The sequence below is a fragment of the Geotrypetes seraphini genome, chromosome 1, assembly GCF_902459505.1.
Source record: "Geotrypetes seraphini chromosome 1, aGeoSer1.1, whole genome shotgun sequence".
Classification (NCBI taxonomy): Eukaryota; Metazoa; Chordata; class Amphibia; order Gymnophiona; family Dermophiidae; genus Geotrypetes; species Geotrypetes seraphini.
This window is the reverse complement of record NC_047084.1, coordinates 534,112,092-534,244,958: the sequence shown is the minus strand read 5'-3', so window position 1 is coordinate 534,244,958 and position 132,867 is coordinate 534,112,092. Positions and strand designations below refer to the sequence as shown.

At 43.5% G+C, this 132,867-nt stretch overlaps 2 protein-coding genes across 5 annotated transcripts; both read right to left on the bottom strand.

The window, feature by feature from the left end:
* Positions 1-54,238: 54,238 nt before the first annotated feature.
* FEM1C (fem-1 homolog C) lies at positions 54,239-85,771 on the bottom strand. 3 transcript variants are annotated; one of them, XM_033929073.1, is made up of 3 exons: positions 85,645-85,771; positions 84,473-85,156; positions 54,239-56,930 (listed from the first exon to the last, which is right to left on the bottom strand). In XM_033929073.1, exons 2-3 carry the CDS (start codon positions 85,014-85,016, stop codon positions 55,621-55,623), a joined length of 1,854 nt encoding a protein of 617 aa, XP_033784964.1. In that variant the 5' UTR covers positions 85,017-85,156; positions 85,645-85,771; the 3' UTR covers positions 54,239-55,620. The 3 variants fall into 3 exon arrangements, with proteins under 3 accessions (XP_033784964.1, XP_033784962.1, XP_033784963.1); XM_033929071.1 differs by lacking the exon at positions 85,645-85,771 and adding an exon at positions 85,430-85,620; XM_033929072.1 differs by lacking the exon at positions 85,645-85,771 and having other exon boundaries at positions 84,473-85,620.
* A 24,088-nt stretch (positions 85,772-109,859) lies between these two features.
* TICAM2 (toll like receptor adaptor molecule 2) lies at positions 109,860-129,128 on the bottom strand. Of its 2 annotated transcripts, XM_033929075.1 has the most exons (3): positions 128,858-129,128; positions 113,909-114,068; positions 109,860-111,843 (listed from the first exon to the last, which is right to left on the bottom strand). In XM_033929075.1, the coding sequence occupies exon 3, from the start codon at positions 111,792-111,794 to the stop codon at positions 111,099-111,101; it is 696 nt and encodes a 231-aa protein (XP_033784966.1). In that variant the 5' UTR covers positions 111,795-111,843; positions 113,909-114,068; positions 128,858-129,128; the 3' UTR covers positions 109,860-111,098. The 2 variants fall into 2 exon arrangements, with proteins under 2 accessions (XP_033784966.1, XP_033784965.1); XM_033929074.1 differs by lacking the exon at positions 113,909-114,068 and having other exon boundaries at positions 109,863-111,843; positions 128,858-129,127.
* Between the last annotated feature and the right edge of the window lie 3,739 nt (positions 129,129-132,867).

Sequence of the window (132,867 nt, the reverse complement as noted above, 5' to 3'; positions counted from 1 at the left end):
TTACAATAAAGAAGGTAAATTAGGAGATGTACCACAACCTGCAGTATACCATGGCATGATGTATGCCTTTAAGAATTCACTGTTTACAAAAAAACTTTCAAAGTTATCAGAGAAGGGTGTGTTTGATTTTGGTTTCAGCTAACTAGCTGAGAGAAGCTGCTGTTCATGCTGGAACCAAGTTATATAATCACCTGATCATTGCTTTGTTGCACGTTTCTTTACTGACAATGGCTGCGTGGTTGCCATGTTAGCTCACTTAGACATATAAACACAGGTGTTAAAAGTGTACCAGTCATCAAGATCTTTGAGATCAGAAAGGATATTACGGTTAGTTAGTTAAGAGCTGACAACTGTATTTTATGAGAAAATTAGGACTTCCATTATCTCAGTGGCAGGAGCATTGTTATGGAACAATTTGACAAGACCTCTTCAGCTGTTACCTGAGTTATAGAAATTGAAGAAGGTCTTGAAGACAACTTTATTTGCAGAGGCTTTTGTTAAATGATTGTTTGACAAACTTTTATGAAGCTGAACTATGTTTTATGTCTCTTTTTGTTATTTAATAATCCTATTTAATAAAGAGCTAGCCGCGCATGCGCACTCCTATTTGCGTGTTCTGTGCGGTGTAGGTCTGTGGCCGCAGGAGTGCGCATGCGTGAGTCCCCAGCCTTGGCCGCGGCTTGAGGCGTATGCGCCAGTTAGCTGCATCGGGCGACAGGAGCGGCTCTGGCAGCGGATGGCGGGAGGAGGGCTCATGGTGCTGCCGCTCCTGTTCACAGCGGCCTGCACGTTGCCGACTCACCCCCTCCCACAACAACCGCTACCACTCCTGTTCTTCCCCTCCCTCCAGTCACCGCTGCCATTCCTATTTAAAACGGCCTGCTGAGGTTCGCGGCCGGCTGTAGCGAACCTCGCAGGCCACTCTCCACGTGGTAGCACGTTCCCTCTGACGCGATCGTGGTTACTGTTATTTTAGGCATTGACAGCTGCTGGCTAAATTAGACTGATTTATTCATTGCTGGACCACATCAGTAGTGGTTTTGAATATCTGGATCTTTGGCAAACCTGAAAGTTATATGAGCGCTGACCAATAGGGGGGTGCTAATAGGTCCTTGGCTTTGTACAGAAAACAAGCTTCGGGACTGAAAAAAATTATTTACTCTATATATTCACCACTGAGCTCCACATAATTATGACTTTGTTGTTCTAACCTCTGTAACCCATCCAAGAAAAATTATTTTGGTTTTGCTGCAAACCATTCTTCCCCAGCTAACGTGGCATCTTCATAGCTTAAAAACTTTCTTCCCTTAAGGTGTTTCTTGAGGTTAGGAAAGAGGTAGTAGTCCAAAGAGGCCAAATCAGATGAGTAGGCCAGGTGTTTCAGAACTTCAAAGTGAAGATCTGCCAGTGGCTGCCTTGTGAGGAGGAAACAAGATTCCTTTTGAAAGCGTGTCTGCATGTTTGGAGACCACTTGCTGCTTCAGTTTGTTGAGAAATGCAACATAGTACTTTGCTGTGATGGTTTTCACTCTTTTCCAAGTAATCTACAAACAAAATTCCATCGTAGACCCAGAAGACATAGGCCAACACCTTGCGGTGTTTACCACAGTTTAGCAAAAGGGCCCTTAGTGAGCATGCCCCTGTGGGAGTCCCAAATGACATTAAAGTCTCCGCCCACAATCATGGGCATATCAGAGTATCTCAAAAGCAGTTTCTTCAGGGCCTCATAAAATGTGGCATCATACAAATTGGGGGCATACAGACAGCAGAATATCACAGTTTTCCTAGCCACCTCCCCCTGACATATATCTCCCATCCCCATCCTGTTCGTTGTTTGAGACTGTGTACCACCCCTCTTCTGAAATAAAATCGCAACACCTCTTTTTTCCCCCTACTGCATTGGCAGCGACACAGTCTCCGACCCACCAACGTACCAGTTTCCTATGTTCTAGGCCAGTGGTCTCAAACATGCGGCCCGTGGGCCGCATGTGGCTCTCCAGGTGTTATTTGCGGCCCGCGGTCTGGACGCGATCAAAAGCAATTCTCTTCCACTTTCCCTTCTTTTTGGAGCAGCAGCGTGTCTGGCCAGCTTGTTCCGTTCAAAGCCGCGGGTTGGCGGCTCCTCGCACTATCCACTCCTGCATCGGAAGCCTCTCTGATGTCACAACATCAGAGAGGCTTCAGACGCAGGCGCGGATCTCGCAAGGAGCCGCCACCCATGGCTTTGAACGGAACGAGCCGGCCAGACACGCTGCTGCTCCACAAGGAAGAGAACGGAAGGGGAGGGGAAAGACAAATGCTTCTGCTACATAGGAAAGGGGGACCCTAGGGAAATGCTGCTGCTGCTGCACAGGGAAAGGGAGAGGGAGGGAAAGGGGAAGATAAATGCCTCTCCTGCACAGGAAAGGGGGAAGGGAAATGCTGCTTCTGTTGCTGCTGCACCCAATTGGGGAAGGAGAAGGGAGAGGAGAGGAACAAGAGAAGAAGCCAAGTTCATGGGAGGGAGGGAAGGAAAGGAGATATCAGACCATGGAGGGGAAGGGAGAGATGCCAGGGCATGGGGGAAGGGAAGGAGACAGATGCCAGACCAGGGGAAAGGAAGGAAGGAGGGAGGGAGAGAAAGAAAGGAAAGAGATGTCAGACCATGGAAATAGGATGGAAGAAGAGAGAGATAGGAAGGGAAGTTAAGACATGGAAACGTAGATTTTGAAAAGAAAGCAGAAAAATTGAACATTAAGTTAATGCCAAAGATGGATGCAAGACAGAAAGTGAAGACGGAGAGAAAAACAGTCAAAGGACAAGAAGGCCCTGGAAACATAGTTGAAAGCACAGAAAAATAAAGTCACCAGACAACAAAGGTAGGGAAAATGATTTTATTTTCAATATAGAGATTGAAATGTGCCAGTTTTGAGAAAGAAAAGATATTAAACTTTAAATGTGAGGGCCGCAGAAAAAATAGTTAATGTCTTATTAAAGAAATGACAATTTTGCATGAGGTAAAACTCTTTATAGTTTATATATCTTTCCTTTTAACTGTTAAAGGAAAGTTTTATAAACTATAAAGAGTTTTACCTCATGCAAAATTGTCATTTCTTTAATAAGACATTAACTATTTTTTCTGCGGCCCTCCAAGTACCTACAAATCCAAAATGTGGCCCCCGCAAAGGGTTTGAGATTAAGACCACTGTTCTAGGCCATCTAAATGGGTCTCCTGCAGCATGGCTATATCCACTCGATTACGCTGGAGGTGCTGTAGAATTTTTGTGCGTTTAATGGGCAAGTTTATCCCAGCCACGATCTGACTGGCAAGTTTATCCCAGCCATGGACTGACCGGTATCCCTCTTAACCATACCCACCATGAGAGCAGCCATCCCAGCCCCCAAATGCCCTCCCATCCATCTCAGACCTGTGTTACTAGCAACGTTAAATAGATTGTGAGCCCACCGGGACAGATAAGGAAAATGCTTGAGTACCTGATTGTAAAAACCGCTTAGATAACCTTGATAGGCGGTATATAAAATCCTAATAAACTTGAAACTTGAACCCTCCTATCCATACCAGAACCTGAAATTCCCCCAATCTTCCCCTCCTCCCGGTTCTCCCACCCTCCCCAACTCTCCTCCCCACCCTTCTCCCCATCCATTTCCCCCTTCTCCCCTCCCCTGTACTGCATCCTCCAGCCATCTATTGGTTAGAGACCCCACCGAAAGGAAGGCCCACTACTGGCAAAACTGCTCCAATAGTACTCCCTGTTCTGCCAAATCACACTCCCCCTCATTCCCTCCCCCATAATCATCAGACATCCACCCCATACTCTCTGCCCTACCTCCATATACTCACATACACCATCAACATTCAATCTATAATATATATTGTCCATATTCTTCAGCTAAGATGCAGCCAGTCACGGTCGTCCATCATCAGGAAATACACCTTTCATCGTAAGTGCGCATGCGCGCTTAGTGTTCTATTAGAGGATACTAGCATTTTATAGATGCTGTTCCATCTGGTTGGAACAGCCTATTTAAGGCTAGTCTCAAACTTTTAGAGAATGACATGGGGACAAAGTTTTTCCTATCCTCACAGGCTCTGCCCCCACCCCATTCCCATGGGCTCTGTCCCCATCCCCGCCCCATCCCCGTGGGCTCTGTCCCCATCCCCATCGCCACTCTTGCCCTGTGGTTAACCAAGAGTCCTCATCCTCATGTCATTCTTTATTCTTACAGTTCATGTATTCATTACAGAATCACAAAAAATAAATATTTATGTTAAGGTTAGGTAATATGTAGAATGAAATGAGCAATGAGGTAAAAATTGTTTGTTTGTTTTTACTAACTCAGCTAGAGAAGCTGCTTTATCTCAAGAGAAGCTGCTTTATCTCAATAATAGGATTTTTGGCTTGTAACTAAAAGGATGCAGTTTCATACTCCCATATCTCCAGAAAGAAAATTAAGCTGCATTTCTGCACAATGCTGAAATATGTATATGATGTCTCATCATGAGAGCTTTGAATATCTAATGAGCCAGGAGAAGGTTCACTGAAATGACCAAAAGGAGATTGTATAGATTATTTCAGTCGTATTAATCAATGGTAGGGGAATCCGCTATAATAAAATCCTTAGCGCACATGCGCACTTCAAACTCCGTGTGTCCGTGCATGTGCACTATGCATGTGCTTCCATGCTGCACATGCATAGTGCCTGCCTCAGCTTATTTCCTGCTCCAATCTCTGACTTTCTGCCTTCTGATTATGCTGCCGCTGCTAGGATGCCACTTCTCACCCCCGGACCAGCAGCGGAAGCAGCCGTGGTTTCATCAAGCAACTGCGGGGCATTTGCTAGGTCGGCCCACTTCGATAATGTGAGGCAGGCCGGCCTAGCAAAAGTCCTGAGGCTGCCTGGCCTAGCAGATGCTGGACAGGGAGCAGGGAAGGGAGAAGGGGGGAAGTAAAAGGAAGGGAGAAGGGCTACTGCTGGACAGGGAGAGCAGGGAAGGGGTGCTGCTGGACAGGGGGAGAGGTAAAAGGGAGAAGGGCTACTACTGCACATGGGAGCAGGGAAGGGGTGCTGCTGGACAGGGAGGAGGTAAAAGGAAGGGAGAAGGGATACTGCTGGATAGGGGAGCTGCTGGACAGGGGGGAGAGACAGAAAGAAAGACAGATAACGGGCAGGGAGAGAGACAGGAAAGAAAGACAGACAGACAGGAGGCCAGGGAGAGAGACAGAAGAAAGACAGGCAGGCAGAGGGCAAGGAGAGAGACAGACAGACAGAAAGAAAGAAAGGGGGCAGGGAGGGAGAAAGAAAGACAGACATATAGAAAGAAAGAAAGAAAGAAATACCTAAGTCTACACATCTATTCTAGTACCTGTTAATGTAATGGGCTAAAAAACTAGTTTTCACATAAAATCCTCATTAAACATTCTATATACTGCAGTAAATTAAAGACTATGAAACGGTGGTTTTTGGAACAGGTATGTATTGTACACAGTCTCAAGGTGTGACTCATTCATTTTATCTCTTTGAATGGTGTCTTCCTACGTACACCCGCTATGCAGTAAAGAAAATTCTGAAAATTATGCAGTAAAGAAAATTCAGCAAAAAATATGCCTTAAATTGTTCTTATGTTCTTTTCTTCTTCTTCTTCTTTTTTTTTTTTTTCTTAGTTCACCAAGGGATAGATATTCAGCATGTGCTGGCATTTCCTGGCTTCAGCATTGAATATCTGGGCATATGCAGCTGGGTAACCCTTGTCTGAATACTACTACTACTACTACTATTAATTATTTCTATAGAACTACCAGACGTATGCAGTGCTATCCAGAGTCATGAAGGAGACAGTCCCTGATCAAAGGAGCGTACAATCTAAACAGACAAACAGGATGCCATGGATACAGTAAGGGGTAGGGTTGCCAGATTTTATTACTGTGAAATCTGAATACATGGCCCCATCTCCTGGCCCGCCCAGTTCTACTCAGCCCTGCCCCATTCTGCCCATCACGCCCCATTCCATTCCAGCCCCACCCCGCTCAACCTGTTCTCGTGCTTAGAGCTGCATGGGGAGAGCATCTGCGCATGCGTAGGTGTGACGTGATCTAATCTAATCTAATCTAAATCTTGGGTTTATATACCGCATCATCTCCGCAGATGGAGCTCGACACGGTTTACATGGTTAGGGAAGGAACGGAACTCCAGTGGAATTATATAAGTATGAGAGAAGAGAGGTTGGTGTGAGAGTGCCAGGAGCGGGACGGGGTTACGTTCTGGAGAAGAGCCAGGTCTTCAGATGCTTACGGAATGGTAGAAGGGGGCTCAAATTGCGGAGAGGGGAAGGGAGACTGTTCCAGAGCTGAGTGATTCTGAAAGGGAGGGAAGAGCCAAGTTTACCAACAAGGGAGATGCCTTTTAAGGAGGGGTAGGATAGTTTTAATTTTTGAGTGGATCTAGTGGAGGTTGGATTTGAGGAATTCCAGGATAGAGGGATAAAAGGAGGAAGGATACCGTGGAGGATCTTGAAGGTTAGGCAGGCACATTTAAAGTAGACCCTGGAAATAACGGGAAGCCAGTGGAGTTTGGATAGGAGCGGTGTGACATGGTCAAATTTACTTTTTGAGAAGATAAGTTTGGCCGCGGTGTTCTGGATTAGTTGGAGTCTGTGGAGGCTTTTCTTTGTTAAGCTTAGGTAAATGGAATTGCAATAATCCAATCTGGAGAGGATAATGGATTGTACGAGGACGGCAAAGTGTTTTTGGTGGAAGCAGGATGGCCTCGCAGGCATGCGCGCAGGCATTTGATGTCACCGCATTGCCTCCGCACGTTCACAGATGCTCTCCCAACACGGTCCCAAGCTGGAAGCTTTTCAAGTGCCAGGTTTTGGAAAAGCCGTCCTCAAAAAGGAGGACAGGTCCAGGTAAATCCAGACATCTGGTAACCCTAGTTAGGGGGAATGGTTAATCTGCCAGCTAGGGCAGTGGGGAGTAGGGTTATGAATTGAAGGCTACCTGAAAAAGGTGGGTTTTCAGTCTGCTTTTAAACAAGGGAAGGGGGCTTGGTGGACAAATTCAGGTGGTTCATTCCAGGCATATGGGGCAGCTAGATGAAAGGAATGAATAATGCACTTAACCGACTCAGAATAACCACATAAAAAGAGGACTGTATTTTATGCAGTCCAATATATGCCGTTGTCTTAGCCACTTCAGTGCTGAATATATTGGTCCTTAACCGGCTAAGTGCTGACTCCACTCCCGGAACATCCACAGAATAGATAATTTTAACTCGGGTGCTATCTGGAACTTTTTTCGCAGCATTATCTAGTAAAGTGTCACTGAATATACTACTATTACTACTACATATCATTTCTATAGTTCTGCTAGACTTACACATTCCTGTACATTAAAACATTCAAGAGGTCGTCCCTGATCAGTAGAACTTACAGTCTAATCAAACAAACAGGAAAAGTAGGGGGTCAGGGAGTTTTTCAGGCAGGGGTGCTTTACAAGCGAATGGGGGTTAGAAGTTAAGAGGTTATATGCTCAGGAGTAATCTATGGAAATACTTTAACAGAAAGGGTGGTAGAGGCATGGAATAGTCTCCTAGTAGAAGTGAGGAAGACAAAGACTGTGTTTAAATTCAAGAAAACGTGGGATCTCTTAGTGAAAGGAGATAGTGAATACTGTGGAGGGCAGACTGGATGGGCCATTTAGCTGTTATCTGTCATCATGTTTCTATGGTCTGTGCCCTGATTCTGGCAGTAGGAACCCAAGCAGAGTACCAGGTAGAGCTTTGGATTCTTGCCCAGAAATAGCTAAGAAGAAAAAATTTAAAAATTTAAATTGAATCAGGATGGGCAGACTGGATGGACCATTCGGGTCTTTATCTGCCGTCATCTACTATGTTACTATGTTGCTATGAGTTTATCGTGTCAGGCAGACTAAATGGATTGTGCAGGTTTTCAATTGCCATCATCTACTATGTCATCCTTCTCCAAGTCCAAAAACACACCCGCACGCAGTGGCATAGTAAAGTAGGGCGAGGGCAGACCGCCATGGGTTCCACTGGAGGAATTAAGGCATGACTCTTCCTAAATCCCCCAGTGGTTGTTGTCCTCCTTCCTCTTTACTGAAAGTGAAACTGGGAAGGAAAAGCAGGCTGAATGCTGCAGTATTATGGCAATTCTGAGCAAAGCAGCAAGCAGGTCAGAGGAGCAGCTTAGTGGTTAGTGCAGTGACTTGTAAATCAAGAAACTACTACTACTATCCATTCAGTCGTGTCCGACCCTTGGGTACTCTGTAGGCCAGTCCTCACCCTGCTTCCCTGTTTTCCACGGTTTCTTTCAATTGCTTGATGTTCATTCCCGTGCCATTCGTGATGGCATACGGTAGCAGAAAACAGGAGTTAAGGACAGTTGGATTATTTCCAAGGGTGGAGTGGGAGTGAATGCATTCAGAGATTTTGTATATATTTTGATTGCTATTTGTTACCTTTGCCATTTTGCCTACTGTCTCTGCTACATTGCTTGTGACGGCATGTTAAGTGACTTTTAGTAAATGCTTGGATCAGAACAACAACTTTGGAATCAGCTGAGTTAGAGGGAGTGGAGTGAAAGCAAGTCTGAGTAATTGGCCTCCTGGTGTATGCTAGCCTTCGCCCTGGTCCGAATCAATAACTTGCTCATGTGCAGGGCTTACCCACTAATTGGGACACTACACACTAGGCAAATGCCTAGGTGAAACCCCTCCCCCATTACTTAAAGAATGCCAACATTTACCTATGAAGGTGCCAGCAGGATATCTAAACACTATTTTGTAAAAGCAGACTTAACTTTTGTAAAGAATAAATACAAGGGGCATATACCTGGGTGGAGCATGTGTGGGGCTCCCACTTAAGTGCATAATTTACAGAATATTGTAAGTTACGTACATCCAAGAAAAAGACCTAGGTATCATTTTAGACAATAATGCTGAAACCTTCCACCCAATGTGCACTGGCAGCCAAAAAAAGCAACAGGATGCTAGGAATACTTTAATGCCTCTTGATGGTATGACTCACCTTGCTTATTGCATTCAATACTGGTCACTGTATCTCAAATAAGATAGAGCACAGTAGAAAAGATTCATAGAAGAACAACCAAAATGAGGAAAGGCTGAAGAGATTAGAGCTCTTCAGCCTGGAAAAGAGATGGCTGAGGAGGGAATACCACTGAGTTCTACAAAATCCTGAGTGGTTTAGAACAGATAAAAGAGAATCGATTGTTTTAGTCTTTCAAAAATTACAAAGACTAGGAGAAATGCCTTTAAAACAAATAGGAGGAAATAGTTAAGCTCTGAAACTCGTTGCCAGAGGATGTGGTAACAGCAGTTAGCATAGCTGGGTTTAAAAAAAAGTTTGGCCACGTTCCTGGAGGAAAGATCCATTGAAACGATACATAGAGGAAACCGCGCGAGGCAATCAAACGCGGACAATTGCGGCCAGACGATCACAAGCAGGACGTCAGCGCGCTGGATTCAAACACCATTTTAAAAGCACTCCGGGGGACACACACCATTTTAAAAGCACTCCGGGAGTGGGACCCACCACCCCACTTTACTGAGAACTGTTGGCGTTTCCATTGGGGGGGGGTGTTGGGGGGAACCTCCCCATTATAGAGGAAACAGCCTTTTTCCCTCTTTATTAGAGAAAAATTCATTTCCTCTGTAATGGGGGGGTTCCCCACCACCCCCTCCCAACGGAGCACTTTAAAATAGTGTTTAAATCCAGCGCGCTGACGTCCTGTTTGCAATTGTCTGGCCGCAATTGTCCGTGCGCGATTATCTCACGCGGTTTTGACTCGTCACCATTGAAACAGACATGGGGGAAGCCTCTGCTTGTCCGGGGATTGATAGCATAGGAGGTTACTACTACAGTATTTGGGTTTCTGCCAGGTACTTGTGATCTAGTTTGGCCACTGTGGAAACAGGATACTGGGCTAGATGGACCATTGGTCTGACTCAATATGGCTAGTCTTATGTTCTTATCCTTACTATATTTATTCTCTACAATTTTTTACACTGCAAGTGAGTTCCTAACAGTGGAAGTATTCATAATGATCTTAAACCAGATCCAGAATCAATCTGATAATAAACAGCTGTGTGATGTCTATTGTTAGCTAATCACAGGAGAAGTTGAGTACATCCCATGGCACTAGAGAATGGCACAGGGACAAATTTTTCCCCATCCCCATGGGAACTCATTTCCCCATCCCGGTGAGTTCTTTTCCTATCCCTGCCCCATTCCTGCAAGCTCTGTCCTCATCTGCACAAGCCTCACTTTAAAAGCATAAGTGTTTGAGGCTTGGGTGGTTAAGACAGATATTACAGGAATGGGACAGGGAGAACGACAGCGACAAAACTCATGGGGACGGGGTGCGGAAATTGAGTTCCTGTGGGAATTAAAGTATTGTCCCCGTGTCATTCTCTAGCCATCACATCTGATCATCTCCCTTTCTCCACAAATGCTGTAAATCCTACATGTATATTCTCATACCCCTTTATTCCTCTTTACAATTTCCAGCGGCACAGCTAATATGGCAGCTCTTCTTTGGGAGACAGCAAAGAGAGAATATGAAGTCGATAGTGCTTTGTATATGTCCATGTAATACAACCAACTTGAGTTCTGTTTTCTCAGTTTTCTAGTTTCTTTGGTAACAGCATTGGGACTATTCTTAGCATTTTATTGCTTGCAGTGTATGTAGGAGGAAGGGGAGAGATACAACAAAACAAAACCCACAAGAGTGGCAGCTGCTGCACATTGTACTGGTAAATGGTAGAAGAACTGGTAGATTTTTTTCCTTTTTACTTATATCCTGAGTATCTTCCAAGAACTCTGTCAGATTTATTTCACTTGTTACCAGGTGGTACACCTCCTGGTCGAATTGTATTTTCTTTTGCGGAATATAATAACAATTATTTATTGGGAAATTCTCCGGATTGGGTAATCCCAGTATTTTTTTTAAAAAACTTCCTTAACAAAATTTCAGGAGATAATAAGTGAGTCACTGGGAAATTAACCAAGCGTAGATTCCTCGCTCTATGCATATTTTCCAACATTTCTATTTTAGAATGTAACACTGTAGAATCCTTAACAACAGATACTGAGACAGCTTGCAATGTATTACTTTGAGTTTCAACCACACTTAATCTTTATCCAAAGAACTTAAGTTAGAATCCACATTCTCAAATTTTTGAGACACAGAATGTGAATAGTCCACTGTTTGTTTCACTGATTCTCTGAGAAACCCTTCAACTCTAGAAATACCTAACCATAAATCTTTAAGGGTAATATCTTGTTTTTCCACTGCTAGTGGTTGATCCTCTACACCTGAAAATTCAAGTGGTTTAGGTATTTCAGTAAAGTCTAGTTTACTTATCTGAGTAGATGATACCACTAATTCAGTAGATATAGCGGGAGTAATATTTCCGCTACCACAAGGTACTGGATGAAGGGGGGGGGTGTCCTTTTGAGGGGGCTCAACGATGCTCCTGATATGGGAGAGTTCATATCAGGTAAAGGTCGTGATGAAATTTCTGTAGAAAATGTCAAGTGTCTGTCCATAGGACCAGAAACAGCAGGTGTTGAGCTCTTAGGCTTAATTTTCCTTTTGCCCATAATAACAGATTAAAGTTATACAACCTGAGCTTCTGCTCCCCAGCTCCTTGTTGCTCCAAGGAGCTCCCAAGGGGCGAGACCTGCCCCTTAGGGCACGCCCCTTCAGCCACGCCTGCGACCGCTACCACGGCAGCGGTTTCAAATTTAAAGAAATTACACAGCCAGGAAAGACGGACCCGGTGACGTCAAGGGTCCGTCTTCCTCAATGCCTGCCCGATTCCACCTCCGGGCCCTGCCACTGCTGCAGGAACACAGGGCAACATTAAGTATCTCCTCCTGCGTCCCAGTCAGGTAATCAATGCAGCTCCCACAACACCGTGGCAGCGGTTTCAAATTTAAAGAATAAAGGGAGTGCTAAAGGAGGACAAAGAAATCGCCGACAAACTGAACACATTTTTTATGTCTGTATTTATCGAAGAGGATATACACAGCATACCGGAACCCATCAGGCTATAAGCTGGAAACGAAGATGGGAAACTGACAGGGTTGACTGTCAGTCTAGAAGAGGTATGTAAGCAGATTGATAGGCTTAAGAGCGATAAATCCCCGTGACCGGATGGCATCCATCCGAGGGTCATCAAGGAACTGAAAGGGACTATAGCTGAACTGCTTCAGCTAATAGCCAATCTGTTGATCAAATTAGGAAAGATTCCAGAAGACTGGAAGGTGGCAAATGTTATGCCGATCTTCAAAAAAAGGTTCGAGGGGAGATCCAGGAAACTACAGACTGGTGAGTCTGACTTCGGTACTAGGAAAATTGGTAGAGGCACTGATAGAGGTATGCATCATTGATCACCTTGATGGACACGAACTGATGAGGACCAGCCTGTACAGTTTCAGTAAAGGTAGATCTTGCCTGACGAACTTGCTGCTCTTCTTCGAGGGAGTAAATAGGCAAATAGGCAAGGGTGACCCAGTCAACATTGTACATCTGGATTTTCAGAAGACGTTTGACAAAGTTCCACATGAACGACTACTTCAGAAAATTGCATACCATGGAATCGAGGGTGAAATACTCACATGGATTAAAAACTGGCTGGAGCATAGGAAACAGAGAGTGGGGGTAAATGGACAATTCTCAGACTGGAAGAGCATCACAAGTGGGGTGCTGTAGGGCTCGGTGCTTGGACCCGTGCTCTTCAACATCTTTATAAACGATCTGGACATTGGTACGACGAGTAAGGTGATTAAAATTTGCGGACGATACAAAGTTATACAGAGTAGTGAAGACACAGGGGGATTGCGAAGATCTGCAATTTGACATAATCAAGCTCGAGAAATGGGCATCTTCATGGCTAATGAGGTTCAACGTGGATAAGTGCAAAGTGATGCATGTTGGGAACAAAAATCTCATACACGAATACAGGATGTCCGGTGCGGTACTTGGAAAGACCTCCCAGGAAAGGGACTTGGGAGTTCTAATCGACAAGTCCATGAAACCATCTGCACAATGTGCTGCAGCGGCAAAAAGGGCGAACAGAATGCTAGGAATGATCAAGAAGGGGATCACAAACAGATTGGAAAAGGTTATCATGCCTCTGTACTGGGCCATGGTACGCCCTCACTTGGAGAACTGCGTCCAGCACTGGTCGCCATACATGAAGAAGGACACGGTACTTCTTGAAAGGGTCCAGAGAAGAGCAACTAAAATGGTTAAGGGGATGGAGGAGTTGCTGTACTGTGAGAGATTGGAGAAGCTGGGCCTCTTCTCCCTTGAAAAGAGGAGACTGTGAGGGGACATGATTGAAACATTCAAAATACTGAAGGGAATCGACTTAGTAGAGAAAGACAGACTGTTCACCCTCTCCAAGGTAGGGAGAAAAAGAGGACACTCTCTAAAGTTGAAAGGGGACAGATTCCGTACAAAAGTAAGGAAATTCTTCTTCACCCAGAGAGTGGTAGAAAACTGGAACGCTCTTCTGGAGTCTGTTATAAGGGAAAACACCCTCCAGGGTTTCAAGACAAAGTTGGACAAATTCATGCTAACCTGGTGAGACTGGACTCATTTGGAGCACTGGTCTTGACCTAGGGGCTGCCGCATGAGCAGACTGCTGGGCAGGATGGACCACTGGTCTGACCCAGCAATGGCAATTCTTATGTTCTTAATCTTGTATTCAATCTTACATTCTGCATGACACTCTTATCTGCCATCTTTTGCATAAGCTTTAACAAATAAATTATTCTTCAATAATTTTTTAAATTGTATTGTATCTTCAGTTATTCTTAGTTTCATAAAGAGTTGATTGAACAACAATCGGCCAATAATTGAAAAGGAACCTTTACAAGTTTCTTCAACATGCCCCCCCCCACCCGAATGTCCATGGCAGGAGAAATGCCCAATTGTTCCTGCTGCCATCCCCTGAGGATCACCGGAAGGAGGGATGCCAAGTCCCTCTTCCAGAATCCCCTCCCCCCTTGAAGATCATCATCAGGAGGGATGCCCAGTCCCTCCTGCTGGAAACCTCCCCTAAAGATCCCTGGCAGGAGGAATGCCCAGTCCCTCCTGCCAGAAACTCCCCATCCCCCACTGAAGATCACTGGCAGGAGGGATGCCCAGTCCTTTCTGCTGGAACCCCTCCCCCCAATGGAGGGTGGCCTAAGGGATCTGGCCAATTGGAGTCTTAGGCCATTCCCAGTGCATCCCAGAATGCACTGGAAGGGAGGCCTAATAATCTGGTTGGCCCAGCTGCCTAAGACTCCTACTATGGGAGGGTCCTTAGGTGCCTGTGCCAATCAGGGCCATAAGGGAAGGGGAAGACCCGCCATTTTGTGGAAGTGGGCCTGCTGGCTAGAGTAAATATGTATCCCTCTGGCCGGCCTACACAAAAAAAGATAGGAGGGGGGATCTGGATGGGCTTGAGGAGTGTCGAGGTGAGGACACATTTTCAAGGGGGAGGGTTCCGGCAGGAGGGACTGGGCATCCCTCCTGCCGGTGATCTTCAGGGGATGGCGGCAGGAGAAATTGGGCTCTCCTAATGTGGACATTCAGGGGGGGTATTTTGGGGGTTCCAGAAGGAGGGTCTGGGCATCCTCCTGCTGGCCAACTTCGCGGCTGGGGGTTTCTTGCTGCGGCTGCTAAACTGATCATGATTCCCTTGTCACTATCAGTTCAGCGGCCATATTTATTTGAAATGTAGGCCAGCATTTTGCGGACCTACATTTCAGGCAACCATCATGGCCCTAGGGAGATGCCTAGGGCCACCTATGCTTGCCTAAGGCCACTTATAGGCAAAATCATGCCCACGCCTCCCTAGGGCCGCGAAAATACATACAATGTAGGCAGCCTGCCTCGGGTTGTTTTTTAAACGTCTGTCCCGATTAGCTGGTTAGACAGCAATGGGGCACCTACCATCGCCTATAATCGGGATGCCATTTATAGAATTTGTTTCAATTTGCTCCTCAATGACTCCTCTAAATGCCTGGCTGTGCTCCTGTGCAAGGTAAGGATTACCTGCCTATTTTTGGGGAAAGCCAACCCATGCCCCTTAGAATCTATGAATCCTATGGTATCTACAATGTAAATAAAATCATTATAAAATTGACATTTACACATGTATGCCATTTTCATGTGTGAATACACATAGATGCTATGGAATCATTCTAGAATGCTTTCAGTGTCTCTCTAACACTCTAAAACACAATTATCTCTTACTATACAATACAATTTTTATTTGTATACTGATAATACCTCCATGAAGTTCATAGCTATTTACATAAGTAATTATGGTGATACAAATTAAAAACTATTACAATATTAGGAATTATTAGTAACAAATTCTTGAAATAAATAGATCTTTAGGTCTTTTTTTAAACATTTAAAACTAGATTGCTGGTTAATATTAGTTGGTAATGCTTTCCACAGTTTTTCTGCTTGATATGCCCATGTGGAGTTAAAAATTCTATTATAATCTAATGTTCCTAATGACTGGATACCGAAAAGTATCATTGTTTCTTAAGTTCAAAGATGGATACCGAAAAGTAACAAGATGTGGCATATAATGAGGAGTTTCTCCAAACCATATTTTTAAATAGAATACAATAGAATTTATAAAGTATAGGTAGCTGGTGTAATTCACGTAAATAAGGTGTAATCTTATCACTTTTCTTCAATCTGAAGATTTAATCTAATGGCTGTATTCTGTAGCATTTGGAGTTTTTTTAATTATAAATTTTGGGCAATCTAAAAAGGTGACATTGCAATAGTACAGTTGAGACAAAACTAAAGATTATACTAATAGGTGGAATTGGTAATTATCTAAGTACTTTCTAATCCTTCTAAGTTACCAGAAAAGACCAAAAGACTTTTTTTATTAACAAGTTGACTTGAGGTAATATTGAAATGTTGTGATAAAAATGAACCCCTAATATTCTTATTATTTTAGCCATCTCAAGGACATACTGGTTCTCACACTTGCATCCAGACAAAGTAACCCATTCCCCTCTTGCATTGTTGTATCCAGCCTAATGGGGTGATTGGCTGAGAACCAGCAAATCCAGGGTTCAGTTTCCTCTTGTGACCATGAGCAAATCACTTAGGGCTCCTTTTACTAAGGTGCACTAGCATTTTTAGCGCACGCACAAGATTAATAATAATAATAATAACTTTCTTTTTTCTATACCGCCATAATCTTGCGACATCTAGGCGGTTCACAGTGAAGAGAGCTGTACAATCAGCGAATTACAGTGTACAAATAGGGATAGATGTCACTGAGCAATCAGTGATTATAGAGTACAGAATAGCAAGAATTATAATATTTGTATGTTACAATATAATATTAACATGTTACAGTGAAGGGGGTTGGATAGCCAGCGAATTTCAGAATACAGTTGGTAAGGAAGTCACTGAACGTTCAGTGAATACAGATACAATTAGAGAGAAAACGCAGTATCAACATGATGAGTATTAGCTTTAAAAAAGGAGGGAGTTGTCTAACTAGGTAATAAATCTATTGAACAGAGCGGTCTTAATTTCTTTCCGGAAAGCACCGTAGGTCGATCTGGCTTTATCAATGAAGTTGCCTAGCCAGGATTGCTGTCTACCAGCTTGAAACTTAAAAGTTCTGTCCAGAAAGGTCCTGTATTTGCAATCAGTGATTTTTGGATAGGCAAAGAGGGTGCAATTTCTAGGGGTGTACACCCTTTTGGGGGTGTATAGTTCGAAGTGAGGTAAGAGATAGGTGGGGGACATTCCCCACACCAGTTTGTAGCAAAAGCAAGAGAACTTGAATAAAATTTGTGCCTCTATTGGTAACCAGTGTAGCAGTTTGTAGTAGGGGCTAATGTGATCACTTTTCTTTAGTCCGAATATTAAGCGGATGGCCGTGTATTGCACTATTCTTAATTTTCTCATGGTTTTTTTTAGGTATACCCACATAAATGATGTTGCAGTAGTCTAGGATGGACAGAATCAATGACTGTACCAGTAGACTGAAATATTTTTTGATGGTGTTTAAGTTCCAAAGTGTGGAGAAGCACCTTTTTGTCACCGAGTTTGTATGTTCGATCAATGTCAAGTGGGAGTCTAGGGTGACTCCTAATATTTTTATAGTTTTTGATATTGGGTGTTCATGACCATTTAGGTGTATTGATGTTATAGTGATTTTGTCCTTTAGGCTTGCCAAGAAAATTTTTGTTTTTTCTGTGTTTAGTTTCAGTTTAAAATTGATAGTCCATTGTTCAATTTCAGTCATGATATTGGAAATGTGTTTTAAAGTATCATTGCTCACGTTGGTCACTGGAATTAGAATGGAGATGTCATCAGCGTATATAAAGTATTTTAGGTTTAGCTTTTGTAGTAGGTGACCTAAAGATGAGGTGTAGATATTAAACAAGGTGGGAGATAGAGGGGAACCCTGTGGTACACCTGAAGGGCTTTTCCTAGAATTAGAGTATTTGCCATCGTAGACCACTCAATAAGATCGTTTGGTTAAAAAGCCCTAGAACCAGTTCCAAACTCTTCCGAGACCCATTGTGTCTAGACAATTCAGCATTATTTCATGATCCACTAGGTCAAATGCGCTACTAAAATCCAGTTGTAAGATTAGAGCGCTGGTATCTTTACTAAAGAGGTCGTATAGGTGGTTGAGGATAGAGCCTAGGACTGTCTCTGTGCTGAATCCTTTTCTGAAACCAGATTGGTGTTCGTTGAGGAGGTTGAATTTATCTAGGTGATTTGTTAGTTCCAGGTTGACCAACCCTTCCAGTAGTTTGGCGAATAAGGGGGTACTCGCTAGCTGAAAAATTACTGCCTGCTTAAAAGAAGGCGGTAGCGGCTAGCACGTGCATTTTAGCGTGTGCTAAAACCGCTAGCATGCCTTTGTATAAGGAGCCCTTAACCCTATATTGCCTCTGGTATGAAACTTAGATTATGAGCTCTCTGGGTTTTGGAAATACCAATCCACTGTCCTTGCAAGGAACTCCACTTCAACATAGATTTGCTAATGTGTGAAGTAAATCTACTGTATATGCCATAATTAGAAATAACTTTTCTATGGGTCAGGGGATTATCATTGGGTTATAGAGCCTTTCATCTCTAGATCACTGAATCAAAACCTGGTTCAGGTAGTCTGGTGATCTATATCAGGGGTGTCAAAGTCCCTCCTGGAGGGCCACAATCCAGTCGGGTTTTCAGGATTTCCCCAATGAATATGCATGAGATCTATTTGCATGCACTGTTTTCATTGTATGTTAATAGATCTCATGCATATTCATTGGGGAAATCCTGAAAAGCTGGCTGGCTTGCGGCCCTCATGGAGGGACTTTGACACCCCTGATCTATATAGAAATGACTTATAGGTCCTACTGGAATGTGTCTGTCTACATCAGGGGTCTCCAAAGTCCCTCCTCGAGGGCCAAATCCAGTCGGGTTTTCAGGATTTCCCCAATGGATATGCATGAGATCTATGTTCATGTACTACTTTCAATGCATATTCATTGGGGAAATCCCAAAAACCTGACTGGATTCGGCCCTCGAGGAGGGACTTTGGAGACCCCTGGTCTACATCATTTTAAAACTCCAAAATAAAACACCATCACTCTGGAACTTACCACAAGCACTAACTTCACCAGAAGTATAACAAAAAATATAAATAATTATTCCATTTTATAAGATGTTTGAATTACTGTAGGCAGTGCTTTGAATAAATTGGGGTTTTTTCATGCTTAGCTAATAGAAATAGTTCTAGCCCACACAACATGACAAATGTCAATAGATTTTGTAGCGGAAGAGCAACCAAGGAGTGCTTTTAAAAGAAATATTTTCCTGGTTAAAGGTTTAGGCACTGCAAACAGAAATTAATGGGTGCCAGCATTAATAATGTCAGAGCCTGCTCCCTAAATTAGCTGCAAATGCCAGAGGCTCTGGGGTGTTGGAACAGGAACTGGAATCCTCTCTCTTTTCATTTGTGATATTACAAGAGTAGCCCCTCTTTGCTTGGCTAGTAGAATTAAGGGAGGTTCATTCAGGATAGGTACCCTATGCTCCCTGGGCTTTTGGAGAATGGGGGGGATGGGGGGGGGGAGGAGGAGAAGGGAAATATTCTTCAGGGCTGGAGGAAATGGGATCATATTGGGGAGAAAGTCTTCTAAGATGTGTAGTTTTGAAGGGGTTTGAGTTCAAAACCCAGAAGATAACTGGGCAGCTGAAGCCAGTTAGAAAAGCTTCAAACAGGATAAAAGTGCACAATGCTTATACAAAGGGATACAGCCAGGAAAGCAAACAAACGTCTCTTCTAATGTTTTCTTCTGTCCTGTCTTATTTGATTACGTTATTCTTTTCCTTGTATTACTGATTTTTTTCTCTCCTGAATATAAACCCAGTGGTTTTTGTCCCCACAAATGACAAACTGGCAAACAAACTAGTCACTGTAACCAGCATCAGAATAATATCCAGTTATGTTTCTAAGATTGCAAAGATAATTGGGCATGTTGAGGCACATAACCAGTTATGTTGTCATTTTACCACAAAACTGTTTACATTCTACTATATTTATGTTTATTATACATTTGATATCCCACTGATTGGAAAAAAAAAAAAAAATCACAGCAGCTTACATAATTACTACTACTTATCCTTTTCTAGTGCTGCTAGAATGATGTACACAATGCTGTATATCAAACACATAAGAGACAGTCCCTGCTTAATAGAGCTTACAATCTAATCAAAACAAACAGGGGCCTCTGGTTGCTGCTGCGCATCCAGAGCGAAAAGGGGCATTTTTCAAGGAGTGGTTAGGGCAGGATGTGAGCTGACCAAACTTAGTTGCCCTATAATCGAAGCTTTGATGAGACTTCCTGGACAGAAGTTATACATTGTGACTTAGGAGATCTAAAAACAGGTCTAAGTGCCTAGAAGGTATCCAAAGTGACCAGATAACCACTGTAGACACAAAGTACAGACCCCCCTCCCCCCACCGCCATACAAATTGGAATAAAAACGTACATACCTGCCTCCAGAACATCAGCACCTGGCATAGGAAAGCCTAGTAGAGCTGCATAGAGGTGGCTTAAGTAGGCAGGGGGGGAAGGCTAGTTACACCATAGAGACAAGGACCCAGACCCATAAGCCACTCTAACCACTGCATTCATGGTGAAAAATGTGAGTCCACCAAAAAACCCAAACCCAAACAGCAAACCCCTACTGTACTTGCCATATAGGTGCCACCTGCAGCCATAAGGGCTATTGGGGTGGTAGATGGGTATAGTAGGTTTTGGGGGGCTTACCATGACCTGCAAGGGAGTTGTGGTGAGATGTTTATGTGGCACCCTTTCTGTGAAGTTCACAGCAGTGCCCAGACCTGCCCAAAATCCACCACCATAATAATAGTACTAATTGTAATGCAATTTCTTCCATCCATTTTTCATATACACCCAATATAATCTTATCTAATACAATAAATCCCTAAACGCACATGCGCACTCCCACCTGCATGCTCCCGGTTTTCTGTGAGCTGTAGGGACCCACAGGTAGGAGTGTGCATGCGCGTGGCGGCGCAGAGCCTGTTTGACGCAGCAGCTCTTGCAGTCTGAACTTAAGGATGTGAACTAGCCAGGGCGACGTCAGCGGGGGCCGGAACGGACTTTAATTGCTGCCTCCCAGGCTTCTCCTCCTGCTCAGGCTGGGCCCGCGTAAAAAAACTCCGAAATACCCAGAACTCACTTCAGGTCCGGCAAGGGCTGCGGGTCCTGAAACCTTCCGATTCAAGCAGCGTCTGCAGCACTCTACACACGCTGCTTCGGGGCCTTCTACTGAACGCCCTGAAGCAGCAGTGTGTAGAGTGCTGCAGACGCTGATGGAATCGGAAGGTTAGTCGGGACCGCAGGAAGGGAAGGGGGGGGGGGCGGTAAGGGACTAAGGGAGCCAGCTAGACCGCGGGAAGGGAAAGGGTGGGTAGGGGAAACGCTGCTGCTGCACAGGGAAGTGGTGTGGGGGGAGGGAAATGGAGGGGGAGGGAATCCTGCTGTGGCTGCTGCACAGGGAAGTGGTGGGAGAGAAATGCTGCTGCATAGGAGGCAGGGAAAGACACAGATAGAAAGAAAAGAAGAAAGACAAAGGGGCAGGAAGAGATACAGAAAGACAGACAGACAAAGGGGGCCAGGGAGAGAGACAGAAATAAAGACACACAGACATATATTCTAGCACCTGTTAATGTAACGGGCTAAAATACTAGTTAATACATAATGGTAACCACAAAATTAAAAAAAACACAAAGTACACTGTAAGCAAAGAAAATGTTAATTGTCATTTATATCTGGGGGGGTTTCAAAGAGGTCAAGGCAGATGACTTTAAAATATGCAATCAGTAACAACTATAGAACAAATAGAAAATATAGAACAACAATATAGACATAAGAACATAATAACCTTACTAGGTTAGATCAATAGTCCATCAAGCCCAGTAGCCCGTTCTCATGGTGGCCAATCCAGGTCACTAGTACCTGGTCAAAACCCGAGTAGTAGCAACATTCCATACAGAACCTCAAAGAATAGCAAGATTCTGGATCCCCAAAGAGTAACAAGATTCTAGAATCCTAAAGAGTAACAACATTCCATGCTACCGATCCAGGGCAAGCTTCCCCTATGTCTTTCTCAATAATAGATTCAGATTCTAAGGTAACCAGAAAAGTGATTAGCTTTCATAAATTACAAAAGATCACAGAAAGAGAGAGACAGGCAAAAATATCTGGAAAAGTTCAGAGAGGCTGGTCATGTAGTTAGGAAAGCAAAGATGCAAATGGAAGAAAAAAAAAAATAGCTGGCACAGTAAAACGGGGAGACGACATTTTTTAGATATTAGTGATAGGAAGAAGTGCAAAAGTGGCATTGTGAGACTAAGGTGAAGGGGAGGAATATGTAGAAACTGATAAAAGCCGAATTGCTTAACAAATATTTCTGTTCTGTGTTCATGGCTGAAGCGCCGGGAGTGGGACCGCAGAAGACAATAGGAATGGAGAAGTAATAGACTTTGATCGATTTTCAGAGGGTCTGACATCGGAGAGAAGGTTCCAGGCCAGCCAGGCAGTGATTTGCTGGCCTGGAACTTTTTCTCTGACATCAGAATTGACATTGGTGGGGAAGGCTTGTGGGCTGGCCATGTGCAGTCGCTGCACACACCTGGCCCATCCCATCTCTGTTGTTGCTGCACTGGTGGCGCAGTGGTGGTAGTGGGTTAGGAATAGAGTGTTTCAGGTGACAGGGTCAGCTTTGAGGATGGGGCAGGGAGGAATTGGTGGTGGCAGTTTCAGCAAGGGGGGTAGGCAGGGCGAGTTCACAGGCAGTGGTCAACCCATGTACTCCCAACAGCCAGCCCATGTACCCCCTGAGGTACACAAACCACAAGGTTGAGAAATACTGCTGTAAGGTGCCCCACTGCTCTATTGGCATGTCTATGTGACAAGATTAGAAAACCGGCCTCTTCCATGTCTAAATGGTATTGATTTGGACATTTCTAACTTGAATGTTTCTATGGTCAAAAATGAAGCAAGTTAGATATCCTAGCAGTCTAGACATTTTGGCAGCCAAGATGTCCAATTAGGTGATTTTTGAAAAAGATTATTTGGATGTCCCATTCAAAAATAAACATTTCTGTGCTTCCGACTTTGGATGTTTAATAGGAAATGTTCTAAGTTGGACTTATGTCCAAGTTGGACTTAGACTTTCTTTTCAAAAATGGCCCTCCACGGTTTTTGTGCACTCAATTTGTGGAAAACTGCGGTATATAAGAATTAAATTAAATTAAGCATATAAATGCAAAATAGTGCTAAATAGCACCAATTAAGACAAATTATATCCCATTATTGGTTGTTAACAGCTATTTACAGCAAATTTACCATAGTGACAACGATGGCAGATAAAGACCTGGGTGGTCCATACAGTCTGCCCAACAGTACCATTCCTTTTTGAGGCAATGTTAAACCAACAATCCAGTAATTATTCATTTTACTTGCTAAGTTCTTCTAGAAGATGTTATTTCCCTCTCTCCTGAGATAAGCAAGACCTGTACTCTGACTATATGAATGTGGTAAAAATGTGCATTCTTGCTTCTGATCTATATTGCCACACATAGGACTCAGGCTGTAGAAGTCTACCTAGCATCAACCACACTATCCCACCAGTGGAATCACCATCCAAGCTAACTCCAGCCTATCCCGATCCATTTTGAAACATACTTTATAGAGAATGACACGGGGACCGTTTACCATGGTAAACAGTGGGTCTTCGCAGTAAATCCGCAGGAATGGAGACATTTGCAACTGTTTTACCGCAGGAAGGGGGACAAGACCTTTCACTGCCCCGCGGGAGCGGTGAAAAGTCTTACTCCTGTGGTTAAAAAAAATTGCACTCGTGTCAGACTCGGCATCTTCTCCCCAGCTCCTCTTGCACCCATTTTACCTTCAGGAGCCAGCCATGCCACGATGAAAACAGAAGGAAACTAAATCCAAAGCCTGAGACCAATGTGATTTGAAGAATAAAATTACCAGACAAAAAGAAAAAAAATAAATTTATTTTATATTTTGTGATTAGAATATTTCAGATTTGAAATATGCATCCTGCTAGAGCTGGTATTAGACATAACTGGGGACCGCAAAGTCCAGCCTGTGCTTCTCTAGCTTCCAGCTCTCTCTCTCTCTGACCAGGGGGCAGTTGCCCTAGTTGCACTCCCCTAACATCATTCTTGCCATGTGTGACTAAAGTATTCTGTTAGCTTGATTTTTTATGTAGCATTCTGTAGTAATTTGTTCAGTTTTTACAATAGTGAAGGGGATATTTGTGAGAGGGAGGGGAGATGGGTTTTGTTGAACCTTGCTGTTTTATTTGTTTATAAAAAGACAATTGTCAGAGGAGAAGCTTCCGCCCACACACACGTGACTGCAGGGCGGCACAGGCAAGCTTTGCAGGCATCAGTTTTTTTTCTAAAGCACTGTGAAGGTAAGGGGGAGGGAGATAGATTGGGACAGAGGGAGGGGGGCCGCACACACGATCAGTGACCGCATGCCTTCCTTCCCTTAAGTTTCTTTTTGCTGCGAAGGTAAGGGGGGAGGGAGATTCTTGGGCCGCTGAAGGGTGGTGAGAGGGAAGGATGGATGCTGCAGGGACATGGCTGTGAAGGGGACGGTGGTCCGGTGATGGGGACAGATATTTTTCCCCCTATCATTCTCTAATACTTTACTCAGACTGTGGTTGCCCTTCTGGCATTGGCTTTATTGCTAGGGCGTTGCCCTTCTGGCATTGGCTTTATTGCTAGGGCTACCATTTAAGCCAGAGATATATATAGCCTAACACTATTTCAGAGGTGTCAACTCAAAATGTACTAAATTCGCACACAGTAAGGTTTGCTTTTTTTGAGGTGACTGCCAATTACTTGCACCCAGGAGGTTTATCAGTCTGTGGGAACCTCCTTCCAATGTTAGAAAGTTCACCAGGGCATAGCCACAATTCATGTGCACCCTGTAAGGTTTACCCGCAAACATCACTTATTACGTTCACGTGTTATAAACATTTATTAGATTTCTAAAAGCACCACTCCTGCATAGCAAAAAAGGTGCCAGTACTCAAATACCAGGCCATTCTTCAGCAGTAGGGTGATCACTAGGGGTCCACCCCATAGTAACCAGGCTCCCTGCAGCCAGCCACAGAATTCATGAAAAAGCAGCACTGAGAACCTGAGCTTTTATTAATATTTGGGGACCATGAATCATTTTTATTGCACAATGGAAAAAGGTGCCTGTACAGAGTACCCCTAAATACCCCCCTCATTAAAAAAAGTCCTGGTCAAAGATAATAAGATGTACAGAAGACCCTCAATATTTGCAGGGGTTAGGGGCAGAGCCGGCCTGCAAATATTAAAATATCACAGATAACTTTCAGGGCCAGCTCTGACCCACCCCCACCTCCCTCCTGCATCCCGAACCTTCCCCATACCTTACCTAGTGGTCTAGCTGCGACGCAGGGCAGGATCGATCATCCAACGCGTCTGCCCCATGCAGAAATTGCTGTTGTGAGTTCCCGTTGTAGTCTCAAGAGAAGGCCTAGCCGTGATTTATCATTCTTCTATCTCCTTTAAAATTGCCTTCTCCATCATATAACTTCCACCCAGTTGAAACTCTCCAATTCTCTATTACAAAACTCCCAACCTCTTAATTTCCTGTCACCAAATCTTCCTTGACTGCTCTCATGTCTGCAATCATAGACTTCTGCATTTCCCATCCAAACCCTAGTAACTTGGGGATTTTAATATACATTTCGATCAGCCCAATCACCCAAACATATCAGAACTCTTAACCCTAACCTCAGCTATCTCCCTGACTCCACTGCTCTCATCTCCTACTCACTCTGCAGGACACACCATTGACATGATACTCAGTCCAACAGCTATCAGCCATATCTTTCAAAATCCTCAAACCTACTCTCTCCCTTAGTCTTCAACTAAACCTTCCGATTCTCCCATCCACCACCTCACAGAGCACTTATACTGCTAGAGATATCAATAAAATTACAACTTCCACTATACAATATTCCTTTAACTTGAATCTACAAGATTTCACTAATCTTACAATGGAAGAACAATCTGATCTCTGGAAAGACTCAACACAATCTCTCAAGGATCTTCTTGCCCCCTCCCAGGTACACTGAAAATCTTACCCTCCTCCGCCAACAACTCCGCTCCACTGAACATAAATGGCAGCAATCTCGGTCCAACAATTCCCTTCGTCATTGCAAAGAAATTGCTACTCAATACAAAATCTCAATACAACAAGCCAAAAAAGACTACTATTCAAAATACATAACCATAGCCCGCAAATCTTCCGCACTCTTTAGTATAGTACGATCCCTATCCCCATACTCCCTTTACTTATACAACCATCAGCTTCAGAACTTGCTAACTTCTTTGACCAGAAAATAAAAGATATCAGTTCGAACCTAGGACAATCCATACCCTTACAGTCTCTGGCTTCTTCAGACTAGACAAATCTTTTACCCTTCAGCACTCTTTCTAATCTTAAACCTTCTGACTTACCAGACCTACTCAAAGTCTTCCAATCAATCAAAGCCCCTAGTAACCCAACAGAGAGCATCCCTCCTTCAATTCTAAAAAAATTCTTCCCTATTTTCAGCCCATTCATTTTGCAAATTATAACGAAAAGTCTTACTTCTAATCTTGTCCCAAAAGCTTGGAAATCTGCTCTAGTTTTCCCAAAACTAAAAAAACTTACATCTAGATGAAACACAGCCAGTAAACTTTCATCCTATTGCCAACCTTCCTCTCATCACTCTAACTCACGGGAAAAGTAGTACTGAACCAGCTTACCAAATTCCTTGACAAAACCAACGCCCTTTACCCATACCAAACTGGTTTCCATTCCAACTACTCCACAGAATTATCCCTACTTGGTCTCACCTCTACTATACACTACTTTCATGATCACCGAAAATCCATCCTTCTTATCTCTCTAACTTGTCAGCTGCCTTTGACACTGTCGACCATCACCTCCTCATTGATCAACTTAAGAACTGTGGTATCACAACTCTGCCCTACTTCAAAGACCGTAATTTCAAAGTACTCAAAAGAGAAAATCTCATCTCCTATTATTCAAACTTTTGGCTTTCTTCAAGGCTCTATTCTTTCTCCTTTACTATTCAATATTTTTTTTGCCCCTCTTCTCACTCTAGCTCAGTCCATTGGCTTCACTTTCTTTGCTTACTCAGACGACATCCAACTTCTTCACCCTGTTGATCCTTCCAATAATTGCGAAATACATTAAATACATTAAACTTGACAAAATCATTGACTGGCTCCCCATAAATAAACTTTCCCTCAACATCAATAAATCCTGCGGTATACTCTTCCCGATCAGAAACAATGAAATAATACAAGGACAAATCTCTGTTAAAATCTTGCATGGTAAAAATGGAATCAAAAATAAAATTGCTCGGAGTTATTGTAGACAAAGATTAACCTTCCATGACCAGATAAACTCCGTCGTACAAAGCCGTTTCCACAAACTTCGGCTCATTCATTCTTTAACCTCAATTCTTGAAACTGATGCTATCACAACCTTTATTCACTCACTGGTCATTTCTCCCTATATAATGGAATTACTAAAAAAGAATTATGTCTACAGTTCATTCAAAATATGGCAATAAAACTTATCTATAAGGTTGGAAAATATTTTCATGTCACTCCTCTTCTGCGAGAAGCACATTGGCTACCCATAACCCACCGCATCACTTATAAAACTTTACTGGTCAAACTTTTGCATCTCCCATCTATTCTTGATAAACTCATCATCCCCTTTTGCTCTTCCCAGACCCTTAGATCAGCTGATCAGAACTTATTGACTATACCTTCCATCAAAGAATTCTACTACACTAGAAATACTAATTTTTCCGTTGTAGCTCCAACTTTATGGAATGCCATGCCACCTCAACTCCGCTTCGAAAACTCCCTCGACAAATTCAAGACTAAATTAAAAACATTCTTATTCCAAGATGCATACCACTGCGTCTAAATATTTCCTTTCCAACAGCATAGCAGTGTATTACACAAACCACTTTTAAGATGTGATCCTCAATCCTGGTGTTTTATTCCCCCCACCCTTCCCTTTAATTAATTTGTTTTTAATGATATAATTAACTTCCCCCCCTTTACCCTCAAATTCATGTTTGCATTTGTAATTTGTCTATTTAATGTTCACATTTCCCCCTCCTACCTCCCTACAAAAATTTATTTTAACTTTTTTTAGCTTTGTAAACTGGCACGTTTATGCACGTTGATGGTCAGTATATTAAACTTTAATTAAACTTGAAATTTAACATGGCAACCATTGGAGGCATTCCCAGTATATGAGTTATTACAGGTGCCATATTAAATTTTCAGATAGCATGGAAGCATTTAGGGCTTGATTCTATAAACAGTGCCTAAATTGATAGGCACCTAGGAAAATGACACCTACCGCATGTCATTCAAAGTTAGGTGCTGTTTATAGAACCACGCTTAATGGTGCCTAACTTGAGTTAGGTGCCGATAGGCACTGATATATTAAGCCAGGGATTTCTTGGCCAATAATACCGGTGCCTAACACAATCCATGCTTAAACTCCACTTTTCGAGTAGATGCTGGTAGGTGCCTTGGTGTAGACCTACTTCGTAGTGTTCCCGCTAAGCTGCGCTGGGGTGCGCTGGCGCACAAAATATTACCTCGCAGCGCACATGTTTCTCGTCACAGCGCACACAGTGTAGAGCACAGTTCTTCAACCGCCGGTCCGCAAACAAAATCTTGCCGGTCCGCGAAGGATTCGGTCCCCGCCGCTGTGCCGGGACTCCTGCCTTCGCCGGGACTCCTGCCTTCCACCGCGTTTGCCTCCTGCCTTGTCTCCGCACCTCCAGACCAGCAGCGGCAGCTGTGTATGCTTTTAACTTCGGCACAGAGCTGCCCCTAATCAATAGTTTAGCGCGGTTTCATAAGGCAGCCTCGGGGCCTTTGCTAGGCCGGCCCACATCGCATCATCGAAGCGGGCCGGCTATCAAAGGCCCCGAGGCTGCCTCATGAAACCGCGCTAAACTATTGATTAGGGGCAGCTCTGTGCCGAAGTTAAAAGCATACAGAGCTGCCGCTGCTGGCCTGAACTCTTGGGCCGCTGAAGGAGGGCAAAAAGCAGCTGTCCTGGAGGTTTCCCTTCCTCTCGCCTTTACAGGTTCCTTTTTTCCACCTTTTTTTTTTTCCTTCAAACGGCAACGGGCCCCAGCATCGACATCAATCAAGTAAGTTCCACTGTCAATCAAGCGGTTCTGCTCGGCCAAAGCTTCCCCTGTGACATGAGCCACCCTCAGGGGAAAGAAAGTGACCCACAAAGGTGAGGGGAAGGGGGGCAGATGATGGAAGTTGGGGGGGGGGGGAGAGAGAGAGAGAGAAGGGGCAGATGATGGAATGGAGGAGATGAGAGAGAGAGAGAAGGGGACAGATGATGGAAGTGAGAAGAAGGGAGAGAGAGCAGAAGGCAGATGGATGTCAGTTGAGAAGGGAGAGCAGATGCTGAATGGAAGTGGGGAAAGAACACATACTGGATGGAAGGAGGAGATAAATAAAGGGGGAAGAAAATAGTAAGATAATGGAGGGGTGAGGGAAAGGGGTGACAAGCTGTGTGTAGACACAGTGAAAAGAGGGAAACGGGACTAAATAGTAAGAAAGAATTTAATTTAGATGGAGGCAGAAAATAGAGAAGGAAGACCAGAGAAGAAAAGGGAAGAGAGAGCAGAGAATGATCAGATCTGAGTGGAGGAAATGAGAAGAGAGATATGCTAAAAACCACAGGGGGGAGGGAAGGATAGAGATGCCAGACCATGAGGGGAACAGAAGGAAGATGATGGATGCTAGACCAAATTGGGGGGTGGGGGGGGGGCAGGAGGAGAGATGGCAGGGAAAGACAGACAGTGAATGGAAGGGGCAGATGCTGGACTGAAGAGACAGAGAAGGTTATCATGCTGCTGTACCGGGCCATGGTACGCCCTCACCTGGAGTACTGCGTCCAGCACTGGTACTTTAAGAAGGACACGGTACTACTCGAAAGGATCCAGAGAAGAGCAACTAAAATGGTTAAGGGGCTGGAGGAGTTGCCGTACAGCGAAAGATTAGAGAAACTGGGCATCTTCTCCCTTGAGCAGAGGAGATTGAGAGGGGACATGATAGAAACATTCAAGGTACTGAAGGGAATAGACTTAGTAGCTAAGGCAGGGAGAACGAGAGGGCACTCTCTAAAGTTGAAAGGGGATAGATTCCATACAAACGTAAGGAAGTTCTGTGGTAGAAAGCAACATATTTATTTGGCTCATAACTTGCTGGCGCCCGATATTTTTAGCTCACAGTGAAAAAAGTTTGCTCACAACACCCGCCCGCTTAGAGGGAACACTGTAAGGTGCTTACCCGAAAATTAATTTTTTAAAGTTGAAACAATTAAAAAATTAAGTTAGGTGCCTAGATCGGCTAGGTGTGCTGATCTAGACACCTAATAGCAGGCACTTTTTATAGAATCAGGACAATAGCACCTCCTATTTAGGAGGTGATAAGTGGACCAATACTAACTGTATGTTATGTTATTTGGAGTGCTCTAAATGCAAAATCCCTTCCATAGCCATTCTCTGTCCATGACTTGCCCCTTAACACAAAAATCACTTAACATGCAGGTCACTGCACATTATTTGCAAAAATACCATGAAACCCCTTAACATAGTTATGTATTAGCTGTTACTGCACCACAAACTGCCTGTTCAGTGCTTAATTTGGTGAAGTAAAAGGACTCCAATGTAAGCAAGGAGAACAAGTTGAGGGCAAGGTACTTGAGGGGGAGGATTACTCCGTAAGACATAAGTTAATGATAATCACTATCATGTTTTCTTCTTTTTCAACCAAACAACCTTCAAGAATATCAGCAAGAGGAGAAGAGGTCCCAAGAAGAAATAATTATAGTAGTAGGAAGGAATTTAGTCACACATCCTACTCACTATCCTGGAAGCTGGCACAGTATGTTTAAATGTGTTTGATTTCTTCTTCCGTAAATAGAAGTATTCCTTTGATTTAGTTAGTATGTGTTGTAGTTTGTTAGGTGTTGGGCTATGTACACAGGAAACATGAGCTGCCAGTTGTCATATGATGTGAGGAACAGGTATGAGTTATATATCTGTCCTTTAGCCTGTGTGCTAAAGAAAATTGTATGTCCAAATGATACTTGGTGCTGTGAGTAATCAGTATGGGTGGTTATTACTGGGTCAGATAGGGAGAATGCTTGAGTACCTGTATGTAAACTGCTTTAAATGTAGTTGTGTAACTACAAACAGGTGGTATTCAAATCCCTATCCTTTATTAGGAATGTGTCACTATTTCTTATGTGTTTTGTTATTAGTGCAGTCCTTTAGTTGCACAAATATGTACTGTATTTTATTACATATTCTAAGATACCTTTTAATTATGAAGATTCTATAAATTCAAGAAAAACTCACTGGAATGTCCTTTCTCTTTACACATCTCCTTGCATTCTGTACTACTTACATAGAACAAATAACAATAACGATATCTTCTCTGTGCCTTACAATCCCTACAAAAGTCCAAGCAATGCCAGACTACAAATTCCCATCTAAGAAGCAGTTTCTGTATTTAGAGCATGATTCTATAATTTGGTGCAAAGATGCAGGTACCACTGTGGGGTGCACTTAGCACCAATTCTAGAATGACACTTACATGCCTAAGCTGTTACATAATACTAGCACGAAGAAATGGCTTACCAAGGGTGTGGCGGGAGGGGCAGTCTGCCCTGGGTGCACACCCTAAGGCAGTGCACAGCCGTCACACTGGGTCCAGAACCTCCTCCCCTATTTTGCTGCTTTTCTGAGACAGCAGTGACAAACTTTAAATTCAGCTATCGCGGGACCTTGCTGTACCTCCATGCAGCTGTCAGTCCACCCCTCCAATGTCACTTACTTGTTCTGGAGCAGAGTTGGCAGCTATGGGGAGGTGCAAAGTCCCACGATGATTGCGGCTACCGACTCTGCTCCAGAACAAGTGACATCAGAGGGGGTGGACCGGCAGCCGCATGAAGGTGCAGCAGGTTCCTGCGATGACTGCCACTAATGGCTCTGCTCCGGAACAAATAAGTGACAGCTGAGGGAGTGGACCGGCAGCCGGTCATTGTGGGACCTTACTGTACCTCTCCGATGATGTTAGTGGGGAGGGTAGAGGGGGAGCCTATACTGGATGGAAGTACAGATGGAAGAGAGAAGGGAACAGATGCAGGCAGGAAGGAAGTGGGGAGGAGAGGGAGAAAGAGGGGAACAGATGCAGGAAGGAAGTGGGGAGGAGCAAGAGGGGGCAGACACTGAATGGAAGTAGAGAAAGAAGGCATACGCTGGATGGAAGTAGACAGAGGAGAAGATGCTGGATGGAAGGGGTAAAGAAAGAGGGCATGTGATGGAAGGAGGTGATAAATAAAAGAGGGCACATACTGGATGAGGGGAAGAGGATTGAGTTAGTGAAATACTGGAGGGGTGAGGGAAAGAGGTGGCAAGCTGTAGGTAGACACAGTGAAAAGGGAAATTGACGACAGGGTAGTAAGAACTTAATCTAGACCAGTACCGTACCTAGGGGGGGCAGTCCGCTCCGGGTGCACACCCCAAAGGAGTGCACAGGAGAGAGCTGAGTGTTCTCCCTAGGGCCTTTCATCTGGGCGGTCCGCCCGGGTAATTTAGATGACCACCCAGCTAAATTCTGCTGCCTCCACTGCTGCTCAACATTAAAAAAAAAAAAGAAAAAAGCCAGCTTGAAGATTTCACCTTAGTTCGTAGCAACTTATGCTCCGGGGCTTTAACGTGTGTGTGCCAGCTTCCCTTCTCTTCGAAACCGGAAGTTATGTCTGGGGGGGGGGGGGGAATAGGGAAGAGAAGGGAAGCCGGCACACACATCCCCGAAGCATAAATTCGCTACGGGCTAAGGCGGGAGACAGGTCAGTGAAGCTTTCCATTTGCTCTTCTTGCTGCCGGGTCCTGCCTACTTTCAGTTTCTGTGAAGGCAGGACCCGGCAGCATTTCCCCCAATCGATTGTGATCTTGGGCCGATCAGCCTTCTTCTCTGACGGCAGAATTGACATCGGGGAGAGGAATGCTGGTCGGCCCGAAGTAGGGAGAGCTTGGGGGGGGGGGGCGGCGGCCGGCGGCTTTGGGGTCTGTTCCCCGATGGCAGTGACATTGGCAGTGGCTTGGGGGAGGGCAAGGAGAAAGAAAGATGGCAGGAAGAGAAACAGAAAAAAAGAAAGGGGGCATGAAGAGAGAAAGAAAGAAAGAAAGGACAGGAAGAGAGGAAGAAAAAGTTGGGAGGAGGGGAATGAGGTCAGGAGGAGAGGAAGCATACAGGCTGAAAGAAGGGAAGAAAGATTGGATGCACAGTCAGAAGAAAGTTCAACCAGAGACTCATGAAATTACCAAAAGGTAGGAAAAATGATTTTATTTTCAATTTAGTGATCAAAATGTGTCCGTTTTGAGAATTTATATATGCTAAACTAAACTAAACTAAACCTTAGGTTTGTATACCGCACCATCTTTGCTGCCTATATTTTGCACTATGGCCCCCTTTTACTAAACCACAATAGCGTTTTTTAGCGCAGGGAGCCTATAAGCGTCGAGAGCAGTGTGGGGCATTCAGCGCAGCTCCCTGCGCTAAAAACCGCTATCACGGTTTAGTAAAAAGGGAGGGGGATTATTTGTCTATTTTGTATAGTTGTTACTGAGGTGACATTGCATAAAGTCATCTGCCTTGACCTCTTTGAAAACCCGCGGAATATAAATGATAATTAACATTTTCTCTGCATACAGTGTGCTTTGTGTTTTTAAAATGTTATTGTTGGTAGATCATTTTGACTTGGCCACAAAGGTAAGGGGGAGGGAGGGAGGGGAGCTGCTGAAAGACATCTAGTAATCCTTGCAGGCTTTACTGTGCAGGGAATTATTTTTGTAAAATTATGTTTTGTTATGTGACTGGCATTATTTAGACTTTAATTTCTATGAATGAATAGAATGAAATTGCTTGTTTTTATGTGCGTGCGCTGAAGGAAAGTGGAGAGTGGGCTGAGGATGCTGAAGGGAAATGGGGAAGAGAGAGTGGGGAGAAGACACTGATTTATAAATTGACAATTGTACAGAATATTGTTTCTTTTTATACTTTAATATAAACAATTCAAGGCTTGTGCGGATGGAATCAGGTGGTTTGCGGGGGTGGGGACCGAGCTTACAGGGATTAGTCCAATAAAATGGTATTTTTTTATTTCTCATTATTTGTTTTATTTTTATTTGTTAATTTGTAAAGTGGTGATTATGTATCAGTTTTTTCAAATTTACATCTACTGTCTTTATATTTTGCACTGTATTAGAGGACATGTGTTACTGTTTTTGTGGTGTTGCATTGTATCCAGGGTCTGGTTTCTTGGCGGTTCAGTTTAACTTTTGTCTACATATTTCTATTTTTAGTTTGTGATTATTCCATATTGGGCGAGGGTGTATCTGTTCTGTGTGTATGTAAAGAACATAGTTTTCAGTTGGCATTGACTACAGGATCAATTGACTGTGCGGGATCTGGCTTGTTTAGTTTTACAATGTATGTGTTGGTGTTCTAGTGCTCACTGCAGTGTTTAAGATGCTGCCTTTTCCTAGGTACACTCTTGTTGTGCGATATGTGGATTGTTACTAAAAGTCATATTTTTCATATAGATGTTGGGGGGGGGTGTCAAAAAATGATGGGCCCCGGGTACCACATACCCTAGGTATGCCACAGATCTAGACAGATGCAGAAAATAAATTGAGAAGGAAGATGAAGGAAGAAAAAGAAAGGGAAGGGAGAGGAGTGAGTGAAAGGCCAGACCATGGGGGTGTGAGAGAGGGAAGGGGAGGAGAGAGATGCTAGACCATTGGAGGAGTAGAGGGAAGAGAAAAAGATGAATGCCAGACCAGTGGGGGTGAAGGGAGATGGAAGGAAGAGGCATACAGTTTCTGGAAGGGGCATAGGAGAGAAGATTGCCATATAGAAAGGGCAGACAGTGGATGGAAGGGAGGGACAAGAAGATGAGAAAAGCAGAAACCAGAGAAGACAAAGGTAGAAAAAAAATTTCTATTTATTTTTTTGCTTTAGGATCTAGTATTATAGCTGTGTTGATAAATATTTATAAATAGAAAATGGAAATAAGGTGATCCTTTTATTGGACTAATTCAAATACATTTTCAACTAATTCAGAGACCAGAACCCCCTTCCTCAGGTCAGGACAGAATACTGTAACAGCTAATCTAAGAAAAGAGGTTCTGGCCTCTAAAAGCTAACTGAAAAATATATTAGTAAAATAAAATGGTATCTTATTTTGCATTTTTGTTTTATTCACCCCACCTTTTGGCCCCCTTTTATGAAGCTGCATTAGGCTTTTTTAATCACCAGCCTTAACAATATTAGCTCCGATGCTCATAGGAATTCTTTGAACACCAGAGCTTTTACTACTGTGGCCTGCAATAAAAAAAATTCTAACGCAACTTCATAAAAGGGGGGGGGGGTATTTGGTTTTTGTTTATTTTAAACTTTCATTTTTCTAGTATTTCAAATTTATAATCACTTCAAAATATCCATGATAATAAAATGACAGAAATGGAAAAAAAAAGAAAAAAGAAGAGTGAAAACATCAGGAAAATAAGATTATGTTAATACAGACCACAAATTATCAGTAATAGAATCAAAGATATCAATATATAGTTAATACAAAAAGGAAATCATTCCTGGAGGGTTCCCCACGTCATTATCTCAGCACGATAACGGCATGATTTCCCCCCCATAGAAATATCATACAGCCACTCTAATCTCTTTAGCTATCAAAATATCTGCTAGCTGTTTAGGGTTACAGAAAATAAAAGTTATACCTTCCAACAAAATAAGGCAGATACAAGGAAATTTTAATACAAAATTGGCTCCCAAAGCAATCACTTGGTCGGTAGGCCAAGAATGATTGACGTCTTTTGTATGGCTCTAGATAAATCTGAAAATATACTTATATTTGAACCCATAAACTGCTGATTCATATTGCAGAAATACAAATGCAAAACATTATTGTGATCCAGCTCCATGTGTTACAATTAGAGTCAGGCTGTGGGTAACTATTTCGAGAGATGATTCTAGAAAGTCAGTTAAGTTCACCACCAGATCTGATATAATAATAATCATTTATTTTCTTATATACTGCCCAACCGGAAGTTCTGGGTGGTTCACAGCAAGAGAACTGAGACATATCAGCGAAGACACAAAATATTCAGTGGAAAACAATACAGTGAAATACAATATGACGCAGTACAATGTAATATAATGTGAAATCATCGCATAAATTTACCAAATAGGTTTTTTATTGATTTTTTGAACTCAAGGTTCTGGCAAGTCCTATTAAAGACTTGTTCAACAAATCTCTGGAGACGGGAGTGATTCCTGGGGACTGGAGGAGAGCGAATGTGGTCCCTATCCACAAAAGTGATCATAGGGATAAAGCAGGAAACTACAGGTCGGTGAGCCTCACTACAGTTGTTGGAAAAATAATGGAAGTGTTGCTGAAAGAAAGGATAGAGTACTTCCTTGAATCTACTGGGTTACAGGATTCGAGGCAACATGGCTTTACAAAAGGTAAATCGTGCCAAACGAACCTGATTGAATTTTTTTTTTTTTTTAGTTCAAAGAGTTTTATTGATTTTTTAAGTATAGAGTACAAAGCCAACAATATGGGTGCTCCAACAAGGAGCACAAAATAACAAGATCATTAACAAATGTGAAGTGTATCCACAGTAAAATTACAGTCATAAATGGGAAATGCATAAACAAGAAAGGGGTGAGATAGAAACATAGAAACAGACGGCAGATAAGGGCCACGGCCCATCTAGTCTGCCCACCCTAATGACCCTCCCCTACCTTTGCCTAGTGAATAGAACCCACGTGTCGATTCCATTTGGCCTTAAAATCAGGCACGCTGCTGGCCTCAATCACCTGCAGTGGAAGACTATTCCAACGATCAACCACCCTTTCAGTGAAAAAGAATTTCCTGGTGTCACCTCGTAGTTTCCCGCCTCTGATTTTCCACGGATGCCCTCTTTTTGCCGTGGGTCCCTTGAAAAAGAAGATATCTTCTTCCGCTTCGATGCGGCCCTTGAGATACTTGAATGTCTCGATCATGTCCCCCCTCTCTCTGCGCTCCTCGAGCGAGTATAGCTGCAGTTTGTCTAACCGTTCTTCGTACGGGAGATCTTTGAGTCCCGAGACCATCCGGGCGGCCATTCTCTGAACAGACTCCAATCTCAGCACATCTTTGCGATAATGTGGCCTCCAGAATTGCACACAGTATTCCAGATGGGGCCTCACCATGGATCTATACAATGGCATAATGACTTCCGGCTTACAAAACCCCTGCGTATGCAACCTAGGATCTGTCTTGCCTTGGATGAGGCCTGCTCTACCTGACTGGCAGCCTTCATGTCCTCACTGACGATCACCCCCAAGTCCCGTTCTGCTACCATTCTTGTTAGGATCTCACCATTAAGGGTATAAGTCTTGTATGGATTATGGTTGCCTAGGTGCATGACTTTGCATTTTTTGGCATTGAAGCTAAGTTGCCAGGTCCTAGACCAGCGCTCCAGTAGGAGTAGGTCATGCATCATGTTGTCGGGCATTGAATCTTCATCCGTTGTGCATTTGCCCACTACATTAGTTTGGCGTCATCGGCGAATAATACTATTTTACCTCGAAGCCCTTCTGCCAAGTCTCTTATAAAGATGTTGAATAGGGTCGGTCCCAAGACCGAGCCCTGTGGCACTCCACTGATCACCTCCGTCATTTCTGAGGGGGTGCTGTTCACCACTACCCTTTGAAGCTACCACCAAGCCAGTTCCTAACCCATTTTGTCAATGTGTCACCTAATCCTATAGAACTCATCTTGCTCAGCAACCTGCTGTGTGGTACGCATCGAATGCTTTGCTAAAGTTTCAAGTTTAAGTTTCAAGTTTCAAGTTTATTAAAATTTTTGATTAATCGCTTAATCTTGCTTCAAAGCGATGTACATACATAAAAGAAAATATTTAAATTACAATTTTAAAATAAAATTACAATTTTAAAATAAAATTACAATTTTAAAATAAAATAAAATTAAAAATAAAACATTAATTAATATATATTTAACCATTAAAATAAAAAGAACTAAAGTCCAGGTACACGATGTACAGGGACTCCCCAACATTCAGCTTCCCCGTCACCCAGTCAAAGAAGCTGATCAGGTTGGATTGGCACGATCTCCCCTTAGTAAATCCATGTTGACGGGGGTCCCGTAGATTTTCCTCATCCAGGATCTTATCCAATTGGTGTTTGATTAGAGTTTCCATTAGTTTGCTCACTATCGATGTTAGACTCACTGGTCTGTAGTTTGCTGTCTCCATCTTTGAGTCTTTCTTGTGAGTGGAATGACGTTAGCCGTCCTCCAGTCCAACGGGACGCTTCCTGTACTAAGGGAGAGGTTGAAGAGCGCCGACAGTGACTCTGCCAAGACATCACTCAACTCCCTAAGCACCCTGGGGTGTAGGTTGTCAGGCCCCATTGCCTTGTTAATCTTGAGTTTTGACAGCTCATCGTAGACACTGCTGGGCGTAAACTCGAAGTTACTAAACGGGTCAACTGAGTCAGCCCTTGTCTGTAGTTGAGGGCCAAGCCCCAGCGCTTCACGGGTGAAGACTGAGCTGAAGTATTCATTTAATAGTTGGGCTTTTTCGGAATCCTTTTCCACATAGTCTCCGTTTGGTTTCCTAAGACGTACAATCCCGCCAGAGTTTTTACTTCTATCACTGATATACCTGAAGACGGATTTATCTCTCTTCTGGATGTTGTTTGCCAGAGACTCCTCCATGTGGAATTTAGCCTCCCTGACTGCTGTTTTGACTGCTTTTGACTTGGTCAGGTAGTCTGCTCTAGAGTCCTGTTTCCCCGATTATTTGTAAGAGATGAATGCTTTTTTTCTTCTCCTTGATGAGGTCTGAGATCTCCGCAGTGAACCATTGCGGCTTGTTGTTTCTTCGCCGCTTACTTACTAAGTTAACATAGCTGTTTGTCGCTTCTTGTATGGTGGCTTTCAAAGTCGACCACATTTCTTCCACGCTATCGGTTTTTGCTTGGCTTTGTAGCGCCTGGTGAACAAAGGAACCCATGTCTTGGAAGTTTGTGTCCTTGAATTTGAGGACCTTGGCATACAGCAATGAAGAGGATATAAAATAAATTATGAGAAGTATTCTACCAATGTACCAGGATAACCAGCATAAAACATCCAAATATAAAAGTAATACATACAATATATAGTGCAGCCTGAAAAGTACCTGAGATATCTTCCATCAAAGGGTGAGATAAGACAGAGATTATACAAATGAGGGCAAAATTCAAGGATCTGATTTACAATATTCAAGTAATGGGGACCAGGTTTTTGCATAAGAGGTCATGGAGTTGTTGCGTTCAGTAAAATGATAATTCACATTTCACTAGGAGGCATATTGAGTTCCACCACTGATTAACATGCAGTTTAGTAGTATCCTTCCAATGTTGAAGAATAGTGGAAAGAGCAGTAAATAGAAGTATAATTAGCAAGCGTTCATGAGTGGTGGATAAAGGGGGAAGAGAGTATCGAGGATCCAGTAAACAGCAAGTCCAAAGAAAAAGCATCATTAATGTGAAAGATATGAGAAATTGTAGACCATACATTCGACCAGAAAGAGGAAACATGTGCACAAGAATACAACATATGCAGTAAGGAGCCATCAAGGGATTTACAGGTCCAACAGCAACCATCATATGCCCGGTTTAGTTTGGCCGATTTAGCCGGGGTCCAAAAAGCCCTGTGATAAGAAGATAGCAGTTTGTGAGGCTGATCGAAGTGACCTAAGTAATTTAGGCCACATGAGTAGCCACATGTGTTCGGTAAATGGAGTATGTAGTGCAGCGTCCCATTTAGCTATGGTATCATAGGGAGGTGTAGTGGTATGAGATTGAATATATTTATACCACTTGGATGCCTGACCTTTCGTATTGGAATAAGAAAGAAACAGATTGGGTAAATCTGGAGGGACAGTGAGAGGCAGGAGATGGAAAGGCAGATTTGAGGCTATGGTGAAGCTGAATCCAGAGAAAGTATTATGATTGAGGAATGTGGAATTTAACCATGAGGTCTGAAAGAGAGAGCCATTGGTCATTCTTGATTGAATTTTTTGGTTGGGTGACCAGAGAGCTGGATCGAGGACATATGCTAGATGTAATTTACTTAGATTTCAGCAAAGCCTTTGATACAGTTCCTCATAGGAGGCTGTTGAACAAACTTGAAGGGCTGAAATTAGGATCCAAAGTGGTGAACTGGGTTAGAAATTGGCTGTCGGACAGACACCAGAGGGTGGTGGTTAATGGAAGTCGCTCGGAGGAAGGAAAGGTGAGTAGTAGAGTCCCTCAGGGTTCGGTGCTGGGGCCAATCCTGTTCAATATGTTTGCGAGTGACATTGCTGAAGGGTTAGAAGGAAAAGTGTGCCTTTTTGCAGATGATACCAAGATTTAAGAACATAAGAATTTGCCTCCGCTGGGTCAGACCAGAGGTCCATCGCGCCCAGCAGTCCGCACCCGCGGCGGCCCATCAGTTCCATGACATGTCATGTTTACTTGATTTAGCCCTATAGCCCCCTTGTTTTTATCTTTACTCTTTCCATACTCTTATCTACCCTTATCTGTATCCCTCAATCCCCCTATCCTTCAGGAATCCATCCAATCCCTCTTTGAATCCCCGTAGCGTACTCTGCCCGACCACTTCCTCCGGGAGCGCGTTCCATGTGTCCACAACCCTGTGTGAAGAAGAACCTCCTGGCATTGGTTCTAAACTTTTCCCCTTCCAGTTTCTCCGAGTGCCCTCTTGTGCCTGTGGTTCCCCGTAGTTTGAAGAATCTATCCTTGTCTACCTTCTCCATGCCCCTCATGATCTTGAAAGTTTCTATCATGTCTCCCCTAAGCCTCCTCTTTTCCAGGGAGAAGAGTCCCAACTTGTCCAGCCTGTCAGCGTATGAACAGTCCTCCATGCCATTTATCATTTTCGTAGCTCTTCTCTGGACCCTCTCAAGTATCGCCATGTCTTTAAGGTACAGCGACCAATATTGGACGCAGTACTCTAGATGCAGGCGCACCATTGCACGATACAGTGGCATGATGACTTCCTTCGTCCTGGTTGTAATTCCCTTCTTAATGATGCCCAGCATTCTGTTAGCTTTCTTCGAGGCCGCTGCACATTGCGATGATGATTTCATGGTTGTATCCACCAGCACACCCAAGTCTTTTTCAAGATTACTCTCCCCCAGCAATGTTCCCCCCATTTTGTAGCTGTACCTTGGGTTCCTTTTCCCTATATGCATGACCTTACATTTTTCTATGTTAAAGCACATTTGCCATTTGTTTGCACACTCTTCCAGTTTGCTTAGCTCCCTTTGCAGGTCTTTGCACTCCTTTGTGTTCCTAACTCTGCTGCAGAGTTTGGTGTCATCAGCAAATTTTATAACTTCACACCTCGTCCCCGTTTCCAAGTCGTTGATAAATATATTGAACAGCAGTGGTCCCAGCACCGACCCCTGCGGAACACCGCTTGTGACCCTCTGCCAGTCGGAGTATTGACCCTTCACTCCAACCCTTTGTTTTCTGCCAGCCAACCAGTGCCTGATCCATCTGTGTACATCTCCTCCCACACCGTAGTTCGACAATTTCTTAAGTAGCCGCTCATGGGGGACCTTATCAAAGGCTTTTTGGAAGTCGAGATAAATGATATCTATGGATTCCCCTTTGTCCATCTGGCTGTTTATCCCTTCAAAGAAGTGCAGTAGGTTTGTTTGGCACGATCTTCCCTTGAAGAAGCCATGTTGGCTCGGTTTCAGCTGTCCATTTCTTTCTATGTGTTCAAAGATGCTATCCTTTATTAATGCTTCCATCATCTTGCCCGGAATCGAAGTCAAGCTCACCGGTCTGTAGTTCCCCGGGAGGGAGTGGAAAATATGGAAAAAGATCTGCAAAAGTTAGATGAATGGTCTAATGCCTGGCAACTAAAATTCAATGCATAGTAATGCATTTGGGGATTAATAATCGGAAGGAACCATATATGCTGGGAGGTGAGAAGCTGATTTGCATGGACGGGGAGAGGGACCTTGGGGTGATAGTGTCCGAAGATCTAAAGGCGAAAAAACAGTGTGACAAGGCAGTGGCTGCTGCCAGAAGGATGCTGGGCTGTATAAAGAGAGGCATAACCAGTAGAAGGAAGGTGTTGATGCCCCTGTACAGGTCATTGGTAAGGCCCCACTTGGAGTATTGTGTTCAGTTTTGGAGACCGTATCTGGCGAAGGACATAAGAAGACTTGAAGCAGTCCAGAGGAGGGTGACAAAAATGATAGGAGGCTTGCGCCAGAAGACGTATGAGGAGAGACTGGAAGCCCTGAATATGTATACCCTAGAGGAAAGGAGGGACAGGGGAGATATGATTCAGATGTTCAAATAATTGAAGGGTATTAACGTAGAACAAAATCTTTTCCAGAGAAAGGAAAATGGTAAAATCAGAGGACAAAATTTGAGGTTGAGGGGTGGTAGATTCAAAGGCAATGTTAGGAAATTCTACTTTACGGAGAGGGTGGTGGATGCCTGGAATGCACCCGAGAGAGGTGGTGGAGAGTAAAACTGTAACTGAGTTCAAAGAAGCGTGGAATGAATACAGAGGATCTAGAATCAGAAAATAATATTAAATATTGAACTAAGGCCAGTACTGGGCAGACTTGCACGGTCTGTGTCTGTGTATGGCCGTTTGGTGGGGGATTGGCTTGGGAGGGCTTCAGTGGCTGGTAGGGTGTAGATGGGCTGGAGTAGATGTTAACAGAGATTTTGGCAGTTGGAACCCAAGCACAGTACCAGGTAGAGCTTTGGATTCTTGCCCAGAAATAGCTAAGAAAAAAATTTAAAATGAATCAGGTTGGGCGGACTGGATAGACCATTCGGGTCTTTATCTGCTGTCATCTACTATGTTATGTATGTTAAGATAAGATTGGGATTGGGCAATTAGAGGACACAGCCAAAAGTTCATTTTCCCCGCTTGAAAAGCCAGAGTTTTGTCTAAGAAACTTTTAAAACAACAACCTTGGTTTACGAGCATAATTCGTTCCAGAAGCATGCTCGTAAACCAAATTACTCGTATGTCAAAGTGAGTTTCCCTATAGGAAGTAAGGTTTAAATGTATTTTGTTTTCCTTTTTTTTACTTTGCTGGGTAAGGGGAACTTTGTTCCGAGTTCAGCACCCCCAATCATTTTCAAAAGTTGGTTCCTATGCTGCAGAATAATGAGTTGGGGTGTAGAATGCATTTCCTAGGGTGCATAAAGAGCGGTATGGCCAGTAGGAAAAAGGAGGTATTGATGCCCCTTTATAAGAGACTCTGGTGAGACCTCATTTATAATATTGTGTACCATTCTGGAAACAGGATAGAGTCGGTCCAGAAGAAGGCTACTAAAATGGTTAGCGATCTTCATAAGCCTTATGGGGACAGACTTAAAAGATCTCAATATGTATACTTTAGAGGAAACTTCCAAGATGAGGCAGACAGGCTGAGATAAATGAAGATCAGCTGAAATCAGCCCGAGAGGTACCAATCTGTCAGATGCAGAGACTGAAGATTGGGATGTAGAAGAGTTTCTTGATTCTGAATGAGAAGAGAAGCAAAAACTGGAAGAGTAATTGGCTCCTTAGTACTGAGTTGAAGTAGAAGGGAGGACCAGGGTTGTCTGGGCTATCAAGGAGCTATAAGAATTATGGTGGCCGATTCCTATTTGAGTTTGACAAGTGTCTTGAGGATGAGAAGAATGGGAAGCAAAGCTTACAGAAACTTGTGCGTCCAGTCCAGTAGAAAAAGCATCCACATCCAGGCGATGAGGAAAAGTACGGCCTAGAGCAGAACTGGGGTAAGTTGTGATTCAGAGGAGATGCAAATAGGTCGATGTCAAGAATTTCCCACTGAGAGAAAATCTGATGAAGGACTGGAGAATTGATCATCCATTCATGAGGTTGAAGAACTCTGCTGAGCTTGTTTGCCAATGAATTCTTCCCTTGAATATATATTGTTCTGAGAAAAATGTTTGAGCAATCGCCCATTGCCATAGCTTTTGAGCCTCCTGACAAAAAAGAGAACCGGTTCCTCCTTGTTTGTTGAGGTAATTCATGGCCACTTGGTTGGCCGTGCGAACTAGGACATGACCAGAGAACTAAATGCTGAAGCGTCTTGAGAGCATTGAAAATCACTCTGAGTTCCAGTAGATTGATATGATAGTGCTGGTCCCGGAAAGACCAGTGGCCTTGAGTGCAAAGACAATCCAGATGGGCTCCCCAAGCATAAGCAGATGAATCCATGGTGAGAACCTTATGATGCAGAGAAAAATGGTTAAAAATATCTAAAAGGATCAGTTGCAAAGGTTAGAACTGTAAACAGGGCATGGATGTTATTTAAAAATACCATTGTGGAAGCCCAGACCAGATGTATTCCACGTTATCACCAAAGGTGGAAAGAGGAGGAAACGAGAGCCAGTGTGGTTAAAAGGCGAAGTGAAAGAGACTATTAGAGCAAAAAAAAAAAAACAACCACACCATCCTTTAAAGAATGGGAAAAGGATCTGAATGAAGAAAATAAGAAGAAATATAAGCACTGGCAAGTTAGATGCAAAGCATTAATAAAAACAGCTAAAAAAGAATTTTAAAAACTTGCAAAAAAGAGGCAAAAACTCATAGCAATTTTTTAGGTACATCAGAAGCAGAAAACCATTGAGGGAATCTGTGGGACTGTTGGATGATCAAGGAGCAAAAGGAGGAAAAGCCCAGCACAAAAAGACAATGAATTTTTTGCTTCAGTCTTTATGGAAGAAAATGTAAGGGATCTACCTGTACCGGAAATGGTTTTCAAGGGTGATGTGGAGGAACTGAAAGAAATATTGGTGAATCTGGAAGATATACTAAGCCAAATCGACAAGTTAAAAAGTGATAAATCATCAGGACCGGTTGGTATACATCCCAGGGTACTAAAATCTCAAAACATGAAATAACCTGTTGCTAAAATAGTCTACAGCACCTGAAGATTGGAGGGTGGCCAATGTTATGTCGATTTTTAAAAAGGGCTCCAGGGGAGAGCTGGAAAATTAGACCGGTAAGCCTCACTTCAGTGTCAGGCAAAATGGTATAAACAATTATAAAAAAATAAAATTATGGAACACAGAGACAAACATGATTTAATGAGATGGAGTCAGCATGGGTTCATCTGAGAGATCTTGCCTCACAAATCTGCTTGACTTCTTTGAAGGTGTGAATAAACATGTGGATAAAGGTGAGCCAGTTGATATAGTGTATCTAGATTTTCTGAAATCTTTTGATAAAGTTTCTCACGAGAGGCTCCTGAGAAAATGTAAGTGTCATGGGATAGGTGGCAAAGTTCGGTTGTGGATTAGGAATCGGTTATTGCAGGGGTAGGGAACTCTGGTCCTCGAGAGCCATATTCCAGTCGGGTTTTCAGTATTTCCCCAATGAATATGCATTGAAAGCAGTGCATGCACATAGATCTCATGCAGATTCATTGGGGAAATACTGAAAACCCGACTGGAATACGGCTCTCGAAGACCGGAGTTCCCTACCCCTGGGTTATCGGATGGAAAACAGAGGGTAGGGTTAAATGGTCATTTTTCTCAATGGAGGAGAGTAAACAGTGGAGTGCTGCTGGGGTCTGTACTAGGACCGGTGCTATTTAACTTATTTATAAATGATTTGGAAATTGGAACGACGAGCGAGGTGATTAAATTTGCAGATGACACTAAACTGCTCAAAGTTGTTAAGACGTATGCGGATTGTGAAAAATTGCAGGCGGACCTTAGGAAATTGGACGCCTGGCAGATGAAATTTAATGTGGACAAATGCAAAGTGATGCACATTGGGAAGAATAACCTGAATCACAGTTATCAGATGCTAGGATCCACCTTGAGGATTAGCACCCAAAAGATCTGGGTATCGGCAGGCAATAGGATGAAATCTTCCGCCCAATGTGTGGCGGCGGCCAAAAAAGCAAACAGGATGCTAGGAAGTATTTAAAAAGTGATGATTAACAAGACTAAGAATATTATAATGCCCATGTATCGCCCCATGGTGTGACCTCATCTGGAGTATTGCATTCAATTCTGGTCTCCTTATCTCAAGAAAGATAGTGGCACTAGAAAAGGTTCAAAGAAGAGCGACCAAGCTGTTAAAGGGGGTGAACTCCTCTTGTATAAAGAAAGACTAAAATGGTTAGGGTTATTCAGCTTGGAAAAGAGACGGCTGAGGGGAGATATGATTGAAGTCTAAAAATCCTTAGTGGAGTAGAACGGGTACAAGTGGATCAATTTTTCACTCCATCAAAAATTACAAAGACTGACTAGGGGACAATCAAAGTTACAGGGAAATAATTTTAAAACCAATAGGAGGAATTTTTTTTATCACAGAGAATAGTTAAGCTCTGGAATGCTTTGCCAAAGGATGTGGTAAGAGCGGATAGCGTAGCTGGTTTTAAGGAAGGTTTGGACAAGTTCCTGGAGGAAAAGTCCATAGTCTGTTATTGTGAAAGACATGGGGGAAACCACTGCTTGCCCTATATTGGCAGCATGGTTTTGGCCACTGTGAGAATGGGCTACTGGACTTGATGAACCATTGGTCTGACCCAGTAAGGCTATTCTCATATTCTCTGGAAAGATTGGAAGAAGTCAAGAGCTCCTACGATGACGTTGGTACCAGTTCGATGGAGATCAATGTCGAGAATGTCTTGATCTTGATTTACATTGAGATGAACGTGAATTGGCATCGTGCGATGCTCACTTGGAAGTAGAGAAGCAAGCATCGGTACCATGGGATCTCGATGCTTTGATGGAGAGCTGGATTTAGTACCCTTGGGCCTCAATGTGCCATGCTCAGGCTGGGTTGGTACCAAGGGAGTCAATGTAAGCATCGGTGCCACATGCAGCTTAAAGAGATCAGAACTCCCTCTGAAAGAACTCCTTCAGTTGGTCCTGAAGGACTGCATAAGTATCATTGGCTTAATAGACGGTAGGAACCATCAGTGCTGCAGGGTGTGAGGGGTGTCAGACCTCGAGGAAGCACGCCCCAAAGGAGACACAGCCTGCATAGGAGGATCAATGATGGCATTGAAGCTTGGCATGCACTGAAGGACTATGCAGAAGATGCCTGCAATGCTGCCTGCTTGTCCACCCCAATTTGCTTCATTCTAAACAGCATTTTTGGAAAAGTGTATCTATAACCATGCAACATCATCTTTAAAACAATTCAGCTTGATCATATATACACACTCCATCCCATTGTGGCTTAGGCCAGTGTTTCCCAACTTCAAGTCAGATATCCCCCTAGATTGAAAAATTTTCAACCAAGTACCCCTGAGCTCCAAGCAGCAAAGATTTTGAAATGGATTTTATTGTTAAACAGTAACTAACTAGGCAACATACATAAATACAAGTCATGGCTTACAGACCAATGCATAATTCCCATGATCCGTTATGTTTCAGCCTTTTATAAACTGATCCTTTTGACAGTTGGTATGTCATTCTCCACAAAAGTAGCCAGTAGTACCCAATCCAGTTTCATCTTTTCTCTGAGAAAAAACACATGAAAATTGATGTGCAAGCTCTTTCACACACTCGCATCCTACATGCCCTTCTCTATAAGAGCCTGTTGATTTTGCTGTCTCATGAGATTGGGAAGTTACAAGATTAACAGGCTCTTCTTGCACCTCAATACATCAGTTACTGCAAAACATCTAAAGCTTAGATGCACTAAAGTCAGTGATCCTCAAACGATCATAGTTAAACCAGTTTTGACTGGTTTAGCGACGATTGGATTTGCTGATCTAATGCAGAGAAAACAGCTCACTGCATGGTTTTCTGCAGGATCGTTCATTCTCCAATCGGGCCATGCAAATAAGGTCATTAATATTGAAATGTCATGTAAACTAGCAGTGAATGATGCTTTAACATGGCTTCCTAATGCACAAAAAAGTGATTACTTTTAGCAATCTGAAAAAGTGAATGGTCAAGACCAGTTGCTTACCTGTCCTACCAATACAAAAATATTTATAACATGCCATGCTTTTTTTTTTAATAGGCACATATGCTGTGTGCGTTACATATGCACAATATCTGCCCTATACAGAAAAAAAAATCCAGCACCAGGGACAGACTCCACCCCCACCCACAAAAATTAGCAGAAAGGATGCCCACTCACTCCTGCCACTGGATGCACCACCCCCCCAGGGTTTGGTGGTGGTGGGGGGCAGTGGCTCCATGGTGCTCGGCACGGGGGGGTAGGGGATGCCATGGCGCAGGGGTGTTTTGCGTGGCAGGAGGGATTGGGCATCTCTCCTGCCAATTGTTTTGGGTTCAGGGAAGGGACAGTGACTTGGGGGTGCCACATTTGTTGGGGGTCATTGTGGAGGGCCGTCATCGGAGGTAGGAGACTTTTTTTTTTTTTTAATGTGACAGATATTTTGCGTGTGTAAACCCTCAAACAACCCAGGCAGACCTGTCAGTAAGTTACTGACAGATCTAGACAAATCTGTTTTTACGATCACTAAAACCCCATTTGGAATAGCCAAGCGATGTTAGTGCATCAAGCGCTCGGCTATGTTGCATAGGGTTTTAGCTAATTTGCATAGCCAGATTGGAAAATGGGCGATTGAGGGGAAAAAACCAAAACACACGGTGGGCTGTTTAGTGCATCGGGTCAATAACAGCAATCAACACTAAAGTTGTGAAAACAGGTTTAACGACGATCGCTGACTTTAGTGCATCTAGCCCAAAGAGCAACAATCTTATGTGTAAAAAAAAAAACCAGGTCCTAATACAACACCTAGTGAGCAAGAGAACAGATTGTGACTTATACCGCCTTTTTGTAGTTTTACCACCACACTCAAAGCGGTTTACATATAGATACTTCAAGAATTTTCCCTATCTGTCCCGGTGGGTTCACAATCTAATGTGCCTATGGAGATTTCTACACAAACATTTCAACTAAAATTCAGAATGAAATATTTTTATCTATCTTTGTTGTCCAAGTTATTTTACTTTTTCCATTCACTTTGCTTGCAGTTTTCTCCTTGATTTTTCTGTTTCATGCTATCTTTGAAGGGTGTCCTTGTCCATTTGACATCTCTCTCTCCATGTCCAGCCATCTATTCTGTGTCCACATCCCTTCTTCATCCAGCATTCCTCTCTGTCTGTCCCTATCCTCCCCTCCTTGCCTATCATCTCTTCTCTGTGCATCACCTCTTCTCTTTCTCCCACCTTTACTCCCTGTATCACCACCACCCTCTTTTCCCCACCTTGACTTGCTGTACCTCCACCTCATCCTCCTTCACTTCTCCCAACTAGCAGCAGCTCTATTATAAACATGCCTGCACAGCCACTAGCTTTAGTACAAGGATTCCCTCTGGCATGTTTGCTAGGCCTGCCCACCACCAAGGAAGTTCCATCATTGGAGGCAAGTCCAGCCTAGCAAATGCCCTGAAGCTGCTAGAGTGCTGTACAGGCAAATTATAATAGAGCATCGGGATTGGTGGTAGGAGAAAACAGCAGCGGTGGAAGCAGCAGCAGAAATGCTGGTGTTGTATACCCCCTGGGGGGTATGTGTACCGCGTGTTGGAAACCTTTGGCTTAGGTGACAAGGTCAGCATTATTTTCCTTGAGGAAGAAACGGACCTTACTTGTCCAGAATATTTTGCATATAAAGGTACTACTATTTATCATTTCTATAGCGCCGATAGGTGTACACAGCACTGTACATTTAACATACAATATAGACAGTCCTCGCTCAGAAGAGCTAACAATCTAATTTGACAGACAAGACATCTCAGGGTTGGGGAGATTATGGTCGAGGAAATGATATATTAGGTATAGGTATCTTGACAGCAGTGAGTGGGAGTTAAGAGTTGAAAGCAGTTTCAAAAAAGTGGGCTTTTACCTTGAATTCGAATACTGCTAAGGAAGGAGCATGATATAGTGATTCAAGCAGCCTGTTCCAGGCATACGGTGCGGCAAGAAAGAAGGGACGGAGTCTGGAGTTGGCAGTGGAAGATTACAGATAAGAGGAGCTTGTTCAATGAACAAAGCTCATGGGGAGGAGCCTAGGGGAGATAATTGAAGAGATATTGGGGGGGCTTCAGAGTGAATGCACTTGTAAGTCAATAAGAGAAGTTTGAACTGTATTTGGAAATGGATGGGGAGCCAATGAAGTGACTTGAGGGGCATGGTAATGTGAGAACAGCGGCTCTCATGGAATATGAGTTGTGCAGCAGCATTTTGAACGGATTGAAGAGGCGAGAGATGGGTACGCAGGAGGCTTGAGAGAATGCAGTAGTCTAAGCGTGAGGTGATGAGAGCGTGGGTAAGGGTTTTGGAAGTATGTTCAGAGGAGAGGACGGATTTTGGTAATATTATAACAGAGGAAGCAAAAAGGTTTTGGCAGTTTGTTGGATCTGAGCAGAAAAGGAGAGGAGTCAAAGATCACCCCAAGGTTGTGAGCTGACAAGACAGGGAGGTGGATAGTGTTATCCATGGAAACAGAGAACGGTGAGAGGGAGAGGAGAGTTTAGGTGGAAAGATAAGGAGTTCAGTTTTGAGATGGTGTTGAGACATCCAAGCAGCAATGTCGGACAGGCAGGCTGAGATTCGGGCCTGACTTCCTGTAGTGATATCTAGTGTGGCGAGGTAGATCTGGGATTCATCAGCATAGAGATATTGAAAACCATGAAATGAGATCAGTGTACAAAAAGAGGAGAGGGCCCAGGACAGAGCATTGGGGGTACACCAATAGACAGTAGGATGGCAGTGGATTAGGATCCATCGTAACATACACTGAAAATACGATGGGAGAGATAGGAAGAAAACCAGGAGAGACAGAACCCTGGAATCCCAGTGAGGACAGTGTGTTGAGAAGGAGGTGGTGATCAACAGTGTCGAAGGCAGAAGACATATAGAGAAGAATGAGGACAGAGTAGCATCCATTGGATTTGGCTAGGAACAGGTCATTAAGAGACTTTAGCAAGGGCAGTTTCTATAGAATGGCGAGGACGAAAGCCCAATTGAAGTGGATCAAGAATATTATGAGAAGAAAGGAAGTCCAGGCAACGGTGGTGAACAGCACGTTTGAGTAGGGAAGGAGGAAAATGGGGCAGTAGTTGGAGAGGGATATGGGGGGGGGTCTAGTGAGGGCTTTTTGAGGAGGGGTGTAACTACAGCATGCTTGAAGACATCAGGAATTATAGCAGTGGAGAACAAAAGGTTGAGGATGTGACAGATGGGAGAGATTACAGTGGGAGCGATAGATCCAATAGGCAGGTAGAAATCAGATCATAGGAACAGGTGGTGGGTTTGGAGGAGGAGAGAAGGTAAGTAGTTTCTTCTTCTGACTTCAGAAAAGGAAGAAAGAGTTGTAGGGGTTGTTGAAGGGAGGTTGACAGAATGGACAGTCAGAAGGGGTGGTGGGAGAGGTGACATAGTTGAGAATTTGAGGTGGATCTTATGAATCTTGTCATGGAATTATTCTGCTATCATCTGGGGGGAAAGTGATGAGGGGATATGAAGAATTGGAAAGTTATACAGTAGGTTACTATGGCAAGAATTCAGGGCAGCCACTCAGTGAGCGGCTCAATGCTGGGGAGGAGCGAGGAAAGCTCGCTCATGCCCAGTACACCACTGGGCCGCAAGAACTTGAGGCGGCCATTCAAGGAGGGGCTCAGCTTGGGACAAGCACGGAAAGCACAGTTACTTACCATAACAGGTGTTATCCAGGGACAGCAGGCAGCTATTCTCACATATGGGTGACATCATCCGACGGAGCCCCGATGCGGACGCCTCACAAGCAGACTTGCTTGAAGAAACTAGAAGTTTCGAGTCGCCTGCACCGCGCATGCGCGAGTGCCTTCTCGCCCAGCGCAGAGGGCACGTCTCCTCAGTTCAGATAGCTAGCAGAGAAGCCAACCAGGGGAGGTGGGTGGGTTGTGAGAATAGCTGCCTGCTGTCTCTGGATAACACCTGTTACGGTAAGTAACTGTGCTTTATCCCAGGACAAGCAGGCAGGTATTCTCACATATGGGTGACCTCTAAGCTAACCAGAATGGGATGGTGGGAGAGTTGGCAACTTAGGAGAATAAATTTTGTAATACTGTTTGGCCAAACTGTCCATCCTGTCTAGATAAAGTATCCAGACAATAGTGAGAAGTGAATGTATGAACCAAGGACCAAGTAGCAGCCTTGCAAATCTCCTCAATAGGTGTAGATCTGAGGAAAGCTACAGAAGCTGCCATTGCTCTGACTTTATGGGCTGTGACTTTACTGTGAAGAGGTAATCCAGCCTGGGCATAGCAGAAAGAGATACAAGCCGCCATCCAATTGGAGATGGTACGTTTAGAAATTTGATGTCCCAACTTATTTGGATCGAAAGAGACAAAAAGTTGAAGAGCAGTTCTGTGTAGTTTGGTGCATTCCAAGTAGAAGGCCAAAGCATGTTTACAGTCCAGAGTATGAAGAACCGATTCTCCAGGGTGAGAATGAGGCTTTGGAAAAAACACTGGAAGTACGATGGATTGGTTGAGATGAAATTTTGAGACCACTTTAGTTAGGAATTTGGGATGAATACGAAGAACCACCTTGTCATGATGGAACACAGTGAATGGTGGATCAGAAACCAAAGCTTGTAGCTCACTGACTCGTCGAACAGAAGTGAGGGCAATGAGAAACACCACTTTCCAAGTGAGATACTTCAGATGAGTTTGAAGTTTCAAGTTTTATTTAAATTTGATGGTTTGCTTAATATTTCTAAGATGAGCCTTATCAATTGGTTCAAATGGTGGTTTCATGAGTTGAGAAAGGACAACATTGAGGTCCCAAACCACAGGAGGCAGTTTGAGAGGAGGTTTAACATTGAAAAGTCCTTTCATAAATCTGGAAACCACCGGATGAGCAGAGAGGGGTTTCCCTTCAATAGGCTGATGAAAAGCTGCAATTGCACCGAGATGGACTCGTATGGCTGTAGACTTGAGTCCAGAGTTGGATAGGTGCAAAAGATAATCTAAAACGGATGATAAGGAGGAATGTTGAGGTTCCTTATGATGAGAAAAACACCACGTAGAAAATCTAGTCCATTTTTGGTGATAGCATTGTCTAGTGGTAAGTTTCCTAGAAGCTTCTAAGACATCTCTAACAGATTGAGAAAATTGAAGAGGAGTTTTGTTGAAAGGTACCAGGCTGTCAGGTGTAGAGACTGCAGGTTGGGATGAAGCAGAGATTCTTGACTCTGTGTAAGCAGAGAAGGAAAAACTGGTAGAAGGTATGGTTCCCTGACAGAAGTAAAATTTATTTATTTATTTTTTTTAAAGAAAGAAAAAGACAAACACAGTGATTCATGAGAAAAATAAAACACAAACCGCGGTGAGAGAAGGCACGAACGAAGTTACCGGAGAGAGCCAAAATGACGGACTTCTCGGCTCCGCGGAAAACTAAGAACTGAGGAGATGCGCCCTGTGCGGGAAGGCACTCGCGCATGCGTGGTGCAGGCAATTCAAAACTTCTAGTTTCTTCAAGCAAGTCTACTTGAGAGGCGTCCGTATCGGGGCTCCATCGGATGACGTCACCCATATGTGAGAATACCTGCTTGCTTGTCCTGGGATAAAGCTTGCTTCTGCCCGGTACACTGCTGGACCACCAGAGATTCAAAAAGGTACACGGGTGGGGGGGGGGGGGAGAAGACTAAAAAAAATTGGACAGGACAGAAGACGAGAGGGATCCCCCTCCTGTTCCAGCCACCGTTGGATCCCCAGTTCTCACGGCAGGCCCATCAGAGATCTCCAACAGGTTCAGGAGGGGGGTGGGACCCAAATATAAACAAGAGACCCCCATTTTTTCCTCCCAAAAATCTGTTTATATTAGAGTATATACGATACATCTACCATTTCTGCATACAACATGCATATCATATTCCTATGAACTTTCAACACCAAGGCTACAAAATTGTTACACTATTTAAATCTTTGATCTGCCTTTATATGCACATATTAATATCCCGCTGTAGGTATACAGTTGTCTGCAGGTTGCCCAAGCCAAAAGATAGTGATATTTTGAGGAGGCTCCTAGATATCCAAAGAAAACTCCATTAATTTAATGAGCTGCCAAGATTTCAATACTGCACTTTACTTTCTTTCCAAATATATTGCTACTTTGTGAAGTCAAATTAGAAGACACTTCTCCATTACCAAAGTTTCTTAAAAAAAAGTTTCACATTCAATTAGTATATTTTGCAGTGCTTCAGCTGATTAAACTAAAATTTGTAGAAGAAAGTCCAGACTAAGACAGTGATGGGATACATTGGCGAACCTAAAAAAAAAACTAGTCTCTGGAATAAGCTAGGACATGCAGCATAATGTCAACCTGATCTCACAAACGAGAATCAGTCATAAGCCAAGTGTAACTTTTTATTGAGAACATTTTAAGACATTTTGTTAGGCTAATATGCCATAATAAATTGTATTCTCAATCAACAATAAAGTGCTGAATTATAGTAACCTGAATGTTATTTGTAATTTCCGTCCCCCCAATATGGAACCTAAAGAGCCCTTTCTGCCATTATAGCAAAGTTATTTGAACATAGTATATTTTTTTTAAACGGTTGTCTTTAAAATCAGCAGATTATGAGCACAAGTTCTTGTGGGTTTTTTGTTTCTTTTTAAAGCAATACTTGAAAAAAAAAAAAATACAAATCATTTTCAACTAGAAGGGCACAGATGACTGAACATTTGGTGCCAGGACAAACGCTTTCTAGAAAATGGGGTATCATACTTCAGCTCAGATTTAAAGTCAGCAAAGCATCACATAGCACAGCCTTCCCTTAGGGTGTGCCTATGTAATTAGAATGGTAGCTTGTCTCATTCTGCATAAACTCTTTGCAAAGGTTTTCCCACCTAAATTGCATACACACATCAGGATTTGATCTCCATATCTAACCCATACACAGCACAAAGTACTGCAAAGGCTGGGGCAACAGGAAAAGTTGTTTTCTATTTTCCCCTTTATGCTGCACTTGAAGGACTGACCAATGGTAGGCAGAATTTGTAAGACAGAAACCCTAGATTTAGCACACAATGCCAGGAGGAGTAAACAAAAGCAATGCAGCTTTAAAAAGAAATAGAATAGCTATTAGACAAAAATGTCTCTGGAATTGTCATGCTATGACTTGTTCAGTAAATGAAAGCTCCAACATCTAAAAAACAGTTCCAATCTAATTTGCCCAACTGCTGCATAGAAATATGCTGACACACAACAGTCATGTTTAAGCCAGTGCATAGAGAAAATAAAGCACTTATGGTTAACTGCAAACATTTACATGTCCATAGAGCTAGCAATAGTCCACATTATAATTGAAGCTGGGATGCAAAGCTAACAGAAAAACAATTTATCTGGTGCAGCATCCAGACTGAGGAGATTTTAAAAAAACAAACCTGCTGAATGTTGAAAGAAGGAGGAATTAACATAGCCACCATACTCCCACTCCCCCCCAAACAAAAGCAGCCCACACACCCAGCGTACACAGGCCTTTGGCAGACATTTTTAGGAGTCTGTATATGGCATTACACTTCTAAGTAATCCACAAAACAAGATATGATATGGCATACTCATTAAAATACTGTGCAACCAATGCTGCAAGCCCTGAACGTGAAGAATGCTGGAGCCATGTTGAAGCATGGTGTATTTTCAAGCTGAATGATCGCTGGTGTGTCACCAAAAATAGTGCTTGAGTAATGAACAGCCACTGTCCAACTTATGCTTCAAGAGTCCACCATCATCTGTGAAGCAAGACAAAGCTCTCCATCTTCTCAGGGATTTGTTTTTTGTAATGAAGATTGTGTTCCACAATGACACGAGCAGCTAGACATTGCAGAGTTGTATGATTGATAGGCTGGATCAAGTTTTTTGCCATCTCCTTCTCATCCAGCAAATCAATAGGAGTTTGTTTATGAGAATTTTTGGAGTCAAAATGAGAACCTGACTTGATAAGCAGATTCATAATGTCTGGATGGTTGTTAAGTGCAGCAATGTGCAAGGGACTATTATTGTCAGAGTCTCTGGTATTGACATCTGCCCCACACTCTACCAGGATAGCAGTTACTTGCACAGATGGGAATTTGCAAACAGGGTAGCGACCAACACATGTAGTATTTTTGTCCACTGCAAGATGAAGAGGGCTGAAGTTGTTCTTTCCTCTGGGATGCAGTTTAAGAAACTTATAGATTGTCTGCTTTTTTAGATGGTCTTGCTCTGGACTACATGGCACTTTCTCCAGCAAACAAACTAGATGCAAAATGATGGAGAGTGCTTTGTTCAACTGTATTTGGTCAGGTGAGCATGTGATTTGTTTGACAGCCCGATCTATTTCGAAGACACTTTTGCACAATATTCCCATGAGGTCATCAAATGTAACTGTAGTGCCAAGAAGACCCTTTGCTCTATCTTGCAGCATGAAGGAAAACAGCTCAGCAAAGGAGAGCAAACTGCTGGCAGTCATTGGACTTAGAGGATCCAAGTTGTTCTGTTGCATATCTAAAGCATACTTCCATAGGTTGATGCATCTCTTGAAGTTCCCAGAGTCAGCATAAACAGCACCCCTATATCTGATATAGTATGATGTATCTGGATGGGAAGGACCAAGGATACGCTCTCTGATCAACAGGGCTTGCATTCTCATCTCATCAGGATCTGCAATGAGGTTGTCCAGTTCTTCTGTACTGTTTACTTCCTTGGCATAATCATAAGCCATTATTAATGACTGAGACACAGGCTTGTTGATGACATTAGTCCTATCACTGTACCGCATATCCATAGCTCTTTTCCAATATGTCAAAGCTCCAAGGAGGTCTCGCTTTTTGTCTACAAAAGTTGCTCCCAAGAGTTCCAAAGCATTAATGCGCTCCGTCTTGCTTGTCTGCGGGTGCTGGGTCAGGAAGTCCACAATATTTGTGTGGCCAGTCACACTGGCTGAAAGAAGTGGAGTCATGCCATAGCCATCTCTTTCCATTTTGGCACCATAATTAAGCAGCATCTTCATGATATCCAGGCTTCCAGATTCAGCACAGTCATGCAATGCAGTGTTCCCTTCAAAGAGAAGAAAGATGCATTAAATGAGATACAGTATGCAGAGAAACCTAACAAGATGATGTATAATTGTTTAACCAAAAGCAAATAGATGAAGCAAGAATTTAGTTTGAAAATATACTCCAAAAAATGAAAGTCTATTCTTTGAAAGCTACCACTAGTCTTAACTTTAACTTGCTGCCTACTGAGACAGATCTAAGTTTCAATTAAGTGCAAGAAAACAAAAGGCAGCCCCTGCCCTCCCAACTGCATCAGGATTTTTAACTAAAAAATACTTTAAAAACGCATTGATATAGGTATTAGCATACTTTTTAAAACCCTAATGCACTGATTTAGGTTTATTTTTCTGCTTTGGTAGTTTATATTATTCTGCCTGTCAGTATTAGTATGTTGTACTAGTGGCAGTCACCCAAAACAAGAATAAATAGGGCACACATACTAATGTTCAATGGAAACTAAAATGACCAACACACTCCCACAGAAAAACCATAAGGAACAAAAGAATGTTGGGATTTACCGTAATTTCAAATTTTGTACTTGATATACCCACCCAGGAGAAAAAACTATCAGGGTGGTTTGCATAAATTGGTCACATACACAGTGCACCTCATAACTATTTTTGACAGACTACGCAGATCAAAATATAATGTACTAGTGAAACCTTAACCAATAAAACTGTAGTGGCAGAACAGTTGTTGCTTCTGCCACTTCTGTTTTACTGGTTACAGTTCTGCCAGTGCATTATATTTATTTAAAAATTTATATACCGCATACAACTATGCGGTTTCCATATCACATACATTTACTTTTATCTACATATTTATATCTGTAAATATTTGTCACACAATAGGATTCCTGAGGAAGGACTGTAGCCAAAACATGGCCCGTGTTAGGTCCGTTGCTTGTTCATTTTTTACCTTTGCTTGGAACCCAATAAAGGATTTGCAGCAGTTATCCTGGGCCGCTTGTGTGGTCATTCCCGCTGTTCTTTTGTTCCATAAATTTAATGTGCCATTTCAATTCAGCAATGCCATTTGACAGGTAGCATAATTATACATTTCTGCTAGTTAAAATGGCTATTCTTCAGAGAAAATATAAAAAAGAGCCATTTCTAATTCCATCCTCATCCTCAGTGACTAGTGGGTAGGACGGTTATACAATAAGGAAGGCCTCTTCTTCTTGGTTTAACCTTGTTTCAGTGAATAGCAGGAAACAATGAACAAGGCAATATGGTCATGTGTTTAATGGATCTAATGATGGCTCTGTTCACTCTCAGGATATATTCAAATGGGCTATATAGACAGATCTCACCCTTGTCACTAAAGTTAAGAGGGAGGAAGGTAAGAACAGGTCAGACTTCAGGAGGGAAAAATAATGCATTATCTTAAATTCAGCAAGTTGCAGGATTCTCAGTAGTATAACACACAGGAGACAAAAGCTTGCAGAGTCTAGTCTGCCCAATAAACCAGCTAGAGCCACACCTGCCACTTTGTGCAATGCCATACTCCATAACAAACAGTGGTATTACAAACAGGGAACTGGCAATTTGCTCCCATGCTAATTACATATGAGCGGTATATGATGCAGTCTCGGAATAATACATCATGCCAACAGCCTGACGAGTTTTATTATTAATGAATGCGACTGTTACAGCTATATCAGTAACATGAACAAATATTGCTAACATTTCACTTGCTAGTTTCAACCTTAAGATGTCTTCCCCACCCTCACTAAAATGCATAGTAAAAATCCACACTCAAAATAGGATATGAAAATAATAAAATATGCATACTTGATCCTGATGTGTCTGCCATTCATAGGATACAGATGGTAAAAGTGTCAAGTGCTGACCTTACTTTTCAACTACTGGGCCTGTTATCTAAATACCTCTCCTGCCAATCCTAACATAAAAGCCTTGAGGAAAGAAAAATTAATGTTTCTTACCTGATAATTTTCTTTCCTTTAGTCATACCAGAGACCAGTCCAGAATGAATGTGTTATGACCATCTACCAGCACATGGAGACAGAGAGAAAGTAGTCGCAAAGCTTTACCAGCACATGGAGACAGAGAAAAAGTAGTCATAAGAGCTTTGCCCTTTAAGGGTATCATGCAGCCTGGAATGTTCAGCATTTCAAATAGCCAAGCAATGGTGCCCATAACAAATATAGCTGACAATTGGAAAAGATGAAAGCCAACATGCCAAAATTATACTACTAACATTATAGCATGAAGCTTAACTGACATACAGGTATTTCACTAACAGGATATGTGAGGCATCTGTGTAAGGAAATGAAAAGCAGAAGCTTATCACCTGTAAGACGAAAACACTTAAGAACAACAAGCTAGGGGAGGGTTTCTGGTCTGGCATGACTAAAGGAAATAAAATTAATCAGATAAGAAACAAATTTTTCCTTCCATTACCCCAGTGTCGCAGTTAGGATAGAACAAAAAAAAAAAAAATGGAGTAGTGAACTGCAGCATCAGCAAATGGAAGTTCCTAGGGTAACTAAGAGTAATACTACTCTATAGAAGCGCTAAAAGGTAAGAGGGGGGTGCTAAAAAGTTCAGCCCAACAACAATTGCAGACACACTACAGATATCCAGGGAATGTGTTGGGTGTATAAATACACAAGCAGCTGGATATGTAGAAGCTGTCAAGTGAGTGCCCAAATGTGTGAATGCTAATGAGAAATGTGGTTGTGGGTTCAAACCCCGTACTGCTCTCTGTGACCCTGGGCAAGACACTTAATCTTCCACTGTACATTAGAAAGTCAGTCTACCACGACACATAGGAAAAATGCTTGAAGTACCAGTATGTAAACCGCTTTGAGTGCAGTTCTAAAACTACAAAAAAGTGGTATACAAGTCTCAATCCCTCCCCTATTTCAGCAGGCCCACCTTTCCACAGTTTGTTTTTTATGTCTTTTGTAGTTTGTGACTTTGAGCTCCTTTTACTAAGCCGCGTTAGGGCTTTAACGTGCGGAATAGCGCGCGCTACATTACGGCGCGTGCTAGACCTTTAACGCCAGCATTGAGCTGGTGTTAGTTCTAGAAGTGTAGTGCACGGTAATTTCCTGCATGCGCTAAAGACCCTAGTGCACCTTAGTAAAAGGAGCCCTTTGTTTTAATTATGTATGTTGGATTGTAACTAGCTCAGAATTGTTGCATGGTTGTAAATAATAAATTTTTTAATTAATAAATAGTTGATGTAGCATGGGCTCAATATCCAGCTTTAGTGACCATACCTTTTCCTACCCCCTTCTCTGAGCAATGATCACTGCCTCAACATTTAAGTTGTAGTGAACCAAGGAATGAAAAGCCCCACATGGCAATCCAACCTTAGAATCTATTCCAACACTTGCAACACTTATTTTGACACACAAATCTTACAAGTCTAGAAGGAAAAAAAAGGCAGGGGGCAGTTTTCACTTTTCTTCATACTTATAATCCCTCTGAATTATAGTTCTCTGGCCAACAACTTGTGCTTTCCTCCTGAAGCCCAATCTGCTCCATCTCACTCTTCCATTCTTGTCCCCCAACTGGTATCTTGCCTCTCTCTCTGGCCCCAATCTGCCAGACAACCATCATTTCTAGTACCTGCCTACACAATGTGATTTTTTTTCTCCATGATTAATGGTGCTTGCAATAAATATTAAGTCACTAAACATACCATCTACCTAAAACCAACAGCAGTTTTAACTTCACGTTCAGAATGCACTGATTATAGCAGAATGGCAAGCATCATTAAGAGCACTTTCAGACCAGAAAGCAGAATAGCATCATAGATTGATATTGAACTGATAAATAGGTTTTTTTTCCAACTTCAATTTATCTAATTACAAGATTTAAATCGTCACATTCATATCTTTAGAAAAAGATAGGTTAATTACTGGCCAGAACTAAGTATTTCTTATGTAACAATCCTACATTTTAGGAAACAAGATTCCTCAATTCTTCCAGCAGCAGAAACTTGCCTCTCTTCCCCCTCCCCAAGATGGCATTATGAATAAGACAAGATCACTTCCAGCACTGGCAACCTATAAAATACCAAACAATATCCATTGGACCCTCAGCTCAGTCCCCTCTGGTTTCCATTTCTTCACACAGACATGACTAACAAAAAAGCATGTATTTTCTTTTTAGTTCAAAATTTAACATGAAATGACATAAAACTTTCAAGATGAACATATGAAATCTAAACAAAAAAAGTCTAGCTCTCCAATAATATTGTATACAACAAATCACAGTTAAAACAAGAGTATAAGGGCAAAAATAATGAGGAATAAGAAAAGGTTGAAGATAGAAAAATAAAAATTTGCTTAGATGATCTTAATGCAGCTGTGATTTTGCTGTACCAAAGTGGTCAAGAAAAAACCAGGGTGAATATTTTAAGGATTTAGACGCAGGAGCTGTTATGTTTTTCAATTGCATATTTTTTTATAGAGGCAAACAGAATTCCACCAAAAATTGTAGTGCAGCAAGAGCACCTCCTCCACATCCTTACACCACTAGCTCTCCGTGGGAGGGGGTGCTTCTGGGAGATGGAGAGCAGGAGTTCAGGTTCCCAACTTTTTCAAGGGAGCCCGAACATGGAAAGTGGGGAATCACACAACGGGAACAAAACCTTCCCAGCTGGAGCAGAGACAGGGAGAGATACCAGTAGGTGAGCAGATTGAACTGAACGTACAATTTTCTTTACCTCAAAAACCCCATGAAGTCACTTTAGAATCCCTGTGGGACCTGATTACTAACCTGAACAAGAATTTTAACTCGGTCCCAACAATTAGAAGGGAACATTAAGAAGCATGATGATGACATTAGAAATTTAAAACAAGAAGACACAGGAATATCAAAAAAACTACAAGATAATTAAGGATAATATGAGTTTAAGAAGGAAACTTGAATCATTGGAGAACTTTTCCAGGAACAATAATCTAAGATTGATTAATTTCCCTAGGGTTGCTATGACAACTCCTAGAGAAATGTTGAAACACTATCTTTTGGAAATTCCTTTGGTTTCATTACCATCATTTACACGAGTTTACTATCTTCCAAATAAGACACAGGACAATCAACATGGAGCAAACCAAGAACCTATGAATATCAACTTTATTGGAAACATCTGATAGAAAAATGTCTGTCCCAGCCACTTTATTACTGACTGTAGCACTTACTCCTGATAAGAGTTGGCTTATGAGAATGTTCTATAAAAACAAGTAAAAGAATTCCTAGGTTATAAGACACAAATATTTCAAAATTTAGCAAGGGATACACAAAAGCATAGAAGAGAATTTTTGTTGTTAAAACCTGGTGTTTTGGCTTTAGGGGCCACCTTTTTTCTTAGTCATCTTTGTAAGTGTATAATTCATTATACAACTCAGAAGTTTGTTTTTTTTGATCCTCTCCAACTGACGACATTCCTGTCTCTATCCCGTCTGGAGGAGAGTGCTTAATGGAATATAGATGCCCTTACTCTGACAGCTAAATGATTACTCAAAGGAATACAGTGGTACCTCGGTTTACGAGTGCACCGGTTTGCGAGTGTTTTGCAAGACGAGCAAAACATTCGCAAAATCGGCGCCTCGGAAACCGAGCGCGCTTCGATTTGCAAGCGCCCCCCCTGCGAACCGGCACACTCCCCCCCGTGATCCGGCAACCCCCCCGCCGCCATCGGGCACCCCCCCCCGCCACGACCTGAGGTCCCCCCCAACCCACCTGAACCCTCTTCTTACTTTTCTGTAGCCTTCGCAGCGACCAGCATGTCCTGTGCGTGGTGCCGGTGCCTGAAGATCTGCTTCCTGTGCTGGGCCTGAGAGTTCACGTCGAACGTGAACTCTCACGTTGAATGTGAACTCTCAGGCCCGGCACAGGAAGCAGATCTTCAGGCACCGGCATGCACAGGACATGCTGATGCCGGTGCGGAGGCTACAGAAAAGTAAGAAGATGGTTCGGGTGGGTTGGGGGGACCTCAGGTCGCGGCGGGGGGGGGGGGGTGTGTGCCGGATCGCGGGGGGGGAGGGTGCCGGTTCGCGGGGGGGCCTTCGGGGGAAGCAATGCCGGTTCTCGTGGGGGGGAGCAGCGCTGCTGGCCTCGTGGGGGGGGGAACATATCAAAGCAAGTTTCCCTTACTTCCTATGGGGAAACTTGCTTTGATATACGAGCATTTTGGATTACGAACATGCTCCTGGAACGGATTATGCTCTTAATCCAAGGTACCACTGTATTTCTTTTTCTTATTAAAACTCTCTAACTACATTTTGGATCCATTTAAAGGCTTGAGAAGATTTATGTTAAATATTGCTTATTTTGGTTTTGATGGATATAATTGTATATTTCTTGTCATGAATACTTTCTGTACAAGTTCATCTTGAATATATAATTGAAAACCTTATAAATTTTTTTAAAAAAAGTGTAGTCCAGCGAAGAGGCTGATTTCTAGTTCTTCAAGATACATAGATTGGCGGTTACATAGAATGGCGGTTACAAAGAGTCAATCAACTTTGGAGGACAGTCAGAGTTGACAAAGCAGGGAAGTTGCGATCGCAGAATTATCATATCAGAGATGATCTGAGATGTGCAAATTGGCGATATTTGATGATGCTCCAAATACGGGACCAGAAGAGTTGGATAGAACTACAGTGAAAAAGCATATTAGAATTACATCTTCTTTATGGCAATGCTAACATATAGGATCCGGTCTCAATTTAGCCTCACATACAGAAGGGAGTCCAAATAGCTTGAAACATAAGGAAATATAATGATTGAGAAATTCTTGAAGAAACGGGCAATTAGTCTTAAACCAAAATAAATCGCCAATCTATGTCCGAGATAGGTGTTGCCAATTTGACCATTGATTATGGAATCAGGTGAAAAAGTATAATGTGATCTCGCAAGATCCGGTAGATAACGGAAACAGCTTTTCCCTAGGCAATAGCTAAATCACTCCAGTGTTGAACAGTGTCCAATGTGTTGTCAGAATCAAATTGCAAAGCAATATTTTTTTTAAAAAAAGAAATCAGTAATAGCCATTGTACATAACGTTGAATCAGCGGGAATTGTTTACTCAATGATGAGAAAGACTTCAGAATCTTTGCAAAATAATTGATGTATATACCAAATTCTGGCCTTTTGCCTTTTCTTCCAGAAAAAGGATCTACTTTTATGATTGATTTTTGGATTATTCCAAATTGACATAAGAGCTACTAAACAGAGATGTTAGCTGATTCATCCACTTAGAGTAAAGCCTGCTGTGTTGAATTCGGCAGTGCAAATTTTTTAAACAACTTGGGAATATTCATAGTACATAGAGCTAGTAAGGGGTATGGAGAACACAACCGTGATTCAAGTTCTAGCCAAGTAGGAGACTCTAATGGGGTAGGCTTTGAAACCAATGTGCTCCATATTTGGCAAGTAACGCTATGTGATACAAGTGAAAATCTGGGAGATTCATGCCTCCATTAACCATGGAAGCTCTGTTTTCTGAGAGAAATACGCAGTTTTTTATTATTCCAAATGAATTCTGTGAGTTTTTTGGTGATCCAGTGATAACGATTTATTATAGAGGGAGGGTAGCATAGAAAGTATATATGTAATTTGAGGTGCGCAAGTCATTTTTATGGGCGCAATTCTTCCCCACCATGATAAGTAGAGGGGAGACCATTGTCTGTTGAACTAGATATTTTATTCTTGAAATATTTAATTCCATAACATGTGAAAAAACTTTATGAATCATAATACTTAAATATTTAATAGCAGCAGAAGCAGATAACCATTTGAATTGAAAGTGAGATAATTCAGATAGGGTAATGAGATCATTTAGTGGGAAAATTTCTGATTTCTCCCAACTGACAGAATATCTAGAAAGAAATGAATATGTTGTGATAATTTCGATGAGGGCTGGTACAGACTGATGTGCGTCTCGAATGAAAAGGAGAATGTCATCAGTAAAGGCAGCAAGCTTTATTTGTCTTGACTTAGAGGAAATACGTGGAACTCGAGGATGGCTTCTTCGAGGCTGAAACTGAAGAAGGAAGTGAGGACTTACCCTTTGCCAACTTCGGGGTCGAAGACACCAGCTTTGACGCCGCGGGCTCCCGGGGCGAGGACGAAGGAGTCGAGGACGAGGTCAAGGCCGGGGCCGAAGCCGAGGCCGACGTCTAGGCCTTCCCCGCCGCGGGGTCAACGGCAAAGAGCTCCGCCATCCGAGCCCGACGGCGCCGGAGAGCTCTCTGCTGGAAAGTAGAGCACCGGGAACAGGCGTCAGTTGGGTGCTCCGGGCCCAGGCAACGCAAGCACCACCGGTGAGGATCGGTGATCGAAAGGAGCCGATCGCACCGGGTGCACTTTTTAAAGCCCGTCACAGGACGGGACATGGGCCCAAAAACCGGCCGGGAACAAGCGAGGTCCCGCGGCTGCGGCTACCGGGAGCCCCCGGAGCCGAACGGAAAAGTTTTTTTTTGACGAAAACTAAAGGAAATAAAAGAACAACAAAGAAAAACACAGCGACCGAGTCGAAAAAGGACACAGCCGCGGTGACAGAAGGCAAATACTAAGAGCACAATTTCCACAGGGCTTCTGGCTAGAGAGTTGCGCGGGGACAGAAATCCCACCCGTCCCCGCCAAAATCCCACCCGTCCCCGTGAGGAATCCCTCCGTCCCCACCCATCCCCGCGAGGAATCCCCTCCGTCCCCGCGAGAAATCCCCTCCGTCCCCACCCATCCCCGCGAGGAATCCCCTCCATCACCATCCTTCCCTATAAACTTCAGAAATAGTTATTTTATTTAATTATGCTACTGAATTAAAGGCTCTGGTAGAGACCCATTTACAAATAAGCAAAGAGACTTTATTAATTTGGAAATATTAATTGGGAAGAATACATACTTTGTAAATGGGTTTCTACCAGAACCTCTAATGTAAATATAAAATATAAATACTCAGCTGATGAGAACCCACAAACTGTCAGCTGAGGACTTCCTTTGCAGTTGGCCGGGGGTCCCTTTTGCCAAGCTTAGCAGGCAGCAGTAGCGTCCCTGAGTCACAGATGCTGGCACCTCAGTGGCTCATGGATGCTGCCAGCGACTGCTGCGTTTGGTGGAGGGGAGTTCTGGCCATCTCTAGAGGAGGTCCTCTGCTGGCGGTGCTTGGGGATCCCCACCAGTCACAGCAAGGGTCAACAAGTACTTCAACACTGTAGAAATAAAACCAGAAATGCATTTCCTTTTCTTTTGAACACAAAACAAAGACATCTGCCATATACATTTCCCAAAGCTAACATATTTTAGTCAATAAATTCCATTTTTTACCTTCGTTGTCTGGAGACTTATTTTTCCATAAAGTTGGTCCCAGTTTCTTTTTTCCGCTTTCCCATCTTCTCTAAATTCTTCTGTTGCTGTCCATTGATTTCCCCTACCATGGTCCAGCATTTATCTCTTTCTCATCTTTCATGCCTGCCCACCAGCCCCATGCCCAACATTTCTCCTTCTATCACCCCTCTCCAACACTATGCCACATCTCTCCCTCCATTCCCTTCACCACTGTCCAATATTCCTCCCTCTTGCATTCCTTTCAATCTGTCCCATTGTTCCCTTGCCACATTTCTCACTCTCATCTTTTTCTTCCCTATCACATTCTGTACCTTCCTCCCTACGACCAAAAATTCTCCTCTTTCTTCCATTTGCCGTGTGTGTGCCGTGAGGGAGGTCTGGTGCCCCAGAGTAAGAGCAGGGGTGCCCACACTTTATGGGCTTGCGAGCTACTTTATAAAGACTAAGTCAAAATGATCTACCAACAATAAAATTTAAAAAAAACACAAAGCACAATGAAAGGCAGAGAAAATGTTAATTATTCATATTCCGGGTTTTTTCAAAGAGGTCACGGCAGATGACTCTATGCAATGTCACCTCGGTAACAAAATACAAAAATAGACAAATACACCCCCTCCCTTTTTACTAAACCACAATAGTAGGTTTTAGCACAGGGAGTTACGCTGAATGCCTCGCGCTGCTCTCAATGCTCATAGGCTTCCTGCGCTAAAAAACGATATTGCGGTTTAGTAAAAGGGAGCCATAGTGCAAAATATAGACAGCAGATATAAATTCTCAAAACAGACACATTTTGATCACTAAATTGAAAATAAAATTATTTTTCCTACCTTTGCTGTTTGGTGATTTCATGAGTCTCTGGTTGCACTTTCTTCTTCTGACTGTGCATCCAATCTTTCTTCCTTTCTTTCAGCCTCCTGTATGTTTCCTCTCCTCCAGACCTCATTCTCTCCCCCAACTTTTTCTTTCTGTCTCCCTGTTCCCCCTTCTTTCTGTCTCCCTGTCTGCCCCCTTTCTTTCTTTCTCCGTGCCCTCCCCCAAGCCACTCGGTTTGCTGCCACATTCCGCTCCCTGATGTCAATTCTGACGTAGGAGAGGAAGTTCCGGGCCAACAAGGCATTTCTCCTCATTCCATCCAGCCTGAGCCCCATCTCTCCTTGATCCAGCATTTCCCTTCTGTGTTTGTCAGAATTACCATTCCACCTATTTTCCAGCATCACCCTTCTTTGTGTCCATCTCACCTATATCCCTATCTCACCACTTTTTCAGAATCTTCATTTGTCTCTGTCCTTGTCTTTACCCCATGTTCACCATTTGCCCTTTCAATGTCTTTATCTCCCCCCCCCCCACTTTTTCAGCATTACTTCTATGTCCCTATTTCACCTCCTCTTCATGTCCCCTCTGTATCTCTATCCTTATTCAGTAGGTCCTGCTTACTCTTTCTCTTCTTTGTGTCACTATCTCCATTTTCAGCTTTCCCCCCTTTTCCTTTGTTACTGCACCCGGTAGCCAGAATCTTTCCACCCTCCCTCCACTCCGGCCCAGCCCAGTATGAAATATTTCCTTTTGTTTCCCTCCCCTCTCTCTTTCTCTCTCTCTTCTCCTCCCTCACCCACGAGTCCTGCATCTGGCCCTCTCCCTTCTACCTGCACCTGGCAACACCCCCCTGCTCCGCGGCTCTCTTCAGCAACTCGTCAGCAGCGGTGATCAAGACAAGCTGCCGACATCGAGGCCTTCCCTCTACGAGTCCCGTCTTTGTGGAAAAAGGAAGTTGAAACAAGCGGGACTTGCAGAGGGTAGGCCCCGACATCAGAAGCTTGTGTCGATCGCTGCTGCTGAGTTGCCGAAGAGAGCCGCGGAGCAGGGGGTGTGGCCGGAAGCAGGTAGAAGGGAGAGGGAGATAGGAAGGCTGTAGAAGCTCCGGAGCATGACACCGACCCCGGCCAGGATGATTTCTTTTTCAGGCGTGCAGCTTACAAGTCCGGCATCGCGGACCAATCAGCAAGCAAGGCTTTCATCTGTGTACGTGCTGAGCTCACTGCTCAGCATGGCTATTTCCTGCCGCGACGCCGGATTTGTAAGCTGCACGCCTGCATCGCCAGAATTTAGGTAGGCTGTTTTCATCCCCGTGGGAGTCCCGTGGGCCAGGGGGCATCCCCGTGGGAGTCCCGTGGGCGTCCCCGTGGGAGTCCCGTGGGCCAGGGGGGGAACCCGCGGGACCCGCGGGATCCCCGCTCAGACCTCTACTTCTGGCTCCGCGGAAGAGAATGAACTGAGGACCACGAGGTGGGGATGCGCCCTCTAGTGGGCAAGAAGGCATGCACATGCGTGGTGCAGTGTAGCAAACTTGAAACTTCAATCAAGTTTGCTTGAAAAGCTGTCCGCGCTGGGGCTCCGTAGATGACGTCACCCACATGTGAGAATATCATGCCTGCTTGTCCTGGGATAATACGTTTAATTAGTGGACAATTATATATTGAAGAAATGAGGGGCTCTAATGCAAGGTTAAATAATAGGGGGTAATAGGGGGACATCCTTGTCGGGTGCTTCTACAAAGGGAAAATTTTTTTGAGAGAATTGTTAATTAAAATCCTTGAATAGAATTGCCAGAATAGGGTTTTGATCCATTTTATAAAGCATTCACCAAGGTTATACCAATGTAGAACCCATAGTAGGAATGGCCACTCGATGCGGCCAAAAGCCTTTTCGGCATCAATGGTCAAACCTACCATGAACTCTGAGATGTCCTTGGTGTGAGCATTGATATGATGTAAAAGCCTTAAGTTATCTTCAATGTGTCTATTTCTGATAAAGCCTATCTGATCTTGGTGAATTAATGAGTTTGTTACCTTATTTAGCCTGAATGATAAAATTTTCACCATGATCTTGTAGTCTAGATTGAGAAGAGATAAAGGCCTACAGTTTTTAATAAAATGGGGTTCCTGTCAGGTTTTGAGAAAATAATAAGTGGCTTCTGCAAAATTATAGTTTTTCAAGACTATAGTGAATGAAGTTATAGTATTTTAGAAGATGAGGAGCTATTAATGCATTGAATTTTTTGAAAAATTCATTAGTAATCCCATTTGGCCCTGGGGCTTTGTTATTAGTTAATGAAGATATAGCAGAAAGGATTTCCAAAGTGGAAATAGGGGAGTTCAATTCCGGACACCAATTCCAGAACCAGGTTAGTGTAGACGTGGCAGTTACTTATAGCGGCAAGGGATCTCCCTGCCGCGATAGGTATAGCGGCCGCCTATCCCCCCCACCCACCCCCTGACGATCGCCGGCAGTTCGTTAAGGCTACTTAGCAGGACAAAGGTTAGGGTGTCTTATCCTAGGTTCCCAAGCCTAAATTGGGTATCTTATATGGTTCCCAAGCCGAAGTGAAGTCCACTTTGATTTTAACTGCCAGCAATCTTTATAACATTCTGTTAAATTTTTGAGCCACTTTCTTCAATGCACCAACGGTTACACACCACTTTGGCCTGAGCTCACAGAATTTGGAAAAAACAATTTCAGTTCCGTATTTGTTACAGTACGCAACGTACAGCTCTTTTAAATTACACAACAGCAGCCGCTTTTGTACTTTTAAACCATTGAGGCGGACTGAAATGCAATCTTTTTTGCCAGGACATATTCTGCTAAATTCATCGTCTTCGTAAAAATCTTGAACTCTATTTGCAATTTCTTTTGGAAGGGACTTGCCAATTTTTGCATCAGGTATAGAACAAATGCCTTTCTCTTTCTTTACTTTTTGGGCTGTTCTGACCATGTGCTCTGAAACACCAAACTTCATTGCTGTTTCCTTTATTGACCAACTTTTTGGGGCCATCGTCAATAATTGAACTTTCATTGACCTGTTGGATATTGCAATTTTTGTTTTCATTTCTTCAATGAGGTCGGTGTAATCTTCACATAACTTGCATTCTACAGACTGACGAGACGGCCCAACTTCTTCAGCTGAAACTCCAGCAGCATATGTAATCTTCTTGGCTATCACATTCTGCAAACGTTCAATTTTTCGTATCACATAGCCGGCTTTATCTCTACTAGCTAACCTTCGAATTTTCAATGGAGAGGTTCCTAAAGCAGTCAAGCTTTGATCAACTGCATCAGAGATGCTGATATCAAAATCGTCTGAAGATGAAGATGCTGCAGTAGCTTCACTCATTGAAACGTATTGGGCTTTGCACCTACTGCAAAGTTTCTGACCTGGCTTGATATTTATTTTTGCCACTTTTCTAAAATCATTAGACATGGCAAGATCGACTTTTAACAATCCACTTTGAACAATGTGATTTTTCTTTTCAAATGGATTACAACACGATGTTTGCTTTAATTTGTATTTGTCGAGATACTTTGCTTTGTGGTGGAGGCAGATTTGGTCTTTATCCATCAGTTCAACTTCAGAGCGCCGAGTGATAAGCAATTTTTCATCGGTTGACAAATTATGTAAAAAAAATGAGCCCACATTTTTTAGAATAAAATGTGCCGTCATGACACTTTGACAACAATTTTTGCCCAATGGCACAGTCTGGCAGAAAAGGATTATTATTAGTCGATTCGTTGGCATCCATTTTAAACTGAATTAATAATAATGTGGATCTGAAAAAGAAAACAAGTTGTAATTTGTGATCTGCATGCAACAAAATTATCACCTCAATTTCTAGTTAGGAATAATCATTAATTAAGAACACTATAATTGTACCCAAAGCTTGAGTAAAAATAAACAGGGAAAAACAGTGTGAAAAGTGACATAATTGTAAGTTGAAACGTAGGCCGTTGCCATGGTGACATCTCCCAACTTTGTCCCCCTTTTTCGGGCATTGATAACCTGCGTTGAAAAATGAAGCCCACTTTTCTAGGGGGTTTGAAATATGCTCTAATGCAGGGGTGCCCAACACGTCGATCGCGATCGACCGGTCGATCGGGAAGGCAACGCCAGTCAATCTCGTGTTGCCGTTCCAATCGGCCGGCCGATCAGCCTTCCTCTCCCCAAGGTTCCCCACCGGAATCTCCCCAAGGTTCCCCACGCACACTCATTCTTGCTGCGCCCTTCCTGCCCGACTGCGTCTTCCGACTGGGGGATGAAGTCACTTCCTTCGGGAGAAGGCGGGAGGGAGGTCTAGGGAAGTCACGACCCTTGAAAGCTGAGCGCCGGCTGCCCCTGGTGGAATTGACAAGCCAGACTGGAGAAAGGCGGTCGGGAGCAGGAGGTGCTCTGCCCAAAAATGCCGGAGCTGCTGCTGCTGCTCTGACGTCTTGAGCCTGAAAATGTGAAGTTGAGTGTCCTGCTAAAAAGAGACTGGAAGACTGGCTTTTTTTCTTTTCCTCGGCCCTGGGGATCCAGAGATTTGGGCCTGCAGAAGCCTAACGCTGACCAGCATTCCTCTCCCCGACATCAATTCTTACATCGGAGAGGAATTTCTGGGCCAGCCAATCGCTGCCTGGCTGGCCCGGAACTTCCTCTCCGACATCAGAATTGAAGGGGAGCAGAATGCTGGTCAGTGCAAGGCTTCTGCATGCAGAGCTTGGGGGGCGGTGGCTTGGAGGCCTGTTCCCCGGTGGCGACGGCAAACCTAGTGGCTTGGGGGAGGGCAGGGAGAAAGAAACAAAGGGGGCAAGCAGGGAGACAGAAAGAAAGTGAGCATGGAGAGAGAGAGAGAAAGAAAGAACAGGAGGCAGGGAGAAAGAAAGAAAAAGTTGGGGGAGAGAATGAGGTATGGAAGAGAGAAAGCATATAGGAGGCTGAAAGAAGGAGTGGGCTGATGTCAGAAGAAGTGCAGCCAGAGTGAAGTGAGAAGAAGTCAGAAGAAGAAAGTGCAACCAGAGACTCATGAAATCATCAAACAAAAGTAGGAAAAATGATTTTATTTTCAATTTAGTGATCAAAATGTGTCTGTTTTGAGAATTTATATCTGCTGTCTATATTTTGCACTATGGCTCCCTTTTACTAAACCACAATAGCGGTTTTTAGCGCAGGGAGCCTATGAGCGTCGAGAGCAGCGTGGGGCATTCAGCGCAACTCCCTGCGCTAAAAACTGCTATGTGGTTTAGTAAAAAGGGAGGGGCTATATTTGTCTATTTTTGTATGGTTGTTATTGAGATGACATTGCATAGAGTCATCTGCCTTGACCTCTTTGAAAAAAACCCGGAATATGAATGATAATTAACATTTTCTCTGCCTTTCAGTGTGCTTTGTGGGGGTTTTAAAAATTTTTTATTGTTGGTAGATCATTTTGACTTGGTCATTTTAAAAGTAGCTCGCAAGCCCAAAAAGTGTGGGCACCCCTGCTCTAATGAGACTGATTTGAAAGAGTTTCTGAAAGGTATTTTTCTGTAAAAGCAGGCTGAAAATACCCTATTTTTGGCCTTTTTACACAAATTAGCAACTTTACACTTAATTTGTAAACTAATGGAAAGAGCTTGGAGGTTGAAATTGTACTTTTGAAAACAACGTTGTACTGAGACATTATGCGCCAAATTTCGCATTTATTACTCAATTATTGTGGGAGCTAAGTAATGTCAAACTTAAGACTTTTTTTGGAGCACTAATTTTTTCGGCCAAGTTTACAGTAATTCAGCCATTCACTCAGTGCTCGACAAAAATTATTATTGGTAGCACTGAATAGAGCTCCAAAAGTTGTGCAGGGTAGCTAAGTTTCAGTTTTTTTGGAAACATAGCTCGTGAGATATTGTGTCTCAAAGTTGTCAGAATGTCCCAGAGCAGTAAGAAACCACCCTGAGGAGGCAAGTCGCACTCACACTACCAAGTCTAAGGTAAGTACCAATGATACCCATGATAAGTCAGGGAGAAATATCACTGAATTTTTAGGAGCCACACTAACTAATAAAGTAAACTCTTCACAGATATGGAGGGCTATGTATATTAATGCACACAGCTTGGATAATAAGATTCTAGAATTAGAGACTGAGATAACAAACGCCGATCTTGACGTGATAGCGATATCCGAAACCTGGTTCACGGAATCGCATGGGTGGGATATGGTTATACCAGGGTACAACCTACTTCGTTGCGACAGAGTGGGTAAATTGGGAGGAGGGGTAGCGCTATACACTAAGGAAAGCATCAAAACCACCAGAATCACAGATGTTAGATACACCGGGGAATCCCTCTGGGTGAATCTGGCCAGAGGGAATGAAAAATGCCTATACCTTGGTGCGATATATAGACCTCCCAGGCAACAGGAGGACAAAGACATGGAATTAATTGAGGACATAGAGAATATCACACTGCGCGGGGACTCAGTAATGCTAGGAGACTTCAACATGCCAGATGCAGATTGGAACACATTCTCCGCGACTACGGGTAGCAGCAAAAGAATATTAAACTCCATAAAAGGTGCATGTCTCAAGCAATTGGTATTGGAGCCCACCAGGGACCAGGCGTTACTGGACCTAGTCCTCACCAACGGAGATAGTGTCACGGAAGTCTCAGTAGGAGACACACTGGCCTCCAGCGACCATAATATGGTATGGCTCAACCTCAAGAAAGGATTCCCAAAAACAAACACAGCAACAAGGGTTCTCAAATTTAGAGGCACAGACTTCAACCGCATGGCAGATTTTGTCCATCAGGAACTACATAAACAAGCACAAACTGACAATGTGGAGGATATGTGGTCGTCTCTGAAGTCCATACTACATGAAGCAACAGACCGATACATAAAGACAGTAAGTAAACGCAGGAGAAACAAAAGACCCCAATGGTTCAGTAAAGAAATTTCAGACCTAGTTAAACAGAAAAAGACTCATTTATCGCCTACAAACACTTAGGCAGAGAGGGGGCAAAAGAGGACTATCTAGACAGATCCAAAGCTGTCAAAAAAGCAGTCAGAGAGGCCAAACTCCGAATGGAGGAAGATCTAGCACGGAAAATCACGAAAGGGGATAAATCTTTCTTCAACTATATCAGGGACAGGAAAAAAAACAAAGATGGGATAGTACGCTTGAAGCAATCGGACGGTAACTTTGCTGAATCAGACTCTGAGAAGGCAGAATTACTAAACCAATACTTCTGTTCAGTGTTCACCCGCGAAGCGCCGGGAGCTGGTCCACAGCTTCAGACGGGAGATAACCGGAAAGACCTGTTTCAAGATTTCGAATTTACGCCCAGTAGTGTCTACAACGAACTATCAAGACTCAAAGTAAACAAAGCCATGGGACCGGATAACCTACACCCCAGAATGCTCAGGGAGTTAAGGGAAGTCCTGGCAGAGAACCATTATCTGTTCTTTTCAATCTTTCCCTAAGCACAGGAAGGGTCCCCTTGGACTGGAAAACCGCCAATGTAATCCCACTCCACAAGAAGGGCTGCAGGACAGAGACAGCAAACTACAGACCAGTGAGTCTCACGTCTATAGTGTGTAAACTCATGGAAACACTGATCAAACAGCATATTGACACAATCCTAGTCGAAGAAAAACTCCGTGATCCACACCAACACGGGTTCACCCAGGGTAGATCCTGCCAATCTAATCTGATTAGCTTTTTTGACTGGGTTACTAGACAACTGGACGCCGGAGAGTCACTGGACGTGGTATATTTAGACTTCAGTAAAGCATTTGATAGCGTCCCTCATCGAAGATTACTGAACAAGCTGAAATCGATAGGATTGGGAGACATTCTAACTGCATGGGTTGGGGATTGGCTGAGCGGTAGACTTCAGAGGGTGGTGGTGAACGGTACCCCATCCGAAGCGTCGGACGTGATCAGTGGAGTGCCGCAGGGATCGGTCCTGGGCCCGATTCTATTCAACTTATTCATAAGAGATATGACGCAAGGTCTTAGAGGAATGGTATCACTGTTCGCTGACGACGCCAAACTTTGCAATATAGTAGGCAGATGCTTATTACCTGATAATATGACACACGACCTACTGCTGCTGGAGCAATGGTCAAATACTTGGCAGCTGGGCTTCAATGCTAAAAAATGTAAGATAATGCACTTGGGCAAGAGAAACCCATGTAGAACTTATGTACTAAATGGTGAGACCTTGGTTAGGACCACGGAGGAACGCGATCTAGGAGTGATCATTAGCGAGGACATGAAAGTTGCCATTCAAGTGGAGAAGGCTTCCTCCAGGGCAAGACAAATGATGGGGTGTATCCGCAGAAGTTTCGTCAGCAGGAGACCTGAAGTTATGATGCCGTTGTACAGAGCCATGGTGAGGCCTCACTTAGAGTACTGTGTTCAGTTTTGGAGACCACACTACCGAAAGGACGTGCTGAGGATCGAGTCGGTTCAGAGAATGGCCACCAGGATGGTCATGGGGCTCAAGGATCTCACGTATGAAGAAAGACTAAAGAAACTGCGGCTGTACTCACTTGAGGAAAGAAGAGAACGGGGAGATATGATTGAAACGTATAAGTACATCATGGGACGCATCGAGTCAGAAGATGATATCTTCGGGCTCGTGGGACCCTCGACCACCAGAGGGCATCCGCTGAAAATCAGGGGAGGGAAGTTTCATGGCAACTCCAGGAAGTACCTCTTCACCGAAAGAGTGGTGGATCATTGGAACAGACTCTCACTCCAGGTGATAACGGCCAGCAGCGTGACGGATTTTAAGAAAAAATGGGATACTCACATGGGATCTTTAAGGGAGTAAATTCAGAGGGGGGGGGAACCTGGAATGGGCAGACTTGGTGGGCTATAGCCCTTTTCTGACGCTTTTTTTCTATGTTTCTATGTACTGTATGTCATTGCAGTATGGGGTCAAACAAATGGCTATATCTCCACGAATATTCCACAGGCGAAACTAAAACTTTACCAAAGTTCGTTTGATACATGTGGGACTTTGTGCATAAAGTTTTATCAAAATCCGTGATGGTCATGCAGGGAGCCCTTGATCACTTGACATGGAATAACCCAATAGGCTGAAGAATCTGCCCCTTTCTACCTTCTCTATGCCTTTCATGATCTTGAAAATCTCTATCATGTCTCCTCTGAGTCTCCACTTTTCCAGGTTTCTATACCTATCTTGTGCCCTGTGGTCAGGAAGCCACCACCTGAGGAAGGTACTGCAAGCAGACAAAATGTTAAGTAAGGAAAAATGGCACATACTAGTCCAGGGCCGACATCTGAATGCCAGAGCCATAGGGTAAAATGACTCTGAAACAGTATCATACCTGGGCAGAGGCTGCAAACCAGATAGTAAGCACATCAATGGACTAGAAGGCAAGATCTATGATGCCTAGGAGTATTCAAGATAACAGGAACAGCCAGGAAGTCCCATAAGGCAGAGCTAGGCTGAGACCCCCCCATTGTCTCCTCTAAGTCCTACATTTATTTGAGCTCCATGAAGAAAACCATGAGGAGACTAAAATTGATCCAGAACACTGCCGTCCGCCTCATATTCGGCCTGAACAAATGGGACCACATCACGCCTTTCTACCACCAACTGCATTGGCTCCCTTTCGAATCCAGAGTCCTATTCAAATTTGCCTGCTTCTGCTACAAAACAGTTTTTGGCCTATTACCTAGTTACCTCAATCACCATTTCACTCTGAATCTCACCAACAAGAAATCCCGCAGAATCCAGCTGTTCGTCTTCCCATCCCTAAAATTATGTCACTTCAATAGATTTCTCGACAAAACCTTTGCTTACCAGGCGGCTAAGCTGAACCCTTGGCTTGCCCAAATGATACTCGAGGCCCCCTCTTACCTTAGTTTTAGAAAACTTCTCAAAACGCACCTCTTCCGCGAACAGGGCTTTTAATCCCCCTTGCCCCCTGCTTCTCCCCTTTCCCACTCTCCCCCCATTCCTTCTGCTCCCACTCCTCCCCCCCCTCGGTCTCACTCTCGTTATCGCTTACCAACCCTATCTTCTGTCTTACCGTTACCTCTGCTAAATCTCAGTTATAGAGTTCCCCACGCCCCCCTCTTCATTGCCTGTAATTTTGTTAAAATTTTGTAAATCCGTGTGTCACCGCGGACCTTAATTAATGAATGTGAACCGCCTAGAACTTTTTGGGTATGGCGATATACAAGAATAAAATTATTATTATTATTATTGTCTGACAGAGCCATAAAATGCTGAGGCAAGCAAACCGCTAGGCAAAATTGACCTCTGTCCTGCTAAATAGCCATAACGAACTGCCAGAGAAGCATCGAGCCACTTTCAACAAAGGGGTGGGAGCTAGCCAAGAGATACAGTGCCCGACGTCCATGGAATGCGGTCTCCGGGAAGCAGAGAAATGTAGTAAATTGTGCTCGGATAACCAGGCAGCCGAAGCTGCGCTGTACCTCTAGAGACTGAACAAGCGACAAGACTAGTTATCCTGCCAAACTTGGCCAAATACAGTCCAGGAGGAGCAAGCCACTTGCAAGGAGACAGGACTCAATAAGAAATTAGTGGATCGGCTTACCATACCACAACAGATTGGACTGGATTGAATTTTTTTGTGGATATCTTTTGTTTCATGAGTAAATCAAGGAAAATATTTGTTGTTTATCTGCAATTACATCACTTTCTTTTCCAGAGATAAATTTTTAAAAAAAGATTTGACATCGATATGCGAACATTTCTTAAGAAGAACTGAATATTTCATGGGGTGTGCTAATTTTTTTATATAACTGTAAGTCATTGATGAGGCCACACTTGGAGTATTGTGTTTAGTTTTGGAGGCCATATCTGGTGAAGAATATAAAGAAAGACTTTAAACGGTCCAGAGGAAGGCAATGAAAATGGTAAGGGGCTTGAATCAAAAGTAATATGAGAAGGGAATGAAAAACCTAAATAGGTATACTCTGGAGGAGGAGAGATAAGGGAGACATGATACAGATGTTTAAATACATGGAAGGTATTAATATAGAACCAAATCTATTCCAGAGAAGAAAAACTGGTAAAACTAGAAGGTATAATGAAAGATTAGATTTCTTACCTCTGCTAATCTTCCTTTTTGTAAATCTCCTCTAGAGGCTGAACTCGTGGGATCTTGCATCCTCTTTAGCCTTGGCTGCAGGGCAAATAAAACTTGTTCCCTCTCCTCTAGGCTAACTGCCTGGTAGCTTCCTGTCATACTAAGTTTGTCAAAAAGCCAGTGATATCCAGTGTAAACAGGAAACAGAAAAAGAGACGAGGATGCGGGAACTCCCGCTACCAGTCAATTTTGCTCATGAATACATCAAACACACACACAAGAAATTTGAATATGTACAAATTGCAAAACAGAGAAATCCACCTAACGTAGACACAACCTGAAATTCAGATGGGGCCCAACCCAGGAACCCCGACACCCCTTGAACCCAACCTAAGGGAACAAGAATGGAATTCTTAGCGAGTCTGGTCAAATACAGTAATCCAGCTTAACAGCAACTGAAGAGGCGATCTGCGAATCGGACAAAACAGATGGCTGAGAGTTCAGCCTCCAGTGGAGATTTATAAGAAGGAAGATTAGTAGAGGTAAGAAACCTAATCTTTCATTCTTGTACAATCCCTCTGGAGGCTGAACTCGTGGGATGTATCAAAGCAGTCCCAATTCTCAGGGGAGGGGGGGGCTGATGAGCTCGCTGCCAGAACAGAAGCACCAAAGGCCGCATCACCCCTAGCTGCCATATCAAGCCGATAAAACCATGAATCAAAGCCCACATGGCCGCCCTACAAATCTCCTCAGGCAAAACCACCATAGACTCCACCACAGAAGTAGCCAAGCCTCTGGTAGAGCAAACTTTCACCGCAATGGGAGGCTTCTTCCCTGCTAAATCAGAGGCAGCGGAAATGGCCACAAGTATCCAATGCAAGATGGTAGCCTTAGAAGCAGGCCGACCCCAGCACGCAGGGCCCACTAGAATAAAGAGATGATCCAAAAGACGGCAATCATTAGTGGCCTCTAGGTATCTCAAGAAAATAGGAATTGCCACTGCAGGGTCAGACCAGTGGTCCATCGTGCCCAGCAGTCCGCTCCCGCGGCGGCTCTTAGCTCAAAGACCAGTGCCCTTACTGAGTCTAGCCTGTGTACGTTCTGGTTCAGCAGGAACTTGTCTAACTTTGTCTTGAATCCCTGGAGGGTGATTTTCCCTATAACAGCCTCCGGAAGAGCGTTCCAGTTTTCCACCACTCTCTGGGTGAAAAAGAACTTCCTTACGTTTGTACAGAATCTATTCCCTTTTAACTTTAGAGTGTGCTCTCTCGTTCTCCCTACCTTGGAGAGGGTGAACAACCTGTCTTTATCTACTAAGTCTATTCCCTTCATTATCTTGAACATTTCGATCATGTCCCCTCTCAATCTCCTCTTTTCAAGGGAAAAGAGGCCCAGTTTCTCTAATCTCTCACTGTATGGCAACTCCTCCAGCCCCTTAATCATTTTAGTCGCTTTTCTCTGGACCCTTATGAGTGGTACCGTGTCCTTCTTCATGTATAGCGACCAGTGCTGGACGCAGTATTCCAGGTGGGGGCATACCATGGCCTGGTACAGCGGCATGATAATGTTCTCCAACCTGCTTGTAATCCCCTTCTTAATCATTCCTAACATTCTGTTCGCCCTTTTCGCAGCCACTGCACATTGTGCAGACGGCTTCATTGACTTGTCAACCAGTACTCCCAGGTCTCTTTCCTGGGGGGTCTCTCCGAGAACCGCACCGGATTTCCTGTATTCGTGTACAAGATTTTTGTTGCATCACTTACACTTATCCACGTTAAACCTCATTTGCCATTTCGCGGCCCATTTCTAAAGTGTGTTATATTACATTGCAGGTCTTCACAATCCCTCTGCATCTTCACTACTCTGAATAACTTCGTATCGTCTGCAAATTTTATCACCTCGCTCATTGTACCAATTTCCAGGTCGTTTATAAATATTTTGGCGAGCTAGGGTCCAAGCACCGAACCCTGCAGCACTCCACTCGTGATGCTTTTCCAGTCCGAGTATTGTCCATTTAACCCCACTCTCTGTTTTCTATCCACCAACCAGTTTTTAATCCACATGAGTATTTCACCCTCGATTCCATGGCTCACAATTTTTCGAAGTAGTTGTTCACGCCTTCTGAAAATCCAGATATACAATATCAACCGGGTCACCCTTATGTTCCTATGACACAGTGATGCAAAGAAAAGTATCTCTGCACGACAGAGCCTGAAGCTCTGACACTCTTCACGCCGAAGTGACTGCACAAGAAAAAGTCTTAATGGCAAACTCTTTAAGAGAGATGCCAACCAGGGGTTCATAGGGCGGACGAGTCAGAGACCATAGGACCAAATTCAGGTTCACATCGGACACAGCGGTCATAAGGGAGGCTGCAGCCTCCCAGCTCCCCTCAAGAACCGGACAACATCCAGGTGAGATGCCAGAGACTTAAACAGGAAAGTCCCCCAATCAGGACACGGCACGAAGAGACTGCCATACCCTTCCTGAGGCCAGCCTGCAGGAAATCCAGAACTTGAGCCACTGACAGTACCAAAGGGCCCGTCTGAACCTTCGCACACCAAGCCTGAAAGCACCTCCAGGCTTTTGCGTAGGCCGATACAGTTGATTTCCGCTTGCTCTGAAGGGGTGTAGTGATAACCGCAGAGAAATAACCTCTGGGCTTCAAGGCCGCTCGTTCAAGCACCAGGCCGTAAGATCAAAGCGGTCGGATCTTGAAGTGCAATTGGGCCCTGCGTGAGTAATATCCGATGGCAAGGAAGCAGACCCCTCTCTGAGCTCAGCCTGACAAGGTCTGCGTACCAAGGTATTCTGGACCAGACCAGAGCCACAAAGATCACCAGACCCCTGTGAGAGGACACCCAGCGTAGCAAGCGCCCTATCATGGGCCACGGGGGAAAGACGTACAGAAGTTCCCCAGCGGCACACTATGGACTCAACGTTAGCCTGGACAAGGACCATTCTCCCTGGTCCACAGCCTGACTGAGAAAGTCTGCCTGAACGTTGTCTATGCCGGCCACATGGTCCATGGACAAAACCAACAGATGACGCTTCGCCCAAGCAAAGAGCATCTGAGCCTAAGCCCAGCAGGGGACTCCTCAAGCCCCCTTGATGGTTGACTTAGGCAACAGCTGTCGCATTGGTCAAGAACACACAGACGGCCTTCCGGTAGAGACTCCCTTGAATTCTCAGAAGAGCTAACCGGATCTGCACTCCCTTGCCGTCAGGGGCCCTGGACCAGTACAGATATGCAAACTGCTCCCCATCCAAAGAGACTCTCGTCCATAGTCAGGGTCACCCAGTCCAAGACCCGCAAGAGGGAGCACCTTGTTCAGAGGGAGCACCTTGTTCAGAGTGACCAGGTTCAACCACCACAGCATACTGCTACGTGCCACAACCAACCAAGGCAACTTCAGCCCCAGCGCATCTCTGGGGATTCCACCGTGTCAGAAGGGATAACTGAAGAGGGACATAGGGGAGATCTCGCCCACAGAAATCACATCTATGGTAGCCAACACCTACAGGTACTACCAGGCCGTCGGTGCTGGGACTGCTAACATGTCCCAAATTGAACTTCTGAGTTTGAGTCTTCTAGATACTGAAAGAAATACCCAGTTCATTCCTGTGTGGAGCCAGACTTTCAGGTACTCCAAGTCCTGCGTTGGCTTGAGACGACTCTTCTTCAGATTGATCACCCATCCGAGGCTTTCCAGCAGACACCACTTGGTGAACCAACAAGCAACCCTGCACCCTCAAGGGAGTCCTGATCAGTCAGTTGTCGAGGTACGGATGTACTATCACACACAGTAATCGCAGATGGGCAGCCACTATCACCATGACTATGGTGAATGATCTGGGTGCTGACGCCAAACTGAAAGGTAGAAGCTCAAACTAGAAATGCCTCATGAGAACATAAAACTTCAGGAACCTCCAATGATCCGGAAATATCGGGATGTGGCGGTACGCTTCTGCAAGATCCAAGGAAACCAAAACTCCCTAGGCGCCACTACTGCTCGTACAGAACACACCGATTCCATCCGGAAACATGTAACTCACAGGAATGCATTGAATGCTTTCAGGTCCAGAATTGGTCTGCAATCTTCAGAGCCCAAGTCTTCCCTTGGAACCGGCTCTATGACAGCCAGATCCAGTAACCAGCACACCGTAGCGTGCACCTTGCTTGCCCTGTCTGAATTTCCCTCGGGAGAGGACAAGATAAAGTCCACCACCAACTGAAAGAATTGCAGTCAAAGGCCCTCCCCGAGTATCTCCAGGACCCACTGGCCGAGGTTATCTTTAGTCATTCCAGAAGGAAGGCCGAAAGCTGCCTCCCCGATCCGGGGGAGCCTCGCCAAAGACCTGGTGTGATAATTTTCTCTTGGGAGGGACGGAAGGCCGGAAGTTGGAAGACTGTTGGCGCACTGCACCTTCAAAGCGGGGTCTGAAGAAAGCTCTGAAATGCTATTCTGCTGTCCTGAGGTGGCCATCTGTGAAGTTTAGAGCAAAAATGAAGCTTCTAAGTCCAAAAAATATACTTTTGAAAACTTTAAAGAAAATCCAAGATGGCCACCATGGGTGCTGATTTTGCCCTAAAACTGCCCAGGAAAAATGCAGGGAACCGCAAAAAAACAAAAAAGCGATTTTACAGGTTGGGGGGGGGGGACCAGGCATGCAGGGAAACCACCCAAAACCCTGATTTCAGCACTCCCCAAAATCACCAAACTCTGACTCACAGACACCACAAGTGCTGCAATGAAAGTCTATGACGCAAATACACAGTACAAGCAAGGAGATCAGTACCTCAGATGATTAAACTGGACTTTTCAGGTCTTCTGATTGCCTCACCTTCCCTGTCACCACAGATCACAACCACCAGAACCCCTCAGGGAAATTAGGGAAGACACACAGTCCGGTTCAGATTCTGGCATACCTCCACGGAACCACAGCAGCCTGTGCTCTACCCCTTTGCAGACGAACCAGGGGAGAGATGGCTCCCAATCCCGGAGACCCAATCCAATCTGCAGTCTGTCCAGAGGGCTTACTGCAGTTTAAGCTTACAGAGCACCCTCCAGAAGCAGACAAAATTTAAAATGTCTGCGATCTCCCACCGAAGGATCACACCCACAGAATTGATCTGCAGCACTTGGGCAAACCCACGAAACAAATCAAATAAAGAGTAGGAATTGAAAACAAATCACGATATTTTATTTGGGTATGGAAGAGACCTAAAATTAAGTGGGAAACATTACAACTGGTGAAATCTAAAGTGTGCGTGGGGGGGGGGGTTTGGTTGGTCTCCCACACGTGTACAAATATTATCAGGCAGCTCTGATTAAGGCCCCCGAGAGAACATTTTAGGGAAGACCCGGATATACATTGGGTATGTCCATTTTCTTTTTTTGAGATCAGCACATACTCATTTCCACGAGTATGAACAATCTTGCTTTCCCTCTTCACATGTCCTCCTGGCACCTCTTTTGAAGATTTGAAAGGAGATCAAACCTGTATTTCAGATGGAGGGGATGGCGGTATAAAGGCTAGCTTGGTCTGAACGGATCAACTATTTTTTTTGTTACTTATTAATGTTTTGGTTCAAAATGTTTCCCCCCTACACACACACAAAAAGACTAAGAATCATAGATTGTTAACCTAGATAGCTAGCACTAATATGTTGGTCTAGATCCACATACTTTCTTGTAGGCTGCATGGATCTGTAGCTACACCCTCCTCCACTCAGTCGCCTTCAAATCATCTGGATCCAAAGGGACCCCAACATAATTAGTAAGAACCACTGCTTTAAACTGATTATTTTAAACAAAATCAAAGACACATTACAAGATGCCTCATCATAGGGGCAGCGCTATAATTATAACTGCACCTAATTTATTTCAGGTAATCAGGAACTACAATGGGATTGGGTAAAACGAGGATCCTGTGGGGTCCCCTCCCCCTCCCCAAAGACCATGACGATCTCTACCGCACATCCTTAAAAAGTTTAAGGCCGTGCGCTTCAGCTCTGCGGGATCCATGGAGCCCCCATGTAGAAAGCATTGTGGTACAGAAAAGCTAGGCACAACAAAAGAGCTAGGATGAGACATTAGGAAAGTCATGCACAGTATGCAGCGCCAACAGTCCCAACCATTTAACAGTAAATAAATCAGCATAGGTACAAGTCAAAACGCGGACCCCCATGGAACTAAACGCGCAGGGCATGGGGTCCGCAGGGATCCTTGTTTTACCCAGTCCCAAGCAGACAAGAGCAGGTCAGAACGAAGCCAATAAAATACTGGCTTTTTTTTAAAAAAAAAAATTTTGTTTTGTTGAAACCGTCTCACCTTTTACGCTCTTGCGGTTCACGTCGGCGCCCTTCTCCAGCAGGAACTGAGCGATCTCGCGGTGCCCCTTGTAGCAGGAGATCATCAGGCAGGTGTGGCCGTGGCGGTTGGCCACCTCCAAGTCGGCGCGGTGCTCCACCAGGTAGCGCACGATCTCCAGGTGGCCGTCGAAGCAGGCTGCGCGCAGCGGCGTCGAGTTGGTGAGGGTCGTGTTGTTGACGGCTGCGCCGTGGCGGAGCAACGAGCGCACCACGCGCAGGTGGCCGGCGGCCGAGGCGGCCCACAGAGGCGGCGCGCCCTCGATCGTTTCGCCGTCGAAGCTGACCGAGCCCCCCGCCTCCACGGCGGCGCTACACTGCTCCAGCAGGTACTCCACCGTGTCCAGGTGACCGTAGCGGGCCGCCATCAGCAGCGGCGTGGCACCGTTCGTCTTCTCCGCCACCAGCAAGGCCACCTCGCCGGAGCCCTTGTTGCCCAGCATCTTGGTGAGCAGCCGCAGCTTGCCGTCGCGGGCGGCGTTGAACACGGCCGTCTTCAGATCCATGGCGGCACGGACCGAGGCTGGTGAGGACCGGGAAGAGGGGGGGGAGGGGGTTGCCGCCTCCGCGTCACCGGCGGGCACACCCAAGGCAGGGGAAGAAGCACATGCGAGCTCCTCCCCCCACCCCAAGTCTCGCCACACACCTGCGGAAGGAAAAGATAAGGAATAGATAAGTGCCTGGGGACCGCCAAAACGAGATCCACCCAGCGTATCCCTCAAGAGAGGGCGAGAGTCGCTGCCGCCGAGCGCCAAGATCCTCTGCCTCCCCCTCCCAACGCCCAATCCTGTCTCCGAGGCAGTACTGCCCACTCCTGGACACGTCGTGCGCTGCCCCGTTCCGAGTTCTACGAGCTGTCTCCAGCACAAATGGCCAGGTCAAATAGACCGTTGAGGTCGCCCAGGAGCTGAACTCTCACCTCCTCCTGCCGCAACTGACGGCGGCTAAAACGAGAGTAGAAACGCGGTCCGGACCGGCCCTCTACGGCCACCTCCTACTGCGCAACCACCGGTTTCCAGACGCGCTGAAGCTCGCGCTCCCCGCCCTCCGCAGAATGACAGTAGCGCGCGATGGAGTAGAGAGGAAAAAGAAGACCGCTTCAACCTAACATGCTTCCGTTGCTTAACCACTCACAGCTGAAAGCCAGCCGGGCCGACTCCGCCCGCTATTGTGACGGTGGCTTTTTAAGGCTCTGAAGTACGGAGGTTTCCTAGCTGTTAGGAGAGACCAGAGGAGCAAGGTAGGTTGAGAAGAGACCTAGGTCTGTGCTGGCTTCCTGTCACAATACAAGAAACTTTATTAGCATAACAGTTTATGACAGTGTTTCCAAAGAAATGCTTAAGTGCTTACAAGAAGAAAACAACAACACAATAACTCATAAAAATTCTCTTTTCATGCAATATTTGTGACCTGATAATAAAATATAGCGCATTTTTATACCATACCACTGTATTGTCCCAGGATTATACTTTCTTCTTTATTATTTTATAGGAAGACTTTTATTCCCTATTTTTAGTTGCTTTTTTAACAATAGTGGAAATACATTTCTGTTTCTATTATAGTTTTCTGGAATTTTTCTGGTACTCATTTGATGAATGGTCAAAGAATTCTTATATTCTTTAGTTTATACAAGATTCAATAAACTTTATTGTAATGATACCTTTACATGTTTTGGTAAAATAATATAGTAAAGATTAGCTGGATTTAAAGTCTTTTTTATTATGAGCCTATGTGGATCAGATAAAGACATAAGAACAATAGACTTTACAGACTGAGGGTCCATCAAGCCAAATCTAGGGTTACCATATTTGTGAAGACAAAAAAAAGGACACATGAGTGTGACCATACATCCTGTTTTTAGATCCTCTGTTCCGTTGTCCCCACGCACAGCTTCGGGACGCCAAAATGTCCCGTTTTTAGAGACAGCGTCCCAAAGCTGTGCATGGGGACAACGGGACAGGGGATTTCAGAGTTTACAATCTCTCCCAACTTAACCGCCCGCCACCGCTGCAACTGCCGGAAGGGAAGGGCAAGGCACCGGCCCACAAGCCTTCTCCCCGACATAAATTTTGACGTCAGAGAGGAAGTTCTGAGCCAGCCGGGCAGCGATTGGCTGGCCCGGTCCTTCTCTCCAACGTCAACATTGACGTCGGGGAAAAGCTTGTGGGCCAGCGCATGGCCCTTCCCTTCCAGCAGTGGGTGGGAAGCAGCGGCAGCGGACCGGGGAAGGGGTTGTAAGCAGAAGATGGAGGTAGGCAAGGCTTCAGCACTTAAGGGAGGGAGGCAGACAGGCAGGCAGGCTGGCTTTGACGCAGACGGGAGGGCAGGAGGCTAGCTGGCTTCAGGGGAGGGGGTGGGACAAAGGGAAGGCAGTGAGGGGGACATAGGAGGGAGAGAGGAAGGAAGGAGAGAAAGAGGCAGAAAAAGTGGGGGGGTTGTAAGCAGAAGAAAGACTAGAGAGAGAAAGGCCTGGACCAAAGGGAAAGACAGCTGCTGATTGGTGAGGCCCGACTTTAGTACAGGAAGAGGCGGTCGGAGCATACAGTGAGTGATTGCCTTCACTCGCCGGCGCTCCGGCTGCCCTCTCCTGCCTCTTCAGCTGCCCTCTCCTGCCTCCCCTTCATGGTCGGAAAATTCCGCAAATGACCAGGACTGTGAATACCACAACCCCCCCCTTCCATACCTGTTTTAAATCCCAGTACTTCCCTCGTGTGCCTGCCTGGACCCGCGTCACTGCCTGATAGAGAGACAATGCCCAAGATCGGAGGCCATCAAATACTGCCGTTCCATACAACTGTGCGATTCCACTGAGGCAGGAGGAGTCCAAACAGGAGAACAGCACCAAGAGGTCTCCTCAATCACCACAGGGTCCTCCAGTTGAGCGGGCCAGATCCTGAGCAGCATGGCTATGCCCCTTTCGGCATACAGGACTCATGTGGTCAATGCTACTGCCGTTGGTGACAGTGTGGGGCAGCGTTCCAGCATCGGGAGCCTAGATCTCTTTCTGTCTACCAATTCTGTCGGCCTCCTTCACTCCCACGGCATCGGCAGCTGCCGGCTACCCTCCCACTGCAGCACCGAGTTAGGGCCCCGGGGGAGAGAGCCATAGAAGTTGCTCAGGCCTTGATGCAGGAGCCAAGATGGTGTCATTTCCGCTGAAATCGGCATTGCTGGCATGACTCCCTCCCTGTTGTAATGTACTGCTAAAAGTGTTGCCACTGAAGTAGATTGAGACCAGACCAATGAAACCGGAGAAAGATCGGGCAGTTCAAGGTAAGGACAAAAGGAGTACTGCCCTGACACATCCAGTGCATGATGCTGACAGACGGAGTAGCAGTTAGAGCATTGAGAAGTAGTGCTCTCCAGCAAACAATCCAGCCAGCCCCACAGAGAAGCAGAACAAGGTAAAAGACAAACATAGGATGCAAAAAGCAAATTGACAAGAGCCTCTTGCCGCTCTGAAACCACTGTCAAGCCAGTTTTATCTATTTATTTTTCCAATCATGTCTAAATAGGCAGACCCCTCAGGACTGACTTTAAGAACTCAAGGAACCTATGTACAGATGAGATCCCTGCCTGCCCTGTGCCCTGTTCTAGCCTACCACTAGACCACCAGAGGGAGGACAGGATACAGAGCCTGACAGGGAGGGGGATCAGGGTACAGAGCCTGGCAAGGAGTGTGGGGTTGGGTGCAGAGCCTGGCAGGGAGAATTTGGTTCAAAATGTTTTTTTTCTTGTTTTCCTCCTCTAAATCTAGGGTACATCTTATGGTCAGGTGCGTCTTATGGAGCGAAAAATACGGTACTCTCTGTTTTCTTTCTTTCAACCAGTTCTTAATCCATAATAGGACATTACCTCCTATCCCCTGACTTTCTAATTTCCTCAGAAGTCTTTCATGAGGTATTTTGTCAAATGCTTTTTGAAAATCCAAATGCACAATATCAACCGACTCACCTTTATCCACATGTTTATTCACCCTTTCAAAGAAATGCAGTAGATTGGTGAGGCAAGATTTCCCTTGACTAAATTCATGTTGTCTTTCTCTTATTAATCCATGCTTATGTATACTGTATGTTCTGTTATTTTGTTCTTTATAATAGTCTCTACCATTTTGCCTGACACTGCCCTGAGAGTTCCTTTTATCCCTTGGTCATCTAGTGGTCCGATTCTCTTCCTGGCTTCTTAATATACCTAAAAAAATTTTTTGACTGTGTGTTTTTGCTTCCTGTTCAATCTTCATTTTGAGGTTCCTCTTTGCTTTCCTTATTAGCGTCCTGCATTTGACTTGATATTCCTTGTGCTGTATAAAGTTATTTTCAGTCTGATCCTTCTTCCACTTTCTTAAGGATTCTCTTTTAGCTCTAATAGCTTCCTTCACCTCACTCGTTAACCACGCTGACTGCGGTTTGTTCTTCCTTTCTCCTTTTTTAACCTTTTCCTATCGTGTGTCCCGGATGACGGGACATTCCAAAAATGTCGTTGCCATCATATGTCCCATGGCATGGGACATATAGTACACCTTCTACCTATCATTTGTCCCATCTATTGGGCCATTGTAGAAATGATCTGCTCTAACTATCGTTCATCCCAGGGTATGGGACAAACTCGGCGCACACCTCTAGGTCACGTGACTAGGGTCGCCCTGGTTGGAGGCTTGCTGGCAGCGCGAGGAGGTTTGATTGACAGCTGAACGAACAGTAAACATGGCAGAACGAGGTTGCTGTTCTCGTGTCAAACGAATGACTGGGGCTGCAGTTTTGGCACAAATGAATTTATTACCAAGTAGTTCGGAGTCTGAGTTGGATAATGATTCGGACTTTGATGCAGAAAATGTAGCGGGCAGTAGCGATAAGGGGGAAACGAGTGACGTTGACGATACTCGAGCATCAGAATCTGAAGAGACTGAGGAGGAGGGTGATGAATGGCGTAAAGTTGGAGCTTCTGGAAATAACTTTGTTCACTTTCAGTTTTTGGTTAGAAGACCTGGTTTCCAGCTGACTGACAATAACGTGCCAGAAGATGAGCTCGGATTCTTCCAGTTGTTTTTTACTGGTGATGTTTTGGAAGAAATTGCAAAAAAACCCAAGTCCTATGCACATTCCTGCATTGAAAAACTGGATCTATCAGACAGATCTATATGGAAAAAATGGACTGCCGTTAAGCAGATGAGATAAGAGCATACATTGGTGTTATTCTGAACATGGCCATAAATGAGAAACCGAATGTTTTAGATTACTTTTCAAGGCGGTGGCTCGATCACATGAAATTCTTTGCAGATGTATTTTCACGTGACAGATTTCTACAGATTCACTGGATGTTGCACACATCATCTGTTACTGCAAAGAATACTGATAAAATAAAAGAGTTGCAGAATCATATCCAGTCAAAATGTTTGGATTATTTTATCCCAGGACAGGACATAGCAATCGATGAGACAACAATCGGTTTCAAAGGACGCACGGGATATAAAATGTTCAATGCACAGAAGCCAACAAAATGGGGCTTGCGTTTGTATACTCTGGTAGATTCAGAAACTGGTTATATTGCTGCATTTAAGCCATACTATGGCAAACAGACTACACAGTCATTATGCAAACCCAAGCTCGGTTTTACAGCACGTATTGTTCTGCATCTTGTAAACAAACTGTTGGAAAAGTCAGATGGCAGCGGTTACCATTTGTACACAGACAGATTTTACACCAGCATTACCTTGGCAGTTGAACTATACAAGCTGAACATTCATTTGACAGGAACTGTGCAAAGGAACAGACAAGGTCTTCCAGAAGAAATGAAGAAGAAGAAGAAAATGAAACGTTTTGAGATTTTGGCCTATGTCACAAAAACAGTCATGGTACTCAAGTGGCAAGATAAACGCCCAGTCTATATGCTGTCAACCTTTCACAGCAATGACACACAGCAGGTACAGAGAAGAATAAAAGGTGGCACAGAGACAATCTCAAAGCCTACAGTTATAGTTGACTATACAAGGGAAATGGGAGCTGTTGATTGTGCAGATCACATGTGCACATTGTATAACTTCTCCAGAAAATCTGTCAAGTGGTGGAGAAAGACATTCTTTTGGCTTCTAGAAGTCTCGGTTGTAAACAGCTTCATTCTGCTAAACATGCACTATAAAGCAACTGGGAAGAAACAAATCACTCACCTGGATTATCGCAGGAACATGATAGAACAGCTGGTAGGAGATGTTTGAAACGTGAGAAAGAAGAGAGGCTGGCCATCTACTTTGGACAGATTGGAGAGGCTCAACCAGCAGCAGCATTGGCTTGGACACTTGGAAGGAGACAAGTCAAAGGACTGTGCAGTGTGCAGTAATAGAAAAGCAAGAGGTGAAAGGAAAAATACCATGTTCTTCTGCAAAACATGTTCAAGACAACCTGGCCTTCATCCAGTTGACTGCTTTGAACGCTATCACACTCTTGTGGATTATAAACTTGCTCGCAACTCAGCTGACTAAGAAGACATAGACAGTGGATAAACAGTCTCTATGGACTAATAAAGAGCTAGGAACACAAAATATTTGAATTTACAGATTTATGACTTATTTACATTATGTTTACAATAACCGTAAATGATAACGGTGAATAATACAAAACTTTGCTAAAATAATTACGATTGGAACCAGCATAACGTAAAATTTATTATGATAGGAAAAGGTTAACACATGAAATATATTTAGTCTGGGCTTCCATGATAGCATTTTTGAATAGCAGCCACACTTAATGTAAATTTTTGACCTTTGCTGCTGCTCCTCTGTTTCTTTTTTACCATTCTCCTCAGGTTATCAGAGTCTCCTTTTTCAAAGTTAAATGCTGTTGTATTGAATTTCCTATGTGAACTTTATTCCAGGGATTATATCAAATCTGATCACTGTTATCAAGCGGCCCCAGCACCATTACCTCCTGCACCAAGAACAAAAGGATTGCAAAATATGGTACTGCTCCTTGTGTCCCTGGGCAAGTCACTTAACATTCCATTGCCCCCAGGTACATTAATCAGATTGTGAGCTCACCGGAATAGATAGGGAAAAATACTTGAGTACCTGAATGTAAACCGCTTAGGCTATAAGTGGTATATAAATACCTAACATAAATAAATACAAAAAAATAAAGATGATGAATTGGAACAACTTGATATTGAAAATCGCCAAGCATTCAATTTGGCCTTCTTCCTTTTAGCTGTTCTCCAGGTTTCTCGGTACCTCTTGACCTTGAGATCAGGTAGCAAATAACATAGTCCTGGCTTTTCCTTTCTCCCTGTTTTGCATTTCTGCCATATTCCTTTTTTACTCCTAAACTAGACTACACTTAGAAGACACAGAGGGAGAGGAGTATTGTAGAGATGGTCAGGGCTAATCCTTCACTAGACAAACAATATTTGCATTTACAGTTCAGCATATTCAATCAGCTGCATTGGCACCAGACCTTTTACAATATCTTTGGTGTCTGGATGTCAGAAGCTGCACCAGTACCAGGTCACCTGTTCTAGCTATGTGTGAATGAGTCAAACCAAAGAGAATACAGAAACAGGTGGTGGAAATAGTTGCTTGGAAGGGCCAAATAAGTTCTATCCATGCTCCCTCCATATCCCTGGTTATTGATAGTGTGTGGAGAAAACCTTTGGTATGGAAGAAAGAGATGCCTCGGACATGGGGCTAATAGTTTTTCTGCTGCTGTTGTGCCTCTTAATGGCAGTTCACCAGGACCAGGGTAGCTCAGAAAGCAGGATTTATGGGTGTCCTGGTATACTGCTTCTTCAAACCTTTGCCCTGTATACCATAGGAAGATGAGGGATGATGGCAGAGTAGAACAAAAGGTATGAACTTCCTACCTAGTCTTTTCTGCAGGTGTGCCAAACGGAACTTTTGGTTCTCTATGGACAGCTAGGATCCTCAGCCACACACTGCTGATGACTTCATTGCATGATGCAAGCAACTCAAGAATGCCTACCATAACTATCATTCAAAGAATGCTACACCCTATCAGCTTCCTTCCTAGCACTGCACATAAACGTTAAATTAACAGTCTTCTTTTATTCATGATACAGTGCAATCAGATACCTGTGTGCAGTTTGGTTCTTTTAGTTCTTTTGTTTCTTTGATTTTTTTTTTTTTTTAAATTCAGTATTTATATCACAGATCAAACCAGGTATTTCAGTTATATCTACTAGGGAGTCGGTACGATAGATGTTTTATCTCAACCCGCAAACCAGGTCTTGCAGAAAACCACCCTTTTTTTTTTCTCTTCTCCTCCCACTTAGCTGAGGAACACAGAGTTCTCTGCAGTTTTTATTTTTGCAAGCGAACTGTGCAGAAGTGCTTCTGATATGTTCTGCTTCTTGCATATATTTGTCCTTTTCGGTGGCTTTGGTGCCTTGAGACCCCTTTCACAGGGGTTCTCTTCCTGAGAAATGAAGCGGTTTCCACAGCGCTGGACTGCAGCTTCACAGGGTGGACCTGTGGAACCAGCCTGCTGGTTTTAAGGAAGGTTTGGACAAGTTCCTGGAGGAAAAGTCCATAGTCTGCTATTGAGACAGACATGAGGGAAGCCACGGCTTGCCCTGGATCGTTAGCATGGAATATTGCTACTATTTGGATTTTTTCCAGGTACTTGACCTGGATTGGTCACCATGAAGATGGGATATTGCGCTAGATCAGTGGTCTCAAACCTATGGCCCAGGGGCCACATGCGGCCGCCGGGTACTATTTTGAGGCCCTCGGTATGTTTATCATAATCACAAAAGTAAAATAAAACAGTTTCTTGATCATATGTTTCTTTAGCTATAAATTATAATATTATTATTAAGACTTAGCCAAAAGGAAAGATTTATACACTATAAAGAGTTTTACCTCATTCCTTTAATAAGACATTAACTCTTTTTTTCTGCGGCCCTCCAAGTATCTACAAATCCAAAATGTGGCCCTGCAAAGGGTTTGAGTTTGAGACCGCTGCGCTAGATGGACTATTGGTCTGACTATTGGTCAGTTCTAGTGGGAAGATGCTTTTTCTCTCTCCTTAATTAGCTGGGAAAAATATCAGATTATAGTGGGTGCTCAGTATTATTAAGCACGGCAACAGAATAAACCTTACCCTCTCAGCCTTCTGTCATGAAGCCATATTTTGAGACCTATTCCTTTGAGAAACAAAGAGCACTTCAATAGGAGATCAAAAAACTTTTAGCGGACAGTTCCATAGAAGAAATAACCTATTATGGAAAGAAACAAATAATTCTATTCAGAGTACTTTCTCATTTTGAAATAGACAGGGGACTTGCAAAAAAATTTTGGATCAGTGCAATTTAAATGTCTGTAAAGAGAAAATTCAGGCACAATCTTGCCCCTTATAAAGTATGATTGGATGATATATTTGAACTTGAAGAACATGTATCTTTACCTTCCTATATATCATAAATAAAGAAGGTGAATGATACCTTTTCAAAAAGAGACACACCCAGTTTAAAGTCCTTCCCTTCAGCCTTTATTCCTGATGAAGAGTTTCTACAAAGTCTTTAGTCTGCCATTGAGAAAGACAAGCGGGAAGCTACTGCTTGCCCTGGATCGGTATCATGGAATATTGCTACACCTGGAGTTTTGGTCAGGTACTAGTGACCTGGATTGGCCTCCGTGAGAACAGGCTACTGGGCTTGATGGACCATTGGTCTGACCCAGTAAGGCTATTCTTATGTTCTTATAACAGTTTTTTCGGGTTTAATGTACTTTAGAGAAAACACTCCATCTGGTGGTAAAGGCTTAGGTTTCATGTTGAATTACAAAATATCCATTTTAACTAAAACTAAATGACTTCACTATATTGAAGCAGTGTTTAATACTGTAAATTCATGTATCCACCTTCCCACTGCAAAAAGCACAAAAGATAATAGATTTGCAAGCGTTCTATTAGACAGGGTTCACACTTCAGCAAAGTAGATAATACTGTTGAGTCGCATGGCTGCTTGTAGATTTGTGGTTCCATTTGCTCATCTGTGTATGCAGGGGGTGCAAATGGAGTTCAAACGCCGTTGGATTTCTATCCGTCAAACTATGGACACAATGGTTTGTCTGTCAGAGGGCTTCAAGATTGGTTCATTGGTGGGTGGTTCCCTCTAGCCTTTCTTTCACAGCCACATGTCTCTATCATGACAGATGCATCTGCTACAGGCTGGGGAACTCATATGGAACACCTCCAGTATAATAAAAAGCTGAATAGATTAGAGCTTTTCAGCTTGGAGAAAAGACAACTGAGAGGGGTTAAAGTAGAAGTTTATAAAATCATGAGTGGGTAGAAACATTAAATAGGGAATAGTTGTTTAACCTTTCAAACAACAATAAAGCAAGAGGCCATTCCATGAAACTAATATCCAGCAGGCTGAAAACAAATTGTACAGAGTGTTTTTTCCCCACACAATACATAATTAAATTGTGGAATCTGTTGCCTGAGGATTTTGTCAAGGCAACTAGCATAGCAGGTGTTCAGAATAGGTTTGGACAAATAACCTGGAGAAAAGTCTATAAAAAATTATTAGAGAGGTAGACTTGGGAGAGCCATTGTTATCCCTGGAAATTACTTAGATACCAAAGTGTGATTTATTCCTTTTCCCATGTACTTGTCATTTATAGCTCACTGACAGATAAGATGCTGGGCTTAATGGATCTTTACTGATTAAGCATGGATTTTCTTGTATTCTTATGCACCCCTCCCCCTCCAAGGTTAATGATGCTAGGAAGGGAACACCTTGCCTGGCTTATGCAACTTCATCAGGATTGCCCACTGCTTGAAAAGAATGCTGATAGGGTTCTAATTTTTTGCGAGGTGGGCATCCTGGGGCCATATACGAGGGTGTGCTGAAAAGTTCTCAGCCCAACCAACTTTCTAAATTCTGAGTGTTATTTTGCTACTGTAGCTGAAAAGAGTGTTATCTTATTTTATTAAATGCCACTTTGCAGGGAAGATTCGGGAAATTACAGACTGGTAAGCCTCACTTCAGTGCTGGGCAAAATGGTAGAAACAATTATAAAAAATAAAATTGTGGAACATGTAGACAAACATGATTTAATGAGACGGTTAGGGCTCTTCAGCTCAGAAAAGAGACAGCTGAGGGGAGAATGGTCTGAAATTTGGCAGCTAAAATTTAATGCCAAGAAACGCAAGGCCGTGCACTTGAGCTGCAAAAACCAGAGGGAACGGTATAGTTTAGGGGGTGAAGAACTTATGTGCAAGACGGAAGAGCTGGACTTGGGTGTAATTGTAAGTGATGATCTTAAGGTGGCCAAACAGCTTTTAAACTGAGATGTGGGGGAAAGCCGACAATCACCCAGGAGCGTATAGTGTGAGGTATCCTTGGTGGATACTATTGAAACAGGTTATTTAGGGAGTCCTGGTAGAGAGGTTCCAATAATGGTGAAAGAAAGCCAGGAGGGTTTAAGAGGAAGGCAGAGTAAAAGACTCAAATTTTCCCTGTCTAAAAAATAAAATAGGAGAGTTAGAGTATATAACACTGAATGATGAGATAGATATAATAGGCATCTCAGAGACCTGGTGGAAGGAGGACAATCAATGGGATACTATGTTACCTGGGTACAAATTATATCGCAAGAATAGAGTAGATCAAATTGGAAGGGGGGTTGCGCTACATGTTAAAGAGGGAATTGAATCAAATAAAATAAACATTCTGCTTGACATAGATAGCAGTGTGAAATCCTTATGGATAGAAATTCCATGTGTGAAGGGAAGGAATATAAAGGTAGGGTTATACTACTGTCCCCAGGACAAAATGAGCAGACAGATGAAGAAATGTTTTCAGAGATTAGGAAAGCTGGAGAAATGGGTAACATTTATTAATGGGTGATTTCAATTATCAAATTAATGGGAAAGAGTATGTGAAATCACCAAGTAACAAAAGCTCATACTCTATAAATAAATATATAGAACCCCCTACAACTCCCTTCAGTCTTACACAACAATCACTCACTAATACAGGAGCCAAACCACCGCAATCGTACACCACACACCCAACAAGGGAGACAGATTCAAAAACAGAGGAGCAAAGAAAAGAAAAAGAAGAAAAGTGGAGAAAAAGCATCAGTTCAGTTTCATGGGCTTAAAAAAACTCCACTTACAAAAAAGGCTCCACTAACATAAATTAAATCCCAAACAAGTTCTTTAAACAGTGTATCAGTGATAGCCACTCCCAATCATGGAGATAAAAATTCAAAACTTCTTGGAGATTGCAGAGAAGGTTTAATAGTCACCAGTAGGCTCAGCTCTAACAAGGCACATGCAAAATCAAAAAGCAGATACTTAGCTACTCGTCATTTCATGCCTCTCGTACCAGGATCCCCCAAACAAAAATGCACATGCAGGATAGCAGAACTAAGAAAGGTGTCCATGTTTCGCCAAAGCTGCGTTAGGAGTCTTGCAACAGCCACATTCAGAGATAATCACTGCTAGTGCGATCACTGCATAATGGCGCCGGGGATACAGACTGTCAGCGTCTGCTGAATAAAAACACTGAGAAAGCCCCACCCACAAGGACTTTAGCAAATCAGTAAAAGGTAGGAAATTCTGACCACGCCTCCATCACTTCGCAGCCAATAAACAACTCAAAAGGACGTCCAAAAGATAAACACCGGTAAGTTTTAAAACAAACCAGAGAGACCAAAAAACTCAAAAGAAAGCAGTCCATTCCACTTGGGTACTCAACTTTCCCGGATCCAGTTTGCAACTGAAAGATCCATTGTTGCTCCCTTTGACGGAGCAACCGTCGCCAATCACCTCTCTTGACAGGTTTTGGACAATATTCCAGCACACAACATCTCAGAGAAAAAAAAATCATGTTTAAATTTAGTGCAATGTGCAACCAAAGGTTCATCCATCCGTTTTGTGGTAAGACAAGACCGATGTCTGCCCCACATACAGAAATCCACAGGGGCACTGGATCACATACACCACTCCAATCGTCTGACATGAGGTACTAGTCTTCAAAGAGTATGACTGTAGAGTAGCGCTGCCCGATTCAGGAAAAATATTTCGATTCGATTTGATTAAGCCTATTGAATCGATTTTTCGATTCGATTTTCCTGCCCAATTGGGTTTTTTCCCCAAACATCCTGGTGAGTTTATTTTATAGCCTCTTCACCCCCCCCCCTTGCCCTCTCCTACCCATACTAGTCCTGTGGTGTAAACAAAATAAACAAACAAAAAAGACTTTTCTTCTCTCTGTTAAATCCTAGCTCACGTTCGCGGTCTAATACCAGCTCTGGCAGAATACAAATTTCAAATCTGACACATTGTAATCACAAAACAGAAAATTAAATTATTTTTTTTATCTTTTGTTGTCTGATCATTTTTCCAATTACGTTGGTCCCAGGCTCTATAACAAACATCTTCTGATAACTTGCTTGCCAGGGTCTCTTGCCCATTTGTTGTTTTCTTCTTTCTCTGTGGTAACCATCCATCTTCCATTTCTGTCCTCCCCTTCCATTTCCCTTCCCTCCCCTGGAGGTCTGGCATCTTTTCTTTTTTCTGCCTCTATTCCCATAGCTGCAACAATGGACCCCCACCATACTCAGATCCACCATCTCTGCTTTTCTCAACTACTCTTTCATGCAGCATCTCTCCCTCCTTCCCCACCAGCTTTCTCTTTCTAATTACCTTCCTATCCAGTATCTCTATCCCCCCCCACATACCATCCCTTGTGTCCAACTTCTCTCCCTTTCTGTTCCTTCCCTCCCTAAATCGCATTTTCCACCATCTCTCTCCCTCTCCTGTTTTTAGGTCCATTATTTCTTATATCCCTCCCCCAAATCCATCTCCCCCCTCCACCATCCATCTTCCCCCCTCCACCAAGTTCATTTCTCCCATTCATCTTCTCCCCATCTCTCCTCCAGTCCACAAACTCCCCCAAGTCCATCTCTCCTCTCCTGCAATATACCTTTATTTTGATGTTACAACTTGTTGCCAGTGGCGGTAGTTATTTAGCGATCCACTTCTACCACCACTCCTTGCGTCTTCTCTCCATTGCGGCCTGCCCTCAGTGAAAACTTCCTGTTTCCGCTTGGGCGGCCTAATGGAGAGAAGACGCCCGGAGTAGCGGCAGGGTAGTGAATTGCATTCGCTAACGCCCCTTTTGCCTGGCCAGGAAGGAGAAATACTGTAAAATCTATCATTACATATTAAGGGCATGTATGTACTCAAAAGACAAATGCTGAGCCCAAAAATACCTTCATATAAGGCTATTTCTCTTTAAAGTAAAAATGATTTTACATTTGGAACTGAAAGCTCAGATCCCTTATCACGTTCAATACATGCCTCCCTTCATCTTGTTTAAAGTACTTAAGTCCATAAAAATTGCTGCCACACTGCTAGACCTCCAGCATATATGGATAACAGAAAGCGTTAACCAGGAGATTGGCAATGTCAGTGGTATGCTAGACTTTGCTGCTTAAGATCTGCATCTTTACTGCAGACTTTGTACTTCTTAGGCCACCAAGCGCTATGGACGCCAGTCAAGCTGGAAGATTCAACCCCGTTAAACCAACCGCTTGCTGTTGGTCATGTGATTTAGCATAGGGAACTTCTGAGCATGTGTTTTTTGAATGCACAGTAGTTAATGGCTTTTGGCTAGGTACTGTACAGCAGATATCAAAAATTCCATGTTCCTTTGACAAATAGAGGGGTATTGTTTAATCAAGGTTCTGAATCCACAAATGATGATAGGCTTAAACTACTACAAGTCTGCGATTGCCCTGCAACCTATTCTGAAATCCTGGAAAACAGCAAATTTGCTAAATGTGCAATTTTGATAAAATACTGTGGCATTAACATACAGGTATGAGACTAGAAACCAGAAGGAATGAAGGTAATGTGTAAAGATATGGGCACCACTGACGGCAACCTTGGAAGACAGTCCTATTCATCATCCTTGATCTATTATATATACGGTAGTTCCTGATGCGTGGACTAGGGGTTAAGTGTATGTTTGGGGAAGATAGGAAGGGGTGGTTTTCTGTGTTTATGCTGTAAAGTAGGATTGTATATGGCACATAGATGTATCAGTATATATGCTATCAGTTCTAATTGTTATATTTCACACAAATAAATAAAATCTGAAAACAAAAAAAAGCCTCTGTGTCAGCAGAATCTTTTCTAAAATAACACTGGAAATGAATGTTCCAATCTCTGCTCTACGTAAAATGGACCTTCACTTGCCTTTTAAAATACAATACATAATTTACTGAAAAAAGTAGAGTGTGATGCTGATATGACTTTAGTACAGTCTGTCACATAACTGTGCAGTCTCCCATAGTGACAGTGAAGTTTTACAGAGGTCTTAAGTTGTACTGTCTTCTAAAGCAGTTTTACAATATTTTTAGCTCCCTAGAAATAAATAGAAAAAAAAAAATCTCAGCAACCTGCTATGTTTGACTAAGCATCATCACTTATGCAATAAGTGAACAAACACAACAAAATAGAACTGCTAAGCAACAATCTGAAATCCTAGTAGTGCTTAGCAACTAAAACACATGCTGAAAGCTGACCAAGAGCATAGGGGATATTTTTATACCACTGGTTCTTTTCATATACAGTATGTCTCTGCTCACTAAGCTAGTGAGATTTATAATAGTTTTTATGGGTTTTTTTTTTTTTTTTTTTTATGTGACATAACTATTCTTACTAATTTTTTATTTTTGGTCAAATTCTATTCATTGGCCATACACAGGTTCAACTAGAACATTACAGTGCAATAACATTTAACAAACCCAATGAAGGAAACTAGTACCACTGTTACCAAACAATTTTAAAAAAATATTTGCCATACCCTTCCTTTCCCGTTTCCTTCCTTGAATTCAGTGGAGTGGGACTTTCATCTCGTCTGGTTCAAAGACTCCATTTTGCATACCAGACTGCTTACACACCAACCTCACCACTTGAAATGGCTAATTAGACTCTTTCAAGCTGAGTTGTAGTATCACTTGTCCCTCCAATGAAAACAGACCTACACTTGATTCGTTCTCTCCAACCCTCACTCAGCCCTGCAGCAACGGAGCAACCTCAGTAGTATCACCTGATAGGTAAAGGACTATGAGAAGGAAATTTTTCTCCCAGTCCTTATTCTGTGTGTTACAACAAGCAACAATGCAAAATAGTCCTCCTAAAGGAAAATTCTCCTTTGGGCCACAACTCTTTTAGAGTCCATTTTTTCCATCAGCTCATGGAAGTGGTTTCTCCAATATGATGGGGATCCATATTGCTCCTACTATTCACAATATATTGCTTCCCCACCAAGCATGCCTTCCTTAACAGCAGTCACTGATTTTTTTTTCCCATTAATCCTCAACACTACATGACTGTTTAGGGGAACTATCAGAATATCTTTAAACCTATCTTTTGGTTCAATAACCAGTAGCATAGCCAGACCTACATACTATGTTGTGTGGGCATTCCCAAAACCCCACCATACACTTTATCCAGCATCTTGCCATCTCTCCTTCTGCCCCTGGATCTGGTATTTGCTGCTGCTGTTGCCACCTCCTCACGGCCCTGCAGCTCCCTCCAGTATACCTCAACTCCCGGGCAGTGGCAGTGTGCTTCCACTACTTGTGCCAGCACCCACAGGCTTCCCTCTGCTGCGTCCCACAAAGAGACAGTAGGAAGTGACATCAGTAAGGGTTTGGTGCAGCAGAGGAAAGCCTGTGAGGCTGACAGAGGCAGTGAATGTGAATTGCTGCCCCCTGCCTACAAAGGTGATAAGGTACACCTGAAAGGGGAAGGTTTAGAGCAAGGGGGAATTTCCAGGCTGTGGATAGGTGAGGGGGCAAATGCTGGTTTGAGATGTGGGAGAGAAGGGAGAAAGGCAGCCATTGCTGACTTGTCTTGGGAGGACCTGAGCAAAGAAGGGGGGGGGGCCTGTGCCCACTCAGACCCACCTCAATTTATGCCACTGTCAATACAACTTTAAATATTCAGCCATCCACTTCCAAGATGCTTATATTTTATCTCCTTAGCAAAATAATCAACATGTGCATAAAGATTTTCCTAGCTCTTTGATGCACTAAAGTGTTCAAAGCTGTCTGGGCCATCCGTAAGTCTGCTGGTTTTTAATGGTTGTTCTTTATTGCATCTAATGGATTATGTGTGGACTAGGAGCAACCCTAAAGCAGCTGTGGTGATGCTCCAGGAAACCCACCAGGATTTCTTGGCTCTTTGATGCACTAGAGGGCTATTCTTTCTTGCCAGTGCCTTACACACGTGCCATTTAAATTGAAGCAGCCTTGAGGTCATTGATTTTCCTAGCAGTGAAAGTAAATAAGTACCTCTTTAACATTGCTTTGACTGTCTCCCAAAACAGAACTGGAGAGTTCAAATATTCCTCATTATGTTGGAGGAACTCATCACACCTCTGTGATGACATCCCTCCTTATACAGATGTTTTGGGAATTTCCATGGCCTCTAGAAATTCTCCCTTTCCAAAGAAATAACGAAGTAACCCATTGCAGATGTTCTCTGAGGTCAGCAGACCAGGTGTTCACATATTTTGGTGTCATCATCTGACAGAGCCCAGTACAGATGCTGCCCAGCATAAACAGCATGAAGAAACTTCTAAATAGCAACTCAACTATGGGTATCTTCATCCCTGATGCATAAGTTCAGGTTTCTCAGTAAAATAATAAAGCTGAAGGAATGCAATTCTTAGGGGAGGTGAGATGGTATAAGAGAATACTTGGCCTGCTGTCCTCGAAGAACACTTGCTACTGGTGAGTAATATTGCTTTCTCCGAAGACAAGCAGGCCAATAGTATTCTCACAACTGGGAATCTCTAGCTATTAGTCTCACTGAAAATAAACAATGCTAGGACAATAGGGACTCAAAACATCAAGACATTGGAATCATTCAACCTGAAAACTATATACAAACTAGTTGTGAAGGTGCAGTCTGGAACAGAATAAAATTGGGCCTAGGAGTGTAGATTTGGGTTCTAGGCACCAAACAAAATTCTTCAGTATTGTCTGACTAAACCAGCTGTAATGTTGGGCATCCTGTTTTAGGCAGTAATTAGATATAAAAGAATAATATTTATTAGTGGATTCATTCCTGGAAGCAAGCAAGATTCTGGCGATACCCTAAGGCAGATTCAAGGTCTAGAATTCTATGCTCTCAACTTCCAGGCCACGAGGGCCGGGGACTGAAGTCTGCATGATGAGAAAAGGAAAGTGAAACCTGGAAAAGACAGGCCAACTTAAGATCATAACTCTCGAAATGCGGCTAATAATTGAAACTAAAGGCCAAAGTACTTTTACAGTGGCTGATTTCATACCACAATCGGAGTGCCAGCTGTTGTCATGACTCTATAGAGAGACTAATTCCTAAGGAGCTTATCAACCCAAATTTAGAGTAGAGAAATCAAACCTGTCCCTGCAAGTAATCTCGTCTGTCTTTGCCCGTCCCCATAAACTTCAGAAGTAGTTAAACATAGTAACATAGTAGATGATGGCAGATAAAGACCTGAATGGTCCATCCAGTCTGCCCAACATGATTCAATTTAAATTTTTTACATTTTTTCTTCTTAGCTATTTCTGGGCAAGAATCCAAAGCTCTACCTGGTACTGTGCTTGGGTTCCAACTGCTGAAATCTCTGTCAAAACCTACTCCAGCCCATCTACACCCTCCCAGCCATTGACGCCCTCTCTAGCCCATCCTCCCCCAAACGGCCATATACAGACACAGACCGTGCAAGTCTGCCCGATACTGGCCTTAATTCAATGTTTAATATTGTTTTCTGATTCTAGATCCTCTGTGTTCATCCCACGCACTTTATCAAGCTGTGCTAGATGCTTTTAGTATTGGCTAGTGAGGTAAGTGTTCTGATGCTTATAGAAATTCTATGAGCATCAGAGCATTTACTGCACCGGCTCATGCTAAAAACCTCTAGCACAACTTGATAAAAGGGGCCCTTAATTATGCTACTGAAGTACGTTTAGAGCAGGAGTCCCCAAAGTTCCTCCTTGAGGGCCGAATCCAGTCGGGTTTTCAGGATTTCCCCAATGAATATGCATGAGATCTATGTGCATGCACTGCTTTCAATGCATATTCATTGGGGAAATCCTTAAAACCCGACTGGATTCGACCCTCAAGGAGGGACTTTGGGGACCCCTGATTTAGAGGCTCTGGCAGAGACCCACTTACAAATAAGCAATGACCAGTGGCGTAGCAAAGGTGGGCGGTCCCTGGGACCATGGCGCCTCACCCCCCTGCTGTGCGTACACGCCCCTTCCCCGTACCTTTTAGCCACCAACTTACTGCCTACATTGGCTTCGGTACTCTCTCTGACATCACTTCCTGGTGCAGGTTCCGAAAATGACATCAGAGAGAACGCCGACGCAGGCAGTAAGTTGGCTGCTTGCACCAAAGTTAAAAAGGTACAAGGGAATGGGCACGCATGGCAGGGGAAAGATTGGAAAAGGAGGGTGGAGAGGAAGTGGGGGGCCAGTGCCCTAAGCAAGATAGCACCTGGGGCAGACCACTCCCCTGCCCCACATTACTAAGCCACTGGCAGTGATATTTTATTCATTTGGAAATATTAATTGGCAAGAATACTTACCGCAATTTTCACTCCATAAGATGTATTCCCCCCCCCCCCCAAAAAAAAAAAAAAAGTGGGTGGAAATGTAGGTGCATCTTATGGAGCAAATATAACACACACACACATACCTTTTTTTAATTCTAGCAGTCCAGCGCTGTATCGGCAGGAGCTTTCCATGCTCCTGCCCCTCCCACGCTGGATGGCTTCTTCCTCATCTCTTGCGGCAGAGAAGTGCATAAGGCAGGTGCAAGCTTTTCGCATTCCTGCCTGGCTCTGTGCCGCTCCCTAATAAACACAAAAAATTGAGCCACCAAAACAAGTAATCCTCCACCAAATAACGGGAGAGATGCCCACTACTCCCACCACAAACTAACACCCCACCGCCAACAACCCCCAGCAGCAGGAGAGATGCCCAATCTCTCCTGCCAACAAGAAACATACCCCCAACACCCGTCCATGGCAGGAGAGATGCCCATGCTCTCCTGCCACCACACACCACTCCTCCCCCCGCAGTGGGAGAGATGCCTAATCTCTCCCGCTGCTAAGAAACACACCCCAACCCCCCTTGGCAGCAGGAGAGATGCCTACACTTTCCCGCTACCAAGAAACTCTCCCAATACCTCTTATCGGTGGGAGAGATGCCGACGCTCTCCCACAACCATGCAATACACTACTTCATGCCTCTGATGAACCCTGCCCTCTCCCTTACTTTGGTTAGATGGCTGGCCGAAGGGATGCTTAATCCCTCCAGCCAGCTGGCCTGCCTCTTCAAAATGGCAGGCCTTCTCCTCCCCAGTGCATCCTGGGATGCACTGCGGAGGGGCCTGAAGCTCTGATTGACCCAAGTTGTTTAAGGCCCCTCCTATGGGTGAGGCCTTATGTGTCTAGGCCATTCAGAGCCTTAGGCTCCACCCCGGATGCACCGGAGAAGAACGTAAGACTGATTGGCGCAGATGCCTATGGCCCCACCCATAGGAGGGGCCTTAAACAACCTGGGCTAATCAGAGCCTTAGGCCATTCCCGTTTCATCCAGGGAGGGGCCTAAGGCTCTGATTGGCACAGGCTGTTTAAGGCCCCTCCCATAGGATGCACTGGGGAGGAGAAGGTCTGCCATTTTGAAGAGGTGGGCCAGCTGGCCGGAGGGAGTAGGTATCCTGGCCAGCTATCTAACCAAGGTAAGGGAGAGAGGGCGGGGGGGGGGGGTTGCGTGATGGCAAGAGAGCGTGGACATCGCTCCCACTGCCAAGGGGGGTTGGGGGGTGTTTATTGGCAGTGGGAAAGATTGGGCATCTCTCCCACTGCGGGGGGGGAGGGGGAATGGTGGTGTGTGGCAGCAGGAGAGTATGAACATTAAAAGGAAAAAGGATCTCCAACAGTGTATTTAAATTGGAATGTTACAGTTACTTAATATTCATAGTGACATTTGCATACACTCAGAAATGTGTAATCCAGCCAAGAGCCAGAGCTCCTATAGCCAAACCCACCACCCAATCACTGTGTATGGAACAATTAGAGGGGTATAATCAATAGGTCGTATAAAAGCTCTATGCGTCGGCGGCATAAGATGTCCAGGGAAATGTGTCGATAATGGAAAGATGTCCAATTCAATCGATTATCGGCACGAAAGATGTCCAACAGAAACATGTCCACATGCGCTATACCGAAGCATCCAACTTTACCTACCAAAATGTCAATCGCCCAAACAAGACGTACAACTATCTTCACCGCGATCCGCTGGACGACTTGCTAGTCGTATAGCGCTCTTTATCTATTAGTTGTCCTGGCACATGTCCTACTGATGTCACACTGTCCCCAATAATGTCCTGCATGCCCATATATAAACCACCACATGGAAGTGCGACCCTTGTGTAGTAGGCATTGTGTGAGGAGTTAGGAGAGTGGTAGGAGTTTGGTGGAGGATAGGTTAGTTTATATTGATTACTGAGTGGGATTGAGTGTTTGGAGAGTATTTCTGTGAGTGTGTGTGTGAGAGCAAGTGAGAGAGATTGTAAGGGAGACAGACAGGAGACAGTGTAAGTGATTGTGGGAGTGAGAGATCGTGTAGTGAGGAAGGGCGTGTTAGGAAGAGTATGTGGCCACCAGGGTAAGTGTGGGAGAGGGTGTGTGAGTGTGTGTGTGTGTGAGAGCTTGTGTGAGTGCGTGCGGGTGTGATGGTGGAAAGAAGGGAGCCAAACTACTCCCTAGGGGAGACCGAGTCCCTCGTGGAGCTCTTCCTCCAGTATGAGGCATGGGTGTTTGGCCACAATGGCAGAAGACCACCCCGCAATTTCGCCATGAGGGCCTGGTCCAGAATACATGACACCCTGCATAGGTGAGAACCCCCCAGTACCTATGTAGCCAGTGTGTCCTGGTCTCTAAACCTGTCACCTATTGCTCCCACACCCATCTTTCAAGGAACTGCTTGCTTATTCTGTGTTCCATAAAGGAAACATAGATAGATAGATAGATAAAGAAGGATAACAATATCTTGGCAGGCAGATGTTTCATTTCTGGATATGTCCCTACCTCATCAGAATATACATGACAGATGTGATGTGCTCAGTGCCCTCATAACCCTGCATATGTTTGAAAAGGACTGTCACCTGACCCTATTCTCCCCCATATCTTTCTTGCAGGCATTATGGTGTGTTTCAAGTTTTATTAGGATTTTATATACCGCCTATCAAGGTTATCTAAGCGGTTTTACAATCAGGTACTCAAGCATTTTCCCTATCTGTCCCGGTGGGCTCACAATATAGCTAATGTACCTGGGGCTATGGAGGCTTAAGTGACTTGCCCAGGGTCACAAGAAGCAGCGCGGGGTTTGAACCCACAACCCCTGCGCCACGCGCTCCACATGCGCTATACCGAAGCATCCAACTTACCTACCTCGAGTCCCTGAGGCGCAGGTGGCGCAGGGTCCACTGGGAAAATCCAGCCCTCATCCGGCACACCAGACACTGCCTCAGAGCTGGACGTAAGTGGCAGCCTCCCCCCCCCCCCAACACAGTCAGTAGCACAGGTATGGCAGCTGCCATGTAAGACATACCAGAAACCTTGAAACGTGGAGGTGACTATCAGATGCTAAAAAGCTATAATGGAGGAACGGGAGGTAATTGTCACATCAATGAATATCTCTGCCGTTGATATCAGTATACTGAGCATACTGTAGCATACTGAGTGCTCATTCTCTCAACCCCTTCTCTGCAATGAACTGTATTGTCAAGGAGGCATACCTGAACAAGAGATATACGCCTCAGAAGCTGCCGGCCACATGTTGATCTGGAGGTCACCTTCATAGCTCCAGACCAATGTCAGGCCTTCTGTTGTGGAGGCATATATCCCTTGTTCAGGTATACCTCCTTGACAATGCAGTTCATTTCAGAGAAGGGGTTCAGAAAAACACTATCCGATTCTAAGAATAATGTGTGCTTCATAGTTGCACCTGTCACCCTCTATCCTATGTCATATCATGTCTGCTACCTCTCAAAGCTCACCTTCTTGTGAATGTGTTCTTCCTTGGCAGCTGTTCTGGTATGCAACCTATTGCCACCCAAAATGTGGGTGATGAGATACCGGTCAGTCCACTGTGTCAACATATACATCAAGGCCATTCAGTGTCACCTGCATAAGCCGGCCGCCTCTTGTTTAGATGTATACCAGTGTAACTGTACACAGAAAGTAGTTTACATATGTGTTCACACACTGGCCTGACCTGTCTCCCACTTAGTCTCACTGGGTTGGGTGGGGGGGTTGATAGGTAACTGTGTATGTAGTATGCAACCAATGCACGCTATGGTAACCCTGACTTCATATTCTTACTGCACACAGGTCGCGCACAGCATGCTGCTGAGGGCATAGCCCAGGAGGTGGTGCAGGACATGTGCCTACAGGCATCCAGGGAGGCAGTGGCAGAGGCACAGGCAAAACAGGAGGTGGAAGGCTACTCTGCCTCCGAGGAAAGTCTGCCACCTGAGGATGTGGTAGAGGTCTCGGATGTGGAGGACCAGGTCCAGGTGGTAGAGGTGGAGGTGGAGGCACAGGTGGTGGCGGAGGTGGAGCAGCAGCACATGGTGGAGGAGCAGGGCGAATGGGAGGTCCCTGACCTCTATAAGGACATGCCCCCTCTTGAAGGGGATGAAGAGGTGGTCGTGGAGGCAGCAGCCCCAGCCCCACGCCATGATTTGCAGCCAGCGGCCCCAATAGAACAGATGAAAGCCCAATGGCAGTAAGAGCAGTGAATTGTGAACGCTGTTGCTGCAGGAAGAAGATGCCGGCCCTCAGAGCACCCCCTTATGGGCTGCACCCAGGACAGACCTCTCCCTCACCCCCCGTGGTATGGTACTGGTGGCAGACAGAAAGATTTGAGACCGTGCTGGCAGCCTATGAGAATGGCTGCTGTGCTGGAGCTCTCTGGAAAAGAAGATTTAGATTTTGAAAGAAGACCAGGAAGTGGAGGGAGGGAGATGGACAGAAGGGGAAGAGATGCCCGGACCACACGCCAGCCCTGGTCACATGAGGTCCCAAAAATATTGGGGATCACAGAGCTGATACCTATGATATCAAGATAAATAAACCTGTAACCTGTATGTTTTAATGATAGAACTCCCACAAAATATAAATGAGAAAAAGAGCAGACTGTTTTGTAATGCAACCAAGATGAGCAAAATGCAAAACCAAGTGCTGCTAAAATTAAAGGGATCTGACTTTCAGTAGTCACGGCTGCTACAGAAAGAAAAGTATCACTAGTTTATATCCATATTCAGTGGTGCTGGCTGTATGAGCAGTGACTGGGTTCAATTCCTACCCAAATGTTAGACCTACTGTTTCACTGGTCTAATTTAGACATACAAGTTATGGCGGTCAGTATTAATGACCTGGTTATACTACAGTTGCATGGCCGTATCAGAGACTGCTAGAAAACTTGAAAAGACCTCCCTAAGCCGTTTTGATAATCCGCCGCTACAATACGAGCTAAATCAGGTGGAGCCTATTTAGCAGGCACTTTAAAGGCAGATATTTTTTTTAGAATCTGGCCCTGAGTGGTTCTGTTTTTGTACAAGCTGACTGCTGTTAGCTAATTTAGTCTTGGATACTCAATTCTGGGCCATGCCCAGGCATGAACATTGAATATCCCGGTCTATGGCAATATCCAGAAGTTATATGGATGCAGCCGATATTCAGTGCTGTAGCCATATTTAAGCAGTCCTACTTGCCCAGATAATTATGTGGCCACTGGCATTGACTATCACCAGCCAGATCCTATATTCAGATATTAAGTGCCACTGAATAAGAGTGGCCTGCCCAATCGACACAATTTAACCAGGTCAGAGTCTCACTTGCCTGGTTAAACCATTTTGAATACAAAGCCCCAGGAGAATAAATTTATAGCAGCAGTTTTGGAAGAAAGAATGAAAGGATCCTTCCTACCATTATACAGTAGAATCCTGATTATCTGGGACTCAAGCAACTGGCATTCTTACCCAACCAGCAAAACAAAACAAAAATCACAGGCAAAAACCTCAAAATTGTCTTTCCTCTAGCCCCCAAAGCAGCAGTGGCAGTGGTCCTGACTGGACAACCTCCCCCCTCCGTCCCTCCCTACAGCAGTGGCAGCGGTCCTGACCCACCAACCCGACCTCACTTACACTAACCAGCAGCGGCGGCCACGGGGCATGGATAGAGTATGTGTGGGAGAGAAGATATAGACAGAGATAGCATGGGAATGTACAACATTGTTTTATTTACAGGAGTCCTCTGTATGTTTATGTTTATTGAAATTTAATATCCTGCTGAAGCTTACAACAGTTCTCAGCGGTTAACATTAAAATAACATTAAAATAAAAATTCATGAAAAGAAAGGAACTCCATCAAGTATAGGAAAGACCTAAAACATGCAATCACGTTTAACACAAACAATATAATACAAACGAAAGAAAAAAAATTAAACAAGTTAATAAATATGTTTGCTAGTTGAAGACTCTATTCCAAAAACTAAATGAAGAAAAAAAAAAAGCATTTTAACAAAACTTTAAAAGCTTTAAAATTTGCCTCCAAACAAATATAACTAGGTAGAAAACTTGGTACTAGGAAAAAAAGCTTTAGCTCTTGTAAATTCCCATTCAGTCCTCTGCACTTCAGGTAAAACAAATCTATTATCTTGAAATGATCTAAGTACTCATGTTGGAGTATATGGAATAGTAAGAGAGTTAAAATAGCTGGGTTCCATAGTATAAAACAACTTATGTGTTGACATTAAAATCTTAAATTGGATTTTATAAAAAATCGGTAACCAATGATAATGCAAGTAGAGCAGAGTGACATAATCAAATTTTCTTTTGAATCCCAATAACTTAATTGCCCTGTGTATTTGTGTGTATTGTAATACTTTAATATTCTATCTTGTTAAAGTTTTATAATATAATATTTTGATAATTTAATATTTTTAAATTTAGAAAGTTAAAAATTTTTTTAAAAAATTTCAAAAACTTAAAATATAAAGTAAATGGTTAATCTTTTACCCCAGCCTATCGTACTTCCCTCTTATGTTGAATCTTTCCTATAAAAATTGTAGTTCTTTCCCATTCCCCTATTGTTGGCAATTGGTCCGTACGTCTTGTGCTTTTAATAATCGGATTGTCTTTTAGTTCCCCTTGTTTTATTTGTTTTTGTAAAGTTATATGTTTTTATGTAATTCTACATTGTAAACCGCTTAGATATTTTAATAAACTTGAAACCATATGTGTTTCAGCAGACAATGCTGATCATATCATCAGAGGTGGCTGGAAACCACCTCGCCAGCTATGTCTTTGGAGGAGGAATTTCTCCCACCCCGTGCTCAGTGTGCTTTTTCACTTTTCCCAGAACCATCTTGACTCTTCCATTTAGGTTTTTCTGCAAAAGGGACCTCCACTGAAAAAAAAATAATGAAGGCTTGTTCCAGAGTATGAGTGCACATTTTGGCTTCTTTAGCCTTTGTTCTTTTGCCTGCTTCATGGATCTTCTTGATACTGATTTGCCAACTCTTGCTCTTTTTGCCATATTACTTGTTGCTTTTTATACAAGGAATCCTGAAATGTTTTCTCTACCTGTTTGGCAAAGGCACGGCTCCCTTCTTCCAGGGCACGGATAGCCTGCAGAGCAAGCGGCGTCCTGTCTCTTGGAAGCCAATTTGCTGCCGGTCTGACAGGTATCACTGAGTTGTACTTATGCTGCTTGTTAACAGAGTTCATAAGAGAAGCATAGGCCTGAAATTCACACCAAGTCTCCTTGAGGAAGTTTTCTGTTAGCAGGATGATTGTCCACGCAGACCCATTTACAGCGTCTTCTAGGTTTTGCAGTTGTTGTCTACCAGCAGGCATGTCAGCAAAGATGATGCCTGGTCTGATATGAAATTCATTTTGCAGCCTGCCCTGCAGTCTGAGAGCCTCATCTGTATCACTTTCGGCATGCAGAATCACAAACTTGTAGAAAACATCCTTGTTACTTAAATCCAACTCCCCCTTCTTCCTCTCAGTTGCCTCCTCCTCAAAATTCTCTTCCTTCACTTGGGAAGGAGCACATGGCTCAGAACCCTCCTTCCAGACTTCCAGAGCTCGAGTCTCACTTTTAATATTTCCATCTACTTGAACGGGAGACATAAAATTTTGTTTTGAAGAGCCAGTGCCCATCAGGTTGTGAACTCTCATCAGACCCTGCTGTCTCACAACTCAGTTCATTTTGAGAATATTTAAAAGCCTGCACGGAAAAGAAAAGAAAAATCCTATTGAATGTTAATGATCTAAAACAGAAGTTCTCAACCCAGTCCTTGGAACACACCCAGCCAGTCCAGTCTTCAGGATACCCACAATGAACATACCGTACATGGGATAAATCTGCATACAGCGGAGGCAGTGCATTCAAACTTCTCTCGTGTATATTTGTTGTGGGTATCCTGAAAACCAGACTGGATGGGTGTATCCCATAGACCAGGTTGAGAAGTTTCAAATTTATTAGGTTTTTATATACCACCTATCAGGGTTATCTAAGTGGTTTTACAATCAGGTACTCAAGCATTTTCCCTATCTGTCTTGGTGGGCTCACAATCTATCTAATGTACCTGGGGCTATGGAGGACTGAGTGACTTGCCCAGCGTGGGGTTTGAACCCACAACCCCAGGGTGCTGAGGCTGTAGCTCCATCCACAGTGCCTTTGCCAGTCAGGTTTCCGGGATATCCTACTACTAGACTTATACAGTGCTGTACACATTACATGCAGGTATCTATTCCTAGTGGGCTCTCAATTTAATTTTTTTGTACTTGGGGCATGAAAGAGATTTGCATATAAGAGACAATGTATGCAAAACAAGCTCAGGCATATTCATTGTGGATGTCTTGAACACCTGACTGGCAAAGATGTATTCCAGGACCGACTTCAGAAACACAGATCCAAAACTTTCTCATTATTTGCGGAACAAGACTACATAAAAAGGATACAACAAACAAAGAATCAAACAAAACTGCAGTGAAATATTGAGTCGAAAAACAAAGGCAAAAACTGCAGTGATGATGTTGTACAAGATGCCAAGTCTTTAATAAACAATCATAAAAAATAAATATAAATATAGTCATAAAACAGTTTGTATTCAAAAGGATTGATGGGTCCAGGTTTATCAATCCTTTTGGATACAAACTGTTTTATGACTATATTTATATTTATTTTTTATGATTGTTTATTAAAGACTTGGCATCTTGTACATCATCACTGCAGTTTTTACATAAAAAGGATATACAGTCAGTGGCGTAAGGGGGGGGTGAGGGAGCGGCACCCGTCCTCCACTCCGTTCCCCCCTGCTTCTTCCTGACCCTCCCTGCTATGCTCGTGCGCCCCTTCCCTTCCCTTGTACCTCTTTAATTTTCTCTGCGGGAGCAGCATTACAAACTTGCTGCCCACATCAGTGTTGCTCCTCTCTGATGTCACATCCAGGTCCCGCACCTAGGAAGTGACATCAGAGGGATAGCAGACACAATGCAGGCAGCAAGTTCGTAATGTTGCTCTCACCTGGAAAATTAAAAAGGTACGGGGAAGGGAAGGGGGCGCACATGTGGCGGGGGGGTTGGGAAGGAACAGGGGGGGGCAGGAAGAGGGAGGGGCACCACCGCCCCTGGCGCCACTCACCCTCACTAGGAATACAAAGGAATTTCATTTTAAAATAGGACAGGTTTCAAAAGTTTATGCATGAATTTGGCTTCTATCTTTTCCTGTTTAGTTTATTCTAAAGTTGAAAGGGGATAGATGTCGTACAAACATAAGGAAGTTCTTCACCCAGAGAGTGGTAGAAAACTGGAACGCTCTTCCGGAGTCTGTTATAGGGGAAAACACCCTCCAGGGATTCAAGACAAAATTGGACAAGTTCCTGCTAAACTGGACCGTATGCAGGTGAGGCTGGACTCATTTAGAGCATTGGTCTTTGACCTGGGGGCTGCCACGTGAGCGGACTACTGGGCACAATGGACCACTGGTCTGACCTAGCAGTGGCAATTCTTATGTTCTTATGTATTCAGTGTTTAACATACTCAGATATCAACATTATTTGTGCCTTATTGCATTTCATTTTTAATGTTATGTGTAGCTCTATGACCATTTTTAGTGATGGGTACTTTTTGTACTGAGATGGTATATCAAGCATAGGAGCCAACTTTTCAAAATGATTAGGGGTGCTCAAAAGCTCTGTCCCAGACCCCACCCCAAGCTCCACCCAGAGCCTGCTTCATACTTTACTGGCCATTCTTCTAAGGTTATTTTTAATAATACGGTATCTGACCTAGAAGACTTTCCCCAATAAGCATGGCATTCCTCAGGGATCAATCTTATCTCCTCTATTATTCAATATCTTTCTGGTTCCCCTATTGGCTCTTGGTCAGTCGATCGGATTCTCAATGTTTGCATATGCTGATGACATCCAGTTAGATCATCCAATAGACCTAGATAAACCAGATAATATAAATGAGATTAACCAAAAAATTGAGAAAATTAGAAAATGGCTAAGTGATAACATGTTGACATTAAATATCAGCAAAACAAAAACAATGCTCTTTCCATTAAAGGATGGACTCCCCCTTAATAGCCCTACTCAATTCAAATCAATTCCGCTACAAATTGTGCCATCTACTAAACTACTGGGTGTCATCCTTGAAGGCAAATCATCATACCATGAACAGATCAACGCAGTCGTGAAGAAATGTTTCTATAGACTGCGCATGATTCGCTTTCTCTCAAATTTCCTTCACTTATCTTCCATAAATATCCTAATACATTCCCTTGTAATCTCACGACTCGATTACTGCAATGCACTTTACAATGGTATAACTCAAAAAGAACTAAGACCTTTGCAGATAGTTCAAAACATGTCAATAAAAATCATAGCAAAAGCAAAGAAATACGATCATGTGACTCCACTATTGATCAAAGCACACTGGCCCCTGGTTGCGCACAGAATCACATATAAAATTCTATTATTAACCTTTAAAACTCGAGCAACCAATCTTTCTGAATTTATAAATAGACTTCTTACACCATATATTCCACTAAGATCCCTCAGATCAACTTCCCAATACTTGTTTTCCATTCCTTCTTTAAGACATATCAACACAATGTGTTCATCTATCTTTTCAGTAACCGCCCTCTTGCTCTAAAATTCCGCACCGATCCATTTAAGGGAAGAAACATCTCTAGTTCATTTCAAATCAAAATTAAAGGCCTTTTTATTTAGGGACGCCTTCAATTTATAACCATCCTATTAAGTAACATAGTAACATAACATAGTAGATGACGGAAGATAAAGACCCGAATGGTCCCATCCAGTCTGCCCAACCTGATTCAATTTAAATTTTTTAAATTTTTTTCTTCTTAGCTATTTCTGGGCAAGAATCCAAAGCTCTACCCGGTACTGTGCTTGGGTTCCTACTTCCGAAATCTGTTAAAACCTACTTCAGCCCATCTACACCCTCGCAGCCATTGAAGCCCTCCCTAGCCCATCCTCCACCAAATGGCCATATACAGACACAGACCGTGCAAGTCTACCCAGTACTGGCCTTAGTTCATTTTTTAATATTTTTTTCTGATTCTACAATGCCCTGAGATTAACTTCTCCTCTCGTGCTTCCCATATAAGTTTCTCTCCTATTTATAATGTAGTTCTTGCCCCTTTCCTTTTGTTCTAGTATGTCTGTTTGTCTCAATTTGTTCTTGTACTGATTATCTGTACTTTATGTTTTTGAATTGATTATTTGTATTTTATGTGACACCCGTTTTTTTGTTTATTAATGTACTCTGCCTAGAAATCTGAATTGGTAGAATAACATATTTTAAATAAACTTAGAAATTTACCATTTTTTCCATTCATTTTTCATATATACACACAAATTAATCTTATTAACAATACATAATAAGAACATAAGAATTGCCGCTGCTGGGTCAGACCAGTGGTCCATCGCTCCCAGCAGTCTGCTCATGCGGCGGCCCCCAGGTTGAAGACCTGTGCCCTAACCAAGACCAGCCCTACCTGCGTTCGTTTTGGTTCAGCAAAAACTTGTCCAACCTTGTCTTGAATTCCTGGAGCGTGTTTTCCCTTATAACAGACTCCGGGAAAGCATTCCAGTTCACCACTCTTTGGGTGAAGAAGAACTTCCTTACGTTCATACGGAATCTATTCCCTTTTAACTTCAGAGAGTGCCCTCTTGTTCTCTCTACCTTGGAGAGGGTGAACAACCTGTCTTTATACACTAAGTCTATTCCCTTCATTATCTTGAATGTTTCGATCATGTCTCCTCTCATTATCCTCTTTTCAAGGGAGAACAGGCCCAGCTTCTCTCACTGTACGGCAACTCCTCCAACTCCTTAATCATTTTAGTCGCTCTTCTCTGGACCCTTTCGAGTAGTACCAAGGAAGGAAGAGGAGTCAGATTCCAGAGAAGGGTGATGGAAGGAGGGAGAGAGAGTTGCCAGACTGGAAGGAGAGGAGAGATATGCCAGACTGGGAAGGAGAGGACAGAGATGCCAAACTGTGGGGAAGGGGGGAAGGGATGGAGAGAGATGGACCACAGGAAGGGGGAGAGAAGGAGAGAGAGATGCCAGACTGTGGGAAGGACACAAAATTAAACTACACTGTGGATGCAGCGCTGGTGTAAGGAAGAAGGATTCCACTTCGTGCGCAACTGGACGACGTTCTGGGGGAAGAGCAAACTATTCAGGAAGGACAGACTCCACCTCAGCAGAGACGGAACGAGGCTACTTGCAAGCAACATCAAGAGAGAAGTTGAGAAGTTTTTAAACTAGGAATAAGGGGAAAGCTGACAATTGACCGAGAGAGAGAGAGAGAGTCGATGGTTCGGGAACCGGTATACCCGGAGGATACCGTGCAGGAAGATGGAGGGGAAGACTCACCAGATTGCGGACAAGACAGACCAAAAGGGACACAAGAGGGAAGGACACTCAAGAAGGGAACAGGCTGGCTGCAGTCCAGCTTGTGGAGGCAATCAGCTGGTGACGTATAAGCGCGCATGCGCACTCCTTCGGCCACAGACCTACAGGCGCACAGAACACGCAAATAGGAGTGCGCATGCGCGGCTAGCTCTTTATTATATAGGATGGTAGGATGAAGTACATCAGTGTTTGAGACTCGAGATAGTGGAGGGCTGGTGCCCTTTATCGTAAGGTCTGGGAAATTTTGGTTGGTGCACTCTCATAGAGGATCACGAGAAGAGATGGGTTTTTATTGCCTTCCTGAAGTTCAGTGCACAAGTTTCAAGTTTTATTGTGTTTAATATACTGACCATCAACATGTATCTGACCGGTTTACAATGCTAAAAAAAATAAAATAAAATAAAAGGTAAAATAGTAATTGTATATATATGAGGGGGGCGTGAACATTGAAAAGATGATAAACAAGATCTTACATGAATTTGAGGGTAATAAGGGAAAGGAAGGGTCAATAAATACATTATTAAAACAAAATTTAAAAGAATAGGAGGAGGGGGGGATATGACATCGGGATAGGGTAGCTTCGTAAAAGCGGTTGAGATGATTTTACTGGTGTAGGGAGAGGAGGTAGATCTTCTAATGATCTTATGTAGGGAGGTAGTTTGTTCCAGAGGCATGGTAGGTAGTGTGTGTAAGATCTTTTTTGGGCAGCCTCAAGGTTGAGGGCATGTCCCACGGGCGTGCATAATCAGTTTTCTTCTTGTGAGTGGAGTGGTCGATTCAGGGTGTAGGGTAGAAGTCTGGTGGCCATATAGGCTGGTACCTTGTCATGGAAGAGTTTGTAGACCATTCCTAGGCCTTTAAATATCCATTGTTTGTCAATCGGCAGTTAGTGGGCAGCGCTGGGGTGGTCCTCAAGAGCCATATTCCAGTCGGGTTTTCAGGATTTCCCCAATGAATATGCATGAGATCTATTTGCATGCACTGCTTTCAATGCATATTCATTGGGGAAATCCTGAAAACCCGACTGGAATACGGCTCTCGAGGACCGGAGTTCCCAACCCCTGCTGAATAGTCCATATATGATGTTTACATACGCCTTAAAAAATGGCTATTTGGCATATCCAAATTTCTGAAACTGCAGGCAGCACTAAACATTTAGGGCTGGATTCTGTAAATGGCACCTACAAAAATGGCAGCGGCCGCATGTCAAACTCACTTAGGCGTCGTTAACAGAATCGTGGCTACCAGCTCCTAAGTAAAAATATAGTCGATGGTAATGTAGACCAGGATTTTAAAGCCCTACATTTCCGGTGCCTAAGTTTTATGGAGAATCTCGTCTAGTGGAGTCTAAGGTCATCTCCGTCCATAACCACACCTGCTTTCATTTTAGGTGCCACTAGACACCATGCTGTAGATGAAATTATGGCATCTACTTTTTTTCAGTGAGATTTTAATTGGTTTTTAATGGTGCAGTCTTTGACAGTGTTCCACACAGGTGTCTAATAAATAAACTGGGTACCCTCAGGATGGGTCCCAAAGTGACGGGATGGGCCAAGAACTGGTTGAGTGGAAGGTGACGGAGGGTAATGATCAATGGAGATCTCTGTGAGGAAAGGGATGTTACCAATGGTGTGTATCTCAAGGTTTGATTATTGGGCCTGTTCTTTTTAATATTTCTGTAAGCAATATTGCTGAAGGGCTGTCAGGTAAGGTTTGCCTCTTTGCAGATGATACCAAAATCTTCAATAGAGTAGACACCCCCTGATGATGACATGAGGAAGGACCTAATGAAGCTTGAAGAATGCTCTGAAATTTAGCAGCTAAAATTTAATGCTAAAAAATGCAAGGTCATGCATTTGCACTGCAAAAACCTGGGGAAACGGTACAGTTTAGGGCAGGGGTGTCCAACCTGCCGCCCGAGGGCCGCATGCAGCCCTGTGAAGTATTTTGTGCGGCCCCCGGTCAAGGGCAATGCAGTGTTTTCCTCTGCTGCCCCCAGGTGTTTACCGTCTTGCCGGCTCCCTCCTCTGTCTTGCTGCAACGTTTGTGTGGCCCCAGAAACATTTTTTTCAGCCAATGCGGCCCAGGGAAGCCAAAAGGTTGGATACCCCTGGTTTAGGGGGTGAAAACTTTTGTGCAGGTAAGAAGAGCGAGACTTGAGTGCGATAGTATGTGACATTTGATTAGTAAATCTGATGTTATGTTATTTTTCTTATTTGTACTTTGCATCTTTTCATGGGCGGTCCTAACATGGAACCCTGCATCACATAACTATAGTTTGGGTTCCTCTTTCCCACATGCATCACTTTGCACTTTGATCACATTTGTAACAAGAATTGAAACTAGGATGGGTAACAGCTGTGCCAGTTCTCTCAGGAGAAGAAATTTTCTTCAATAGAACAAAGATTCCAAGTGTTCAAGTTACCTCACTTTGGATTACTGGCTTAGTGGTGATTTAAAATAGCCTCTCTATCCATAATTGTCTAGAGAGGCTTGAAAACTCGCTTAGAGCCAGGAATCTAAGGTTACTTTGTTTACCAGTAACCAGATTGCTATCTGATGAAATATTATTTCTCAAATATATTAAAGAAGTGCTTTTATTAAGGAAGAAACATATTTCAATGTTACTACATTTTATCTAAATCTCTGGCAGTAATTACCGGTAGTGACAAAAGAGCATTTGATTAAAGAGTAGCAATTTTAATTTGACTAATTTCCTTGAAACCTCTACTGATATTTCTTCTAGAGCTTCTCTCTTCATCACATTTTCTGCAGCGAAAAATAAATTGTTGGTGTTAAAGTCTTACTTTAAGAAAAAAGAATTGTTTTTTTGTAGTCAGAAAATTCATGTTTTTCCTGATGTAGCTAGGGCTACACAATTGAGAAGGAAATTGTTCCTCCAGTTAAAACCTAGGGTTTTACAGATTAGGGGAACTTTTTTTTTTTAAATAAGATTTCCATATAAATGTCTTGTCTCTTCTAGGTGTTGATTGTATAGCGCTGTGTATGCTTTTCAGCACTATAGAAATAAGTAGTAGTAGTCATATCAGGGGAAACAGTGTGTATTTTTTTATCTGTCTCAATTGGAAACTTTTCTGGTAGGAAAACAGATCTTTTTTTTTAGATCTGGTTGCAGCATGGAGGAGTTAAAGTAGGGTATATGTTTGTACAGTATAATCCTACTTAATAGTTAGGTAAATAACCAGTAGATACTTTTCTCTAAGCATTTTGAAAATTATTAGTCTCCCTTTTCCCCCTGATGTGGGCTATGAAATCAATTTGCTTCTTAATCCCCTTTTTTGTGTGTAATTGATTGTACACTTCTCCCTCTGTATTCGCAGTGGATGCGGATGGAACATAGCCCCAAATATGGAAAAACTGCAAATAACTTTTTAACTGTTATTCACGTTTTTTTGTAACAGCCAGAGTTTTAAATATTGAAACTGCAAAGAACTTTTCCCCATCTCTCCCTCTCCGGTCCCCAATGCAAAGTTTGGCTGCGGGCGCCCCAGTCCCTGCTAATGAATGAAGAAGCGAGGTTCAGCTTCTCCCCGGATCCTTTGTCTCCTCTGAGCGTGGCTCCACCTGAGCCTCAGACACTCAACGCAGAGAGCTGGGACCTAAGCTCACCTTTTCCCTAATGTTTTAATGTCAATTAGTAGTATATGTGATTTATGTGGATTTTATTATTTTATTTGATTTTTATCTGATGTAAATTGCATTGAAATGAGATTTTGCGATCTTATTGCCAATCAAGTGGAGAAGGCTTCCTCCAGGGCAAGACAAATGATGGGGTGTATCTGCAGAGGTTTCGAGAAACAAACTAATAAAGGAACAATACTACTTCAAAAAAATCTTTAAACCTTAGGTGGTGCTCAGATTCCTAGATGGAAATCAAGACCTCAATGTGGGGACTTAACCCCTATAGAGACTCTTGTGGTATCTATCATTGCACCGTGAAGATTTTTTAGAGTACTTGTTGGTAGTTGACTCAAAATATTTACTGGTCTCTTGTTTAAACAACTTCAAAATAGCTGAACTTGAAAGTGAATAAACTTGAAAAAAAGACTTAGCTGTAGAATACAGGAAGCGTTGGTTTTGCTGGGTCCTGACGCTAAGTCATACATAAAGGACACTACTTCCATGCTAGTGTGGCTCCAGGAGTCAGATTGCATCCCCCAAGGGGCGATGCTGGTAACCCTTGACATTCAGGCTCTGTATACTAACATCCCTCAGACCAGCGCAATTGAGGTTGTGCGCAAATATCTAGGCACATTACAGTTGTCCAAATCTAGAGTGGACTTTTTAGTCACAATTGCCAGTATTGCGTTACAACACAATTATTTTATGTTTGATGCAGATTTTTTCTTACAAATTCAGGGTACCGCGATGGGGGCCACTATGGCACCATCCCTAGCATGCCTCTATGTAACTGATTTTGAAGACACGTACATTTATGTATCTGCTTACGCTCCAGATATATATGTGTGGAAACGATATATTGATGATGTTTTTTTAGTCTGGACTAACACCAAGGAAAAGTTTCAGCAGTTCTTACAGTGGCTCAACACATGCAACCCGTACTTACAATTCACAGCCAACACTTCTTACACACACATAGCCTTCTTGGACATTCATATCACCATTAATGATGGAGTGTTTGTCACATCTATACATCGTAAATCCACAGATAGAAATACTTTACTTCATTATGACAGTTACCATCCTCGTCATTTGAGAAATAATTTACCAGTGGGTCAATTTTTAAGACTCCGGCGTCTGTGTAGCACCAAAGAAGAATATAAATTGCGATCAGGTGATATGTGGCAACGATTTAGGGAACGGGGATACCCCAATGGCATCATCAAAAAAGCGTACAAACGGGCTTTATATGCTCATCGGACCTATCTGTTACAATCTTCTAACGTTCCATCCGAATCTCAGATGGTTTGCACGCTCCCATATTCGTATAAGGCATTCAACATTAAGAAAATCATTAATTCACATTGGCACATTTTGCAGGTTCATCAAAGTCTAGCTCAACCTCCTCTTTTTGCTTATTCCAGAGGTAGAAATGTACGGGACAGTGTGTCCTGTTCCCATTTTGTCAGTACACCAGTAGATATTATGATCCAGGAACCCATAGGGCACTTTAAATGTGGACACTGTACTATATGTTCATATGCTTTGGAAACCACTTGTATACATCACCCTAGGTTACCAAAAAAACATATGTTACAGCAATATTCAGACTGTGAAACGTATGGAGTTGTTTATCTATTTCATCATGTGCCCACGTAAACTGCTTTATATCGGTCATACTACTAGAAACATCAAGACCCGTATCATTGAACATTTAAGCAAAATTAGGAGGGGGGATCTTAGTGCCCCTCTAGTACAGCATTGGCAGGCTACCTCACATCAGTTACAGGATCTACAATTTACAGTACTTGAGGTGGCACACAGTAAAAGAGGGGGCAATTCTCAGGCTTGGCTCTGGAAACATGAGCAAAAGTGGATCTTCCACTGGCAGACAGTAACACCCTCAGGTTTAAACAAAGAAGTGGAGTGGTGGGCGTTCCTCCACTAAGTGATTGACATCTCTTCCAGTGTTTAAATATCGGGCGCTCAGCTGAGCGCTTACGTCACAGGAAACGGAAAATTCAATGATGTAAACCAGGTACCCTACCGACAGCGTCAAGAGTTTGGTAAAGCTATTGCAATAGTTCTCTACAGTTTACAATATATTTGTATTTATCTGCATCATATTTGTTCTTTCATCAGGACAAGTTTTGTACACAACTTTGCTATTCACTGACGTTAATTAGGACAAGCTTTGAATACGAGTTTGCATGCGGGTCTTCTGAGGAAGCCAGGGCGGCGAAACGCGTCAGGACCCAGCAAAACCAACGCTTCCTGTATTCTACAGCTAAGTCTTTTTTTCAAGTTTATTCACTTTCAAGTTCAGCTATTTTGAAGTTGTTTAAACAAGAGACCAGTAAATATTTTGAGTCAACTACCAACAAGTACTCTAAAAAATCTTCACGGTGCAATGATAGATACCACAAGAGTCTCTATAGGGGTTAAGTCCCCACATTGAGGTCTTGATTTCCATCTAGGAATCTGAGCACCACCTAAGGTTTAAAGATTTTTTTGAAGTAGTATTGTTCCTTTATTAGTTTGTTTCTCGATATGGACATTTAGGAACATTTCTGTTTTTTGAATTTACCCAGTCGTTTATATTGGTATACAGCATCTGCAGAGGTTTCGTCAGCAGGAGACCTGAAGTTATGATGCCGTTGTACAGAGCCATGGTGAGGCCTCACTTGGAGTACTGTGTTCAGTTTTGGAGACCACACTACCAAAAGGACGTGCTGAGGATCGAGTCGATTCAGCGAACGGCCACCAGGATGGTCTTGGGGCTCAAAGATCTCACGTATGAAGAAAGATTTAAAAAATTGCGGCTGTACTCACTTGAGGAAAGAAGAGAACGGGGAGATATGATTGAAACATATAAGTACATCATGGGACGCATCGAGTCAGAAGATGATATCTTCTGGCTCATGGGACCCTCGACCACCAGAGGGCATCTGCTGAAAATCAGGGGAGGGAAGTTTCATGGCGACTCCAGGAAGTACTTCTTCACCGAAAGAGTAGTGGATCATTGGAACAGACTCCCACTCCAGGTGATAAAGGCCAGCAGCGTGACGGATTTTAAGAGAAAATGGGATACTCATGTGGGATCTTTAAGGGAGTAAATTCAGGGGAGGGGATACTTGGAATGGGCAGACTTGGTGACCTATAGCCCTTTTCTGCTGCTTTTTTTCTATGTTTCTATGTTTCTAATCAAAGAATGTATTAAACTTGAAACTTGAAACATGAGGCAGTGCGAGGGACAGGGGAGCCCGCGTCACCGTTGGAGAACCGAGCTGATGTCAATTACCCTGAGTGGCCCATGCTTCTCTCCCGCTGCTCTTGGCACCGGCGCTCCTCTCGCGAGACCTGAGCACGCTGTCACTTAACCCGAGTGGCCCATGCTTCCCTCCCACTGCTCTTCTCGGCACTGATAGCAGTCAAGCAGTGATTTTCAGGCTGGGAAGCTGCCTGGGAAGCAGCGATTTTGTGGGTGAAAGCATGGAAGCAGAGATTTTCTGAGTGAATGTTGGTAAGTGCTTAACTTTTTTATCGGTACAGTAAAGAAAAGGAACTTTACTCATGATGTAATTTGGGGGGGAAGGAGTCAACATAGGAAAAATCAATCTCCCCTGCCTGTTCTCCTAACCTCCCTTCCCCAATCCCATCCACTTTGGTTAACTACTTCTACTTAAAGAACAATCTTTTCTCTAGGTTTGCGGGGACGGGGTGGTGGCGGGGACCGAGCTCATGGGGACGGGACGGTGATGGGGACCGAACCCACGGGGATGGGACGGTGACGGGGACCAAGCCCATGGGGATGGGACAGTGATGGGGGCGAGCTCGCGGGGATGGGGCGGAAATGGGGACAAATTTTTTCCCTGTGTCATTCTCTATTATCAAACTCCCAAACGGGGCAGCACACACAAAACTTGTACTTGCTTACAATCTCACCCCCTCCCTCATCTCAGAAGCAGTTAATACTCATGAAGTTTACTTACAGAAATCAGAATGAGTCTACACCAGTGGTCTCCAACTCGCGGTCCGCCAGATACTATTTTGAGGCCCTCGGTATGTTTATCATAATCACAAAAGTATAATAAAACAGTTTCTTGATCATATGCCTCTTTAGCTATAAATCACAATATTATTTTTAAGACTTAGTCAAAAGGAAAGATTTATAAATTATAAAGAGTTTTACCTCATGCAGAATTGTCATTTCTTTAATAAAACATTAACTATTTTTTCTTAGGCCCTCCAAGTACCTACAAATCCAAAATTAGATTACATTACATTAGAGATTTCTATTCCGCCATTACCTTGTGGTTCAATGCGGATTACAAAAGAGTTAAAAATGGAGGGTTACAATGGAAGAGCATTTGTCATTTCTAGAGAGGTAAAGAGTAGGTTATGTAGTTTCTGTGTGGCGGGAAGAGGGAGGGAGGAAGGACAGTACGTTTGAAGTTAGGACTGTTTCAGGAATTTCTTGAAGAGTATAGTTTTTATTTCTTTTCTGAACATCTTGTAGTCTGGGGTCGTTATCAGTAGATTGGAGATTTGGTTATCTAGTTTAGCTGCTTGAGTGGCTAGGAGGCCATTGTATAGTTTTTTCTGTTTTACTTCTTTGATCGAGGGGTGTGTGTTTTTCTATGTCTGACTGAGGTGGTTTGGATGAGGCGGTTGTTCAGGTAGGTTGGGCTGTCTCCGTTTAAGGTTTTAAATAACATACAGTAGAATTTAAATAATATTCTTTCTTGGATTGGTAGCCAATGTGAGTTGATGTATGCTTCTGTAATATGGTCGTGTTTCTTCAATGAGTAGATGTCTCAGAGCTCTATTTTGGATTGTTTATAGTTGTTTAGTCATTGTAGCAGGGCAGGGGAGGTAGAGGATGTTGCAGTAATCTAGTAGACTTAGGATTAGTGATTGTGCTATAAGCTGGAATTGTGTTCTTTCAAAGAATTTCCTGACTTGTCTTAGGTTTCTCATATCTGCGAAGGATTTCTGTATTGTTTTATTTATTTGCGGTTGCATGGTGCAGCATCAGTCTATAGCAGGAATGCCCAGACTTTTTGGGCTTGCGAGCTACTTTTAAAATGACCAAGTCAAAATGATCTACCAACAATATAATTAAAAAAAACTAAAGCACACTGTACGCAGAGAAAATATTAATTATCATTTATATTCCGGGGGTTTTTCAAAGAGGTCAAGGCAGATGACTTTATGCAATGTCACCTCAGTAACAGTTATACAAAAATAGATAAATATACCCCCTCCCTGAATGCCCCACGCTGCTCTCAACGCTCATAGGCTCCCTATGCTAAAAACCGCTATTGCGGTTTAGTAAAAGGGGGCCATAGTACAAAATATAGACACCAGATATAAATTCTCAAAATGGACACATTTTGATCACTAAATTGAAAATAAAATCATTTTTCTTACCTTTGTTGTCTGGTGATTTCATGAGTCTCTGGTTGCACTTTATTCTTCTGACTGTGCATCCAATATTTCTTCCCTTCTTTCAGCCTGCTGTATGTTTCCAGACCTCATTCCCTCCGCCAACTTTTTCTTCCACTCTCCCTGCCCCCAGTCCCTCTGTCTATCTTTCTTTCTCTATGCCCCCTTTCTTCCTGTCCCCCCTTTCTTTATTTGTCTCCCTGCCCCTCTTTCTTTCTGTCTGTCTTTCTCTCTCCTTTCCCCCTTTCTTTCTGTCTCCCTGCTCCCTCTTCTTTCTGTCTCCCTGCCTGCTCCCAAGCCGCTGCCATCGGGGAACAGGCCTCCAAACCACCACCTCCCCTTCTCCCCTAAGAGCCACAAACACTAACTGTCACAAACTGCTGCACGGAACGGGAGTTTCCTGCATATATTTCCAAGGACAGTCCCCCCAGGGACATCAATGAAGCAAAGAGGCGTTCGATCGGTTCTCTCCACCCCAAATCTTTCCTTCCTCCAACTTCTATCCTCCGCACCGTGGTCTCCGAGGGTGCTCGCGACTGATACCCCGGAGCTCACGCTCTCTGCCGCTTCCTGCCCCCAGTCCCCCTCCCCCCCCACTTGACGCAACTTCCTACTTTCGGTGGGGTGGCCCTTGGCAGAGGGGAAAGTTCCAGGGCTGGCCTGGGAATCCCTGAGAGAAGGTAGGTCAGTGGGGGGAGGGGGAGGGAGGCTGACTGACTGACTGGCGCCGTTCCGTGCAGGTAGTGAGTGGAGCTGCCGGGCGAGCAAGGACCACCATGATGCATTGGGTCCATCTGGCTCTTGGGAAGCAAGTAGAATGCGAAGGCAATGCGATCGACTTGCGTTGCCTTTGCGATCTACCGGGCGATCGCGATTGACCTTTTGGGCACCCCTGGTCTATAGTCATTCCTAGTAGTTTTATGGTAGTTTGAATGGGATAGTTGATTGTGTTAATTTCTATATTGGTTATGGTTGGGCTTTGTCGTTTTCGAGGAGGATGAATTTAGTGTTGAGTTTCAGTTTGTGATCTTTCATCCAGGTCGCTACTGTTTCTAGTGTTCGGTGTAATGTGTTTGTCATGGCGGTCTTTAGCTGATCAAAAGGTATGAGAATGGTAATGTCATCTGCCTAACTGTAGGTGGTTATGCCTAGATTATCCAAGTATGTTCCGAGAGAGGCAGTGTGTAGGTTGAAGAGAGAGGGGATAGTGGGGATCCTTGTGGTACGCCGCAAGGGTTGAACCAAGGTTCAGATTTTTCTTTATCTGATTTTACTCTGTATGTTCTGTATTTTAGGAAGCCTTCAAACCAAGAGTATACTTTGCCTGAGATACCTATTGCATCCAAAATTTGCAGTAGTATGTTATGGTCTACCAGGTCAAATGCTACGGTAAGGTCCAGTTGTATGAGAAGCATTTTTTTCCTGTGCTGAGGTGTTGTCTGGCTGTGTCAATGAGGGAGCCTAGTAATGTCTCTGTGCTAAAGTTGGGTCTGAAGCCAGATTGCGTGGGGTGAAGTATATTATGGTCATCTAGATAGTTGGTGAGGTGTTTGGCTACTAGTCCTTCTGTCAGTTTGACATATAGAGGTATTGAGGCAATGGGTTTGTAGTTGGATGGTTGGTCTATTGGTCCTTTAGGATCTTTTTGGATTAGGGTAATGATGATTTCGCTGAGATCAGTTGGGAAAAGGCCGTCTATGAGCATGGTTTGTATCCATTGCAGAAGTAGATTACGGAATTTTGTGCTGGAGGTTGGAAAGGGGATAGGATGGGCAGTGGTTAAAGTCACAGGATGCATGGCTGTACTTTTTGTAGAGTTTATTGAGTTCAGACCATTATTGGGGAATTGAGACCATGTTATATAGTAACATAGTAGATGACAGCAGATAAAGACCCGAATGGTCCATCCAGTCTGCCCAACCTGATTCAATTTAAATTTTTTAATTTTTTCTTCTTAGCTATTTCTGGACAAGAATCCAAAGCTCTATCCGGTACTGTGCTTGGGTTCCTACTGTCAGCTGCAAAGGGTTTGAGTTTGAGACCACTGGTCTACACATACTCCCAAGTCCAAAGTATATGGGTGGGTGGGTGGGAGGGGGGATGTGGAAGTCTCTAAATCTAACTAAATAAAAAAATATACTGTCAAATAACTACTTTTCACATTCATGAATCAGGTTTAGCTGTTCTTTTTTTTTATCACTTTAAATTCATTCTTAAGCTGATTTTTGTTATATTTAACAGAGTTTTATATTTTGAGAAGTTACTTTCAAGTTTCACTTCCAGTTCTAGTAAAAATTGCTCAATTTGAGATCCTCTGTTCTTGTCTTTGCTTCCTTCAATTCATATACAGCCCTGGTCTTTACCACCTCTGCTGCTAGGCTGTTCCTGCTATCCACCATATTTCCTTAGGTTACTCCTGATTCTATGCCCTTTTCACCTTCATTTTATGCCCCCCCCCCCTCTTTTCAGTACGTCCTTCAATTAAGAGATTCCCCTCCACTGCATTTATGCCAAAGAAGTATTTAACTATATCTAGCAACTGTACACAAACCCTCCCCCTACCTTTGCAAAACCGCGAACGCGGTTTAGAGCGCAGGCTGGCGCGCTGAACGCTGCTCCCGACACTCATGAGCGTCGGCGAGCAGTGCAGGGCATTCAGCGCGCCAGGCGGCGCCAAAACCCGCTTTCGCGGTATTGTAAAAAGGGATACTGTATAAATGAGGCTCACCAGAGGTTAATGTTTAGGCACTATCACCTTCCTGCTGATCTTCCTATTGCTTAAGGTGCAGGGAAAACGTGTCTCTTTTAAAATGTCCCGCTAATGTTTGCCTTTTGCATATCTACAAATGTGTGTGTGGGGGGGGGGGGAGGGGAGGGGGGGTTCAAAGAAATGCCACTTTTTGAATATTCCTTTGAAGTTCCAGCTCTTCTCATCTACGAACCATAACTTTCGGTGTACTTTGCCCCACCCCGACTTTCTTTTGCAAGAGTATCCATCCTGTGTGTAGAAGATTACCCAGAGGGCAGGACAGGGCACAGCCCCTGGCATTGATTCTATCACCCTCTTGCTCATCAGGGTCGCAATGCTTAGAACAAATTGCTCCAGTTTCCGTTCGCTCCTGGAAGAGAAGGATCTTCCTCTCCAGCTCATCTGAGATCCTTCCTTTAAGCAAACCTGAGAGTCTCAGTGTAGCACTTACCCGCTTCTTGCAGGGCTCTGAGGGCGGGTCACGCGCTCCTGTTCTCTGTCATGGAGATTGAAAGGAAAGAACGCTCAGACAATTCTGCCGGGAAAATGACTTGGGCACGTCCAGAAGGGGGGAGGGGCGGTCTTCTAGTGCTGACTGACTGTGTGCAAACCCTCGATCTGGATCTACGAGTAACGACCACCATCCCCGCCGTATTTTAATTTCAGACAGCAGCGGCAGTGGGGGCATTTCTGTATTTTATCGCTTCATAGATCCGCAATTCATCAAATCGCTAGGACTCGAACACGAGTCGATGGCACCTGACAACAATATCAAATTTTTAACTTTGTTCACAGGCGTTTACATAGCAATGCAATCATAAATCTTTCTGAGTCTGCGTGAGCAGCTTGTCATTGACTTCCCAACAGTGAGATCAGGTGCCCTGCAGGAGTGATGGATATATACACCAGGACATGCAGAATTGTGTTTGGTGCGCAATGTGTTTGCAAGTTTTGTTATACTAGCATCCAAGTTTGAGGATTGGTTTTGGGGGCTGTTCTGTTTCTGCTCCTCACTCCAGGATTTGAATGACTATTGTTTTTGTAACTACAGTATATGATTTTGTTTGAGTTCTCTATTGTTTTTATTATACCACCGTTCCCCTTCCCCCCCCCCCCAAAAAAAAAAAAAATGGCCTGGGCTATTTTTTTAAACATTGCTTTTCCTCTTGTCTGTCTTGCACAAGCTCAGGTGCAATAATATTTTATCAGGATGGGCCCCTGCGTTGTGAACTGAAGATAGGTGTAAAGTCAATATTCCAAGGATGATAAGCAGCAAGTCACTTGCCAAAATAACTAAACTTTGATGTACAGAGAACAAAAAATATTTTTCTTATTTTCATATCCAAAAGCTTAGCAATCACCCCAAAACACTTCCAAACTCAGAAGTCAACTAATGTAAATATTCCCTTGGGCAATTATTACAGTATCACTTTTGTTTCCCACCATATGTTTTTGCTGAAAAGTTCTCAGCCCAACCAACCAACTAACTTCCTAAATTCTGAACGTTATTATGCCACTGTAGCTGAAAAGAATGTTATTTTGTTAAGTGCCAATTTGCAGAAATGAAATTCTGTTTTGACATTCAGATCACTGTTTGAACCATATCCACCTCGTTTTCTTCTTGATTGGGCTGATAACTTTCCGGCTCACCCTTGTAGTATCTGTATTTTAATATAAAAACCAAGGCCATGTTTTACAAAGCCAATTAGCGCAGTGGTCCGTGGCAATTGCACATAAGCCTACTGGGAATTAATGGGCTTTGGTGCTGCTAACGCAGCTTTGTAAAAGAGGGTGCAAGTTAATTATTTTAATTTTGTTGTAGGGCTGGCCTGGTATCATCTCAGTGGCAGTGTAAGAAACAGAGTTTAAGCTTCTATGCAGTTACTAATGACTAGGGATTCCCAGCTTACTGTAGGCCATCTGCTTATTGGCTGGATCAGGCTCCTGGGCCATAACCAGAAATCCATTTCTGGGGATTCCCAAAAGTGGACTGAGGGGTCCTGAGATTAATACTTTACTCTTCATATGAAAGTGACAACAGTTACTGTAACATTAATCATTGCTGCTATTTTGTGTGCTGTTAATGTTGCATAGATCACTGTTGTAGCTACATTGACTGATTACACTACAGTATGTAACACAAATTTACCTGTGAGTCTAGAGAGTTGCATGGGAGTGGGGTAACAGTAATCCAGTGGGGACCCCCTTCAGGTCACAGGGATCCTGCAGGAATGGGAGTGGTTCATTTGGGGCTCCTGTGGGTGTAGTACTTTCCTCAGAGTCGTCCTATTTAGTTGCACTCATTCTGACACATAATGCATTAGAGGGAAGGCTTCCGGGTCACCACCAGCAGCATGTAGGAAAGAACACTGCTGGTGGCCTGAAAAGAAAGGCTTGTAAGGAAGATGCTGAATGGGCTGGGGAGGGAAAATTATGCTGCATGAGCTGGGAGGTGTGGAAAGGGAAGGAAAGAGAACTGAGCAGTCATTCAAAAGTGGTACCCACCCATGCAGCAGTGCGCTTGTGCACTGCTGGCCCCAACATGCCGGTAATCGGCACCAGCGACTGGCCCAATTAGGGAAGTGTCCGGGCCCAGGCATTACACGCTTGTGCGCTGCGAGCCCTGACAAGCAGCCGTCCACTGACCTCCAATATTTAAAGGTACCGCCGGGGTTTTGTGTTTTTTTTGTATTTGCTTGTTTGTGCATTTTATTGTCTCCGACACTATTCTCCATCTCCTTAATGTTTTATTTTGGATTTAAAGTTGTAAATTTAAAAAAAAGAAGAAAAATGTATCAGCACAGATTATCTATTACAGATTTATATATCCATTAGTCAATTACACCCATACTGGTGTAACATCTTTATTTATACAAAAAAAAGACATGTAGGTTAATTTAATATATTAATTTTTATTTTCCAATACAGTATTCACAGGGTTTACCTTTTGTCTTTTCCAATTTAGAAACAATGAACATTTTTGAAAAACTAAAAATGAGAAATAACATTTAAGGACATGAAAACAATTCATTCAGCAAACATAAAACATACAAAGGATATGCAAAACATAGGATGTGTTCTGCAGTTTAGTGCAGCTGACATTATGTTATCAAGTCCTGGGTAGCTAATCTGTGCACCACACAACTATCTTTGTACTGAAATAGTTTGCTTCTGGATCGGTTTTTAAACATGAAAAGAATATGCAGTTCCAACTGCTAAATACTAAGAGAAACTTTCTTCCCCCTACCCCCCCCCCCCACACACACATACACAGTCTATAAAAATTTACAATCACTGCAATTACTGGTTCAATTGCTTACTCTAAAAACAAAAGAAAAAAAAAAGATATATACACCTTTGTTATCAAAAACCAATGTTAATAAGGGATAGAAATGCATACATATATGTTATACCCTAAAATTCAAGAATCCAAGCCAGGTTACTGTGCAACTGGGCTGGACACTTAAGGGGAATTTTATAACAGGGGGACTAGAGGTACCATCTACTTACCTATTTGTTAAAGATCTAGAGCAGTGTCTCTCAAACTTTTTTTTAGCTCCAGCACACTACCCCCTCCTTTTACAAAGATGCGCAAAGCTTTTTAGCGCACGCTAAATGCTAACGCATGCATGTTATCCAATGGACGCGTTAGCACACGCATTGATTTAGCATGCGCTAAATATACGCTAAAACACTTAGCACACCTTTGAAAAGAGGGCCCAAGTGGAGCTAATGTTTTTCATGGCACATCATGACTGAAATTATAAAATTGCAGAACCAACAAAAAATTAAATTTGAGTTATTTAAGGGTCTTTTAAGCTATGTATGGGTAATTGTAATAGTGAAACTCAATGCGATGGATGTGCTTGTTTTTTGAGTGCAAACTAACTCAAAATGCGGCTCAATAGTCGACAAGCAAACAGGCATTTTATTGACATCCACCATCTGCAGTCATTCTTTATCGATTTAATTTCTGTTAGAGCTGAAAATCCAAGTTTACAAAGTTAAGATCCAAAAGGTAACAAAGCCTTGATTGCTTTATTGCTCAAGTTAGGATAACTACTGCACATAAAATTTCTTGCTGTTAGTTTTCAAGGACCAATCACATCAAAAAATGATGCTTGTCTGGGCAGTTGTATCCTTACGCACACAGACGCTCATAACATTGACAGACTCTTGTGTACGTGATGTATATGTCATCTATTCTAGTGTATACTTGTGAAGGGAATATTAAAAAATAAAGTAAAATTCTTAAATCTCTCGTGGCACACTCAGAATCTCTTTGAGGCACACTACTGTGCCGTGGTACACAATTTGAGAGACACTGATCTAGAGATATGGACATTTACATCTACTCCAGAGGAAATGCGATTGTATTTTATTCAATATCCCCCCCAAATTCTATACAAGATGACTAAAAAAATAAAACAGCAGACTAGAACAGTACTTAGCGCAATTCTA

Excerpts from the sequence above, each read along its gene's own strand:
- FEM1C (XM_033929073.1), bottom strand. The coding sequence starts at position 85,016 with ATGGATCTGAAGACGGCCGTGTTCAACGCCGCCCGCGACGGCAAGCTG. Across the intron at positions 56,931-84,472 it reads GAACCGCAAGAGCGTAAAAG|GGAACACTGCATTGCATGAC; the intron begins GTGAGACGGTTT and ends TTCTCTTTGAAG.
- TICAM2 (XM_033929075.1), bottom strand. The coding sequence starts at position 111,794 with ATGAGAGTTCACAACCTGATGGGCACTGGCTCTTCAAAACAAAATTTT.